This window comes from Oryza brachyantha, chromosome 6 (genome assembly GCF_000231095.2).
Source record: "Oryza brachyantha chromosome 6, ObraRS2, whole genome shotgun sequence".
NCBI lineage: Eukaryota > Viridiplantae > Streptophyta > Magnoliopsida > Poales > Poaceae > Oryza > Oryza brachyantha.
The window spans coordinates 5,775,407-5,902,625 of record NC_023168.2 but is presented as its reverse complement, the minus strand read 5'-3'; the positions used below and the strand labels follow the sequence as shown (position 1 = coordinate 5,902,625).

Sequence of the window (127,219 nt, the reverse complement as noted above, 5' to 3'; positions counted from 1 at the left end):
GCTGTTATACCGTACAAATCAGATATTTGGTCTTTTGCTACTAGTAGCATGTACTGGCGTTGCCTGCAATTGGTCATTTCGCGCGTTATCTTGTAAACCTTTAATCCTGTGGCAATTTATGTCCACTGCTCTTAACCGGTAGACAACTAATATTATTGTTGATAGACTTGACCACTGATTTAGAGTTTTACTTTTAGTAGAAAAGATATTCATGGGCTATTATAAATAGATCCGATTCATTATTTTTTAAAATATAAACGATTTAAATTAGTTCTACTTATAATAGGAGGACTGTAAAAGGGTGAGACCACCAAATGCATTATTTTGGCTTATAATGACCATATTGTCATGACTAAGCATATGGTTGATCATAAACAGACATAACTATTTTAGGACCACTTCCATCATTTTCTTTGTCTAGGTATACAGCATAATTGTCCATCATTAGATTGGTCAATAATCAGGCAGCCACTGCTAACACATGGCAATAATGTTGTGACAACCAACAGTATGATACATAACGTGTAAATCTTATTGTCAGAATGTAAGACTTGACATTTTTATTGACAAGTTGGCTTTACCAAAATTTTATATGATTATATAATACCATCCGTTAACCCATGCACTCGCACGAGGCTGCTGACTGATAATCAGTCTTAAACAAAGAAAATCACATTCTCGTAAAAGAAAAAAACTCAGCGCATTTTGGCATGACACTAAGGAAGAAGGGAACCACTGCATTAACTAAGAAAATACTGCTACCACCAGTAATGGTAGTTTCACGTCCTTATCTTTGGTTTTTTTTTTCTTATAAGCAAGTTCAATAGTATAGCCAACTAATAGCTCTAATTTATCTATAGTCAATCTAATAGCCAATTTATATAATAGTTACCTATAAAACATTAATGCATGATCCTACATGTCATACACGCATTTTGTCTTGGAGCCCGTGTAATTAGTAGCCCACCTCTATTCTCTCTTCCCTCTTTAAAACATGCTTATAGCTGGCTTATAGGCTGCTATTGTACCTACTCTTAGAAGCTAAAATTTGAATGTTTAATTTTAATTTTGGAGTTGATTTGAGGTTTTTTAATCGTATTTTATGTTTCAGTCTTGATTTTTAGATCCTTATGAACATGTATATTAAAATTTTATTTCCAAATTATTTTCCGTTTATAAATATGTTGTTTGTCCTTTTCCTTCAAAAATAAAAAGATGACCCCTGTTGAAAACAATGTGAATAATTATGCCCAAATTAAAAAATGTTTACCAAAGTCAATATTATATGCTCAATATCTACAACATATTACATATTTATTTAAAAATATGTATTTTCTAAAATTTCGATAAGAGTACCAATCCTACGATAGTACCCCGATTCTATAATATTACCAAACGAAAAACAATCCTATCTTTGATATTGAATGCTTTGCCAATGCGTGATTAACCATGTTATTTGATCCCCTCGTTACCTTTGATTACCTTTTATTGTTGACAAGGAGAAGGGTGCAAGTTATTCCGAATCAGAGACATGATTTAGATATGAAAGTGGCACAAGATTATCGGAGAGACCTAATATGCTATTACTTAGATTAATTATCTAAATATGACATTTTTTTCTTTGAAGGGGTTGTCTCAATTTTCTACTCCTCGAAAATATTACGTAGTATGTTGGAACTACGTAATCATCGAAGGTAATAATAATCTCAGACCGATGTGAAATGCGTTGCAGAAAAAGAAAAAGGACGGCACAGCTCTGCTACGACTCGGTGACACCCTGTACATAGGTCATTTGATTTCCCGGACGTTTTTTTTCTTACGAAACTACCACTCCTGTCTTTTAATTACTATTTATGCTTATAAATCAACATTTAAATTTTCAACCTTAAATTTAAAGTTTATTTTGAAAGGTTTTTTTCACCAAGATTTATTTTTTAGTTTTAACTTATAGATCACTAAGAATACATATATAAAAATAGTATTCATAATTTTTTTACTTTCTAAATATATCGTTTATATTTTCTCAATAAAAAAAATCAAACAATCATCCTATAGATGATCAAACGTGCTTATGACGTTTGAATACTCGGACAAATCTCATGCCTTGTTCGGTTTGTAATTTTTTTAAAAAAACATCACATCGGATATACCGACACACATAATAGTTTAATTACAGAATAAATTATAGATTCCGCCAATAAACCGTGAGACGAATCTTTTAAGTCTAATTAATTCGTCATTAGCACATGTAGGCACCGTAGCACTTATGGCTAATCACGTAGTAATTAGTATCAAAAGATACGTCTCATGATTTTTCTATAAGTGTATAATTAATTTAGTATCTAAAAATTTGATGCGATATTTTTGGGAAAAACTTTTTCGAAACTAGACCGGGCCTCGGTACACTCCACAACCTGCAATGCAGTAGCGTGAAAGTGCAACCCGGCGGATTCTGTTGCGCTGGGGATGCTGCTACCTTGCAATCAACGGCACAAGATAGTAGAAAGCTGAAGACTTTGCTCATCGACGCATCGTATCCTGAAAGCTTCGGCGTGCATGCATGCTTTTGTTGAATTGTTGGTCACAGAGAGCTCGTACTTGAAGCAAACTCATATCCCGGGATTTTCCAATGCGTACGTATAGAAGCTTCTGTTCCGGTGTTCCCAGGTTTTGCTGGATCCTCCAGCAAAACCTGTACTTCTCCGTTGTTTGCGCGTGTTGCCAACGCCCGCGTTGACGCTGCTCTCCTGTGCTAGCGCTGTGTGCCTAGATGCACGGCGCGTGGGCCGCGGGGGAAGATGCTCCCATGGAGAGATAACAACGGAAAATTTCCTGTCAGGTTTTATGTCTCCGTAAATTTTTTTCGTCACCGTCTCTGTGAATTATAATGGGTAAAGAAATTTTTTCACATCCTGGTATGGTGAATTACTCCCTATGAGCTCCTCGTCCCTGCTTAGACAATATAGGACACCTCTGAAATCATATATATATATCTACATTTTATATCAATATAAATGAATATATACTCATTTATCCGTATTATAAAAGTATAAGATTATTATTTATTGAATATAAGAATGAATATAATCCCATGGCATAAAACTAAAGTTAAAACTCATATATGTTTATTAAGTGGATCTTCACGGGGGAACGGAGACCAGGGATTAAGGACCATACCCACCCCCACGAGACCCAATGGAGACATAATTTCCTCCATTTAATTCTCGATGAGGAACAATTAGAATCACACCTGTCCTTGATTGGAGATTTTCCCGCGGGAAAATAGGTAACGAGGCTCCGTTGACACCTCTACTCCCACGAGGTCATCCTAATGTTTCACGGTGGAGTGATGTCATCAAAAATATATTTGAGTAAATAAATAGAACAAGCTTTGCTAACGTAAAAGTTTACCCCAAAATTTTATAGCCTAATATATACTTAAATATTATAACCTAAAATGAGTTGATAAAATATGTAGAGTGACTAATATGAGTTGATTAAATGTGTGAAGACAAACCAAATTATTCTTAGTGAAGGTTTCATTAGTGTCATGCTCTAACTAATTATATGCACTAAGTTTTATTCTACAAATCTCAACTTATCTCTCTTAATATAAATTTTATGTCACGCTATTGTTTTTATTTATATGATATGCCATTTAACGAGATTAAAATTTCTAGAGAATTTGCACTATATAACCTTTTTGGCCGGTGGTGGCCAGCGTGAGGACCACTGCTCTCTCACTCTCTGCGGCACCCGTTGCGCGTCGTGTTCGCGTCGATCGAGGTCAGCCGTCGTTGTCTGGGGCCTGGGGGGATATTTTGTCTAGCGTACGTTTTGTCATCCTTTTATCTAGCTGGATCCCTCGCCTACTTCGCACGCCGATCTCGTCTCCGACTACACACTTCACACGCGGACACGGGAGGTGCGCATCGTGGGATCGTGATAGCTATCGCATCTCACATCGTGCCAGACAAAAGGCGCTGATGTCATCCTCCCTGCACTTTAAACACGTGCAATGTAGTAGTGGCAAACTGGCAATGGATTTTAAACTAGGCAATGTCTCCTCAGTATATAACTTTTCGGTTTTGTGTCGAGAGTTTGACCATTCGTCTTATTTAAAAAAATTTTAAAATTTTTTTAAAAAATTAGTCACATATAAAATACTATTTATGTTTTATCATCTAATAAAAATAAAATTATTAATCGTAAATGTTTTTAATAAGACAAAGAGTCAAACATTCTATCTAAAAACTGAAAAATTGATTTGTTTTGGGACGGATTAAGGACTACCATCTCAATGTATGCCATCTCAATAACTTTTTAAAATATAGTAAGATAGATTTATATATTATATTAATTTATAAATACGAAGGTTCAAATGCAATATGTTGCTTACTAATATATGTTGCCATACTTTTATAATTTTTATAACTATTTATAGATGACTTGCAAGAGGCCAGAAAACATCCACTTTAGATTTTGAAATATTTTTGTGCAAAATAGTAAATGTCATGTTAAAAAACACTGCCATACAAAATGAAGCCATCATTAAAAACAAGCTCTACAATAAATATATTCGTAACTATGAGAGGATGGTCACATATGGGTGGTGGACGAGAGGCACTAGGAGGGCAAGGCGAAGAGGGAGCCGTGAGGTGGGGGAGGAGGAAGGGGCGAGGCGCAGAGGAAGAAGTGAGTGAGAATGGGGCGTGTGGTTCGCAGTGGGTCATATCGGCTCGGTTTACTGTTGGTGTCATTTATATATCTTTACAAAATAGTATGCCGATTTTTAAAATAACATACACCTATATTATATTGTAGGTGCTGATTTTTAAATTTAGTCCGACACAAGGATGAAAAATGCCTATTAGGGATTTTATGTACTGAATATTCCCTAAGATTCGGATTGGTTATTTTGTCAAAAATAAGCCGACCAATTAAACCCACTCCTCTCTTTTAACTAACATGTGTGTCATCCCTTAAAAACCATTACATCTGTCCCTAAAAGACTTCACTTTTAACTTATTTACATTATTATATACATGTATAGAGCTAAAAAACTAGCCTATCCTTCGTGTTTTTAGTCACCATGTATTTATCTATAGCTTTTTAAATCCTAATGTATTTGTTCTCTAGTTACCAAACTCGAATACAACAATTGCTTAATTACTCATAAAATAAAGTCTTTGTGGGTCAAACCACATGACAAAAAAAAGTCTTTTTGGATGGATATAATAAAACTAGGACCATCCCATTCCTTAGAACTTTTTCATTTTTAAAACCTTTTTAATTCCTTAATTCCTCGAAGGTAAATATTTTCACAATTTAAATTTCTTTTGGCAACGCCACCCCGCCCGGTGAGGTAAGACAATGTTGCCACACGGTATGGTAAGACAATCTTATCACACTAGTGGTGATGTCATGATAGGCTTGCCATGTATGTCATTTTGGCGTGACAGGTCTTTTCGCACGCCAGGTGGAGTGGGGTGATAAAGAAAGTTCAAATGGTGAAAACTATTTCTCTCGTAGGTTCAAAATAAAATTACTTATTAAAAATGTTTAGAAAATAAAAAAATCCACTCTCCTTATGCCGAACTGATATCTGCAACCATCACATTCTAAAAACATACTCTATGCCCTAAATGGTTAAATGACTTTGGTTATTCCCTACTTAACTATTCACAATGTCATATTATTTGTGGTGTCAAACTTCGATGAAGTTATAAACTCACGAAATTTCCTGGATTATGTTTATATATAGTTCATCTTTTGGTCCACATATTTAATATTGACTCCAATCCACATTATAGGATGGATTTAAATACATGTATATAACATATTCATTGATTAATAAATAAATCAAAGTTCGATCATAATATAGAGTAGAGGTAGTGGCGACCAGCTTGCAGAAAATAATACTCACGCTAAAAATATCTTACAATAAATCTAGGTACAATGAAAATCATATTAAATGAGCTATATATATATATATAGAGGACTGTTACGGTACGGTGTACCGTTAAGACAACGAGACATGTTAACTTATCTAAGTAACATGGTATCTCAAATACATGGTATCTCAAATATATCAGGCATGGTACCATGTCCAGTAACATGATACCCTACATGTATCGTGTATGATAAGTAACATGGTATCTCACATGTATCATATATGATACCTGAACAGTATCATATCTGGTACTAGTGGTATTATGAACAATATCATATCACTAGCAGCGAATCCTCATCATTGTCGCCACCGTCGTTGTGGCCGCCGTAGTCGTCGTCGACGCTGCAACCTGCCGTCGACCGCCGCTAGCTGCTCCCGGCCACCGCCGTTGTTGTCGCTCGCCATCGCGGTCGTCGCGGTCGTCACCGTTGCCGTCACAGTAGTCAGGGTCGTCACCGTTGCTGTCACAACCGCCGTAGTTGTCGCCGACGCCGCAGCTATAGACGACACGGTAGTTGTCGTCTCGGCAAGGAGCTCCCCCGCGCCACTGTCCACGCCTTCGTCAAGAACCTTCACGTGCTCGCCCTGCGCGTCCTCCCGCTCCTGAAGCTCCTCCACCTCACTCTCGCCACCCTCTCCGCCCACCTCGCCCGTAAGAAGCACAACTTAGTTGGGATTCCGTTGAAACGAGATCCCGCAGTATAGTATTTTCACGATATATATATCATCACGTCATGCCCTGCATATATTTCGTTCCACTTCCAGCGGAAAAAAGAATGCGGGGAAGCCACTTCCCGGTTCGGCGGTTTCCATCACCACCACTAAAAACAGAAAAAATTAGATGCGCCCGTCACGCACGCGCCCGCCAGTGCCCCTACACGCGATGCGCTAGATTTCGCATCATACGGCGACACAGGGGCGGTTCCAGGCGTGGGGCAGCTTGGGCTGAAGCCTCACGCCTGGTCCAAAAATCGCATTGGAAAATTACTATTTTTTAGTTAAAATTTATTTAAAAGATTTATATTTCATTGTTAAGTCTTAGGCTTAATAAATTTTTGGTTCTGCCCTGCGGCGACGGCGAAACTCCCTCTCGGCGCCTTCACGCGCCGCATGCAAGGCTCGGCTGTACGCGCTTCACATCTGGCTTGATCCAAGCGACGTTTGGTTAAATGGAGAAGTGCAGAATCACGAACATATGTAATTGTGCTCTTTAGCTGTTAAGTGATCTTATGAAAACAAACACGTTCTTTTGTCTCTATAAATGTCAGTAAAATTATACTTTCTCCATGTTTTTTATATAATGTCTTTAACTTTTATGTTTGGACTTTTTTACCATTCTTCAAAAGTACCTCAGTATAAATTTTTGGTACCTCAAGTTACAATGTAACTCAAGATACTTTTTCAAGTATGGTAAAAAACTCTTTATATTTATGTTTGATCATTTATTTTATTTAAAAAATATATAATTATTAATTATTTTATTATAATTTATTTTATTATTATGGGAACTTTAAGTATGATTTATAATTTTGTATATTTGGTTTTTTTAATAAGATAAATTATTAAACATAAACATAAAAGTCAACGATGTCATATAAAAAATATAGAGGGAGTATCAATTTTCTATTAACAAACTTATCATGAATGAATTAATCTTTTTTTGTTAACATGTCCAAAGCCACTAAATTAAATTAAATGATACAGACTGGATACAGCGTTCAAGTCACTACGACTCTACGAGCATTCAACCTCCTCGCGGCCGCTACGCGTGCAAGCCGGATGGAAAGCGCATGCAGCCGAGCCTCGCATGCGGCGTGTGAAGGAGCCGAAGCCGAGGGAGGTAGCAAGGAAAAGGAAACAGTTTTTAGCACACGGGTCCCGTGTATCATCTAAATAGTCATCAAAAAATATAAAAAAATTTGATAAGATATATTAATATGAGTAATATCACTTTACAAACATACAAGTTTAAATTCAACCTCTAGAAGTTGTAGAAAAAAACAAACAAAACTGAAACTAAGTATACTCATATTCATAATTGTTTTTGTTATTTTTGCTAAAACTTATATAAGTTAAATTTAAACTTACATGTTGGTAGATTGATATAACTCATTTCAAACTATGTTATTAAATTTTTTTTATATTTTTAATAACTATTTAGATGATATAAAAGCAACAAGTATATATACTTAAAAAAAACTTCTTCCAGTAGGCAAGCGGGGGAGTTTTGCCGTCACCGTAGAGGGGCGCACTGGCGGGCGTGTGCGCCACGGGCGCATCTAATTTTTTTCCCTAAAAACACCCTGCCTATCTCTCCCCCTCTCCGATACTTTCCCTCTCCTCGCCACCTTGGCCGCGCATCTCTCGTCTCTCTCCAGCATCGAAGCTTTCCTCCCTCGCCTTCGATCTCGTCCATGGCCTCCAAGCCCGCCGAGGTGACAGGTGAGACGCGCCTAGCTAGCTAGCTAGCTGGCTAGCCCACACCTACACGCCCGTGTCGTGTCCGCCTCCGCCATGGCTTTGCCCCGTCGCGTCGCGTTTCTTCTCGCCGTCACCGTGCTTCTCTGTGCCCTGCTGCTAGGTGGCGTCGACGTCCGCGACGGCGCTGGCGGCGACGCGGACGTGTACCGCTCCGAGATGACGCCGCTGCAGAAGCACGTCGCCTTCTTCGACCGGAACAAGGACGGCGTCATCTACCCCTCCGAGACCTACGAGGGTGGGTGGTTCAGTTCGCCACCGTCGATCTCCTGGCCTCTTGCTCGATCTGCAGCGGATTTGCACACTTCAGCAAGATTTCTTCATATGATTTCGCTCGCCGATCACTTCGCTTTTCGCCTTCGCAGGGTTCCGCGCAATCGGGGCAGGAGTGGTGCTATCAGCTGTGAGCGCCGTGTTCATCAATGGCGGACTTGGACCCAAGACGATACCGGTGAGTTCAGCAGCTTCAGACAAACTGCCCCCTCTGTCTCAACTAAATGTACTGTTCTTGCATACTGCCAACATACTTTGCTTTCGATGCTCTAAACCAACAAGATATAAATTGTTTTTCGCGTAGTTATTTGTTTGCTGGGTCGATCTCCACAGACGTCTGGTTCGGTTTGGGTATTGTCTCTCGGTTCAGTTCAATTCAGTTCATCCACAAAATTTTCAGACTTCCGGTAGGCAGTCGAGCAAATTAAAACAAACTAGAAGAATATATTCCTCTCACAGCGAGATTAGAGAAATACTAGATGAGAAAACGTATTCGTAACGTGGGAACATATACCAATGCCAGCACTACATTGCACGGGAAAGATGCCTCCTTTCATTCAGAAAAGAAAGAAAGAGCACAGACGAAGCACTACTAAAGATAAGCGCCAATGAGGGCCATGCACAATCGCATACAAATGCAGACAATAAAACCGCATTTTTCCTGTGTCCACAGAATAAAGTCTCACTTTTCTGTTGCCTCTTTTCAAACTGACTTTGGAACAGGGACACGAAATTGGGGATTGATTCAGTTGCACGGACGATTTACTGATGCTGACTCGTTCACCATTTTTCTCCTGTCACTGCTTACTGTAGGAAAACACCAAGACTGGTTTGAAATTACCCATATACGTCAAAAACATCCACAAAGGCAAGCATGGAAGCGATTCAGGAGTTTATGATGAGAGTGGAAGGTACCTTTTCTATATTATGTTTTTGAGACAAGGTGCCTTTCTTTATGTCAGCATCAGTATGAAAACATATGGGACAGGTCATGCAGCCAGCATAGATGTCAGGTGTTTAATTAGGCTTAATCGCTTTCTTATTGTACTTTACTCATCGAGATTAGGATAAATTAAGCAAACAGCTTACCATAAAGTAATGCATACGCGTATGAATTGCTTAACAAACAAAAGAATTGGCCCACTTTTTTCATGTGGCGTGGATGATAATTGAGAAAATCTGGTGATACAGAGATTGAGAGATATCTGTTTGTTAGGCACTTTAGTTGTTTGTTCCGTCTGTCTAAAGCTGGTGAAGATGCATACCCAGCACCTATACTTCACAGCCAGGTCACGCGCAATATAAAATCCAAGACACACATGTATCTTTTTTGCTTTTGCTTACGTTTATAAGTCAAAATTTAAATTTTAGCTTTAAATGGAGAATTAATTTTGAGTTTTTTCATCGTATTTTATTTTTTAGCTTTTGATTTTAAGTCGCTAAAAACACATATATAAGTTCTATTGACAGATTATTTGTTATTTGTAAATATATTGTTTGGCTTTTCTCAATCACCCCAAAAAGTACTTGCCTTCACTGGGCTACTAGAGGCACAAAAACAATGCAATAGGCTAACATGGATCCAGATTTGCTAACCATACAATATGTAAACTTGCAGGTTTATTCCTGAAAAATTTGAGGAAATATTCAAGAAGCATGCCCACACCAGGCCTGATGCCCTAACAGACAAAGAGCTAAAGGAGTTGCTCCAATCAAATAGGGAGCCTAAAGATTTCAAAGGATGGTGGGTTCTCATCTAGATTAAGATTGTAAGAACAATGGCAAAATGAAGATTATGAAGTTGTGTTTTTTCCATGCTCATCTTTTTTTGTGAGGGGGCATTGCAGGTTGGGTGGCTTCACAGAGTGGAAAGTATTGTACTACCTCTGCAAAGATAAGGATGGATTTCTACACAAAGACACTGTCAGGGCAGTCTATGATGGCAGCCTATTTGTAAAGATGGAGCAAGAGAAGCAGTCTGCTAAGAAGAAATGACAAGACGTGCTGGGTTCTCTTATCATTTGTGATTGTGTGCAGGTAATTGTAAACTATGGTGTGGATGTGAATCTTAAATTATTACTGTAGTTTGGTTCTGCGTGTTTGTTGACCCATGATTCCCGTAACAGCAAGGTATTTGTAAAGATGTTGGAATTATTTATTTGAACAAGTAAAGATGATACCCTCTGATCTATTCACTTCATTTAGTGTTCCCCTTTTGCATATTTAATCTCTCACTTGCTATATTTCCTAATACTGCTAACATCATGACATTTACATTTGAATTTTTTTGGGTCGTTGCATCAGTTTATCTGCTCCATGAATATTTAGCAGCTTGTATAACTAAATTCATTATTCAGAAACAAAAAACTATTATACTCCCGTCATTACTAAATAAAAGCAATCGCATTGTGTCTTCTTCGGCTTTATCAAAGATGATACGGTGTAGTTTCTGCCAAGTATACACAGGAGTCACCACAGAGCTAATAGTATTAGACAGGCACCACTTTGGTTCAAACATATCTTAATCCAATTTATTTTCCCATCGGTTTTACTCTGTAACAAGTTCGCCGAATTTTCTTTTTCTTTTTCTAATTAGGATAATTCTCCTAGCTTCTTTCGAAAGCAACATATGTGATTGTTTGGCTTAAAAAACAAACATTATATTTAGAAATAAAAAATAATTTGTTAATAAAACTTTTATAGGTATGTTCTTAACGATCTAAAAGACAAGGCTGAAAAATAAACCACGATAAAAATCTCAAAATTAATATTAAATTTAAATTTTAAAGTTTAAATTTTAGTTAATAAATATAAGCACGGGCGAAACGACAAGGTTGGTAAGATCTTGGATATGACATAGGTATAAACTGTGGGACAGCAACACTATCAGTCTATCACATCTGACGAAAAGATAGTAGTCCAAATATAAAGAGAGAAGCGTATATTACCACCGTAATATAAAACTTTATATTATTAAGATTTATAGTATGAAATTGAGGGAGTACGGGCTAAACTTGTGAATAGATTACTGGTAGCCAGGTATCACACATCAATCATATATACATCAATGTGCCAGCGACTAGTGCATGTAACAGCATTAGAGTTAGGGAAAATTTCATCATCACTATAAAAACTTTTGAGCGGTACCAAAAAATATCACAAATTTTCCCGCCTTTCCAATAATACCACAGAAGAACAGGAGTGGAACGGGATGACATGAAATTTAACGACGCTAGACATGTTTACCCCTTGCCCCTGAAGCCCAGCGAAAAGAGGGAAGAGAAAGCATGTGGACTTAGATCTGGGCGGCGACCCTGGCCGGCCGACGCCCCGCCGGTCGACTCCCCTCCCCGCCGGCCAACGCCTCGCCCTGCCAGCCGACGCCTCTTTCTGGGGACTTATTTTTAGTCCTTAGTCACATCGGATGTTTGAACACTAATTTAAAGTATTAAACATAGGCTAATAAAAAAATTAATTTCATAAATGAGAGCTAATCTGCGAGACGAATTTTTTAAGCCTAATTAATTCATAATTAGCAAATGTTTACTATAGTATCACATAGGCTAATTGTGGATTAATTAGGCTCATTAGATTCGTCTCGCAAATTAGTCTAAGATTATGGATGATTTTTATTAATAGTCTATATTTAATACTTCAAATTAGTGTCCAAACATCCGATGTGACATAGGGCTAAAAAGTTTAGCCCCATCTAAACAACCCCTTAGTTCCATGCACACATGGTTATTTTTGTCAGAACGCTAATTCCCGCTCCACTCCGTTCCACTTCCGTTGAATTCTGTGGTATTGTTGGGAAGGTAGAAAATTTTATGATATTTTTTAGTACCGTTCAAAGGTTTGTGGTATAGATGAAATTTTCTTATACTTTTTGCAACCAATATTCAATGCCTTCCGTTGTAACATTCTCTTGACCCATTCGTTAATATTAATTTAGCACTGGTCATAAACCTGTTGGACATTGCGTTCATCTGTCTTAATCAAAATCATGAAAAAAAACATTCAGAAGAACTTTTCAATAAAACCATGTTCGTCTTATAAACCCAATATTCAAAACACCGTTTAAAAATGAATGGACGGTCTATAAATTAATAGATGCGCCAACAGTTCCGCTGATTCTGTAGTTTTACTCTAGACAGTAATTATCTGCAAGTTTGCATAAACAATCGAACGAAAAAAAAAGTAAAATAACTTAACATATCAAACCAATAAAATATTTAAATGAAAAAATATTTTCTTTCGAAACAAAAGCGAAGAGATTTTCCTCTCGCGCTAATAATAACCAACAAAAAGTTTGTCAAAAATGCTAGCATGTGCCTGGGCCGAGGCTGCCCTCACAGGCCGAGAGGGCCCAATAACGCGCGGCCGGTTCCGGGCTCAGGAATCACGATGGGTGGGGAAGAAAGCCCACCGATGGCTCCGGCGCCGAGGATTCGGGCTTCGGCTCGGCCTGGCCCATGGAAAACGGCAAGCCCAATAGTAGCAGTAGCTATGCTCCAGTCCATACGTTGCACTCTTCTCTTTTTCGCGACGGTGCGTGACCGCTCGAATATTTCTTTTTTGAAAAATTACAAAGATACCATTATAATTTTATGAAATCATAGATATACTATCTTGATCTACGTGTCATTGTCTGATGTGGGCCCTATATCACATTAAGATACTAGTGGCATATTTCTAAATTTGCAAGATTATAACGATGGATTCATATAATGACACAATTGCAAATTATACGGTGCAGCATAATTGTACTTTGTACAGTGTACCAGTGTACATGAGTACTATATCTTCTACTAGTAGTATGCAGCAATTGAGTATTTATCAACAAAGTCCCGAGGGTGTTCGATGCATAAAAAAAAAGGAGAGCAATACGGCACGCCAAAAAAAAAGACAATTAATATTGTAAACGATACTAGAAAAGTGGAGTGGCTGAATTTTTTTTAATCACAAAGCATGATACTGAAAAGGTGCTTCCTTGACACCAAAACAGCCATGCACCTTACTTTAAGTTTTGCAGTGGAGCACAAATACAATACACACGGATATGTGTTCACCCCATCTTCTGGCTTTTATTTACGCTAATAAATTAAAATTAAAATTTTAATATTAGAGTTGATTTTAATGTTTTTATTATAATTACGGTTTTTAATCGAACACATATAAAAGTTTTATTCATAATTTTTTTTAAAAAATATACCATTTGAAAAGGCAAAAGATGATCCCGTTGCCACTTACCCAGGAACTATATATCCAGTTAAATCCATCAGATCATCGCTTCAGAACTAGCAGTCCACTGGGAACGACCGCACTGCCCTTCTTCCCGCCGGAGCTAGCCGCCTCGGCTTCCGAAACACCGTCGTGGTGTGGCATCCGAGGCAGAAGCTAGCAAGCCAGCCAGCCATGTCGAAGCGTCTCGCGACAGCGGCGGTGCGCGTCCTTCTCCCGCTGCTCGCGCTGTGCGCCTGCGCCACGCGCGCGCGCGGCGCCGACGACTACACGGCGTTCGTGTACGCGGGTTGCTCGCAGGCGCGCTACGACGCCGGGACGCAGTACGCGGCGGACGTCGACACCGCGCTGTCGGCGCTCACCAACAGCGCTGGCTACACCGCCTACGCCAACTACACCTCGCCGTCGGCCGCCGCCACCGGCCTGGTCGGGCTCTACCAGTGCCGCTCCGACCTCCCCGCGGCGATCTGCGGCGGCTGCGTCAAGTCGGCCGTCACCAAGCTCGCCTCGCTCTGCAACTCCGCCGCGGGGGCCGCGGTGCAGCTGCGCGCGTGCTTCGTCCGCTACGGGAACGACTCGTTCCTCGGGAGGCAGGACACCACGGTGCTGTTCAAGAAGTGCGGCGGCGAGGGCGGCGACACCGGCGTCGTCGCCATGCGCGACGCGGCGCTCGGCGCTCTCGTGGCCGCCGCGGCACCCGCCGACGAGGGCTCGTACCGCGCCGGCGCGGCGGGCTACGTGCAGGCCATGTCGCAGTGCGTGGGGGACCTCGGCGCCAAGGCCTGCACCGACTGCGTCTCCGCCGCGTCCTCGCAGCTCAAGGCCGGCTGCGGGTACGCCTCCGCAGGCGAGGTGTACCTCGGCAAGTGCTACGCGCGCTTCTGGTCCAATGCCGGCACCGGTGACAACAACGGAGGTGGCGTCGGCGGCAGCATTGGCGGCGGTGGGAATGGCATCAATGGCGGCGGCGGCGCTGTGGGCGGCGGCAATGGATACGCATATGGATTTGTGCCGCACACGTACAGTGACCACGGTAAGCATTTTTTGGCATTCTTTTTGCCGTTTCATTTTCCATGGCTTCCTTCCTACAGTAAGTTGTTGTAAAACATTTCGATGCTAACATTAGTCATTTAGTCCTACGTGAAACATGGGAATAGTTTTGAATCTAAGCCTCCCCTGGAACAGACGAATTTAGTAACAAATTTATCTTTTCGCTTATCTTTATACTTATAAGTCAATTTATAACCTAAAATCTGTAGTGGATTTTGGATTTTTTTATTATAGTTTATTTTTCAGCCTTACTTTTAGATTGTAAAAACACGTATATAAGAGTTTTATTCACAAATTATTTATTATTTACGAATATACCGTTTGACTTTTTTTTTAACAAGCCGAACGATCACCCCTACGAATTGAACTAATTATTATAAATCTAAGCCACCGGGGAATTAAACAATATTAATACTTTTGCAGGATAGATTAAAGAAATGTATAACTTAAAAAATTAAAAAAAAACCTAGTGATGCACATGACATATTCTTGATTTGTTTTGTTGAATGATATATGTTAGGGTGTTTATGAGGCACTACCCAGTTTCCAACTGAAGCGTTTAGGTTGGTTTGCTTTGCACATTGGCCGAACCAGTTGTACAATCTAGCTGTTAATGATTGTATAGCGTGCATCTTACCGGGCTCGCCGTTATCTTGATAAGCGTACATTACATCGCCCGGCGCGAAGGTTGTAAGAAATGGCGTCGATGAGAGAGCCCGCACATCTGGTCACTACTTTTTACAGAATTCTGAATATTTGTTGGATCCTGCAAACCATAGCTGGGATCATCACTGCACTATTAAACTATACGCGTACTATTCGATTATTAACATTGGTCATTTACTGGAATTAGACTTTATATATTCCCAAGGGTACTCCCTACGTCTTTGCCCATGATGAGTGCACGAACATCGTTGCATGACACAAATAATTTTTAGGCTTCCTAGAATTGCAGTAGTTAATGTTAAGCACGGTACACAGTTACACACACAATCTCTTCTGTTCAGGTTAGCTGAGCTGTCCGAAGTTAGAGCATCCCAAACATATCTAAATTTGATCATCCGTATCTTCATTCTGCTGAAACTCAATCTTTATCTTTCATTCTCTATTTTTAAGATAGATGGTGTGATAGATGAATTGTTGGGATGCTCTTAGGCAGTAGTTCAGCTGAAGAAAAAGTAGCAAGTGGAATTCTGGAGTAGGTGGAAATGACAACACTGTTGCACATGGTTAGGGATTGACAACCCAGTTGAATGTGAGTGATCCAGATATGGACTAACACAGGAAAGTAAGCGGAGTTTCCTGAAATCAAGGGGTTTCCATGTAGTGTTGTGCAAATGTACATATGAAATTAGGCATGACACTGCATGAGTAGCCCCCACATTTCTTTCTTAGAGACTGTCAATGATTGATCTACCAGATAGAACGTTCTGATCTCCTTGGCCTTCCTCAATTGAACGTACTGCAACAATACATAAATCTGAATGTGTACCAGTCAGACATTACAATTCATATTCCAGGCCTAAATTATGCTGTGTATAACTGTATATTCTGACATTAGCCTGGTATATTAGTTTAGTATCTGGTGTGCCAATGTGCCATGACAGACAGTACAGCCTAGTTCGAAGCAAATTGCGCAAACCGCAAAAGTGTATAGCAAAACAAAAGAGAAGCCCAAAAGAACTTTTCTGCCGTTCACTTTTGCTCTGAACTTTTTAGCAAGAACTTTGATGTGGATTCACTTTCTTGGTGTCATTAAGATTGGCTGTGAATATCACAAAGTGGATTCAAAATGATCCAGCTTTGTATCATTGGAATTTGAAACAGGGTTAGGATATCTCTGGTATCCCACTGTGAGTAGTGTACTGCTCAGCCTTTTTTTCTGCCTTTTGGTGTGGCTTTAAACCTTTAACTAGTCTGCTTTGCACAAAGCTACTACTCTGTCCTCCGTATATACACTCACTCACTCACATACATGGAGTAGAATTTAGTTCAGCTTTTGAGTGTTCTCTGTGGGTGATCTGTTCCAATGTTCATCAGATGAATCTGGGAAAACCCTTGCCATCATCATCGGCCTCGTGGCGGCCGTCGCCCTCGTCATCGTCTTCCTCTCCTTCATTAGAAGAGCCGGAGGTGTCGGTGGTAAGAAATTTTTGAGTTCAGAATTGTTGAAATCTTGATTTAGTCATCATCACTCATCTGCATGAACTAGTTCACCATAGACATTGTTCATTGCATATTCTTCGATGTATATACCTCTTTTTTACCTGAACCATCTGCAGGCAAAAGCTAAGGTGTGGAGGATGGTCACCACTTGGCTCAAGATTGGATCGGTCGGTGTGGCTTTTGCTTGGGGCATTGCTTTGGTATCTCTCCTACACATCTTTTATCTTTTAGGGTCTCCTTTGTCGCCTGGTTATGGGCCAAAAAAAACAAAGAGGAAAGCCATGCTGAAATGACCTAAGCTGAAAGGCCTCCACTGTGCTGGAGTGTGAGGTGAAGATTCCAGCTGCTGCCTGCAATGCAAAACTAGCCACTAAGGAAAAAAGATTACTCAAAAAAAAAATAAGGAGTTAAAAGTGTGGTGTCTACTTGTTAGATATAATTTGTTTATGCAACCTATATATATAATTATATATGATGATTCATCATGCTCGAGCAGTTGTTAATTGGAGGTATTATCTCATAAATATATACAATGCATGGTTGGTGAATGGTGAGTGGTGCCAATGTACCCATGTATTATCATCATTGTTGATTTCTTGAAGGGTAATTAATTACTAGACCTTGTTGTACTGCCATGGCATATAATACTTTGGTGAGTAAGGAGGTTGAGGAGCTGAATAATTCCAGCTTTTATGAGAACGACAAGGCGGCCATCATGACCCTTCTTAGTGCCACTCTCTTTGCCTCTTTGGTACTACTGTACCTTAAAAACCATAATTGGTAGGTACTCTCTCCGTTTCATAATGTAAGATGTTTTAACTATGCTTAGATTCATCTATTAACTAATGTATATTATTTATATATATGTCTAGATTCATTGATATCTATATAAATTTAGGATACGCTAGAAAATCTTACATTATAAAACGGAGATAGTAGTAATGAGCATTTTTATAAGATGATATGGAAAAGTATATTAGTTATTTGAGTAAATTTTATAAAACTCTATGTTTATAGGCATGTGTAATATAAAACCCTACATATAATGATTTGTTTCGAGAAACCTCTAGGACTAAATGTATTAAAATATAGTATATGGTATTTCTAAGTATATATACACATTAGCCACATTTTCAATATGTGATAGTCATCGATAGTATAACTTTTTTAATAAAAATTGTTTAATATATTATTAATATTAATAGTGAGGATTGTGATAAGTTTTTCCAATCATGCATTGCAAGAGTAAGAAGATAATGAGGTGGGAATGATGTACATTTTGGGTCTACCTATATATGAATATATATTAAAAATACCATATATCACAATGGAAGTAAGTATTTTACATAAATATGTGTGACTCCTTAAAATATTTTGCCCCAAAATATGGGGTTTCTTTAAACAAATTACAATAACCAGGGTTTTATGATACGTATGTCCAAAAGACTTGGGTTCTGTAAAATTTTCTCTAATTATTTGCACATCCGTTAACGAGTGAACATTTGGAAAGAAATAAAGTTTCGTGAGAAGTGACATGTTAGAATTCTAGAATCATCGTTTGCATGGACAGTTTCCAAGAGATAGATAGCACAATTTATGATACTAAGAAACCATCTCTCCTAACCCACAACTTCTATAGCAGTTTCTAAAGGACAATTTAATACATGTAAAAAGGTAGCAGGATCAGCTATGCAGGAAGAAACTTGGCGCATGCAGCGAGGCGAGCGGAAGAGAGCGAGGGCATCATTGATGGAGAGGCGTCTATGCGCAGAAGATTTGAACGGGGTTGGGGAAGAGCCAAGGAAACTATGAAGGAAGGCCCAACACAAAAAAATTCGTTTCCATCAGCCTTGATAGACGAGAGAACATCGTTTCTGATATGAGAAAAGATTTCTACTATTCTCTTCTCTCTATTTTTTAAATCAGGTGCCACGTCAACATTTTTCTTAGTTGTCATGTTAATACTATGAAAACTATGTGTAGTTTTAGGTTGACACTGTCCTAATATAGTAATATGTACGTGACATGTTGACACGTGGACCAGCATCGTGGGCGTAGTAGTTAATGTTTACATGCACGAATGTGCGTACCGGCAACAATCAATATTAGGATAAATCTCATCTAGATGGCTATAAGGACGATTCGACACCACTTCGATATTTTTTTCTCCATCCAAAATACAAGCATTTTTAGATTTTAAATTTTGTATCACATTATAAAATTTTTTGAATTCCATAATTTAATCATTCCAATTATTATACAGCCAATTAGCTGCTTATAAAAAGAATATAATTAATTCAAAATTTTAAAAAGATCACTGAAATAATTAAAACTTTTGATATCTTTTAATTAATCTATAAACACCTATATTAAAACTAAACTAGTAAAAGTTAGTTTCGAGTCGAAACGAGCTCTATGGTCAAAAGAAGCTGACATGTTTGGGTCCTCAGGACACAGGAGACAGGAGCAAGCTGGGGAGGGACGCCACTTTGTCTCTCTGATAAATTGTGCCGCTGTGCAAGGAGATGTTTAGTTTCTAAATACTTTTCCCTAAAAACATCACATCGAATCTTTGAATACCTAAATAGGACGTTAAATATAGATAAAAAAACTAATTGTGTAGTTATGTGAGAAATCGTGAGACGATTTTTTTAAACCTAATTAGTCCATGATTAGCCATAAGTGTTACAGTAACCCGCATGCGCTAATGATTAGGCTCAAAAGATTCGTCTCGCGGCTTCTAGGCAAGAACCAAAAACTCCTTCCGATATTCGGTCAAATGTCTGATGTGACACCTAAAAATTTTCATTTCCTCAACTAAACATCCCCTAGGTCTCGACAAGTCGACAACAATGGTGCACTGTCGCGGCAGTGAAATGAACCTCTTGTACTTCCTCCATCCGAGTTTCATAGTGCTTATGCTTAGAGCGGTGCTGTACGTACGATTAAATGGCAGCACAGCGGCACATAGCAGCACGACAAAAGATCACGGTGACCGGCTGAAAACATACACTACTTGTACGATTTCACGTACGTCTATTTCCTTTATGCTTATTAGTCAAAATTTATTTTTTATTTTAAATTAGAGTCTATTTTAAATTTTTTTCCTGAAGTTTATTTTCGAACATTGACTCTTAGATCACTAAGAATATGTATGCAAACGCTTTATTCACAAATTATTTTTTATTAACAAATATACCATTTAATTTTTTTAAATGAAAAAAGAAACAATCATCCCATACATTTCTATATTATGTAGTATATACTAAAGTTTGAGAAAAATATAATACCCCTTATTAGAAAGCTTTTTAAATAACTAGTATTTTGAAATAAATTTTGAATTATTGAAAGACAAGACGGAGGTAGTAAGTGCGTGGCCTGGAGGGGATGCCCATGGGCCGCAGCAAAAACGGAGTTCTGTGTGCGGGCTGCGAGTTGTTTACTTGCTCCTGCGGGCTGCTGCGAACGGCTCAGGCTTAGTTTGTTGCAGCTCACCGTGGGCAAACTTGCTGTCGTTATCACAAGACTCTCAATACGGTGATTGTGGCGGTCTGCTAGAGGACCTGATTGCTTTCTTATCCTTTGTTCCGTCCTTTCTTGCAAAAATCAGCATTCATGTAATTGAAAAAAAAAAGAAACTAGATTTTGTCCCTTTGGTGTCAATTGCATATAGGGACGACAAATTCTCATGGGGGTGTGGGGCATTCTAGCCTCGTGGGGAGTCGAGGCTAGGTCCCCGGGTTCGGTCGAGGTCAGGGTGGGGAAGACTTCACACCTGCAGAGACCTGAGATGTAGAGGGGAGGGGAGGGGAGGGGAGGGGGGCAGCATGACGGGCAGCTGCGGGGGCGTGACCCGACGACGTGGTGGCCGACGTCGTCTCTGGCGACGGTGAGTCTACTCTCTCCTCTCTATGTTCACTGTTATTGTGGGGGTGTCTCAGACCCGCTGGGAAGGGAGGGTCAAAACGTAGTTAGCCCCGTTTCTATTTTCGGAGCTGGGGCCGTTCCATACCCTGTTGTCAATCCTAATTGCACCTTTATACCATGCATGTGGTTCTAAAGTAAGACCTTTATCTTTTCGCTTAAATTTATACTTATACATTAAAATTTAAATTTTAAAACTTAAATTTAAAATTGATTTTGGGGTTTACCCATATCTTATGCATGGTTCTAGCCTTTGCTTTTAAATCAATAAGAACATGTATGTAAATATTTTATCGATAACTTTTTAATTTTTATGAGTTATTTCGCTTACGCTTATAAAAACAATGGTGAAACAATTAGATTCACTAATATTTGCTATCAAATTTGATCTGTACAGGTAGGGCAAAAGAAAAAAAATCTAATAGTGAACACGATTATGCCTTCCATAATCCTAGTGTTACTTTAATTTCTCTATGCCATGCATCGATCAAATATGCATTTCATGCCCCTGGATAGATATGTAACACAATAATTTAAGTTTCATGTTTAGGCTTACGTCAAGCATAACCGAAATGACTTACGATTAAAAAAGTACGAGTAAAATTTTTATATACGTGTTCTTAATAATCTAAAAACAAGTGTTAAAAAATAAATTATGGTAAAACATAAAATCAACTTTAAATTTAAGTTTAAAAATAAACATAAACATAAGAAAAAATGACACTATTAGGGCATGTTCAATGGTAGATCCTATTATGGGCTCCATCTCAAGCCATGTCAGCAGAAAAAACTCCTCATATAATGAACAGTCTTTCAAACTAACTCTTAATAATTACAGGCTAATTAATTTCCCGACGCATTCCATCTGATCAATATCTTTGATTAGAGTCAGCACACGTATAAAGCAGATTTTCTGATTGTTACTTGTTTTATGCGCTAAGAGTCGATGTTTTGCTGACTCTATATAAAACAATAATTTTTCTCTTTCCTATCCTCTCTCTTTCACGTTAGTGAATAGTGACCATGTATCGATAGAGACGGCAATGAGATCCTTTTGTACGTGGCTTTATGTTGTTAAATTTTTTTTCACAAATTTCTACAACTTTGTGGGCCACACGTCGAAACGAAGGAACGTTCCTCGAAGGTTTAGATGGTTGATTGCTTGGTCAACCAGTTTCCTAATCACAGACAAGCATGACATATATCACACTGAACGTCTGTACCCACGTAGAACTAGAGTTGGTTAGTTGAAGATTTGGGACACATCAGCTATGAAGTTTTTCTCGGCAAATTGCCATTGATCCAATCCATGCATCTCAAGCCTAACTCCATCGTCTCCTTCCTTGTGCTGCTGCAACTCTTCCACGTTCTTGTCCGCAGCCATGAGGCGGCGGCGGCGGCGACCGGCGGCGGTGGTGATAGCGAGCAGTTCATGTACGAGGGCTTCGCCGGCGCGCGGCTCGACCTGGACGGCATGGCGCTGGTCGAGCCGGACGGCAAGCTCATGCTGAGCAACGTCACGTCCCAGCTGAAGGGCCACGCGTTCCACCCGGCGCCGCTCCGCTTCCACGCGCTGTCGGCGAGGGCGCCGCGGAACGGCACTGCCTCCGCCGCCCGCTCCTTCTCGACTACCTTCGTGTTCGCCATCGCCGCCGAGTATGTCACGGTCAGCGGCAACGGGCTCGCCTTCTTCGTCGCGCCGAGCAAGAACATGTCCGCGGCGTTGCCGAGCCAGTTCTTGGGCCTCTTCAACAGCGGGAACATTGGCAACGCGAGCAACCACATCTTCGCCGTCGAGCTCGACACCATCATCAACCCAGAGTTCCATGACATCAACAGCAACCACGTCGGCGTCGACGTGAACGGGCTGGTGTCCGTCGACTCCAAGCCCGCCGGGTACTACGCCGACGACACCGGCGAGTTCAAGAACCTGACCCTCTTCAGCGGCGCGGCCATGCAGGTCTGGGTGGACTACGACGGCGGCGCCATGGTGATTAACGTGACGCTGGCGCCCGTCGAGGTGCCCAAGCCGAGGAAGCCCCTCCTCTCCGTCCCCGTCGACCTCTCGTCGGTTGTGACGGACGAGGCGTACGTCGGCTTCTCGTCGTCGACGGGGCCACACAAGACGCGCCACTACGTGCTAGGCTGGAGCTTTGCTCTGGACGGACCGGCGCCGCCGCTAGACTACACGAAGCTCCCCAAGCTGCCGCGCGCCAACGCCAAGCGGCGGTCCATGTTGCTCAAGGTCGTCGTGCCGGTGGCTACGTCGCTCATCGTTCTCGCCGTGGTCATCGGCGCCTCTCTCCACATATGGCATCGGCGGCGGCGGCACGCCGAGGTCCGGGAGGACTGGGAGGTGGAGTTCGGTCCGCACCGGTTTGCGTACAAGGACCTGGTGCGCGCCACCCGCGGCTTCGACGGCAAGCGGCTGCTCGGCGTCGGCGGGTTTGGCCGCGTGTACAGGGGCGTTCTCCCGGTGTCCAGGACGGAGGTCGCCGTGAAGGTCGTGTCGCACGACGCGAAGCAGGGGATGAGGCAGTTCATCGCCGAGGTTGTCAGCATCGGCCGCCTCCGCCACCGCAACGTCGTGCCTCTGCTCGGCTACTGCCGCCGGAGGGGCGAGCTCTTGCTGGTCTACGACTACATGCCTAACGGCAGCCTAGACCGCTGGCTGTACGGCCAGGGCGCGCCGCCGCTGAGCTGGGCGCAGCGGCTTCGCGCCATCAGAGGCGTCGCGGCCGGCTTGCTCTACCTCCACGAGGACTGGGAGCAGGTGGTCGTCCACCGCGACGTCAAGGCGAGCAACGTTCTCCTCGACGGCGAGATGAACGCGCGCCTCGGCGACTTCGGGCTGGCGAGGCTGTACGACCGCGGCGCCGACCCGAAGACGACGCGGGTGGTGGGCACCATGGGTTACCTCGCGCCGGAGCTCGCGCACACGCGGCGGGCGACGCCGGCGACCGACGTGTTCGCGTTCGGGTCGTTCGTCCTGGAGGTGGTATGCGGGCGGCGGCCCATCGAGCACGGCGGCACCGGCGACGGTGGCGACGATGGCCAGCTCGTACTTGCGGACTGGGTGCTCGACCGGTGGCACAAGGGGGACATCGCCGGCGCGGCGGACGCGCGGCTGTGCGGAGACTACGACCGCGAGAAGGCGGCGCTTGTGCTCAAGCTAGGCCTCCTCTGCTCCCAGCCGGCGCCCGGCGCGAGGCCATCGATGCGGCAGGTGGTGCAGTTCCTCGACGGCGACGCCGCGCTGCCGCCGGAGCTAGCGCCCACGTACCGGAGTTTCACCACGCTGGCCATAACGCCCAGCGCCGATGGCTTCGACTCCTCCGCCGTGTCGTGCCCGTCGTCGACGGTGACGAGCGTCGACGGCGGCGGATCCTCCGTCCATTCTGGAGATCGCGCACAAGAAACCGAAACGCGTTCGCTGATAGAAACACTGTAATTTGTACATGTTGGCAAACAGCAAGATTCTTTTTTGAAAATCATGTAATTGGTACATATTTACATGAATTTAACAGGTTTTTCAGTTAGTGTAGTTTACACAAAAGTATCATGCGTTGGGAAAAGATGGCCTTAATTTGGTTGTGCATTATCAAGTGAAGAAACTCAATTCACAATTCAGACCTAATAAACTTGGGAACGAGATCCTCTGACTCTCTGAGTAGCATCAAGCTGCTGTAAAGAGCTACGATGCCGTGAATTTGAGATATCCCGTCGTTGGATCAAAGCTATCTTTCATAATGGTTGCAGAAAATTATTAAAAATGTTGGCATTTGGGTCAAATAATTGGTCCTGGTCCAACACTTCAGTCACAATCAACCTGTGCAATTTTAATTTGCATGATATTTTTTGGTGTGTTCCCCTGAATCAAAGTGAACAGCGGCGGTTTTTGCTGTTCTTGGTCAGAGTCAGCTCAAATTGCTGAGATTTTGTTGACCATTCCGTGAGTCATGTGCCTTGTCGTTGCGTAAAGCGTCGCATCACTGGTGTTAACATTAGCAGTTGACATGGATATCACAAGCTACGGAGAGGGCGGAGTACGTATCAAACTGCGGTCTCACCTGCAAACTGCACCGGTTTGATTCGATCAAATACGTCACCGTTGCACGCGTCTGGGTGGCGATTCAGCGCAGGTCGCTGTCGTGTATCATGGCGGCTTCGAGGTCCCCGGCTGCTCTCCTGTAGTCTGAAACTATGGGCCTAAACTAAAAGCCTTGCCTTCTTGCGTGCGGTTAGATGCTTTCTATCTCCTTGTGAAAAGCTTACGTTTCCACACAGTGAACAAATGTCAGTTAGGCCTTGTTTGGCAGCCCGGGAACCCGGCGGGATTCCGGCCCATTCCCTGGGATGCCAGCCCACAGGGAAAATTCACACAGGTATTTTTTCCTGTCCATTTGGAAGTCCACGAGATGGGATGTTCCCAGCCCAATCCGCGTGGGATCTGGGGGGGAAGAAGCCACGCCTCTCAACGTCGGGGAAAAATCCTCTCGCCTGCTCGCGTGAGCGCGAGTCACCGTCATCGCCTCCGACTCCTCCCCCACCTCCGCCTCTCACGAGGTCGCCGCTCCGCCCCCTGCTCTCACGAGGTCATCCCCGTCAGCTCCGCCTCCGCCTCCGCCTCCTGCTCTCACGAGGCCGCCGCTGCCGCCGCCGCCGCCGCCGCCGCCGCCGCCGCCTCTTCCTCGTCTCTCCCCCACGCCGCCAGCAACGAGCCTCCCCGGCGACCTGCTTAGTGCCGCCCTCCTCCTTCTCCACGCCTTCCTTTTCGAGATCTGAGGTCAGTCCATTCTTCTTTCTCCTCTTGTTCTTCCTAGGGTTTTGGTTAGTGCTACGACCTAGGGTTACGTTCAGATTCAGTAATTCAGAGCTATGGCTTGTAAACTCAGAGAAGTCCATACCAAAGTTCTTCTGTAACAAAAAAGAATACGGAGAAATCTTATAAGTGGAGCATGGCAGACTGATTTCTGATTTTCTTGTATTGCAATTTGCATTTGTTTTAGTTGTACTGTAATGAATTACAAAAGCATAGGACCAAGTATGGTCAATTCATTGGACTGATCATGATTTAATCGTCTGATAAGTGCCAAGGGTTCATCAAGCGATTTAAAAAAATGATCCGACATAGTTTTAATGCGTCTCTAAAACTAGATTACTTGATGCATCATTGTTCGGTCAGGCAATGTACCTTTGTTGATATTTTCTCAGTTTGAGTTTTAAGATTTTGGCCCCAAACCACAAGGCAGATTTATTTACAATGAACTGTTAAGATATGTTATACTCAGAAGTCAACCAAATAGAAGCCTTCATCTATTCCAGTTAGTTCTGCGGAGGTGTGAAATTTTATGACTTTCTCACGCACAATTGCAGCATTTACCTTTTAGTTGTTTTATGTCTTCTTTTAACTGGAACAAATAAGTTAGTTTTTAGTAGACAGAGAACATAGTACTCACATGAAGCAGGTAACAGTGTGCCACATGCTAGTTAAAAGCTCATGGTTAAAAGCAGGAGTGAAGGATGAAGCTGCGTGCTTTATTAAAATGATATATGAGCTGTTAGTTTCTGAAACATTTAATGATATCCAAGGGCATGATTACTGATGTAACTGTTAAAATAATTATTTTGCTCCAGCAAACTCTTTGCACTTCATAACTCTATGGGGATTGTAGAAAAAAAATCTGTAAAAACATACACTAAATTCTGTAAAAATTGATATGTAATTATGCAGCTAGCAGTTTTTTGGTTCTTGAACAGGGCAACTTAATGTCTGCCATCTGCTACTTTATACCTGAAATTTTGATTCTCTTCAGCTAGCTGGGACTTTTATAGTATTTGCAAATATCTCTCTTACATCCATACTGCTAACGCATTTGTGGTCGTTGCCTGTCCTTAATGTGCACAGACTGCTGGTTTGGAAATGTGTGTTAATATTGAACAAACTACTCTTCAGAAATTTTACTCCTCATGGATATATGAACTAGGCATAATTTAATTCAAAAGTGATTTGTGTACCATTTCCTGCAATACTGCATTATGTTGATGTTATGGTCGGCATTACGTATCAACGGCGACGTCAGAAGCAGGGTGCTGCCGATCAGACTGCGACCTGACGGCGCACGTGTCAACACTTAGAATGAATTGTTTTTCTTTTTTGATTTTAGAGATGAGCTGAACTGCTATTTAACTACCATTTTGAACCAACTTCTAGGAATGATAATCTCTAGAAACCTGAACACCTGAGGTTTTGGAGGCTGGAGCTCAGAAGTGCTAAGCTGCAAATAGTTATGGAGACAGTGCATCGTAGATGCTCAAAGATATAAATGACTTTGTATCAATGTTTGTATTTGTTGCAAGTGATTTGTTGGATGCTCATAAAATACTAGGTTAGTTGCTTGAAGCATCCATTTGATCATTGCATGAATTGCAGCAATGTTTGTATGATTTTTCTCTCATTTCTGTTTTCATTTTATTTTGAATTATTCAATTTTAGTACACAGCTGTCCTATTGTGCATGCTTATGAGAAGCTACCAGTGCAGTTAACTTATTTTTGTTTAACCCCAACGCTCTCTTCTATAACTCCCCAAACCCCAGCATTTGTTCCCAAATGATCCTACGGAAATATCCCCTGTGGAGAATGGGGGGAGGGGATCGTTATTTGCATGGGAAAATCCTGCACGGGATTTGTTCCTTGGGTTTCTCACCCCGTGCAGCCAAATGAGCCCTTAGTGACTACTCAATCTGTTTTATATTATAAAATATCTTAGCTATGATTACATTCATCTTATTAGTTTGTTTATGATATTTATATACATGTAGATTTATTAGTATCTAATATAAGCTAAAAAGTATTATTATATTATAAAACAGGAGTCATAGATACTCATCTACTTGCTAATTTTATTATTATTGATAAAGTATCGAGATGTGCTATATTTTTATAGTGTAAAATTCGTATCCCCATCTTTTTGCTTCTTTAAGCTCCACCCACCAGCGAATGTCGCCAATCGCCTCCATCATTGTTGCCTCGAATTTGTCTCCGTCGCCGAGGAACACGAACAGTCGTGGACAAATTGGGGCAGAAATGAGATAGGCACACAAACATTCAAGGGGTTTATTGCAAAATGATGCATGTCCCAGCACCCAGTTGGACTAGAGTGAAACCCGAACAATGATTAGGCACCTAAATGACTGTTTTATGAGTTTGGAGACCGGCTTGACACAGTTGCCCAAGTTAAAGGACCGCCAATGTGATTTACTCTAGAATTTAAATGGCAATATGACACTCAAATTGTGTATTTCTAAAATATTGCATATAATGAAGTAGAGGTAGCAGTAATTACTGTAGGCACACCTGCTGGCAGGTTGATCATTATTACGATATTTTAGTATCACTGTACCATAATCCCGTGGATCAAACAACCTATTAGATTAGAGATTTAGATAGGAATGATACGGTAAACTCTTTTAAACTCACAAGTGACGTCCCTCGTTGTTTGCATGGTTATCTAAATAGTTATAATTCTTTCAATAACTAGCATATTGCTAACTGATAAAATTAACATTAACCCATTATTACCATCATCTTTGCATATGATATATGTTAATCGATGCATATATTGCTCTCAAAGTATATGTTAATTGATATGTGGGCCCTCTGTTGACATTTTAAGAAGGACAAGAGTTGGTGGTGGGGTAGTGACACTTAATTATCACTAAACCTATTAGGTGTAGCTACTCACTTTACGTCTAAGCTGCAGAAACAACTCCATACATTATTTTTGTTCTCTTCCAACAAAAAGTACAAACTCTATACATATAGTTGTATCATTCATATAAGATTTAACCATGTCTATATGTTCTGTTGGGTGGGAGCAGAAACAGTTATGAAAGTGTTTTTTATCATGGACGTCAAGGAAGTAGCTACACTTATATATATATATATATATATATATATATATATATATATATATGACCCGTATACCCCAAATCAACGGTGGTAAATCAAAATTAAACTAGATATTAATCAAAAAATATACTATATATAATCTAAAATTTTAATATACGTTTGGGTTGACAAATAGGAAATAATGAGAGATATTTTACACATGATGGTATTTGTAATACTCCCTTGTTATTTTTATATCCCAATGCTGAATTTTGAATCCTCATTTAATCGTTCGTCTTTGAAAAAGGTTTCATGGAAACATTCTAAGGTTTCGTGGAAACATAGAATATTATACGTCCCTCATATAGTCCAATTAACGAATCAAATTCATAAATAAATAATTTATATATATATATATATGTCAACACGAATGGTCAACCGTAGACCTCTAAGTCAGTGACGTCAAATAAAAATAGACCAGATATTAATTAAATGATGTATTATTTTTACGTGTATATATGTAATCTAATATTTGTATAACTTTCGGGTTGACAATATTAAATAACAAGATATAATTTTCACACGATGGTATTTGTAATACTCATTCGGTGTTTTTTATATTAATATATCAACATGAATGAATCAACGGTGTCAAATAAAAAAGAACGAGTATAAAATAAATTTTATGATATACACATACATATATTATTTAAATTATAAATATGTGTGTATTCAGATTGTCTCATAGGTAATCGCGGGAGATATTTTTTGACACATTAGTATTTGTTCTACTCCATCCAATTTTTTAGGCATCGTTAAATTTCGGACCTATAGTTGACCATTTGTGTGTTTCAAATTTTATTGCAAATATACAATATCATAAGTTATTCATAAAATAAATAAACAACTTATTTGAGTCCAATTAAATTATTTATTTAATATATATATATATATGCACATGTATTATCTATCCTATAGTGCACTAACTGATGTGACTCATGACTCATTACCTCACGCGACAAATCCACCGATCTAAATTATCTACATCAATGGAACGTTTCACGTTGACTCTACATCCTCACGGCCATGTATAGACAAAATCTTTCTATATCAGAAACTTTTTATAAAATATAAATTTATACACTTTCCAAGTGTAAAGCTTTTATAATTATGCTATATATACATATATGGACAAGATTTATGATTAAATTTATATAGGTTTTTTATTTCTGTTAGATTTTGATAAAAGAACGTTGTTATTTAGGATTGCACAAATTTATCTAAATACTTCATTATATATAAATTAAAAGATAGATCTCAATTACATTGTATCAAGGACCGATCTGTATGTGTTCGAAAAGATTTCTATTTAGTATATCTTTACTATAGGCATGCCTTAATAGCATGGTAAATGGTACACACGTAACCATGAAATTCATTTGGTTGAATATGACTATGAATAGATAAAATTGTGTCTGAAACGTAAACTTTATTTCCATTGTTCGATTTTTATTATCAAATATCACTATACATTAGCACATGTATGTTTGATATATGACTTGAATCGAATTAAAGTGTAATTTGACCTATTTTGGGAAATTTAATTTAACTAATGAAATTAAATAATATATGAATGGAAATATTATGACACCGTTAGCATGAGTATATTGCTTGTTCCTAACAATGACTAAACTAGGGTGCCGTTTGTTCCCCAGCTACCTAACCCTAAATTCTCTCGTTTTTCGTACGTACGCATCCTAAACTGTTAAATGGTTAAATGGTATGTACGTTCTTTTGCAAAAAAATTTCTATAGAAAAGTTGTTTTAAAAAATCATATTAATCTATTTTTCTATTTTTTTCTAATTGATAATTAAATAATCATGTACTAATTTATTACCGTGTTTTCTGCGCCGGGTAAGTTAGGGTGTGTTTAGTTGGCTGGATTTTTCTAGATGGGAGATGGCCGCCGTTTTTTGACGTGTTTGATTCGCGGGCGAAGCTGGATATGGTGGCCTAGGAGAGAAATATTCTATGAAGATGCTGGATGGATGTATCCGGCCAAATTGGCTGGATGAGCTCATCCACCTTCAATAACGGTATTCATTAGTGATTGTTTAGTGATAATTAAGTGTTTTTGTTATTAATTAGTAATTAACAAGTTTAAATTAGTGTTAATCAGTGATGATAGATATATTTCATTATTAATTTGTACTAATTAGGATAATATTTATATTGATTAATTAATATTATTTATTAGTAACATCCTATTCATCCTCATCCATCCAACCAAACAAAACATTGGATCGTCTTATCATCCAACCAAACATAAATCTGATTATCATATCCTAAAAATATGAATGATATCCAATCATATCTTGATCAACCAATTGCACCCTTAACTTACGGCGAACGTGGCCAAATAGCCTATATTAGTCTTCTCTGCTGGCCGGAGAAATCTTCCCTCAACTAGACATCTTCTGTGGTGGCTAAATCTTCCCTAGCAACTGGACGTATCTTCTTGTATAGCTGCCACCGATCGTAGTTGAACTTCTCTGGCGGTTGGGTGACATGGTCCGGCAAAGAAGATCGGTGTTCACTGGCGAACCATAGCAACAGGAGAAAATGAGGCATTTTGTCTCATTTTGTCTGGCCTTTGGTCGCTAACGGCTGTTTGGGCGTGAATTTTTTTTCATTTTTTATGAGCACGGTATTCAAACTATTAAACCATATGATTTTTTAAAAATATATAGAAAAGTCATTTTAATCTATTTTAATTTTAGAATAATTAACAATTAATTAGTCATACACTGATAGCTCACGTCGTTTTGCGTATCTATTCTTCTTCTTTTTTTATAGACTCTGCTTAGTTGTTAGAGGCAAGTCCCCCACCACTTGGATTCCTACCAATCAAAACTACAATCCCCTCACCAATCTAGAGGTTACTTAATCAGGCAGTCGATCGAACACTAAATACATTGACGTTGGATCAGCGTTAGTGCCATTCCATCCGTCTTCCTGTTCAATTATTAATTATATGAATATATGTTAATGAAACATGTATCGGTATATAACACATACTTTTTCTTAGTTTTCCTCGATGAAATATATATCTGCACTTAGTGAATTGTAATCAACATACAAATCATGAATAACGCTAACTCTAAAATCAAAGATTAATCAATAATTACGTCGTTAACTTTTACCGTAATGCTATCGTCCATATATCAAAATATTTCATGGGATTATATTTCTCTTGTTTTCTTATTGGTTCCTCTGAGCGTGCTCGGGTAGATGTATAAATGTTTCATCGCGTTATTAACAACCTCGTCTTTTCGCTTCTGCCTATTCTTATAAATTTAAATTTAAATTTTTAATCAGAAATTTAAAGTTGATTTTATGTTTTTCATGATAGTTTATTTTTTAGTCTTTGCTTTTATATCGTCAAGAAAATGTAAAAAATTTTATTTATAAATTATTTTATTTGCAAATGTGTCGTTTAGTTTTTTCTACAAAAGTCAATCAGCCTAAGAACTTTTAGTTATTCTTATTTACTACATCTGTCCCTAAATATTTGACGCCGTTGATTTTTTAATGCCAGTTTGACCATTCGTCTTATTTAAATTATTTTATAAAATTTCTAAAGTTATATATATGCATAAAAGTATACTTAACAATAAATGAAATGATATAAAAATAATTTGTCAACGGTGTTAAATATTTAGGAACAGAGAGAGATCGTCTATCTTGAAGTATTGGTAATTGGTGGATATCCTTTCGTCTGCTCGTTTGTAGTACCTCTGTTCCGAAATAAGATCATTTTTTATTTTTCCGTGCGTAACGTTTGACCATTCGTCTTATTTGAAAAATTTATATAAAAACTTAAAAAAATTACACACATAAAATACTATTCATGTTTTATCGTCTACTAAGAACAAAAATATTAATCGTAAAATTTTTTTAAATAAAACGAATAGTTAAACATTTAACACGAAAAAACAAATGAAAAAACGAAAAATAATCATATTTTGAGACAGAGGCTTTAGTAAATAAACTTCTGGCCGAACGCATGGACAGGAACACAGGATAGATATCCGCGTGAAACACACATATAATAAACAACATCCACGCGTAGCACACGTCTTAATATAGTACTCCTGGTCTCCTGCAACAATGAAGTCCTTTTTCATTGAAAAAGATGCCAAGATACCATTGTTTAACTTAGTTTTTTTTATATTTTTGCTATACTTGATGATACTCTTCGGTTCTAAAATTAAGTAATTTTATACTGTTTAGGTACTACTTAGAGCAAGTTCAATAGCATAGCTAATTACTAGCTTATATAGTCAATCTCATACCCGATTCATACAATAACTAGCTACAAAACATATATTACCATGTCCTAAATATCATACACACGTTGTGTCTTGAAGTCTGTGCTGCAGCTGGCTATAAATTTATAGCCCGCTACTCTTCTCTCTTCTCTTACCTCATTAAAATATGCTTATAGTTGGCTTATAGCTTGCTATTGTAACTGCTCTTATCTTATCCATCGCTTCTTATTTAAAATGTTTCTCGTTTTACCGCCACTTACACTCTCACCGTTCATTCATTCCTCATTTATTAAGATATAATATAGTCTTTTTCTTCTCAAACTTAACCCTGGATAAACAACATAAAAATGCTTATATTTTAGGATGGAACAATTAGTTCACAAAATATTGTAATACTTGGCAATGACCAATTTCTAGCATATAAACCTCAGATTTCAACAACAAATATATTTATATGTCGAGCGGGCACCTTACAGTCATAAAACTTATCATCTATATAAATCAGTACTATACACCCCATCGTTTTGCTTTTGCTTTGGCTTATAAGTTAAAATTTAAATTTGTAATCTTAAATTTGGACTTGATTTTAGAGTTTTTTCACTAAAGTTTATTTTATAGTCTTTGTTTTTAGATCGCTAAGAATATATATATATATAAATATATATATATATAATTCATAATATTTTCCATTTGTAAATATACCACTTGGATTTATCCATGAAAATGCCAAAGAATCACCACTAATCTATCTTTACTTTTGTTCTAAGTCAAACTTTTTTAGTTTCGATCGAATTGTTATAGAAAAATATATTAACATCTATAAAAACAAATAAATGCAATATGAACACATACTTCATGGTACATATAATTGAAAAAATTAGATGTTATATATGTTGATGTATTTTTTCATAAATTCAGTCAAAGTTAGGAAAGTTTGACCTAACTAAAAGCTGAAGTGGCTTACAATACGGAACAGGGTAGTATTAATTTGTAATTATCCAGTGGTACCCGAAATGGTGAAATATGACCTTACCAAATCCCATATGTCTATTAATTCAGCAGCAATAAAAAAAATTTGTCCGCAAAGAAGGCAGACTAGGCCATATTTAGTTTGTGAAAAGAAAAATTTTAGGTGTCACGTCGTACATTTGAACAGATGTCAGAAGAGTTTTCGGATACGAATGAAAAAATGAATTTTATAGCTCGCATGGAAATCGTGAGACGAATCTTTTAAGTATAATTAATCCGTCATAATTAGCACATGTTGGTTATTATAGCACTTATGACTAATCATGAACTAATTAGGCTCAAAAGATTCATCTCGTGATCTCGCTCCTAACTGTGAAAATAGTATTTTTTAATCTATGTTTAATGCTCTATTTAAGTGTTCAAGGATTCTATATGATATTTTTGGGAAAAAAATTTTGGGAACTAGACAGGCCCTCCGTTTTTGTCGATTCGTTAATTTTCGGTGACTGTTTGGATCCAGAGACTTTTGTGTAGTCCCTTGTCACATTGGATGTTTGGACAGGAGTATTAAATATAGACTGATGACAAAACTAATTGCATAAATAAAGGCTATTTTATTAAACAATTTTTTTAAAACTAATTAAGGCACGATTAGCAAATGTTTACTGTAGCATCACATTCGCTAATCATGGACTAATTAGGCTTAATAGATTCGTCTCGTGAAATAGACCAGAGTATGGGGTGTATTTTATTAATTTTCTATATTTAATACTTCTAATTAATATCCAAACATTCCATGTGGGACAGAGATAAAAAAAAAGTTAGGTGGAAACAAATAGACCCGCAGCTATACATGGCCATATGGGCCGCTCGGCACGACACGGCACGGGCACGTTAGGACACGACACGCTAAGGCACGGGCACGATAGGCACGACATGCCAGTCGTGCCGTGCCATGTTGCGTGCCGTGCTTAGCAACAAGCCCAAGCACGGCACAAGCCCAAGCACGGCATAGAAGTGTTTTAGCGTACCGAGCACGTTTGGTCCGGTCGTGCCGTGCCGGCCCAGTTAGAGACATCTCAGATCATAATTTCATAATTTCATTCACAGACTCAGCAAAATTTAGACAATCACAGAAATCATTGAATCCTGAATTCAGACTCAACTACTCAAAGCAGAAACCAACAAATACTTCAGTAATCAATCAAAAATTCAAAATAACCAGGCAGTCTCAACTAAATAACAAAATTATAACTTATCACTTATGAGGCACATGCACTCAGGCAGCCAAACTCACAATTCAGTCACAACTAACAAGTCACAGGCAAACAACCACAAAATATATCGAATAGAGCTGTTCGTGCAATGGCTGCCTCATTAAAAACCTATCTAGGTAAAAACTCACACCTCGTGAGAAAACCCTAGATAGAAAAAAGAGTGCAGCCTAGCTCAAGTTTATAATTATCCATACAATAGTTAAAATGTTTAAGTTATTACAGAACATTATTACAAGCTCATTCAGTCTCATTATCAAGAAATAATTCACTGAAGGAAACTTCAAGTTCCTTGTCCTCGACAGTGTGTTGTTGCTTGTCATTTGCTAGCTCCCGATCCTTCATACAAGAGATCATCTCCACCATGTCCAAGGTCAAGCATCGTCGTCGATCCTCCAAAATCCTGCCAGAAAGACTAAAAGTAGACTCGGAAGAAATTGTTGAAGCAGGCACTGTTAGTATATCTTTAGCTAAGAGAGCAAGAACTGGATATGTAAGCTTGTGGTCCTGTCACCAGTTCAATATATCAAAATCATCATCATTGTACCGATTGACTGTGTCACTGTCAAGGTACGACGATAACTCAGTGGCACCAATATGTGAACCAGCACTTGCTGCCTGCAGCAAAGCAGTAGCAGAACCCCTCCTAGATACAGAAGGTGATGGAGACACAAGTCCAACACCAAGAGTTGCAGAACCAACACCTGAAGAATTTTCCCCAAAGACCATACCCCAGTTGGTCCTCCTCTTACCAGGACCAGATGGTGCAACAGGGGGTCTTTGCAATCTAATTGAACCAAACTTATCATTGTACTTTTCAAACAAAGTATTGAGTTCAGCTCTAATTTGAGTTGAGTATGCAGAGTAATCAGTACCAGTTAGTGAAGATAAAACCCTGAGAACATTATGAAAACCTTTCATTTTACCTCTAGGGTCTAGGATAAATGCAAAGGCATACAATGCAGGTATGTTTCTCCAATACTTAAGAAATTTAGTCTTCATAGGAACAACAGAATGTCTAAGTAAATCATCATTCTCATATGCATGCAAATGTCGTGCTATTGAAAGCAGTTGATGAATCATAAGTGGAGATGTAGCATAATAAACACCAGAAATAACTACAGTGGCATCATAAAAAACCTCAAGAAATTCTAGAATCTTTTCAGCAACATACCAATGTGAGTTAGTTAGAAGTAAATTCTCATTAGGAGCTCTTGGGTAGTGACTGTCAATGAACACACCAAATGAGCTCCTATAAGGGACCAAATGCTTAAGCATGAGATAGGTAGAATTTCATCTAACATCCATGTCAAGACCAAACTTACGAGGTCGAACCCCCACAGCAATGCAATAACTTTTAAATCCAGCAATCCTCAAGTTAGAAGAGTTCAAGAAAGAGATAGCAGTCCTAAAAGCCTCAAGATAAGGCTTCAACCTTTTCAAACCAGACTTAACAATCAAGTTTATAATATGGCAAGCACATAGCTGATGCATAAACATGTTACCAATATAACCATTAATGCTAGGTGTCAGCTTATCCATAGCAGTAGTATTAGATGATGCATTGTCTAGGGTAACAGAGAACACCTTATCCTTTAAACCATACTCATCTAGAATAAGAAGAACACGTTCAGCAATGTTTAGGCCAGTGTGAGACTCATCAATGAGCCTAAGAGCAAGAAGCCTTTTCTCTAAGCACCAATTAGAGTTAACAAAGTGAGCAACCACACTAATATAGTCCTCCTTAGCATTCCCAGACCAAATATTAGAAGTTATAGCAATAGAGGACACGCTAGTCTGCAATACATTCATAAGCTTAGCACGACAAGTATTGAAAAGCTTAACAAAATCTCTAGTGGTTGTTTGCCTAGAAATAGCAGTAAATCTAGGATTATGTGCAGTTCTAATATAGTCTTGAAAAGCAACAAATGCACCAAAAGAAAGGGGTAGATCAGTACGTGCAATTAGCCTACACATTTCAGTACGAGCAACATCAGGATCATACTCCCAATGACGAACAGTGCCATCAGAGTTATATTGCAGAAGAGATTGATGCATGTTCTTACGACCAGCCTTAAGTTTGCAAGCGCTAGCATGTCTTTTAAGATGACTAGTACCCCCAGTTGATTTAGCAGACAAAACAGTTTTGCAAATATGACACTTAGCATACTTTACCTCCATACCTTGCTGATTCGCTTGATCTCTTCGAAGTCGTTTCATACCTCGAATCGGCACATTCTGGTTCGCTTGCGGGCAGTGGCTGATGACGCGGCGGCTTCACCGGCGCCATCTGCTTCATCGGCACCAGTGGTGCCACCAGCGCCAACACCCACATCAGCACTGCTACCGAACACCTCGACGTCGTCCTCGTCGTCCCCCCGTTCCCCCAACAACCTTAGCTCGTCGTTGATGGTCATCGGGTCACCACCGTCCGACATGTCAAGGTCGGTGGTCGGCCCTTCGGTTCCTCAACGGCGCGCGCCGCACTCGCCAGGCACTCCGAGGAGCACCGGCCAATGGCCTAGAAGAAATTAGGGTTAGGGTTAGGGTTAGGGTTAGGAGGCCGAGACCCGAGAGCAGCGAGAAGGGGAGAGAGAGAGAGCTGCCGGAGCACCGGAGTTGCCGAGATTGGGGGGTACACGAGCCGAATCGACGACTTTGCTCACTCCACCCGAGTGCCGACCGACGGAGCCGTGGTGGCGGCGTCGTGTCGAGGTTCGGCGACGATGGCCGACGGGTCACGGGAGGAGCCGGGCTGCCGGAGCCAGAGATGACGAGGGAGCGGGAGGATGTGAGGGCTAGAGCCGCTAGACGACGGTGGCGACGGGAGAAACTAATAAAGCCGAGGAGAGGCGAGACTGCGAGAGGAAAGGAGAGGAGACGGCAAGGCGGCAAGCAAATGCGAGGCAACGGACGAGGGTTAGGGTTGCCGATTCGGCGCCCCCTTTTATACGGCGGCGGATGGCCTCTCCAACGGGCCGATCCAACGGGCCTCCTCCCCTCCAAGGCCAGCCGCCAACCCATCCGACCGTTGATGCGGGCCATATCGGGCCGTCGGCATTAATGGGTCGTGCTCGTGCTGACCCAACGTGTTGGGGTTACGGCCCAAGCACGACACACTCACTCGGGCCGGGCCGACACGGGCACGAATTGTACCGGGCCGGGCCATGTTTTACCGGACCGTGCTCGTGCTTCCAATAAGGCCCGGCCCATATGGCCATCTATACCCTCAGCCTTAGGATCAGCTCGCCTACCGAGTTGGTTGCTTGTGTGCATGACTACTTGAGCAACAAGCTGATATACACCTCGTAGCCAGATAGGAATCTCGCACCCACTGACCCACAAAAGAAGTTAACCTGTCCTGCTAATCTTGATCTGTGTACTCTCTTCAATCCTGGTGGCGACCGACACCCAGAGTGCACCAGTTGGCCCTGTCCCATTCAAGGACGTCGACGTCGACGGCGACAAGGCCTCCGTATTCCCAGAGAAGCCACGGGAAGGGCTCGCTGACCTCGCCGGGATGGTGGCGTCCCTCCCGAGCAAGATGAATGCCGAAAGGCCGGTGAGGATGCGCTTCTACCAGGGCGTGTGGCTGCCGGAGTGGCTCCCGGCGGCCGTCGCCATGCAGCGCGGCTTCACGCCCCGCCCTGACGACGTCATCGTGGCCAGCCTCCTAAAGTGTGGCACCACCTGGCTCAGCGCCCTGTCGTTCGCCACAATGGCGCGCCGCACGCACCCGCCATCCGCCGCCGACCACCCGCTCCGCCGCCTCAACCCACACCAGTGCCTCCCATTCCTGGAGGGCCTCTTCATCAGCAACAGGGAGGCCATGCTCGACGCGCTCCCGTCCCCGCGCCTCATCAACACGCACATGCCGTTCTCCATGCTGCCGAGCACCACCACCACCGCCGGCGGCGGCTGCAGGGTCATCTACATTTGCCGCGAGCCCAAGGACATGGTCGTCTCATGGTGGCACTACTCCCGTCGGCGGGAGGAGAAGTCGACCGCCACCTTCGCCGAGGTCGTCGAGTCCTGCAGCGGGGTGAGGCTGTACGGGCCGTTCTGGGAGCACATCCTCGGCTACTGGCACGCTAGCGCAGCTAGGCCGGACAACGTGTTCTTCCTGCCGCTACGAGGAGCTGCTGCGCGACCCTGCCGGGAACGTCGGGAAGCTGGCGCGGTTCGTCGGCCTCCCGTTCTCCGCGGCGGAGGAGGAGGCCGGCGTCGTCGAGTCCATCGTCGAGCTGTGCAGCCTCGACTACATGAAGAGCATCGAGGCCAACAAAACGGGCTTCATGGATCCAGTGTTCAAGATTCCTCGGGCGGCTCTCTTCAGGAAGGGCATGACCGGTGACTGGGCGAATCACATGACGCGGAGATGGCACGCCGCCTCGACGAAATCGTCGCCGACAAACTTACCACTGCAGGGCTCACGTTTGGTTGAACACCATGCGAAGTTGCTTTAGTTAAATTTCCGTAAAACCGAAATAAATTAGAGTAATAATGAAGTAGTAGCTAGTATGCTGTGGACTGCGGTCACAGTTTCATTTTGATGTTTTTTCTTTCATATTTTGACCAGCGAGCTTGTTTTCCGGCTACTCTAGTAGGAGTTTGCATGGGAAAGATTAGAGGTATATTTTAGGATGCTAACTGATCATGAGTATGCTCAAATGATTAGGGACCTTGTGGGGAAGCCTTCTAGTCTGGAGTTAATTTATTGACTGGGCACACACGCTCATATTTTCCTGGATTAGTGACGATTAATTTTAACATCCGGACTTGCCACCAAATAGCATGACGGGCATCTCATAGCAGAACAGGGAAAAACTTTGCTCCCACTTATTCGTACTGTAACGACATGATTGTTTGGCTGAAATTAAGCATAAGTAAATTAAACAACTTATTAACAACTAAAATAATATGTTGGTAAAAATTTTGTATGTGTGTTCCTATTGATCTAAAAGCAAATGCTGATAAAAACTAAAATCAACTCCAAATATAAGTTTTAAAACATATTTAGTTTCATCCAGATCCAACCATCTTCCACTTGGAGCACTAGAAGGGGAGCTGGGGAGGAGAGGGGAGGGGCACTGTTCAAGAGGAAGGATCTGGCCTGGATCCAGCCAAGCTCCGCTTTCTTCCACTTGCAGCTCCAGCTCCACCCGTCGCCGTTGCGTGCGGTGGTAACGCCGGGCTAGGCGGACCGGCGTGGGACTCGTGCGCATGTGCCCACCGGCTCTAGCTCCTTCCATCTAGCATACTCTTGGTATGGGGAAGGAGGAAGAACGGCTGAGCTTGAGGGAAGAAGCTGAGAGAGGAGGCAGCACAGCTAGCTCAGGGAAGAACATTTCACATGAGTGCTGGCTGTAGGTCTTGTGGCTGATTTTTTCTTTTTTTTTTAAGACTGCCTTGTGGTCAAGCAGAGAGTAAACGTTCGAGAGGAGTAGGGCATTATTTAGTTCCCAAATTTTTTTCTAAAAAATATCACATCAAATCTTTGGACACCTAAATAAAACATTAAACATAAATAAACCAAAAAACTAATTGCACAGTTACGGAAGAAATCTTGAGACGAATCTTTTGAGCCTAATTAGTACATGATTAGCCATAAGTGCTACAGTAACCAACATGTGCTAATGACGGATTAATTAGGCTCAAAAAATTCGTCTCGAGGTTTCCAGGCTAGCCGTGAAATTCGTTTTTTCACTCGTATCCGAAAACCCCTTCCGATATCCGGTCAAACATTTAACGTGACACTTCTCCCAAATTTTTTTCCAAACTAAACGGCCCCTAAGTTTTGGCTGTGACTGAGCTAGCTTCAGGCAAAATTATTTTGGTAGTTGGTGATAGGAGAATGGAGAAAGGCAGTAGCTGTTAAATTGGAGAGGGTTGGTGCCTAGATGAGTGATACAAATGGTAATCATAATTTTAAGCATTTGTCCAAGTCTCTAGCATTGAACTAAGTAGGCTCTTAAAAATGTAGTGCTTAGCTTAATCCTGTTTTAAGCACCTCACTAAGCATTAAGTGTTGGAGTTGTCCTTATAAGTATAAGTATAAATGAAAGATGAGGTCTAGCTAGGTTATTTTTCAAAAGTCAAATTTACTGAAGTTCTACAATGTTTATAGGGAAAAAGTGTAGCAGCTGTATTAAATTAGTTTCATTAAATCAAACATGGAATATATTTAGATAGTATATATGTTTCTGTTAGAAATATTGCTAGTTTTTTCTATAAATTTGCTTAAAATATTGTTAGTAAAAACTTAAAATGTATCAACATTTCTAATGAAATAATAATAATTTGTCGTTGATAAATTAAGAATGTTATATAAGACAATATATCTACCTTATAATTTACAAACATGTTTTATTTATTCTATATCCTACATTTATCATTCTTCATTCAAATCTGATGGATACAAATCCTCTTCTTCAGATCAAATACTTGAGCATGTGCCAGATAAAAGCATCGACACGTGATATGTATATAATCCAAAATTCTCAGGTATACATTTGAATACTCTTGAATCAAGATGGGCCCGGCCCTGGTATGACTGTACCCTGAGCACGTGGATCAAACAACCTATTAGATTAGAATAATACGGTAAACTCTTTTAAACTCATAAAAAGATGCCACTCACTATTTACATGTCATTTAAATATTTAAATAGTTGTAATTTTTTCGATAACTAGCATATTTTGCTAGTGTGTTGCAATGGAATTTTCAGTAAAGAAAATTATATTAACCCATTATTACCATGGTCTTTGCATATATTATCTATTAATTATATACATATTACTCTTAAAATATATTTTAATCTTTGTATATAAAGTAGAGATTTGGTGGTGGATAGCTAGTACATGGGACCTCTGCTATCTCTTTGAAACCTCTTTGAAAAAGGACGAGAGTTGTTACCATGGTCTTTGCATATATTATCTATTAATTATATACATATTACTCTTAGAGTATATTTTAATCTTTGTATATAAAGTAGAGATTTGGTGGTGGATAGCTAGTATATGGGACCTCTGCTACCTCTTTGAAACCTCTTTGAAAAAGGACGAGAGTTGATGGTGGGATAGTGACAGACTCACGTATCACAACCACACATTTTTAAATAAATAGAGATAAGTTACTATGTGATACATCACCGTGCAAGCACGCAAGATTAAATTTAGCATATACACGTAAAAAATTATAATTGTGAATATGTGTATACCTGTCAGAGTTTATTTTGTTACTTTTATTACAATTCATACAAGTTAAATTTAAACATGCATGTTCATAAGATAACATATCACATGTTAATTTATTTAAAGGAGTTTTTCAACTTATTTCACGACTGTTTAAAAACTATGTAAAAAAACGAGGGGATGTCCCTCGTGATTACAATCCATTCCCTAATAATGCAATATTTTTTACGAAAAGGATGACAGGAGATAAATGCAAGTCCTCCATCTTGTGCAGTTACAGGGTAGGGAGGGTGATATTACACTATAAATCCCAAAACGGAAATAGTTCAGACTTCAGAGAGCACATGGGAACATACACCACTGCAGACCTGATCAAAATGCAAACATAAACTAGGCTACTGTATAACTGTAGCATGCCATGCTTCATTATTACTACCAGACAGAAACTTCAATGGTGTACTGCCTCCGGTTCTCGAATACAGGACGTGGCAAAATGCTCAATTTCAAATCTGAGTTTGTTTTGAGTTTTCTAGTCCATTCTGGACCATTCTACCCTCCCGCGGGCGTGATCATTAAGACCTTGTTTAGTTTTCAAAATTTTTTCCAAAAGCATCACATCGAATTTTTGGACATCTAAATAGAACATTAAGAGCTTCTTCGGATCATAGGAATTTCGGAGGAAACGGTTCAATTCCTTCGAAATTCCTGTAAAATTTCTCCAAACCGAAGAGACCCTAAATACATATGAATATTAAAACTAATTACATAGTTAGTACATGATTAGTCATAAGTGCTATAGTAACCCACATGTGTTAATGACTGATTAATTGGGCTTAGAAGATTCGTCTCGCAGTTTTCTGAAATATGTAACGTGTGTCCGTATACCCAATATAATGTTTTTACAAAAAAAAAAATCGTAAGCTGAACGGGACCTAAACCTCTTCCCTGCATGCATCATTAAACCGCGTGAGCTGCCGTCTCCTCTTCCCTGCATGCATGCGCGCTGCCCACTCCTCTCCCTGTTGCAACATGGGAATCGATCGAACCCACACCTCGAGATTTCAAGTACCCTGAACTAGCCAGTCCAACAAGTGGAAGATGTTGTATAGGACTATTTACTATGGGAAAACATAGCGGCGGAGCCAGAACGAAATTCTAACTACGGTGAAGTTAATACTATTAAGGCCGTATTCGGCCCCCTATAAGTTAACTTATACATCTTGTTTTTCACGCGCATGCTTACCGAACTGTTAAACAGTGTATTTTTTTTGCAAAAATTTTCTATATGAAAGTTGTTTGAAAAAATCATATTAATCTATTTTATATATTTTTTAACAATTAGTAATTAATTAATCATGTACTAATCTATTACTACGTTTTTTGCGCCGGATAAGTTAACTTATCCCCTTACCACGAACGCGGCCTAAGTTCTAATTTGTGTATAAGAACCACATATGTAAAATAAAATGAAGCTATAATGCATTAATCTATACATCATCATGCGAATAGTACTCCATATAAATCACAATACTTATAAATCATCTTTTACACGGTGTACAACACTGAGTATAGCGAGGAGAATCTGCCGGCGGCCAGGTATGGCGGCCGCCATAACTCGTCATATAGGTGGCTCTGTCACTGCGAAAACATAAAAAAATAAGCTCAATTTAATAACTCATTGTTATGCTAAACTTTGTCCTAAACGTTTTGTATTCCAGAATTTAAGAGAGTATATCATTCCTATTTCTATATTTTTTGCTCTCATTGTTTTTTTTTTTTGGAAGAAAAGTCGAAACCACTTATCAATTAGAAAAAAAATTATAGTTAAAACTTTCACATATATGTCAGTAACGATTTTAAAGTAAATGTTATAAAATAAACTAAAATACAAAATACAAAATAAACTCTAAAATTAAATTTTTAATTTATTGTTTGACTTATCACCAAAAGCTTAACGGCTTGGAGCCGTTTATCTCTTGCCCTACACACCTTTCCAACTCCCTGTTTTTTCGTGGTCCAGCATTTGAGAACGTCATAGTTGGATGTTGAGTGTATAACGCAGTGGCACGCTCTTGCACTGACATCTCCCTCAAGCGGTGAGCATTCGGATATATACCTATATAGCGTCACATCTCAAGGTGCTGCTGTGGTCGGGTCGAGCTAGAGAACTAGTTAATCGAGATTATCGAAGATCATAATACACTAATTTTACTTAATTTTTAATATTATCTTAATTGTTTAAAGAATATAATAATGTATTTCGTCGGAGGTGTACTGTAGCTCTGCCCTGGCTGTGGGATGCATGTAAGGTGTTTCGTATGTCTTGGTGCAACGCACAAATTTTACACCAATAATACTGATGTTATATCGAATATCGTCTTGTATAGTATTCTTAATTTATCGAAGGTGAATTAATTATTTATACAATACAAATGTTGCTACGTTTTACGATTTTCCTAACTTGGACCTTTCGAGTTTAAGCAAATTTATAGCAAAAAAGTAGCAATATTTCTAATAAAAACATATATACTATCTAATTATATTCAATGTTTGATTTAATGAATCTAATTTAGTGTTATAGATGATATATTTTTTGCCATAAACTTGGTTAAACTTAAAAAAATTTTAGTTAAAAAATAAAATGTATTAAGACCTCGTCTTTCGTCTATGCTTATACTTGTAAGCCAAAATTTAAATTTTAAAAGTTAAATTTAGAGTTGATTTTGGGGTTTTATCTTAGCTTATTTTTTAGTTTTTTACTTTTATATCACCGAGAACACGCATATAAAAGTTATTTTGTTTATGCTTAATTTCAACAAAATAATTATGCCGTTACATTATGAATCGGAGGGAGAGCAATTTTTTGCTTCTTTGGTGCCATGTCCGATGTTAAAATCGTCATTAATATAGGAAAATATGAGCTCGTGTGCCCAGTCAATAAATTAACTCCAGATTAATTTGAGCCTACTTAGTTGGCATCCTAAAATATAGCTCTAACCTTTCCCATTCAAACGCCTACAAGAGTAGCCGGAAAACAAGCTATTACTGGTCAAAATATGAAAGGAAACATCAAAAATGAAAATCTAACGACAGCATACTACTCGCTACATCATTATTAAGAAACAGCGTACGTAGAGGCTAATTAATTAACTTGACACTCTCATTTAAATTTAACTAAAGCAACTTCGCAGGTGTATGCGTGTTCATAGAAGTACGGTTGGAAATCAAAGGAACTCACGCTAACACAGTGGACATAACTTTCACTTACACGTGAAATCACCAGAAAGAAGACCAATGTAACACAGAGTATTTACGGCACCACACTGAACTTAGTGCTCTTTTCTGTTCTTTTTTTCAAACTCTAAACGATTACACTGAGCAACTATTTATAATCCACGCACACTACTGTTGACACGTACGCTGGGTGAGCACCACCTTCTTCGCACACGACGCCCCACGTCCTTGGTCGCATCTCCACAAGTTCTGATGACGTGTGCTTGCTGCATGCATCCAGGAATCAACCCACCATGTGCATGCATAACTAACTAATCGATCCATGCAAGATTAATTCACGCACAAGCATGGGACTAATTCCAGCATGCATGCACGCACAACTACGAGCACTCTCTAGCTAACACTTTGTGCTTCACGGGAGATTAGCATGCACGCACAAGCTAACAAATGACTCGTGCATATATGTAGCTGACAACGTAGCCTACTCCTGTGACTAATACCATGCAACAAAATAAACATGATTATCTACAACAAGATTATTTCTAACGAGTACTCCATATACAATAATCTCATTGAAACGTGAGCCCTGCAGTGGTGAGCTTGTCGGCGACGATTTCGTCGAGGCGGCGTGCCATCTCCGGCGTCATGTGATTCGCCCAGTCACCAGTCATGCCCTTCCGGAAGAGAGCCGCCCGAGGAATCTTGAACACTGGATCCATGAAGCCCGTTTTGTTGGCCTCGATGTTCTTCATGTAGTCGAGGCTGCATAGCTCGACGATGGACTCGACGACGCCGGCGTCCTCCTCCGCCGCGGAGAACGGGAGGCCGACGAACCGCGCCAGCTTCCGGACGTTCCCGGCGGGGTCGCGCAGTAGCTCCTCGTAGCGCAGGAAGAGCACGTTGTCCGGCCTAGCTGCGCTCGCGTGCCAGTAGCCGAGGATGTGCTCCCAAAACGGCCCGTACAGCCTCACCCCGCTGCAGAAGGACGCGACGACCTCGGCGAAGGTGGCGATCGAGTACTTCTCCTCCCGCCGACGGGAGAAGTGCCACCATGAGACGACCATGTCCTTGGGCTCCCGGCAAATGTAGATGACCCTGCAGCCGCCGCCGCCGGCGGTGGTGGTGCTCGGCAGCATGGAGAGCGGCATGTGGGTGTTGACGAGGCGCGGGGACGGGAGCGCGTCGAGCATGGCCTCCCTGTTGCTGAGGAAGAGGCCCTCCAGGAAAGGGAGGCACTGGTGTGGGTTGAGGCGGCGGAGTGGGTGGTCGGCGGCGGATGGCGGGTGCGTGCGGCGCGCCATTGTGGCGAACGCCAGGGCGTTGAGCCAGGTGGTGCCACACTTTAGGAGGCTGGCCACGATGACGTCGTCAGGGCGGGGCGTGAAGCCGCGGTGCATGGCGACGGCCGCCGGGAGCCACTCCTCCGGCAGCCACGCGCCCTGGTAGAAGCGCATCATCACCGGCCTTTCGGCACTCATCTTGCTCGGGAGGGACGCCACCATGCCGGCGAGGTCAGTGAGCCCTTCCCGTGGCTTCTCTGGGTTCACGGAGGCCTTGTCGCCGTCGCCGTCGACGTCCTTGAATGGGACAGGGCCAACTGGTGCACTCTGAGTGTCGGTCGCCGCCATGATTGAAGACTACACAGAACGAGATTAGCAGGACAGGTTAACTTGTTGTGTGGGTGCGAGATTCAGATCTGGCCACGAGGTGTATATATAAGCATGTTGCTCAAGCAGTCAAGCAGACGAGCAGTCACGAGGTATATATATTTGGTAATGTCATATTTCACCATTTTGGGTACCACTCGATAATTACAAATTAATACTACCCCGTTCTGTATTGTAAGCCACTTTAGCTTTTTCGTTAAGTCAAAACTTTCCTAACTATGACTGAATTTATAAAAGAAATATATCAACATATATAACATCTAATTAGTTCAATTAGATGTACCATGAAGTATATGTTCATATTGTTTTTATAGATGTTACTATATTTTTTTTATAAAAACACAATCCAAACTAAAAAATTTTTAACTTAAAACAAAAGTAAAGACACATTAGTGGTTAGTGGTGATTGTTTGGTTTTTTTTTTCATGGATAAAGCCAAATGGTATGTTTATGAACGGAAAATATTATGAATAAAACTTTTATATATGTATTCTTAGCAATCTAAAAACCAAGGTTAGAAAAATAAACTTCGGTGAAAACCTCCAAAATCAAGTCTAAATTTAAGATTAAAATTCAAATTTTAGGTTATAAGCCTAAGCAAAAGCAAAACAATGGGGATGTATAATGCTGTTTTATATAGATGATAAGTTTTAGACTGTAATGTGCCAGTTGGACATATAAATATATTTGTTGTTGAAATTAGAGGTTTATATGCTAGAAATTTGTCATTGCGAAGTATTACAATATTATGTGAACTAATAGTTTCATCCTAAAATATAAGTATTTCTATGTTGTTCAACAAGGATTAAGGTTGTGAAGAAATGACTACTATATTACTTGTAACTATTCACTTATAATGTTTGATCATTCGTCTTATTCAAAAATTTAGTACAAATATAAAAATTTTATAAGTAATACTTAAACTATTTCTAATAATAAATAAAATAAATAGTCAAACATTGCAAATAAAAAGTCAAAATCCCTTATAATCTAGCTCTAGCACGGAGATAGTACCTCTTAATAAACAAAGAAGAATGAACAACGAGAGATCGAGTGTACGTGGAGGTAAAATAAGATAAAGTTTCAATTAGAAGCAATTGACAGGATAAGTAGTAGTTCTATCTAGACAGTATAAAAATCCTTAATTAATTTTGGAATGGAAGTGTAACATCAAGCAAAAATCTAAACAAACTACATTAACCCATTATATCTTGGCATCTTTTTTCAATGAAAAAGGACTTTATTGTTGTAGGAGTAAATAGCCGTGTCTTGCACATGGATGTTGTCTATTATACGTGTGTTCCACGCGGATGTCTATCCTGTCCACCCGTCCAGCTGTCTGTACGACAGACGACCGGACGATAGAAACATCCATCCAGTACTTCAAGATAGACAAAATCAATAAGAGTAACTAGAGTACGTAGGTCGTGTTCGGCACTGTCCCTGAGTTAACTAAGCCTCCTCTTTTTCATACACATGTTTTCCGAATTGTTAAACAGTGTATCTTTTGAAAAAAATTTCTATAAAAAAGTTTTTTTAAAAAAATCATATTAGTCTATTTCATTTTTTAATAATTAATAATTAATTAATTATGTACTAATCTATTACTACGTTTTTCGCGTCAGATAACTAACCCCCACCCTCCATGCTACCGAACGTGGCCTTAGTAGCTGATCGTTTAACTTTGTAGAAAAGAAAAACCAAACGGCATATTTGCGAATAAAAATAATTTATGAATAAAACTTATAATTTATGAATAAAACTTTTGTATATGTTCTTGACGATATAAAGCAAAGGCTAAAAAAATAAAATATGATTAAAACATAAAATCAACTTTAAATTTATGATTAAAAATTTAAATTCTGATTTATAAATATAGACAGAAGCGAAGGCGAGGCTGATAATAACATGATGGAACATTTATACATCTACCCGAGCACGCTCGGAGGAACCAATAAGAAGCAAGCGAAATATAGTCCCATGAAATATTTGATATTTGGACGATACCATTACGGTAAAAGTCAACGACGTAATTGTGGAGTAATCTTTGATTTTAGAGTAAGCGTTACCATAAAACAGAGGTTGAGTGATACTGCGTAACTAGTTTATTGATGATTGGCATGTTGATTACAATTGACTAAGTACAGATATTTCATCAAGGAAAACTAAGAAAAAGTATGTGTTATATACCGATACATTTTCATTAGCATATATGCATATAATTATTATTTTTTGAAACCGAGGCCAAAATATTCCGCTTTTATATTAAGAAGAAGAGAATTGAATCAGTTTATATGTAAACCGGCCCAAAAACCTTACAAATACACGATTAATTAAGAAAAACCGGCAAAACATGCACGCATAAGACATGAGATCTACTACACAACCAACCACAAAAGCAGAGCCAACATAGAATGCCTCAACTTAGGCTATTCAATAGAGGCATTTGCATTCTTCCCATTATATTCAACTTTATTTGTGTTTAACCCAACTTATTTTTAACTTTATGGTTTTTTCTTTATTTTTTAAAAACAAAGTGAGTTCTTTGCCCATATTCCTTTAAGAAGACCTAAGGTAACCACACCATGCCTCAGAAAACAATTAGCAAGGATTCTTATTATGTGTTTCATCATTATAGAGGGTAAAGTTCTATTTCACATCATAATTATTGGCATGAAAAGAATATAAATTTAAAGGTATTTAACTCTCTTAGCCTTAGAAATTGCATGCTATAGGCAAGTTTTAAACCCTAGAGAGATCGCAGAAATTAGATAGGCTTTTATCGGATTAAAGCTAACTAATTTATATGGACTCTTGATTAATACCGAATCTATTTCTAAGTTTCCAGTCCCAATCGGACTCCAGTCCTTATCCGGTTCAAACCCTATCGGCTGAATTCGTATTGTCTTCAATATTTTCTTCCAGCCGATTCCCTTTCTCTGGTCCGATTTGGTCTTTAATCACACTTTAATCTATAACGGTCATTTGCCAAAAATCTGGCGTTAACACATCAACGTCCGATCAGCTGGTTTCTCAGTTACCTATCGGTTTGATAGCCGATCGACTTATTTTAATGTTTATCTTGTTAGTTACAGGATCAAACTGACTGGCACGCCTACGCACCTGGTAAGAATTTAGATTTTACACTAGAGCGTTCTAAAAAATGACTCACAGGCCTTCGTGTGTAACCCACCATCTGATCACAGTTTGATGTCAACAGGGTGCTAAAGGAAGTAGAGAAAGTTTTATTTCACGTCATAATTATTGGCATGAAAAGAATATGAATTTAAAGGTATTTAGCTCTCTTAACCTTGAAAATTGAATGTTATAGGCTAGTTTTAAACCCGCCTATAGAGATTGTAGAAATCAGATAGGCTTTTATCAGATTTTTTATAACTCTATTTATACTGAACTACTTAAAAATATATATTAGACTCAATTAAGCTAGCCTATTTGCAAAGCCATGCTTGCTTTCTTGTACTACCTCTATCCCATAATATATGGGGTTTTACTATTCACTTATAATTTTTGACCATTCATCTTATTTAAAAATTTAGTGTAAATATAAAAATTTATAAGTTATTATAATAATAAAGAAAAATAATAAACAAAACAAATAATAATTTTATAAGACGATTAATCAAACATTACAGACCGAAAATCACCCTTATAACCTAGGACCGGGAGTAGTACACAGAGAGAGGAGCTTGCTGGCACGGCTCCGGCAGCCGGTGGCAGCGGCTGGAGGTGGAAAGCAGGATATGGCCGGCTGCGGCAGCAGCTCAAAGAGCAGAGAGAGCGAGCATGGGGAGAGAGAGCTTGGAGCTCTGGAAATTGGGTACGGAGAGAAAGGGCTCTGACCGACCTTAACATAACATAGGCGACATCGGAGAGGGTACCGTACGACGACGGCAAAACGGTGGCGGAGGCTAGCGGTTTTGGGCGGCGATGGTGGAGGCACTGGCGACGGCGGAGGAATCGGTGGAGGTGGGGGTCAATGGAGAGAGGAAATGGCAGCGGTTGGACGCTGGAATGCGGCGGAGCCCATGTGGTGGCGGTGGCGCCCGCAGGAACAGAGGCGACGGCACCTCCGGTTGTGGCCGAGGGGCTTCGGCCCATAAAAGCCTTTCTGATTTTTATTGGAGGAAAGAGGGAATGGGCCAAATAAAGGGGGGACTTGACCCATCTACATGAACCTTTTTTTTTTCTGTTTCTTCTATTAATTTCGAAAATTTCTGGTCTTTAGCGTGAATATGCTAGCTTCTTTTTGAGCTTTTTTTATAGTATATAATAGAATGGAAAATCGATAGATTGGTGGATAGATATTTTTCTTTGTAGGTGTTGTGGTCTGCGTACGCTTGTTACGAAGTTAGTTCGGAACAGCATTTTAATCACGTAGTAACAAACTTTTGGGCGGTTAAGATGAAGTGCATCCCCCAACAAAATCCTGACTATTCCAGAAGCTTCTCGCCCCATCCTTCCTCCCCCATCTCTCGTGCGTGATCTCGAACCTTCACAGGGCTTCCCCCTTGACGTTGACGCCCCGCAAATCCAATCCAGCGCCATTTTAGTCATCCGCCGCCCCTATCTCTCTCGTATACATCGATCCGTCGTCTTCCTCAGCTCACCGAGACTCCGCATCCCGCTCCAGGCTCCAAGCCAATGGCGGACCTCTTCTTCGGCGGGCCCTTCCGGCGCCTGCTCTACGGGCGCCCCTTCCCCGCGGAGTGGGCATCGGCGGCAATGGACTGGGTCGAGACCCCGACCTCCCACGTGCTCAGGATCAACGTCCCGGGCCTGGGCAAGGACGACGTGAAGATCCAGGTGGAGGAGGGCAACGTGCTCAGCGTGAGGGGCGCGGCGCCGCAGGAGAGGGAGGGGGGGAGCGAGAAGGAGGTGGTGTGGCACGTGGCGGAGCGCGGGAGGCCGGAGTTCGCGCGGGAGGTGGCGCTGCCGGCCGGCGTGAGGGTGGAGCAGATCAGGGCCAGCGTCGACAACGGCGTGCTCACCGTCGTCGTGCCCAAGGAGCCCGCGCCGGCCCGGCCCAGGCCCAGGCCCATCGCCGTCTCCAGCAAGCTCTGATGTCTCATGTCTGATCCTGATCGAAGCCCAAAGCGTATATGAAGTTGAATATATACTGCGAGTCTAAATCCTCAAGTTGAAAGTTTAAAAACTCTGGAGATTTGAATTACTAGTGTACTGAATAAACGCGGATATTCATGTATTGATCATGAACGTCTTTGTTACTGCTACGTGCACTGCTTGATTTGTTGAAATATATATGGTATACTTTATGTACTCCATCCGTACTCTCTGTTCTCATTTTTAGTTTATCTAAATTTATTTATATTTTATATGTGTATAGAATTTATTAGCATATAAATAATTTTAAATAAGATTAAAAATTTTATAATGAACGGAGCAAATATTTGTGAATTGCGAGTTCACAAGCTAACTCCATTGACCTATGTTTGTTCCTACAAACGTTGAAACGTAGCTGCGTCTCATTTAAATGCGAGTCCAGTTCCACCAAACTTGTCGGCAACAATGTCATCCAGGCGGCGCGCCATCTCCGGCGTCATGTGGTGCACCCAGTCGCCGGCCACGCCCTTCCGGAAGAGTGTCTCGCGCGGAATCCTCCGCTGCGCATCGACGTAGCCTGTCCTGTTCGCCTCGAATCCCCTCATGTTGTCGAGGCTGCACAGCGCGACGATGGCGCCGACCATGCCGGCCTCCTCCTCCGCCTCGGAGAACGGCAGCCCGACGAACTGCGCCAGCTTCCGGACGTTTCCGGCGGGGTCACGCAGCAGCTCCTCGTACCGGAGGAAGAGCACGGTGTCCGGCGTCGCCGAGCTCGCGCGCCAGTAGCCGAGGATGTGGTCCCAGAACGGGCCGTAAATCTTGGCGCCGTCGCAGTAGGACTCGAAGGTTTCGGCGAACGACACGCGGGGCATCACCCGCCGGGTGTAGTGGCACATGGAGACGGCCATGTCCTTGGGCTCTCGACAGATGTAGACGACTCTGCAGCCGCCGCCGCCGCCGCCGGCGCTGGGCAGCATAGCGAGCGGCATGTGCGTGTTCATGAGGCGCGGGGACGGGAGCGCGTCGAGCTTGGCTTGCTGACCTCTGGCGAAGAGGCCCTCGAGGAAAGGGACGCACTGGTGCGGGTTGAGGCGGCGGAGCGGGTGGCCGGCGCCGGCGCCGGCGTCGGGCGGATGCGCGCGGCGCGCCATGGTGGCGAACGCCAGGGCGATGAGCCACGTGGTGCCGCACTTGGGAAGGCTGGCCACGACGACGTCGTCGGGGCGTGGCACGAGGCGCCGCTGCATGGCCACGGCCGCCGGGATGTGGATCTCCGCCAGCCAGAAGCCCCGGTAGAGGCGCAGCCTCATGGGCAGGCTGACCTCCATCTTGCTCGGGAGGGACGAGACCATGTCGTCGGCGAGGTCGTCGCCGAGCCCCGCTTCCGGCTGCGCCCGGCGCTCGGGGACCAGCTGCTCGCCGTCGACGTCGGCGAACGGGACGGGACCAACCGGAGCACTAGGCTCGCCGCCGCTGGTCGCCATGGCGGAGCTGGCAGGAGTAATGGATCAGCTCTCTGCTCTCATACATATATGTAGGCGACCATGCATCTGTCGACTGGCATTCGGCGTCATGCGAAAGATGATCGTGCCGACACACCAACACGCGTTACATGTGATATCCACTTTAAATTTCGCATGTCAACGGTCTGAGATTATGGAATTGGATTTCTGAATTTTTTTTTAGTTTATCAATCACCCAATACAGGACCCTACAGATTAAGAAATTCAGCGACTGTCTACAATCTATCCAATTTTGTGTGATGTCTCATTACATGGACAATGATAGCATTTTTTTTCAAGGAGTAACAAAAGCCCATGAAATTTCCTGTTTGAATTGAAAATAGAACTGGATTTCTTGTTGGAGTATGAAGTTCAGTAGTACTGTGCCCAAGACAACGGGAAGTCGAGAACTAATGCAGCAGAACGCAATGATTGCAAGATTCAATGAAACAAATCCGTAATCAAATGTTCTGCGATAACACAGATTCATACAAACATGTTCAAGGTAGCCAAAAAGCCCGGAAATCGACTACACTGAACACAACGGCTTAAAACGAGCAGAACTGCATTCGTTGCCAAGACTGAAGAAAACTAACATGCTCTGTTTCTCCGTGGCAAATCATGGTGATAAGGTGATTAGAACAAGAAAACTATCCAGCTCATCTGTTGGATGCTCGAAACAAGTGAAACTAAGAGAATGGATTCGGTGATTATATGGGAATTTTTAGAGTTAACTGAAGTGAATCAACGCCATGGCAAAAGCATAGATGCGCCATTCTCAATCACGACCCATTAGTTTCTCATTCTAGCATTCAGTCTTTCAAACGAGTCTAGATCACGAACTTTTCAACCAGAGAACGATAGATTTCGGGATAACCCGGCATGATCAGTTTAAGCAACACAACGATCGATCAGAGTTCCTAGAACGGGCGTGCTCAAACTTACGTCAGGGGCGGCGCGTTGTCGTTGCCGGAGAAGAGCTCGGCGGAGATCGACGGGGCCAGCGGAGCTCAGCGGGGAGGTGGCAGGTGAACCTGGCGTCGGGAGCGGCGTCCAACCACATGGCGGCTGCGTGGAGGCGGAGGGCTCGGGAGGCGCGCGGGGTGGCGACTCGCGGCGCGTCCGCGGGCAGGGTCGTGGTCGTCGTCGGCGAAGGTGAAGAGGGCGTGCTCCCAGAGACTCCTCCAGCGTCGGGAGAGGAGGCTGGTCCGTGCTGCGGCGGAGGAGTTGGGGAGGCTGAGGAGTACAGCGAGGAGGACGTCGTCGGGGAGCGAGCTGAGGTGGTCCCCTCCGCCGACCGCGTCGTCGTCACCGGAGGTCGAGGTGAGCTTCACGCCCTTGGTGGGGGAGACCTCGCCGTAGCTCGTCTCCGCGCGGTCGGACCCCTCGGAGAGAATGCCGTCGACGTCTGCGTGGTCCATGGCGGCGAGCGCCGAGCACGCGGCGTCGTGGCTTCCGCGAGCTCTCCGAGAGAAGAATGGGGAGGAGACGGGAGACGAGCGAGATCGAAGGCCGTTAGAACAGAGAGACGAGGAATACAAAGGCACGACATGTTCTGTTATTTGCCGTGCGATCTCGATCCAACGGTGACAATTCAAGAAGGAAAATAGCAGAAAGTCTTGGATGGATTTTTGCAGATAACATCATATAATGGTTATTAATTAATCAGAAAATCTATCAATATCATTGACAAACAATTAGTTTAAAAAATATTATTGACGAGAATAAATTTGTACAAGAAATATCATCACCGTTAAATGCTATAATAAAAATAATGTATTTACGGCATGGATGAACGCACGGCAATAATATTTCTCAGATAAAATTATTTGTATCCAACGATTATATTTCTCAAATGCTTCTATAATGTATTTCGTATAGTTCGTAGTCATATATCATATATATGTTTATTATCATCGATGGTACTGTATTTCTTATATTTTCTCTTGAGTCTTGATGTAATACGTTGCACCCAGCCAGGAAACGGCTTCCTACCAGGCCGCGGCGGTCAGCGGCGACGGACAACGCTGTCGTTCCGTCTGCTTGCGCGTCCTGCGCGGCTGCGCGCATACCGCGCCGCCTGCCACCACCGGCCACCGCATTCCATGCCTACGCTACACACCTCGCCCACCCTAGCGCGCTTCTCCGGCATGCGTGATGCACCTCGGCGATTTCCATCGTTGTCCTATGTAGCATTGTAGCTTAAGGATGAAGGCGGCCTGCTCGGCAATTTCCATCTTTGCTTTGCTGAGCTTCTTGGTATGGGGCTCCATCGCTGCGCGTATACTGTTCGATGAAATGCCAGACCGCGCCTCCCGCGTGAGGTGCGTGCGTCACGTTAGCGTTGGTGCTAATTTGTTCAGAAACTATGGGAACATTGTATGGAGAACTCATTTTGTTCGATCAAATGACCAGGGGGAGTCCATCTGCGGTCATGGAAATTTGAAGATGATGGAATAATGCCGTAATGGTGGCCATTCAAGCGCAATGGGTTGGCCATCGTGGTGACTGCAAGTGTGCCTGGCATCTTGGGAGGATGCAGTCACAGTCTTAAGTCCTCTGGCTCACCTGCTGATCAACATCATCTTCACTGGGTTAGTTTGAAGCATGCATCTGCCATTCCAGGTTATTTTATGAGTCACCAAATCTGTCCTACATAGAGCAACTAGTCTTTTCATTTATGCATATGCAGACATGCTGGGTACAATGTACTGCTATGATTAATTCTGATTGTTTTCGAAATTTCTACTTTCTTTGTCATATTTCATTGCCTTCTACATTTCGCGCAAGAGCAGTTATTTGGAGTATTGGGGCCAAAATTCAATGTTACAAATCAATTGTTTTGTTCATTTTTATCAGTTACAAATTAGTTCTTCACAGCTGATCCGAAATTAAACTGTGACATTAACATATGAAGAAAACAACTTGTCAGTTCCAAACTTCTTAGTTTTAGAACATTTTCTTCACAGATCTTACTCTTTTTTTTTTTAGCGTCAAATCCTAGGTTTTGAGTATCTTTTAGTCAGTTCTCAGTGCATCTGTGGATCTGAGATTGCAATCCTTTTTGGCATGTATATTGCATTGTTGTGAGGTTGTGAACCTACTGATTTTTTTTTTATCAAGTTCTACTTCTCCTTGCTATAGCCCTCGAGTCCGAGCCTAATTCAACACATGTTGGGCAGCTTCTGAATTTTCCCTGTGATCTTAGTTCTAGGTAATTCAAAACTCACCACAGAGAAACACAGGCCCTTCTCACATTGATCCGAAAGAATGGTAGTTAGCCTTGCAACTTTGGTATCGCCAACAACTGGTCACCCTATGCTCAACTTATCAGTTCCAAGTGGAAGACTGGTAAGTGAACAATAACATTCCTCAAAAAACTATCAAGTCTTCTCCTGTCTGAACTTATCTCGTCCTACTCAGAAGTTGCTGCATGCAAACGAACGTCATTTCCTTCAGTTCTGTATGCTGCAAGCTTCTGCTACTGCTGTGCTCTTCAGTTCCTTCCCAATTCTATTAGACTGTTACTAGCTGTGCCACGGTAAATTGCATTACTGATAGTACTACAGGCAGTGCTTTGCCGCTAGTTTACTGCACTTCTATTTGACCTATCAAGACTGTTAGAATGTAACTTGTTGAACATCTGTTTTTCTCTAAAAAAAAGAATTGGCTTCAACTTCTAAGTTGTTTCAAATTTATGTTTCAGGTGCTAGCTATGGAGCTTTTGTTGGTTGATTTACCCTTCTCTCCCCAATTGGTCTCATACTTTGTCATGATATGTGCGACTTTGCTTGTCGACTACTTTTGAATTTGCTCGGTCTTTGATCAGTCCTTTCTCTTTAGTTTCAAATATTCATTGTGCCCCATCGGTTGAATTTTAGGTGTTATAGTGGCGGTCTTTTACTGCTTCCTGAAGCAATTGGCAGAATTTTCTGATACAGACCAACAAACAATTAGGGATCAAGACGCAAGGACCAATGAAACAGAACCAATTCTGCCAAGAAAAAGGGTGGTTTTCTGCTATGGAACAACCGAAGAGCAGCCTGAGTCAAGCATGATTTCAGAAGATATGTGCAGTGAGAAGGTCTGCAAAATATGCTATGATGCACCACGGAGTTGCTTCTTCATACCTTGCGGCCATGGTTTTGCCTGTTTTACATGTGCAAAGAGGTATAATTCTCATCTAGATTCTGGAGCTAGGCTTATGTCTATGGGAGTCGGTTTACTTCAGCATACATGCTTAGATTGCTCTTTTTACTAGTCTGATTACACCCTACTTCTGATTACAGCGATAAAGTCTATATAGTACAGAGTAGCTCATAAGTCAGAACTCAGAATTGTCAAATTTGTAATCCCACCTGATACACCTTTGTCTGAACAGTTCTGATTTATAGCTCTATAAACCCAAAAAAATGTTGAAGAAATTTGATAAAGAAGCTTCACTGCATAACAGCCCGTTCTTCAATTATTACTGCAGGATCGCTGAGGACAAAAACCAGACATGCCCAATCTGCCGAAGGCTGATCCACAGAGTAAGAAGGCTTGTGAAGAGCCCTTAGATAGATCAAACAGCAACCTTGTGGGCTGCCATCTTTATTAATAAAGGAGGAGATTCAAGAAAGTTTTAAAGTTAAGCCCACAAACAAAGTATTACATCTAGGGATGCAAGTGGGCTGACCCGTAAACCCCCATAAAGGTTATTTCATGTGGGTTAGCAGGTTAGCCCGTTTAAAATAACTTATATGCAGGTTCGCGGATCAGCTCACTTGCATCCCTATTATATCTGCTGTCAGCATGCTAAAAACTCCACCAGTTTGCATGCTCCTGCCAGTCATCAGGTCATAGCTTCTTGTTTGATCAACCTGAGTAGTAGATTCAAAATACTTGTGTGCTGCTGCGAGGAAACGGGTTGGAAAGAACAAATTTGCTCCTGCAGAGCCTGATGAGATAGAATTCTTACTAAGATACCCGGGAATCATACGAGTAGTATATTACTAGGGGAGGTGGCAAGTGAGAGAGGATACAGAGTTCCAAGGAATGCATTTCAAGTTGACACAGTATTGCAGTTGTGTACCATCTCTATGCGCTGAGGGGCATGTTTGTGGACGATCTTGAGCCATCAGAAAGAAGTGTTGCATGATGCAGGTCGAGGTTGCTGAGGTTGCTACTAGTCCTTAGGATGTTTTGGACAGAGCGTGCTATATCAGAATTCAGAACTCTGTGATCTGTTTGACAAAACTTTAGATCCTAAATATATGTTTAGTTTGGAGTTTATAAGTTAAATTAAAGTGGTGTAGAATTTTATATTTCATCAAAAACTGGAACAAGCAATTCAACCATATGTTATTTATGTAATCATGGATCTAGCTCATGGATTTATGGAGCTAAAAAAATATCGAATTCTAATGGATCTCTAATCTGTAACTGTATCGAACATGATCTAAATATAATATCTATCTATTCTCTTTTATTAACCCTTTCTTTGTTGGGTGTGGACCGGTGGAGTTTCTTGGAAGCTGCCTATCGTATTCATGTCGTGTACAATAGCCATGCGTTGCTGGGCCAAGCTCGTGGTTGCGGCCAGAACTATTCGTTTATATCTTTCCAAAGTCTTTACTCCGTGGCTCCCAAGCTTCCTTCCCTCGAGTTGACCATTCGCAATTCTGCAGGAACGAGCTGTGGACAGTGGTGTCCCATATCCGGCAAGTTTCCAGCGTCTTCGAAAGTGACTCGAGTAATGCTCCGGGTTGATTGTCTCGGTTTTTATGGAAAACACCAAAAATATATATTTGTGAAGAAAAATAATTTATAAATAAAACTTATATATTCTTATCATATAAAAGTCAATGCAGAAAAATAAGTTTCAAAAATAAGTTTCAGTGAAAAATACTTAAAATTGAAAATTTAAATTTTGATTTATAAGTAATAGCAGAAGTGAAAAGCTAAGTTGTCTATGTACAAATATTTGCACACTACTCGGGTTTGTTTGCTTTTGTGGCCTGTGTCAACCCAACCAAAATGTTGGTAAACCAATTTGTTATCTAGGTTGTTTGTAGCTAAGAAAATTATCAAGGCTCAATATTTTATTTCTCAACTATAGTTTTCGTTCGCTCTTGATTCCTTAACGATGGATTCGTGATTTCGTTCATTTTTGTCATTAAACTTTCGAAATCATTTGGCACTCGGTTAAGACCGTGGTGGTTTCAACTTTCAAATGACAAGACGCATGTCTACATTCCATGTAGACTACTAATAAATTAAAAATTATCAAATTAAAAAATGTAAAAAAAATACAAATCAACATTGCCTCTTCCATATTCTATATATAATTTATTTTAAATGACTTACTAGGATGCTATGTAACATATCACTGTATCTGAAAACCATTATGTTTTGACAAAGGAACAAAAGTGGGCGTCTTCACCAAAATGCACTGTTTAAGTTATTTGTCGTAGTTGAATTTTCACGTGCAACTTTAATAGCAAACAAAACAAATCTGTAGTCAAATTTCGGTAATATTTGTTGTCATTGGCTAATTATAACCATACCAAATGTTTGGTAAGGTTAGAAATGGCAAAGAACCAAACAAGCTCTACATCACGGTGGAAATTTTTGGTAGCTGTTTATCATTAGATTTCTGAAAAATTCCTCTCAAATAAGCTTTAAAAAAAAAGGTAAGAACAAAAACGAACCCACTAAGCCAGTGAGTTGTTTTTTTGGCCGACATATATACGCCGTCACACCTAAAATTAATTATTAAAAATTTAAAAAAATATACTTTATAGAATAAAAATACTCCCGCTGTCTCATATATTCTGACTATTCACTTATAACTTTTATAACTTTTGACCATTCGTCTTATTCAAAAAAATTAGCATAAATATAAAAATTTATAAGTAATACTTAAACTACTTTTAATAATAAACGAAGTAAATAATACATTTAAATTTTTTAATAAGACAAGTACTCGAACATTAGAAAAAAGTCAAAATACTATGTAATCTGAAACACATATTATCTACGTTGTACTATTTTACTCTATTCAGCACAGGACATACACGTGGTGACGTCAGATCTCAAACTGAACCGACCCGGCACCCGCACACTAACTCTCCCTCCCCTTCTCGAGAAACGACGGACCTGACCCATCCCGTGTAGGCCTGGGCACAAAATGACCGAGACCGAGAGACCGAACCGAATAGACCGAGACCGAGAAATTCGGTCCCGGTCTCGGGTGGAAGAGGTGAAAGACCGAAAAATTCGGTCTGGTCTTCGGCTACAAGGCTCGGGTAACCAAATAGGACCGAACAGACCGAACCGCACTCTTCCCTCCGCCTCCTCCCGCCCGCCTCCTCCCCTCCGCCTCTCTGCCCGCCTCCCCGCCTCCTCCTCCTGCCGGGTGCCGCCTCTCCTCCGCCTCCTCCCGCCAGTCCCCCCGCCTCCTCTCGTCGGCCGCTGCCTCCCCTCCGCCTCCTCCCGCCGGCTGCCGCGTCTCCTCCGCCTCTTCCCCCGGCCGCTGCCTCCCCTCCGCCTCCTCCCGCCGGCCGCCGCCTTCCCTCCGCCTCCTCCCGCCGGCCGCCGCCTTCCCTCCGTCGTCCTCCCGCCGGCGGCCGCGTTTCCTCCGCCTCCTCTCGTCGGCCGCCGCGTCTCCTCCACCTCCTCCTGCTAGCATTCCCGCCTCCTCCCGTCGGCCGCCGCGTCTCCTCCACCTCCTCCTGCTAGCATTCCCGCCTCCTCCCGCCGGCCGCCGGCTCCCTTCCGCCTCCTCCCATCTGCGTCCTCCCGCCGGCCGTCGCCTTCCCTCCATCGTCCTCTCGCCAGCCGCCGCCTTCCCTCCGTCTCCTCCCGCCGGCCACCGCCTAATATTTTAGACATTTCGGTCAGAACCGAGACCAAGATCGAATAAGATCAAGACCGAATTTTTTGGTCTTGTATTTTTTCAAGACCGATTGGACCCGAGATCTGAAAGACCGAATTTTCTCTGGAGACCGAGACTGACACCGAAGCGATGACCGAATGCCCAGGCCTACTCCCGTGTCCCGCTCCCGACCCGACCCAGCCGCAACACGCTCAGAAGCAGCGCCGCGGCCTCCCTCCTCCGCTCCTCTCCCCTCCCAATCGCCGGCCGATTTGCCGTCGTCTCCAAGGCTCTCCTCCCCCTCAAATACCCCCCTCTTCCTCCCGTCCCCTTCATCTCGCCGCCGCCTCAAACCCCACCTACTCGGCCACCGCGTCTCCCCCCACCCCCAACGGAGGACTCGGGAACCCTAGGTTTACTGCCCCTTCCACCCCGTATGCAGCCCTCCTCCGATCGGCGCCGCGGCGGCAACGGCGGTGGCGGTGGAGGAGGAGGAGGCCCCGTCGCGGTGCCTTCGTCCCGCGCCGTATGGCGGCCCCGCTCTACCGCTCCTCGTGCGCCACCCCCCGCGCCCGCGGCCGCGGCCGTCCCCGACCGCGCCGCTCCGATCCTGCCCTTTCCAAGTACGGCTTCGGAGGAACGGCCTCCCCAGCGCCGCCCGCGCCGGAGGAATCACGGGAGTAGCGGCGGCCAACGCCGCGCCCCGCCGCAGGAGAGGCCGTCCGCGGCGCCGCCGCCATCGGCGGCGGCGGCTGCGCCAGCTCCGACCCGCGGCGCGCCTCCTCCGCGTGCGGCGGGGGCGAAGGCCGCGGCGGCAGGGAGCGATGGGGCGGTGCCGCAGCTGGTGCAGGAGATCCAGGACAAGCTGGCGCGGGGGGCGGTGGAGTGCATGATCTGCTACGACATGGTGCGGCGGTCGGCGCCGGTGTGGTCCTGCGGCAGCTGCTTCTCCATTTTCCACCTACCCTGCATCCGCAAGTGGGCGCGCTCCCCGGCGTCCGCTGCCGATGCGTCGGACCCGGACTCTTCCTGGCGCTGCCCCGGGTGCCAGTCCGTGCACACCGTACCCGCGCGCGAGCTCGCCTACACCTGCTTCTGCGGGCGACGCCGCGAGCCCCCTAACGATCTCTTCCTCACGCCGCACTCCTGCGGCGAGCCCTGCTCCAAGCCCCTCGAGAGGGCGGATCCTGCCGCCGCGAAGGGCGCTTCCCCCAACGATGCCGAAGCCACCAGGTGCCCGCATGTGTGTGTCCTGCAGTGCCACCCAGGGCCTTGCCCACCCTGCAAAGCGTTTGCACCAGACCGGCTGTGCCCCTGTGGCAAGCAGACCATTGTGCGGCGGTGCGCGGACCGGACCACGCCTGTGACGTGCGGGCAGCAGTGTGATCGGCTCCTGCCCTGCCGGAGGCACCGTTGTGAGAAGGTCTGCCACACTGGACCTTGCGGGGATTGCAACGTTCTCATTACTGCCCAATGCTTCTGTGGAAAGAAGACGGAGACATTGTTGTGCGGGGACATGGAGCTGAAGGGGAATCTATCTGAGAAGGATGGAGTGTTCTCATGCAGTGAAGCCTGTGACCACATGCTGGCGTGTGGGAATCATGCCTGCCGAGATGTTTGCCACCCAGGACCATGCGGGGAGTGCGATCTTATGCCAGGAAAGGTCACCGCATGCCATTGTGGGAAGACAAGGCTGCTGGAGAAGAGAGAGAGCTGCTTGGACCCGATACCAACCTGTGAGAAGGTGTGCGACAAGAAGCTGCCATGCGGGGTGCATAGGTGCAAGGTCACATGCCATGATGGAGAGTGCCCTCCTTGTGTGGTGCGTGTGGAACAGAGGTGCCGCTGTGGTTCATCGGGTCAGATGGTAGAGTGCTACAAAGTCTTGGAGGAGGAATTCCATTGCAACAAGCCTTGTGGGCGAAAGAAAAACTGTGGGAGGCACAGGTGTAGTGAGTGCTGTTGCCCACTTTCAAAGCCGTTCGCTCAGCTTGAAGGGGGTAATTGGGATCCCCATCTCTGCCAGATACCGTGTGGCAAGAAACTGCGGTGCGGACAGCATGGATGCCAGCTTCTTTGCCATAGCGGCCACTGCCCGCCTTGCCTTGAGACCATATTCAATGATCTGACTTGTGCATGTGGTAGGACATCCATCCCTCCCCCGCTTCCTTGTGGCACACCAACTCCATCATGCCCACACCAATGCTTAGTCCCCCAACCATGTGGACATCCGGCCTCGCATCAATGTCATTTTGGGGATTGTCCGCCTTGTGTTGTTCCAGTAATGAGAGAATGCATAGGTGGACATGTGATGTTGAGGAATATCCCTTGTGGTTCTAAGGATATCAGATGCAACCAACCATGTGGAAAGAACCGGCAATGTGGAATACATGCTTGCACCAGGGCTTGTCATCCTGCCCCTTGTGATGCGCCGCCTGCAAATGGAGATGCTAGCTCAAGCACTGGTAGCAGAGCTTCATGTGGGCAGGTATGTGGTGCTGCAAGGAGGGAATGTAAGCACACTTGCACTGCTCCATGCCACCCATCATCACCTTGCCCGGATTTGAGATGTGAATTTCCTGTTACTATTACCTGTTCTTGTGGTCATATTACTGCAACTGTGCCATGCGGTGCTGGGGGAGCTTCCAATGGTGACAATATGTTTGAAATATCCATCATACAGAAGCTACCAGTGCCACTCCAGCCAGTGGAATCGGATGGGAGAAGGGTACCACTTGGGCAGAGGAAGCTCTCCTGTGATGAGGACTGTGCAAAGATGGAGAGGAAGAGGGCCCTTGCTGAAGCATTTGACATCACCCCACCCAATTTGGATGCATTACATTTTGGTGAGAACTCAAATGCATCCGATTTGCTTTCTGATCTTTTCCGCCGTGAGCCAAAATGGGTGCTGGCCATAGAGGAGAGGTGCAAGTTCCTTGTACTTGGGAAGACGAGAGGGAATTCTTCAGGCAACCTCAAGGTTCATGTCTTCTGTCACATGATGAAGGATAAGAGGGATGCTATCAGGCTCATTGCGGACAGGTGGAAGCTTTCTGTTCAGGCTGCTGGTTGGGAGCCCAAACGTTTCATTACTATCCATGTCACGCCCAAGTCAAAACCGCCTGCTCGCATCCTGGGATCCAAGCCAGGAGTACCTGTTACTGCGTCCCATCCTTTCTTTGATCCTCTTGTGGACATGGATCCAAGGCTTGTTGTTGCAATGCTGGACCTCCCCCGGGATGCTGATGTTAGTGCTCTGGTTTTAAGGTTCGGTGGGGAGTGTGAATTGGTTTGGCTGAATGACAAGAATGCCGTGGCTGTCTTCAATGATCCAGCTAGAGCAGCGACAGCGTTGAGGCGGCTGGATTATGGGTCTGCTTACCAGGGTGCTGCTGTATTTTCGCCAAGCGGCAGCGCTCAGCCAGGCAATATCTGGGTTGGAGGGCAGAAAGATGGAGCATTGGCTACTAAGAGCAGTGCCAATCCATGGAAGAAGGCCACTGCCTCTGAGCCTGATTTATCCTCAGGAGACTGGACAGGTGTGCCTGGTCATGCTCCTCCAGCATCAGTATGGAGGCGTGGCGGTGATACTGTCGCTCAAGTCATGGGGACATCAAACCGCTGGAACGTCCTGGAGTCTGATGCTGCCACAAGCTCCAGGGACGAGGAGAATAAGCCTGCTCCTCGCGCCGATGCTGGATCCAGCGCAGGACCAAGCGCTGCACCACCGGTAAGTAAGATGCAGCCGGAAATCGAAGTTGATGATTGGGAAGAGGCTTGTGAATGAGTCGGCATCAGGAAGCTCGGTTCAGATGGTTTTACCTTTATTCTGATCTTTTGGTCAAATTTTATAGTTGCTGGTACCAAATGTATTCTTACACTTTTATGTAGTTCCTGATGGCCTGGTGACTGATCTGTGTGATGTTGTCATGCGGGCAATTCGTGTAACGCCGCCGCTGCTTGTGCAGTCCAGTTCATTGGAGCTGGGAAAAAGAATACGTCGTAAAATTGCCAACCTATGCTTGCTCTGTGGTATTGAATTGGTTCATTGTCATGTAAGAGTTGCTTTTGCTTTTGTCGTTATTTTCTACTTCTTCAGATAAAGTCGTGCGGATTGAAGCACACTGACTGAGCCCCTCCCTGCACATTTCGGAATTCTTGTTCGATGCAAAATATGTATGGTCCCAAATCAAGTGTCACTTCTTCAGCAATCAATCGAGGAAGAAAGTCATGGTGCGTGAAATGTTTCCAGTTTAAAATCGAGATCAAAGAATTTATACAGTACCCTTGCTCCAATTTCCAAACGTGCGGAGTTCCAGACCAAAGAATTTCCACACGCGGCCCAAGTCGCCCTCGTTTCACCGGCGGAGCCAGGGGTGGAAAAAAATTGCTAATCAGCCCTTAATACCAAAAAAATAATATTTTTTATCGATTAATATTCTTACAAATGATATAACATGATCATTGAGCAGGATATTTTTTAAAATGGATGCAGAATATATAATGAATACTTTTATAGCCATTAGAATTTAAAAGGCATAGACTTGATAAGAAGGAATGTAGGACGGTAATATTCTTTAAATTTTTTTAGGCATTTATGTTTCTATTTTATTGCGGGGAAGCTATATATGTTTCTTTGAATCAAAATTTTACTTAACTACTAATTTTATATGTTTTAAGATGTTTTATTCATATATTCTAGTGTACTTGTAATCTATTTTATTATCTATACCTTTATATATATATATATATATATATGTTAGCATGCTAATCGATCGGACCACTCGTATCCTAAATCCTTCGCCACTGCCTCGTTTCCGCTCGTACTGGTATTACGATGGAAATGTGAACCAGGAGTACGCCCACGGCCCATACAAATTTCTTGCTCGCATCACGCGAGCCACCGCCCAACCACGCACCGGTAGTCCGGTACTAGTGTGTCCACCCACGGCCAGCACGAACGGCTACCCTGTCTTCCAACGTCCGCCGAGCAATCGCGCGGCCACCGGTTCCGCCGCCGGGCCCGTCCCCTCCCCTCATCAACCGCATCATCGCCGACTCGGTCCACTCCCCTCCCTGGAAGCCTGGAACGTATCCGTTTCATTCGCCGCGTACCGGCATATCCGCATATGCGTTGTCGTGGCACGCGCTGCGTCGCATGCATGTCCCGGCGCTCCCGCCCGGGCCAAGTCGCGATGCGTGCGTAAGCCCCTCGCAGATGCGGCGGCGGCCACACGCATCGTCGATCGGTCGATTCAGGCGTTCAGCCATGGGCCTCGCGGTGAAAGAAATCGCCACGGGGAGCGGGGAAGGAAGCCACCAGGCCAGCAGCGGCAGCGCGTCCGGCTCCGTTGTTTGACGCGCGGGCGTGTTTAACGACGGTTCTGGTGGAGAAACGAGAGGACGGAACGCGCCCATTCACCGATGCTGATAGTAGTAGTACCCAGAGTTTGTTCGATGGCACGCAAGGCGAGGAGGGCAGCGTAGAGTAGCAATTTGAGAGCAAGTTCAATAGTAACTAGTATAGCTACTGGCTCCAATTTATCTATACTTAATCTAATAGTTCATTCATATAATAGCTGTCTATAAAACATTACTACATGGTCCCACATGTCATATATACACTCTGTCTTGGAGTCCGCGTGCAGCTAGCTACAAATTAGTAACTCATATCTCTTCTCTCTCCTCTCTTATCTCTTTAAAATATGCTTATAGCTGGCTTATAGTCTAGATGTTTGTAGCGAGAGCACGCATAGCAAGGCCTGTGCGCCAATCAAGATGATTCTCTAGCCTTGAAACACGCAATTAAGAGCGTCACCAGTACTATCTCTGTTAAAAGAACTTCATTTTTTCCTATATACAATGATCATCTATTTTATTTAAATAATTTATTAAAAACTTTAAAAATCAGTAATGCATAAAGTATTATTTATATTTTATCATCTAATAGTAAAAAATATTAAACACAAAAAATCTAATAGATAAAGAGTTAAATATTGTATTTAAAACTTCAAAAATAAACTTATTTTGAGACAGAAAATATTTGCATAAAAATCTAATCTATCCCTTTTGAATTATAGCAACCCAACTATCAAAAAAAATTATAGCAACCTAAGTAATAAATCCTAATGTTGCTATAATTTATAGCGGACAAAGTATCGCTAAAATTTTCCTCTAGGGACTTTTAGGTGTGTGATTGTTGGAGATTAATTTTTACATGAAGACTGGGTGGAGACCTATATCAGGTGTCTATTGGCAATGCTCTTATTATCTAAAAAAATTGGTTATGCTCTTAATATGTGTTTACCCCCTTTATGATTTGTGAAGAAACGGGAACAAGCCAAACTTCTTTTGCGGGATAAGATTTATGGTCTCATCGTTTGCCCAACAATGAAGATGTGCCTGCCAAAATTCTAGATCATAATTTTTAATTGAAACTTTTTGCATTGTAGTTTCTCTTTAGTATTGGTTTCTTTAAGTAACCAAGAACACATATCTAAAAGTTAAAGTATTTTCTTATCACTGTACTGATTCACAAATCATGTATGTATACACAGTTATAATTTGGATCACCGTAACCAAACATCATTAATTTGTTTTTCGTCTATTAATAGCATTGTAGTTTCTTTCATGTCCTCTTTATAATATAATTGACGACGTACACAAGCGATGTGTTTATATGCTCATCATAGGAAAAGCAATGGGAAGGAGGGGGCAGTGAGATGCATTAGCAGATTAGCCGTGGCTAGTGGGCCGCTACACCACAAAGCGGCTCCGGCCAGTAGGTTGGAGGGAGGTGGACACAAGCCAAACCAGCCAGAACCAGGTTAGTATAGTACTTAGTAGGATTAGGATAGATCATGCAGGACAAATTGACTGCAATGGTTGATCTAGCAGCAGGGCACAGCGCAGTGCTGCCATTGGAGCATAGACAGGGAGGCAGGGGCCAACACAAAGAAATGATTAATTAGCTGGGAAAAGCATCCCTGCTCCATACAAAGAAAACCATAACCAGCTGAAAAAAAAAGAGCCAGCATTACTGAAGCAATTTTTTAATCCAAAATATATTTACATGTCCGATATGTACGACACGGATCGATAGGTGGATAAATCATGACCGATTCTTAGCTCAACTAAATAAAACTCTGTTTATTGAGTTAAGGTAAAGTTGGCCATAGATTATCCGTGAGTTCATCCGCGTCCATTCCTACTATTCGACTTTACAGAAAAATGTTATTGGAAACTCAACTAAGAGAAAATTAAGCTCCTAAGATTACAGGCGGAACTCCTTTAACCACTCCCCTATCTGCTTTTTGACTCCACTAACCACGCTCGACGAATACTGTTGTTACTGCGTATACTGTATACCAAATGGCAAACGCTACACTTTCTCCACCTCCCGGTGGCCTCCTCGCCGCCGTCTCCTCCCGCCGGCGACGGACGACACGGGCACCGGCACGGAAACGCCGCATACCGCGACGGCGTGTCTCCCCAGCAGCCGGACCCCGCCTCCTGGTGGCAGCTTCTTGGCCGGAGTCGACGGCGGTGACGCCTGCGCGTGGTTCGCGTTCTTGACGCCCGTCGTCTTGCTGCTGCTGCGTTGGTGGTGGTGGTGGTGATGGTGATGTTGGCGGCGGCGTTGGTCGCTCTTCGCGTCGTCGGGCTCGGCGGTCTCTTTCTTGGCGACGGCGGACACGGGCACGGAGACGCCGCACACGGCGACCGCGTGCCTCCCCAGCCACCGCACCCCTTCTCCCGACGGCACCTTCTTGGCCGGATTCGTCGGTGGCGCCTCCGCCTGCGCCTGTTTGGGGTTCGCATTCTTGGCGCCGCCGCCGCCCACGCCGGCCGCGTTATGCTTGACGATGAGGCTCTCGAGCTCCCTCCGGATGCAGTCCACCTCGTAAGCGTCGAGCAGCGTCGTCGGCTTCTTAACCCTCCTCGCCGACGACGCCACCGACGACGCCCGCGACACCTTCTTCCCCTCCGACGTGGGCGGCTCATCCTCCCCGGCGTCGAACGCTTCAAGGAGCGTCTTCAGCGTCGTCTTCGCCACCACCGCGCTGGGCCGCTTCTCGGCCGCCTCCTCCATGGCGCCGCGGCGGCGCTGGCGCACGGCTCGGGCTCACCGGAGAGAGAGAGAGAGAGAGAGATGGGAAACTAGTGATGGCTGCGTACTGGGCGGGGCTATTCATCGGGCGCGTTATAAAGGGGGCTTGATGAGACACTGACGAGGTGGGCCCACCGGCTGATAATTATATGCTTCTCTCTCTAGTGATCCTTCGTAAACTTCGCGGATTCAATTCAAGCGGGAGGCTCGGCGATTGAACCTGGGCAGCAGGTTAAAACACCCGTGTTTTTCGTAGTTTTAGTCTAACAGTCACTGTTCGACGCGTAACGTTACATTTACATTTTTTTTTGTATGGGGAGCGTAGAACCACGTAAATAAAACTAAATAATTCCTCTGTTGCAAAATAAAATAGGTAGGGTAAATAGAAAGTATCATACTAAAATACATGCGATCGAACCTTACAAACTTATAAACAATTAATTGATGAAAAGCAACTGGATTTGATATGAGGCAATATTGTTGTTAAATTTGTCATAGAAAGCACTTTCATAGTTATTCTTTTAATAGCTTTTAAAAATCTATAGTTTTCAAATATAGCGATGAAAACATCTGCATGTTTTTTTTGTTGGTGTTATAAATTGGTATTTAGTGTACTATGCAGGTGTCATGATCGACTAGGTGGCCTTATACTAGGAGCTTAATTAATATACTTTTGTACTTATAAATTTTCGAGTGTGTGTACATAGGCGAGTTTCGGTAAATAAAGAATTAAATATTATCACGTTATGAACTATGCTACGTAGGTGATAAAATTCTGAGGAATTTTGATAGGGAAAATGTTTTTACTAGCAGAGCTCAAGATACAAGAAAAAAATTTTGAATGGGTCCCAATTAATTCTTGACACACCCAGCAGGTAAAACCATCTGTACTTTGGATTTTAGGATGGAATATTTGCTACTATCACTCACGTAAGGCATTTATCTTACGTGGTCAAGAAGAAATGGTTTCGTGTTAATCTCTGGCTTATAGTTAAATAGTATGTCTAGTATGTTCATTAGCAAGTTCAGCAAAACATGTTTAATAATTAGTCAACTATATAGTTGGTCAAAGCCTTGCTAATTATAACCTAGGGGCGCTTCAGTAGTTGATGTTCCAGCTATATTCATGTTCCGTGATTTCGTCATTGATGATTAATGACCCTTGTTTTTAACATAATCGCGCGTGTTCCGAGCTTATTGCTAGCAGCTAATTGAAAATAGCGAGAAAATTAAACGGGGGCGAAACTAGGCGCATAAATAAATTAAATGTATTGTTTACTTAATCATTTATAAGTTTATGGTATATTTCCTAAATAACTTTAGTGTAGAATAGTTTAGTTTTTAATTAACATGGTAAATAATTTCTATAGATTAAATTACCTCTAAATTTCGATTTATATGACTCAATATCAAAATTTTATAGCAAACCTTTTTTATTTTTAAATTTTTTAAGTAATTGTTTGAGATTTTTAAAAATGACTATATAATATTAATAAAATAATTAATGTTTTATGTATTATATTGGATCTGATTTCTAGATATTAGACATATCATGTTCCGAAACGAGATACCATTCCTTAGTCTCACTCTAATATTACGAGCGATCTGGCGGGGTACAATTTGCCATATATCAACCGGACTAAACAACAATAGAGAGAAGAATCAGATCATCACATGAAGTGCATAATTATTATTATATAAGTATAGGGGATTAGTTACAACTGAGCAACACGCAGAGAGCCAGAGAGGGTGTCAGGGAGGTGGTACGGGCCGGCTAGCTAGCAGAGCTGGGAGTAACAACTGAAACGCCCATAGAAACGACCGGGTTGGCGAAGGCCGTTGTTTCCTGGGGCGGCAAAACTATGGGTTATCGTGGAAAAGGCACGCGCGCGGTGGGAATAATAGCGTGCGCGATCGGGGAATTTACGTGTTGCCGAATCGCATCTGGCCGTGTCAACCTAGACCTGTGCGCCGGCCGGCGGTCGTCACGCAGTAACCGATACTTGTACTTCCGTTCAGCGCTACCCCCTTTGTTTACTTACTGTCGAGATGCGTTTTTTTTTTTCCGTTTAGGCCTTATTCAGTGAGTTGGGATTTAATTTCTGATAGAAATTTATCCTAGAAGGATTGAGTGAACCGCTCCCATATCACCTAATGTACGTAGGGTTTGAATCCCTAACTTTCTCATAATTTTTTTTATAAAAACATCCATTCATTTTAGTAGGGATTTAAAAAAGTAGCAATCTTGGATTTTACACGTTATCACACAAGATGACGGAATTTTTTTCACACCACCGATGAAGAAGATTAATTCCTCGGCCAAGACAATGAAAAAATCCCAAAATGGGCCGGGCTAAAACCTTGATCGGGCTTAACTGAACAACGATTTTTCTGTGGGCCCGAATTTATTCCGTGGGGAAGAAATCCACAGGGGTTGTGACCCAATCCCGCCTAATCTCCCTCTAACCGAACAAGGGCTCAGGGGATCCTAATATCTCTGCGTGAAAGTATGCATGTCTTTTGCTGACTAACGCCTTGATAGTGCGATGTACCGAGTGTTTTGTTAGCTGGTAAATAAAGCTTTTTTGCTTCTTCCTTGCTGCAAATCTGAAAATATATATATGTCAATCTTTGTTGTTTTGTTAACCTTTGAAAGATCAAATTTTAAAGTTTAATCCCTTACACCTGCTTTCGAACGTGGACGTTTTATCTATGTTGATCGTGGTGCGTCGATGAACATGGCTAGGACAAAACCTTGCTAAGCCTTGATTTATCTGGTCGCTGGTGCCTCACTGTCCTCATGAGCAGGGACGGATAAAGCTGTAGGGATCTACCCCCCAACACGCTTGATCCATATTAATCCATATGAAGATTGAGAGAAAAGTGATAGGGGACAAGAGGGGAGGAGGTTAAATGAAGGAAAAGGCGATGAGCCCCCTTCCTCCATCCATATCCTGCATCCGCCCTGCTGATGAGGCTCTGAAGCCATCGCCGACCTCGTCGAGCTCCATAGACCATAGCCGTGCCTAGCCACATCAAACTCATGTCCCATCTTGCCAAGCTACTGTCAGCCATCGAACTATTATTCTTATAGGAATTTTTATTGATTATTGACAACCAGCGTGAAGCATTAAACAAACAAATCGTTAGTATTTGAACGTTATGTCCTCTCCTCTTTCTTAATAGATTTTTAGAAACATTTTGCAGGTTTTTATATAAAATATATATTAAGTCCATACATATAGATATGCTTTGAGTGAATAATGATCTAGTTTTACTTGAAATGTTCATGGGTGATGTTTTGTACTTATACCATCGAGCTAGTATGCTCTTGAAAGTAATAAATTTTGTTTTCCAGCATTTGATTATTTTTGTGGAGAAAAAATATACTAAAATAGTGGTGGTGAGTCTATCACCACAATCACAATCAAGTGGATCATTATATCAATACAACATACGTGAATATTCTAGCTGCTCTTTATACTTGCCTAGCTCTACAACTTAATTTTTTAATGATGGTGTTTTTTTTGTTTCTTCATATGAAATGCTTTTTTGTGTACTTTTTTTTAAACAATATAATACACATGTGATCTGGTTTCAACCTATTAGAAATATTTTTAAGAAGACTTAATTATACTGCTTTTAATAACATGTTGCATTTAGCTAGTTTAAAACAAAGATCACAACTATATAAAAAATACAATATTTCTAGTTTGTTTAGTAAGTATAAAGGTTAGGTCAAAATATACACTTTTAGTCTTTTCGGTGGTCGATTTTTGAATTTTAAATTTCTTATTTTCTCTTTCTAGGAGTTTGATTGGTTGTATAACCATTGATACAATGAGAGTAATGTAAATCAATGCAGTAATACTCATATAGTATAAAATTGAAATCAATGCCGTAAGCGCTTATATTTTAGAAGGAGTATTTATTTTTCAAGCGTCTTGTACTACAGCACATTGTTGTCTCGAGAATTCCAACATCAAGAGCACATTATTGTCAATAATCTCATAATTATCTTTTTCACCATCACTATCAAGATCACAATTTAGAAGTTTGAGAGATATTTAAAACTTTCTACTCAAAATTTGAATCTTTTCAAAACACTAACTAAACTTTGAAACTTTCAACTGTAAATTTAAAGGAATCCGTTTGCAAATTTGGCAATGGAAAGAAAATGAGTCAAATGAAGGAATAGGGAGAGAGAAAAACTGAGAGGAGGCAACAATAATCTGCGGGCGTTGTTGCTTTGCCGTGGTTGCATGATGGAAGAAGAGGTAAACATGTGTCGCCCTATCTTTTCGCTTTCGCTCACACTTAAAAGCTAAAATTTAAATTTTTAATCTTAATTTACAGTTAATTTTAAAGTTTTCTCACTGAGATTTATTTTTTAGTCTTAATTATTGGATCTCTAAGAATACATATATAAAAATTTTCTTTATAAATTATTTTCGTTTACAAATATATCGTTTGCTTTTTTTAAAAAAACACAAACAATCGAACCCCCCCCCCCCCTATTTTTTGTTGGTGGCTGTTCGAATTGGTCAAACTGATCGTTGGCCACGGTCGATTGTGAACCAGTATGAACTTATCATCCTATAATTGTAATCCCGATATGACTATGCACAATTCTTTCTTACCGCATTCCCAACTAATCCAAATCTACTTAATAAATAAAATATAATATGATTTAGGTTATGGTATACCCACTCCCTCCCAAATTATAAGCATCTATAGCATTTGATTCTCGTTCTAAAATATATAAATGTTTCTAGCATTGTTCATCATCTCTAGTCCAAATTCTCTCTATTTTATCCATACATACTCTTCCACCATCATCCATTTCTCATTTATCAAAGGGTATCATAGTATTTTTTATCTAAACTGTAATTATTTAAACAATCTAGAAATATTTATATTTTAGAACTAATGTGATAATAGTTATATGTTCAAAGCAACTCTGTTTCCTTCCCTGCCCAAAAGAAAGAAACAAAGGGAAAAAAAAAAAAAGGAACAGTTGCCCTAGTGCTATGACCCCATCGGTCTCCGTCGCCTCAGGCCGGTTGACAGGCGGAGCCGGTCTCATGGCGCCTCATTTCCAGATTGGAGGCCCAACTCGTGTCTCACGCCAATGCCTGCCCACCAAACCCGACGGCCCATGCATGCTCCTTCACAGCCCAACCCCATCATGGGCTCATGGCAAGTTCCACAATTTCTTTCCTCTTAAAACAGAAAGCTGCAGAAGCTCTTTTTTCTCGAATAAACCCACAAAAACAAATCCAATCCAATATTCCTTCCTGAAAAAGGTACTCCACATATCGCAGGAAAAAAATAAATCAGCAACCAAATCTAGAATTTTTTTATTTTTTAAACATTTTTAATAAATAATTTTATTACTAAACCTTCGGGGAAAATATTTTCACCGTATGAACCTTTTGGTCATGCCACCAACATTGATGTGGCCGCATGACGACGGCTTACTATACTATTGTCGGTGGCGTGGCAGTATTATCTTACTACGCCACTGATATTGACGTGATAAAACTATCATGATGACCAGGCTGGGTGGCAGTGTTGTCTTGCCACGCCATCAACACTGGTATGGCTAAAAGGTTTGGTCTTGAAAAAATTTTGTCCGGTGATTTAGTAAAAAATTTGATTGCTCAAAATGTTTATTTAATAAATAATTTCCCAAATCTAACCTGACACTGTTCATCCCGTTCCCGTCACTGCTGGGCGTCGGCTACAGCCGTAATACGTTGGTGGCCGGTGAACCGGCGCCATCGCGCGCACAACTCAAGAGCAACGGGGTTGACTGAGAAAAAGACAAATAACATATTTATAAATAAATTTTTTGTGCATAGGGTCTTTATGACTTAAAAGCTAAGAAAGAAAAATAAATTTTGAATAAAAAATCTAAAATCAACACCAAATTTAAGAAAAAAATAAATTTTGACTTATAAGAATAAACAGAAGTGAAAAGATGTCCTTACGGCGCTCCTACATAGTCCTATCCAAGATCATAAGACTCGGGGTAGAATTGCAAAACTTAGGTTGTGTTCGTCCCCTCCTTCTTAACCCTAGATTTTTCTTGTTTTTCACACGTACGTTTCCGGAAGTATGTTTTGTAAAAATTTATAGAAATGTTGTTTTAAAAAAATCATATAACTCTATTTTACAATTTTTTATAATTAATAATTAATTATACATGTAATAATTTATGACTACGTTTTCCACGTCGGATAACTAAACCCTACTTTTTCTTAGCCGAATATGACCTTAGTTGTTTTAGTCTAAAAAATAATATTATTAGTCAAAAATAAGAGTATTTTATATATTATGACATGTATACTACCTCCGATAATTTTTTGTTCTAGCAACTGCCTCCCTCACGTCGCTATACTCCAACGTTCAAGTCAGCTTACGCAGATTTGGCCGAAACGGCCTCACCAAACGTTGCCGTTTTTCGATCGATCGAGAGACCCGGCCCCCTTGTTATTATAGCTAATTTGAGCATCCTGAGAAGTAATCGCCGTCATTAGCGTTGATCCACCAGCCGCGTGACAGTAATCTCGTCGGCGTCGGCGTCGGCAGCGGCTGCAGCAAAGCAACAGTTGGGGGGATTAGACGAGGCAGGGCGCCGGGGAAATGAAAGCTAGAGGTTGGTCAGCTGCTTTCCACTCGCGGGCGTGTGATGGCTTAATCTCAACTGTTGCATTGCGATGTGCCACAGTATTCTCGCTGCCTCCCTGACCATGCAGATCGTTGGGTTTCTCAGGAAAATTGCTATAAAAGCTAGCTCTCTTGTTGCAGTTTAGATCCAAAGTTTTTATTACTTTTTTTTTATTTTATATTGGATTATTTTCTGGTTATACATAGATTTATCTATTCATTAATGTATATTGTTTGCAAAATTTGTCTAGATTCATTAATATCAATATGAATCTAAACAATATTAGAAATTTTTTGCGTTATTTTTGTTGGTTCTTGTTGGAATTGAACTGTTTTAGGAATCGTTTACAATACATGATTTTCGCAGGAATTAATCCCCAGCGTCAAATCTCTAGGAAATTCCGTGGGTTTCATACTATGTCCCTAATGATCAAATAATGATCAGCGCTCAAGTTCATTACATAAGAGCTCGGATGTCAATTCATTTGGTATCTGGATTCAGAAACAACTCTCGAGCCAATTGGCCCGTACATCTTGGCAAGCTTTAATTTTCTGCCTGCTCTTCTTTGTGTAGAAGAAAGAAGAGACGAGAGGATGAAAAAGAGGGACAACACTGCCTGCCTCACAGGCTCACATGGTCCTCTGCTGCAAGCATCTGAAAACAAGTTGAGCCTCTTTCTTCTCCCACCATCCTGTGTTGTTTGGCCAACTGCCTTAGGTTTCACAGATGTTGTTGGGTAGCTTTGCCTTGCCTCATCTTGAGGTATGTATCCATGCAAATTCAAGCAAACTTCCTCCTAACTAATTCAGTGGCCCCTGCAGGCTGCAGACACCCTCACCTATAATTCAGGGGCCAAGTAGTGCATATGTGCAAAATCTCTCTCATCACTTTTAGTCTCTGTTCATTCTCTCCACGTGGGGCCCACCACAAGCATATGCAACATCTTGGATTTGGTGGTGGGGGCATGATGTGATTACTGATTAGAGATGCCACTTGCTCACTTATGACTGATTTAGTGATGCCAACAACTATATGATGGCATCTGTGCCATTTACTCCCTTGTGACTGATTAGTGATGGCAACGGCTATATGGACTGTCCCGTTTGTGTGCCTTGTGTTTAGCAATTAGCATGGTGGGAATGTGTTGATGCTAATCAGTTTCCATAGTCAAAACTAAATAATTTGATACATAAGGAAGCAGCTGGAAACATAGTATAGCATATTGCAAGAGAACATATATATTATAATATTAATCGATGCAAATTTTTTGTTTTGGCCATATATGTGTAACTTATGGATAAATTGGGGGGAAAGAAATCTAATTTCATCCCTTCAATGATGCAATATATGATTTTCCCTGTGCAGCAACGACTACACCTCTCTCTAAACATGATAGCTCATGAGTAGTCAGAATTACGTGTTTAAACTGTAAGGTTCTGAATTCTGATCAGACTCCTTTAACAAACATGGGGGTCACTTTTGGTCCTAACTATGGCAATGATTAGTCAATAGGCAGAACGTTCTTACTATTATCCTAAAGAATGATTAGCCAATAGTCTGTACTCAGTAGTTATTGCAATCATCCTAACCAGATGCATGTGATCATTCACTCTTGGGTCCTACCCAAATCACAGACTGCACGTCTCTTTGTGAAAAAAAATTATCCACATTCCAATTCTCCATTCTCTTCTGTTATTTTTTCACTTGGCAAATCAGATGTTCAACTGCATGCATCATGCATGCCTCTGTATACTCTGCAACAGTGACTTGCAAACCACAGTCTATTATTATCCCTCTCATCTTTTCGCTTTTATTTATGTTTATATATTAAAATTTAAAATTTTAATCTTAAATTTAAAGTTAATTTTAGGGTTTTTTCAGCGAAGTTTATTTTTCAGTATTGACTTTTAGATCGCTAAGAATACGTATATAAAACTTTTATTTATAAATTATTTTTTGTTTACAAATATGTTTGACTTTTTCCAGCCAAACAATCACCCCCGTAACTATGATAATGATCATATATGCAGCGTAAAGTAATATGACATACAGATGCAGCCAACAGGTTTGCTTTCGTTACAGGGTAACACCTAGGTTTAGCACATTTATGTGCTACAGTGACACTGTCAGTATAGGTAGGTTGACAGGTGATATAGGCTGATTAGAGAGTCTTTGGCCATAACAGGAGGGTTAGGTCCATTGCTAACTTTTGGGAACCATAAGCTGGGGTCTCTTCAGAGTTCAGACGGAGAAAAAGACTGTACTAGTGTTTCCTTTTCTTTTTTACCAACAAGAGTACGATTTGGTTTGCCAGTTAAAGATGATTACCAGCAAAGTACAATTTTAGTCCTTGCTAACAGGCCATTAATGTTCTTGTTGGGTGTCCTTCATTCTAGCACGGGCCATTATGCAACACAGCAGCATCCTACATGGCTCACTTTTCAATGATGAATGGAGATTTAGCCTTCTTCTGTCTTGCTTCAAACTTGATTATTTCTTATGCAGCAATAATCAGCAGTTCGGCGCACTACTTAGAAACTTTGATGTTGGAATTGCCTCGTCATGGATCGGTCTTCTGTTGCCTAATGAGTCATGTCACGCTAAATAAACTGCACTGACATGATCTTGGGAAGCAACCCAAACTCTTGGAACTCCTCATCAACACTCTGGCCTGTTTAGCTCGCAAAAAAAGAAATTTTCGTTTGATCAGATATCAGATGGAGTTTTTGGACACGAATGAAAAAAAAATTTATATCTCGTCTCGAAACCGTGAGACGAATCTTTTGAGCATAATTAATCCATCATTAGCATATGTGGGCTACCGTAACATTTATGGCTAATCATGGACTAATTAGACTCAAAATATTCATATCAGGATTTCTTTCATAACTGTACAATTAGTTTTTATTTCATCTATGTTTAATGCTCCATTTAGATGTCTAAAGATTCGACGTGATGTTTTTGAGAAAAAAATTGGAAACTAAACATGGCCTATCTAATCAGTTCCACCGCCACCCTATCTCTCTTGTAGTTCAAATCCAATCAACCTAGATCCAATAGTTTATAGTATCTAGTGCCTTCACTCATGAACACTATCCAAACAAGTTAGAAGAGAAGAAGAAGCCATACTATTGTTGATTGTCACTGCACAAACAAATCCGAGTACAGACACCTAAGACTAACGACTTTTAGGCTCTAGATCTAGCATCATACCTCAATACTCATCGGCGATGCTGCAACCTCCATGTAAATCTCCTTCTTCCTTCGCAACCACATGCCTACATCATAGCAGTGGGCGCCAACTCTACATCACAGATCAAAAGTTGTATAATCTTCTAAAACTAGGGTTTCACCCACATACAGCGTGGGGCATAAAGCAACATGCCCTTAGACTATGACCGGATAAAGTCGGGTCTAGCCAGTTTCTCAATTGTTAGGCTCTTGTATTTGACCAAGGCTAGCAAGATCCTCGTTTTTACACTAAGGACAGTGGATCTCTACTTCCAACACGTTCTCTCGTACCTAGCTGCGCTTCACCTCTCCTGTCATTGCCTTCATAGACCAACTTGGCAACTCATGCCAGGGATACCTTCCTCCTAAAGGTCGTGTTAAAGCTAACCTAGACAAGTCCTAGGCCATGGGGTTACTAGACCCTATCCCAATTACCGTTGTTGGGGAGTCATAGAAGGAAAGAGAGAAAAAAAAGGTGATTGAGGGAGGCGGAGGGTGGAAGAAGAGCCAACGGTGATGATGAGGTGGTCAAAAACGATGGACTAGGGACATGGATTCTCAACTTCCAGTCGCTCAAAAGATGACTCCAAACTATTTTTTATAAGTTAGAAATAAGACAACCACAATAGATATGACAACTAGCCACATCCCACTTTAGGTGCTTGATGATATATGTGTATTACTGAAATTACAAATTTAGAGCCACATCCCACTTCAGGTGCTTGATGATATATGTGTATTACTGAAATTACAAATTTAGTTCAGGATTTTGTAGTAATTACAAGTTTAGTTCTGAAGTTTACGTAGCTATGTATCCGTTCACCAAAAATTTTATTTGTATTCTAAAATGTTATATATTTGGAATGAGAGCGACTGAATACTCGTGGATCCACAGCCACACATGCTTGTCGATTGATGATCCAATAAAATTATATGTAATTTTTAGAAATGATATAAATTTTTGTAGGAAATACTAGCTATAATTAAGTTTATATGTCTCAAAATTTTCTGGATCCACTAGTTCAGACGGAAATGCAACGGGACCGTGCTCGTGTAGCTGGAGCTGTGAGAGGAGGGACAGAAGGAGAAAGCTAGGCCTGCGATATTTACTTGGACCCTAGATAGAGGGTGGTCCTAATCTATCTTGTTCATTCTGCCGTTGCACGCAACGGCAAACCGTTTTTTGTCGTTGAGAGTGGTCCTAGAGAGTAGATCCTCGCCGACCGATTGGTATACTCATCAATTTGTTGATTTTGACATGGGTCATATTTAGCCTTGTTCTTGTCGGTTGTCACCGTGAATTGAGTGTGCCTTCTAATTCTGTTTTTTTTACCTTTTGCAACTCCATCTTTTTATTTATGCTTATGCTTATAAGTCAAAATTTGAATTTTTAACTTTAACTTTGGAGTTTATTTTATGATTTTCTCATCAAAGTTTATATTTAGTCTTGATTCTTATATCGCTAAGAATATGCATATAAAGGATTTATCCACAAATTATTTTCATCAAAGTTTGAATACATATCCTAGCGATCTAAAAGTCTAAGTCTGGAAATAAACTTCGGTGAAAAAATCCCAAAATTAAATCTAAATTTAAGGTTAAAAATTTAAAATTTGGTTTATAAGTATAACCAGAAACAAAAAACAAGAGATGAATATTAAACATCTACGAATATGCCACATATTATGTTCTCAAACAGGTTCTGAGAATGGAAGTGAACCTAAATATACGTTGCACTTCTACTTGTTTTTTTTATTCTTTTGGTTTTTTAATCCTTGACCCAAGACATTTTTATTATACTTCTATAGTTTGTTTCAGCATCAACTTTATTTAATATATTTTTATTTTGCTGCCGATGTTTCTTTTTCTTCATCTATCTTTATTTTTTTCTTACTGATCATTTAATGTTTTTGAAAATTTCTTTTTCTAGTGGTTTCATTATGCCATTTTTTGTTTATCAACCTTTTCATTTTGAAATCGTGCAAAAACAAAACCTTGTCTATTTCAATATAACTATTAATCAAACTACTGTCGCGTTCCAAAATTATAGCAACTTCTAGTTATGTATAAGGACATATTCATATATGTCTAGATACACTAGCTAAAAATTGTTGTACTTTAGGGCAGAGGGAATACTATTTTCATATTTTCAAATAGTACAAACTTAGAAGCTGGCGCTTAGAAATCAAAATCACATCGATCACTCTATTGGATGAAAACGTCAGAATATCAAGCCTTTTCTTCCAAATATTGTAATCGACGAATGTCCGTTTCTAATTATTACTCCAAATATTGTAATCGGCGAATGTCCATTTCTAATTATTAGTCGAACTGCTATTTTTCCAACATTACATAGTACTCCCGTTATTCCATAAGATTTTTTTCATATCTAGATTTATTTATTGATAAATGCAGATTTTTAATATATGTATCTAGATATTCTAGTATCCATATATATTATAGGAAAAAACATATTATAACATGAAACAGATGTATGCCTGTAATATTATATAGTATGATGTAGTGCTTAGAAGTCAAAATCACAAGATGATGGTTCCTCGAAGTGCCAAATAACGTATTTAAAAAAAAGTTAATAAATTTTTTAATGCGTGTAGTTTACCGAGCTAAAAAGCAAATGATGAGAAATAAACAACGATAGAAAACTCCCCAATTAAATCTAAATTTAAAATTTAGTTTTAAAACATAAGCAAAACTGAAAAAATAATGATGTAATTTTTCGATCAAACCATATAACGGACGTACTTGTCAATTCTACCTGCTTCATCCCTTTCGTACAACTCATTTTGGATTTATAAGTTAAATCATTTCATGCTTAATTAATTTTTTAAAATATATATAATGTATGAACACCAAATTAGTTTTATCAAATCCACAATTAAATAAAAAAGTTGAATACTATATTTATTTCATGCTATAAAAGATAATCTTCCGATGTCCATAAAAGATAATCTTCCGATGTCCGATGTCCGACTTAGAACAAATATAAAATGACTTATAATATTATCGAGAGGAAATAACAACCACGATTTTCAAATAGTCAGAGAGTATATATGTTCCAAACTCCAAACTTTTCTTTCAAACCCATGTACAACTAACAACTCTAGACTAGTATTTCGTTTGTACGGAATGCCACCGAACTACTCCTACCGTTTGGAACAGATGGTACCACGAGCAGTACGACGGTAACACTTAAGCCGGAGAATCACAGTAATAATCCAAGCTTAACATAATCCAAAAAGAGACCCTCCTCTCTCTCTCTCTCTCTCTCTCTCCCCTACCCGAGATCTTTTTTTTTAAACGCGCCATTTACGAGCAAGACAACCGCAACTACTAAAAGAAGAAAAAAGAAAAAGAAAAAAAAACACGCGCACACAGCCGCAAAGCACAGTGAGGCGAGCAAGGAGAGGGAGGGGCGCGGGCGCGGCGCGGCGGGGCGGGGCGGGCGGAACTAGGGTTTGGCCCCTCCCCCGATCCGGCGGTGCGCGGCGGCGGACTCACCCGGGCTCGGCGGCCGCGTTGGAGCCCCGTGGCGGGGTTGGTGGGCGCGGGTCGGGCGGCGTGGTGGGGGGGTTTGAGCGCTGGGGCTCAGATCTGGGATGGCCGACGGCGGGGAGGAGGGGAATGCGGTGGCTCCCAGGGGCGCCGCGCGGCGGAGGGGGCCTGTGCGGGCCAGCCTCGACGCCGACGAGTTCATCGCGCTGATGCACGGGTCGGATCCCGTCAGGGTGGAGCTCACCCGCCTCGAGAACGAGCTGAGGGGTGAGCTGATCTGTTTCCGCTGTTCGTTTCGGTTTGGTTTTTGGAAGAGGAGGCCTTGATTTTTTTGCTTTTTTTGGTACGGCTCCGTTGGCGATAGACAAGGAGAGGGAGCTCGGGGAGGCGCAGACGGAGATACGCGCGCTACGGTTATCGGAGAGGGCGCGGGAGAAGGCCGTGGAGGAGGTAATTGCAAACTTGCAATCATCTGCGCTCTGGATTTCGTGGTTCAAAGATGTGCTGCTCGTATTGTAGTATTTGTTTATATTGTTTTCTTCCTGAAATGGCAATTTCCTTTGCATTGGAGCTGGATGTGATGTGATTGGAGTTAGGAGTCAAATTTGTTGCTCGTAGAGCGACAATGGCAGTGTGCTGGTTCAAGCATCTTTTTGTGTTGTTATGTTCTAGGGCATGCATTTCGGGACCTTGGATGTCATATTATGCAAGTATTTAATGGTGGATGGATTGGATTAGTCCTATGTGTTAACAATGAACCACTTTCTTTCAGTATGGCAGCATTGATGCTTGAGCTAAGTTCGGTGGCCAGCTGTTGGATAGGAGTGCTCTGACCTGCATCCATCCAAATATGTTACTAGTGTTAGCTTGACAAGGCCAAACAGATTGCTGTTCGCTAACTTATGAATTGTTGTTTACCTTGTAGTAATTTACCATCCCCTGTGACCTTTTGTGCTGTTTTGGAAACATAAAACTACCAAACTTAGTCATTTTATCTGGAAGCAATGCATAATGTACTCTATGCTCTATATTTATTTGGCAGCCATATTTGGTAACGAAATATTTATGGAATCTAGATAAATATTCTCGTCTTTATGTCATTGCCCATGATACAAAAAACCTGTTGCTGTCTTCTTATTTTTCTTGCATTGTTAATTACTTTTGTGATATTTTTATATCCCATCATATTATATGTTTATTGGGTCTCAGAATTCTATGGTACTTCCTTTTTATCTTATACCATTTAAACCTGAATACCATGACGTAGAACACCCGATGCATGTATTTGTTTTTATGAACTGTCATGTATACTTGTTAGATATTATTAAACCCCCACTATATGTGTCATGACTTGGATTGTGATGCTTGTGTAGTTATGTTTCTAGTAAAGTTTAACCAGTCTGATTTGTAGCAGGCTAGCAGCAGTCCAGCCTATTCCTCAGTGTTAGCAATACAATCTTAAATCTGAAAACTTTATTCTCATTAGTTGAATTGTTCTTGTTCCTGCACCAAATCACCCATTTTCTTTAAATATTAAGTCCTTCGTTGTTTCTTGACCCTCTTCGATGCCATCCATCAGGTTGCTACATGCTCGTAGCTTGTACCCATTACTTTTTTCTTCTGTAATTCTTTACCAATAATTCTGTTGTCCCCCTATAACTGATTGATGAACTAAGATATCATGGGCTTTCATAATTCCCGCGCTGCAGTAAAAACAGAATGAAGTTGTGTTTAACTCCAGGATTTTGGTACTTCCCATAGTCTAGAACAAACTAGTATTTATGATGGCCTCAGGTTAATTGTGCCTTTGTATGCAATATCCTACTTCCGTGCAAACTTAAATTGTCAGAGATGTGTTATTAGCCTTTGCAGTTTTCTTCATCTGTCTTTCTCCAATCTTGCTTATCTGTCAATTAGTGGAGTATGATTAAACATGTTTTAACACTGCACTTTAATTTGATTAGCCTGTGAGATCATGCAAATTGTCTTTTTAAAAAAGCCAACATTACTCTCCTATCATCAAAATGCTTCAAATTTGAGCGTCTGAAGAACTAAAACATTCAAGGAAAAAAACAAATATGATGAAGTGTTTCCATTTTCAGATAAAAGAAAACAAGAGTATATTACTATTTCATGCAAGATATAATAATGCTGAATCACTTTTGATGCTGATCCTTCTATATGTAACTATATTTGGGTTTGATTATTTTATGTGCTATTAACATTATTGTGGTATTGTGATGGCAGCTTACAGATGAATTGGAGAAGATGTTTGAGAAACTGAAGTTGACAGAATCTCTCCTTGATAGCAAAGTATATATCGTTTGATTTGTCTATATATGTATCTGGTTTCTCTGTTTTATCTGAGCTTTAACAATGAGAAAAAAAACAGAATCTAGAAGTCAAGAAGATTAATGATGAGAAAAAGGCTGCAATGGCTGCTCAGTTTGCAGCAGAAGCGACTTTGCGGAGAGTACATGCAGCACAAAAGGATGATGACATGCCACCAATTGAAGCCATTCTCGCACCGCTTGAAGCTGAGCTAAAGATTGCTCGGCAAGAGGTGAAATATTGTCCCCCCACCCCAACTTCTTTATCATATTGTTTATGTGGATTAAATTCTTATACCTCCCTAGGCAGCAACCCATTGATTCCTCCTCTCGGTTGCATTGATGGATATTTAGTTACCTTAGTTTTTTTCCTCATTTCATTGGCTGTGTATTTTCTATGAGCAAATAAGATGACAAGTTAACTTGGCTCGATTCAGATTGCAAAACTACAAGACGACAATAGAGCTTTGGATCGTCTAACAAAACAAAAGGAGGCAGCACTACTAGAAGCGGAAAGGACTGTGGAAATAGCAATGGCAAAAGCTGCTATGGTTGATGACTTGCAAAATAAGAACCAAGAATTGATGAAGCAAATAGAGATCTGTCATGTATGTACTATGTTCCTACTCGTAGGATAAAATAACTTGGACATGCCAATAGAACTACACATGTGCTCAATTGTTTGCTTTATGCATTGCAGGAAGAAAATAAAATATTGGACAAGTTGCAACGCCAAAAGGTTGCAGAAGTTAAAAAACTTAGCCAGACTGTGAAAGATCTGGAAGAGGCTGTTCTTCAAGGTGGTGCAACTGCTAATGTAGTTAGAGATTACCAGCGGCAAGTTCAGGAAGTGAATGTAGCGATCTATTCTTTGGCTCATGCATTTGTCATCATGTCACAGTTCACTCGTGCTTATTGAATATTTATGGTCATTATCAGGAACAAAAGAAGACACTTGAATGTGAACTTGCCCGTGCAAAAGTTACGGCAAATAGGGTTGCTGTTGTGGTTGCCAACGAGTGGAAAGATTCTAATGATAAAGTTATGCCCGTTAAACAATGGCTTGAAGAGCGCAGGTTCCTGCAGGTGAGATGATTACATTATGTTTTCTCTTTGTTGTACATGCAGTTCTATGTTTGCCAAAGCTATTTTTTTCCCTGCTGGCCCTTTGTGAACACCATTTGATGAATGGCATTCTGCAATAATTTTCTTTTTTTTAAAAAAAATTGACAGGGTGAAATGCAACAACTTCGTGATAAGCTTGCTGTTGCAGAGCGGACAGCACGATCTGAGGCCCAATTAAAGGTACAGACATTTATATTGAAATTTAGCTTGAGCTAAATCTTTGTTGAGTTATTTCAGATGAGCTAAATTTGAGGATTCTATATGTACTCAGGAAAAATATCAGTTGCGCCTGAAGGTTTTAGAAGATGGACTCAGAGGGCCACCAAGTGGCTCTAGTCGTCCACCTACAGAAGGAAAGAGCTTCAGCAATGGCCCTTCCCGTCGGCTATCACTTGGTGGAGCTGATAATATGTCCAAATTGTCTCCAAATGGTTTATTAACGAGGAGATCTCCATCTTTTCATTCAAGATCCTCTCTTTCTTCTAGCAGCAGTTTGGTCCTAAAGCATGCTAAAGGCACTTCAAAGTCATTTGATGGTGGCACTAGGTCATTAGACAGGAGCAAGATTAATGGGAATGGAGCTCATTTACTTAACCGATCCACTGATGCTGTCAGAGATTGTGAAACTAATGATAATTGGAAAGGAAATGCAGAGGAGGGTATTACTGAGAATACAAACAGCAACACTGATGGGAGTAACAAGGGAACTGCAAACAATAAGTCAGCTGAGTTGGTATCTGGTTTCCTTTATGATATGTTGCAGAAGGAGGTAATTTCTTTGAGAAAGGCATGCCATGAAAAAGATCAAAGTCTAAAGGATAAAGATGATGCGATTGAGGTATGCAAGTCTTTTCTTATTTGTTGCACTTAGGGTTCATAGGAGGCTAAGCATTAGAAAATTTATCTCCTTGTCCTACAGATGCTAGCCAAGAAAGTAGATACCTTAACTAAAGCTATGGAAGTGGAGGCGAAAAAAATGAGGCGAGAGGTTGCTGCCATGGAGAAAGAAGTTGCAGCTATGCGTGTTGATAAAGAACAAGAAATCAAAGCTAGGCGTCTTGGTAGTTCTAAAGGGACCGGAAGTTCTCAAATGCTTTCGGGAAGGTACATCTTCAAGTGTTAAATAGTTCTCTTGAACTATGATATTTTTACTATCTTCCAAGTTCTTAAGGGCATTTTTAGAATGTTTAATCTCATTGTTTTGTCGGTGCATGCAGTACACTTGAAATTTCTATATATTTTCTTTGCAACATACTACCCTTTTGCAATTCTTGTGTTGGCGATGGTTATTTGGTTTTAACCACATAACATTAGGATGATATAGACCCAACTTTATGCTGTTGTTAACTTGCCTTTCCTGAGATTGTTAACTCACTTTGAGTCTTCTTATTACCAGCAGGAGCTCATCTCGAAGTGGGCATACTCGCAACTACCAATGACAGCGGCACTAACACCAGGCGGCATTCGTCGATATGTTCCATTTCCATTTCACCCCCCGTATTTGTTCCATTCAGTTCCCTATTGATTTTGTGGCCAAGATCATAGCACCTGCGATGTGATACCTAGATTGGGGAAAGAGTAGGCTCGGGTCTGATCTGACGTGATTGCGTCTGCACTATGGAGGAAACGGTCATGAGGCGAGGCCCTAAACCCCCAGTGGGCTGGTGCCCCCTCCCTTTGTCAAGCAGTGCAGCGCATCTGGTGATGTATAGGCTGGGCGATCTCTGCGCCTTCTCCCATCTGTTAAAATTTATGTAGCTAGCGTGTTTGTTTGTTTGTTTCTGCATGCCCATCATCGCCCAGGTTGTGAATATCGTTGCTCACATGATGATTATTGCCCCTCTGTTTGCTGCTCTGATTCGGCTTCGAGGATTGCTTCACCTCTTGCTTGCTGTGTGCCTGTGTTCACTGATGTTGCGTAGACGCTTAACCGTTTAAGCGATAGAATGTGGTTTATCGCCAGCCTGCAACTCAGTTGATTCTTTCCCCTTGAGCATTTTTATTTTTATGTGGATATTTTACTTTTAACTACTGAAGTCAAAGTAGGAGTTTCGTGACCTATAAATATGAGTTTAGGCACGAAATGTACCGAAACGTACTGGACGGTCTCGAGATATTAAGTAGGCAAATAATCCTCGATTAAATTGGACAAACGAATTCGGCCCGTATAAAAGCCAAGAAATGAATTCCACCCACTAAGCTGACAAACGAAATATGGCCACGAAATTCCCATGGACAGATTTGCCGCACAATCGAATTTGGTCCGTCTAAACATCCATAAACCATCAACGAGCACGGTCAGCCAGCCAATCTTGCTCACTACACATCCATAAAAGAATATACAGCCCAATAACGAATATTCACTGTATTCCATAACGATTGCAGCCCACCACTGAACTTGGTTCACTTAACATCAATAAAATGATTCAGCCCATCAACTAATTTGGCCCGTCGATGTTTCATCCGCTAATTAATTTTGGCCCAGTTAATTCAATTTAAAATTCAGCCCATCAAAAAATTTTGCCGAATTGGCCCATACGTTCGGCCCATATATTCATTTAAAAAATCCAGCCCATAATAAAACTTGCCCAAATTGGACCATACGTTCGGCCCATATATTCATCAAAATTTTGGTCCATCACCGATTAGTTAACAATTTGACCCATCAAGAAATTTGGCCCATCAAACAATGTGGCCCACCAACCTTTCGCCATGAGTTAACAATTTTGGCCCATTAACATTCGCCATACTTAAAAATTTGGGCTATTCTGCAAATTTTGGCCCGTCAACAAATTCGGCCTGTTAAATCTTCGGCAACAATTTTGGCCCATCAACAAATTCGGCCTGTTAAACCTTCAGCAACAAATTAGGCCCATCAATGTTTTACCGCCGTTAACATTTAGGCACGAAATGTACCGGTACTTGACGATCTCGATATTTAGGCCCGTTTAATCCTCAATTAAATTGCAAACGAATTAGGCCCGTTTAATTCAGCCAAATTGGACCATACGGTCGGCCCATATATGCACCAAACAATTGGCTCATTACCGATCCGTTAACAATGCCCGTCTATAAATTTGGCCCGTCAACTTTTCGTAGCGAATTTGGCCTATCGTGCACAATTTTAGCCCATCAACGATTCGTGAAAATTTTAGCCCATCAGAAAATTCCGCCCATTAATGTTACATCAACAAATTCAGCCCATTAGTGTTTCGTCAACCATATCAATTTGGTCCATTAGCAAATTCAGCTCATTAATTTTTGTCATCATATTCGGCCCATCAGTCAATTTGGTCCGTCAACGTTTTGTCAATAAATTTGACCCATCCACGATTCGTAGAAAGTCTGGCCCATCAACAAATTCGGCCCATTATATTCCGGCAACAAATTTGGCCCATCAACGAACCATCAACAAATCCAGCCCATTTAGATTCATCAACAAATTTGGCCCGTCAACCAATTTAGTCCATTAAAGTTTCGGTGACAAATTTGGCCCATCAACGTTTCTCCATACTTTAAAATTTAGCCCATCCGAATTTTGGCCCATTAATGTTTCATGGACAATTTGGCCCATCAACAATTTCGGCCCGTTAAATCTTTGTCAACATATTTGGCCCATTAAATCTTTGGTAACAAATTTGGCCCATTAAGGATGCATCAACAAATTCGACCCATTAAGCTTCATCAACAATTTGGCCTGTCAACCAATTTAGCCCATTAAATTTCAGCAACAAATTTGGCCCATCAACGTTTTGCCGTACTTTAAAATTCAGGCCGTTAGCAAATTCGGCCTGTTAAATCTTCGGCAACAAATTTGGTCCATCCACGATTCGTAAAATTTTTTGGCCCATCAACAATTTCGGCCCATTAAGATCTTCAACCAATTTGGTCAACCAATTTGGCCCATTAAAGTTTCGGCAACTAATTAGGCCCATCAACATTTCGCCATACTTAAAAATTTGGGCTATTCTGCAAAATTTGGCCCATCAACAAATTCGCCCCGACAAAAATCTGGACCATAATTCCCATTAATGAATTCGGCCCACCACTAAATTAGGACGACTTTATACTCGTTGACAAATTAGGCGCGCAAATAATGAACCAGTTAATTCTCATTGAAAGTTCAACCCAGAATGAATATCGACCATAAATTGTCCTCACATAATTTAACCCACGATTTAATTAGGCTTACTCATATTAATATCTATCATCGAATTATGCCGTGATTAAATTTGGCCCAGCCACTTCACGTTAATAATTTCAATCCAGTGGCGGATTTGGCCTACTGACTTCCCGTCAAATAAGGAAAAAGTTCACCGAAGGTCCCTCAACTTAACAACAAAGCTACCTATACTCCCTTTAACCCTAAAACCAGAAATGTATACTCTTAAACTTACATAAACCATTTAAATAAGATCCCGTGGCAGTATTGACTCTATATTTGACCAGTTTTGCTGATATGGCGCAAGGTAGACCCCACCTATCAGGAGCTTGATTTTATCCTCATTTCCTTTATATTCCTTCTCCCCCGTTGTGTCCTCTCCCTCTTCTTTCTCTCTTCGCAGGGGACGGCGGCGGCTGGAGGCGTTGCGCGCGGGCGGCGGCTGGAGGGTTGCGTGCGAGCGTCGGCGATGGTTAGGGCCGGTAGCCAGCGGCACAAGACGAAGGCCGAGACGCGTTGCACGGCGACTTGGAGCAGGTGCTCGGCACCTAGGCACGCTGCGACATCTGTGCCATCGCCGTTAGCGGCAACGACACAGAGACCTGCTACGACATCAACGACGTCTACGTCGACACCGCCGAGGACGAGCTCTTTCGCCTCACCACCAAGGAAGGACAGCTCAACGTCGAGCGCGAGAAGGTCAAGATCGAGACCCAGCCCTTCTCCCCCGTCGTCAGTTTGAGCAGGACCCGTCCAAAACTCCAGATCCTGGATGCCCTCCTCCCGCTCTACCTCAATAGCCAGATCCTCCCCGTCCTCCAGGAGTCCCTCACCAGCGAGCTCGCCGCCAGGACAAGCGCCATGAGCAGCGCTACTGAGGTCGTTGTCGTTGCTTGTCTATGTCTGTAATTTCTGTGATTAGCAAGCAAAAAAGAAAAAAAATGATCGATCATATCGATGTAATTCTCAATCGCGAGATACATAAGATTTCAATTCAGCATGCCAAATGTACAAGCAGAGTGCTGTGTCTTTGCAATTAATCCCCACTTGCCTTTTCCAGATCACCGCATGCAATTTCTTCGTTTCTTGGCAGAAATGGTGATGCACACATACTGGTGTTGGTACAAGATCTTACATCTGTTTTTTTACATCTCCAAACAATTAACTGTAATCGATTAGACTAGATAAACAAAGTTTCTACGCCCATGACCCTAGCTGCCCGCCCCCCTCCCCCCTGCGAACCGAGGAAGAAGAGAGAGATAGGAGAGTTGGGAGAGAAGAAGAAAGGGAAAGAAAAAAAAATCAAGCGGCTGACAAGTTGGGTCCACCTTATGCCATGTCAGCAAAACCGGTCAAATATAGAGTCAATACTGTCTGAGGATCTTATTTGAACGGTTAAGGTGAGTTTAGGGGTATACATATCTGGTTTTGGGGCTGAGGGACCACAAACAGATTTGATGTTAAGTTGAGGGACCTATGTTGAACTTTTTCCATCAAATAATTCAGCGGAAGGATGGATTTGGCCTTTTTATTGCACGTAAGCCCATAGCACATGTGGCCTACTAATTACCATCGACAAATTCGGCCCATCACTTAATTGTCGTCGGTTTTTTTTTTTCTCACCCACAACAGATTTTGACCCATATGTTTGATCCTTTAACTTGACAGCGAGTTGATTTTCGAACCATAATACCAGATACAATAATAGACCCCTTAATTGTCAGAACCGATGTAGACGAGATCCTTAAGTGATTTAGATGATGGTTTTGGCTGACATGGCATCTGTGTGGCTGGTTTGACTTGAATTTTCGTCCTACTTAGTAGTAAAAACAAAATAGAAAAAATAGAAAATAGAAAAATATGGGGCCCACATACCAGCTAGACAAAATAGACCCATTGACATATGGGTCCCGCTATTTTTAAATTTTATTATTTGATTGACATGTGGACTCACATATTTTGTTTTATCTTTTTAATTGTTAAATTTTGCTTCATGTGCCACGTCAGATGAAAACCGAGTCAAATTAGCCATGTAGGCACCACGTCAGCTAAAACCGCCGTCCAAACTATCTTGGCACTTATTTTGTATTGGCTTTGATAGTTGAGGGATCTGTTATATCTGGTTTTTCGATTGGAGAACGAAAATCTGATTCGTTGACGAGTTAAGGGACCATAAATAAACTTATTTCCCCACATTTAAACTGGATGTGTTTAGCCCAGTTAGTTCTCGCCAGCTAATCAGCCCACGTAGGAATTTGGCTCAGTCCAACGAATTCAGGCACGAAATCCGCATCAACATATTAATTCGGCCTCTATTGCCGATCAAGTAATTCAGATCACAAGTAAATTTATCCCATTTAACAACATCAATTAATTACTAGGTCCCAATTAAGTTCCCGCTGACAACTTCAGCCCACTAGATAATTTGGCCTGCTATGTTCCTAAGGACGAATTCAACATGCAAGTAACTTTTGACCTGTTTATTTCACGTAAGAAAATTCAACCCAAATGTAAATTTGGCCTTACTAACTCCCGCCATCAAATTCGGCCAATAAAACAAGAAGGCCAGTCTAGGCCGCATTCGGCGTTGGGTATAAGTTAACTTATGCCCTGATACGGAAAACGTAGTAATAGATTAGTACATGATTAATTAATTATTAATCATTAAAAAAATATAAAATATATTAATATAAATTTTTAAAACAACGTTTTTTTAGATTTTTTTAATAAAAATACACCGTTTAGCAGTTCGGTAAGCATGCGCATGAAAAATAAGAGAGATAAATTAACTAAGGGTGCCGAACGCGGCCCCAGTCACGCCTACTCACCACTCAGCCCAAAAGCTCACATGTCGAGACATCTTCCCCGACATTGCACCGCCCTCTCTGTGGCACGAATTTTTTTATTCATATATTTTCTAAAAAGATTTATTTTTTAAAAGAATTATAAATCTATACTCCCAATGCTTAATTAGTGGGCAAAAAATATAAAAAACCCACCAGTTAAATGCGAAATCCAACGTGGTAGACAGTGACTAGGGGAGGGCAACGACAGTACAATGAGAAGAAAATATTTGCAGGTGGCCCATTGCCGCCCACAAGTTAGACGTTTTATCCCATGGTAGGGCCACGTGTAAATATGTCAAATAAACATGGAAATTACTTGTTTATTTAATGCATGCAAAGCGAAGCCACAAATCACATGAAATTTTCGCCTCCCGTGCATGACCATGAGATCCGAAAAAAAATGCATGCGGAGATTTTTCCCGCTTCATTTTTTATACATGCATGTGTATTAATTACTAAAATGCAAAAAACAATTTCATGCAGTTTCTTCCCGACAATCGCCGCACCTTCTCCCTCCTCTCTCGCCTCTCCTCCCACCGCCGCCGCCGCTCGCCGTAGTCCGCGGCGAAGCCGCCGGCGAGGCCAGTCACCGCCTTCCTCGATCCTCGCAATCCGCCGCGCGCCGTACGCTGGTACGCACTGTTGTTATTTCCCCCGTCTCGCGGCCGCTCGATCGATACAATAATTGTGCTCGACCAGGAACGAACTCGTCGGAGCGCCGCCGCGGTGTTCTCTGCGAGGAGGTGCTGATGCAAATGGCCCCCCGGTTCCTCATGGTCTAGTCTTAGGTGCAGATTAATTAGTATCTCGTCGCAGTGCAAGGAGGGATTCGGTTATCAGATTCTAGGTTTTGCCGTGCGATTTTTTTTAGATCAACGAAATGATAGGATGAATTGGGATGAGAGGGATTGTTCGATTCTCAACCTCACCAAGATATTGGAATCCGAAAACTTGTATTGGAATGCCAAAATTTTGGTAAAGTTGGATTTTTGGTTTCACGAGTCAACGTTGTGCTCATGTTAAAGCGTGGGGTAGTTTGTTGTATCCGTAGCTTTTGTCCGGATAACTATAATTTGACGCTTTTGAGGCCAGTTTCTGTATAATTTTTTTCTTCCAAAAAATTACATAGATTTTAAGAAAACATGACCTTTTCCCTTACACGAGTACATACATCGGATGGTGTTAGATTGTTACTGTTATTTGGTCATGTTCATGTTCCTTTGTTTTTAGGTTTAATACAGTGTCGTTACATTATAAATTCAACTGTTTCTGTTTATACTTTCGATTTTTCTAAATAGGTTGTTGCTATGTTGTTTATGATGAAGCACTATGTTGTGCTGCAGTCAAGATTTTCTGAAATATAGTCGTCTCCTGCAGCAGGTTATTAGTTTATTAGTGGAAGACAATTTCCTAGCTCATCTTGTAAACCACAGCCTCTCCTCACAAATATTCAAATAGTCTTCGCTCTTGAGTGGACATTGAATCAATCACCATGGAGCCCCCAACAAACATCACCGACACAACATCTGCAGTCCACCTGTTAAAAATAAATGGATATTCAGTAACCAAAGCACTCAGTTGTTCAGAGTACATCTCATCTAGGAGATTGGCTGCAGGTGGATTTGATTGGGAAGTCCTCTACTACCCACGCTACTACGAGCATGGCGTGTACTGGGTAGCACTTAGGCTCATGTTTATGAGCAAGAAATGTAAGCATGAGGTGAAGGCAGCCCTTAAGTGTCAGTTAGTAGATGAGGCACAAATGTACCTGCCATCATCAGGAAGTAAGAGTGTATCCTCTAAGTACACAGGGCAGAGAGATTGTGGGCCAGCACTCCTGCTTGTGAAACAGGATGATTTGCCAGAATCCATTTATTTCAGAGGAGATTCCTTCGTTGTGGAATGCACCATCACTGTGCTAAGAGAGCCACAGGAAGCTGTGGCTAATACTGCCTCTCCAAGTGTTGCCAATCCATGCTGTCACTTGCACCTGCAACTCGGTGAGCTCCTGCTGAGTGAAAAGGGCGCAGATGTCACGTTTGCTGTTGCAGGTGAATCTTTCTTGGCACACAAGATCATCCTCGCAGCTAGGTCCCCTGTGTTCATGGCCGAGTTCTTTGGACCCATGAGGGAGAGCAGCTCACGGTGCGTCGAGATCAAGGACATGGAGGCGCCCGTCTTCAGGGCCATGCTTCGTTTCATCTACACCGGCACATCGCCGGAGCTTGATCAGCAGCAGGACATCACAACGACAATGGCGCAGCATCTGCTTGTTGCTGCAGACAGGTATGGATTGGATCGGCTCAAACTGATCTGCCAAGAGAGGCTCCACAGTGACATCAACGTGGACACTGCCGCGGCGACTTTGGCCTTCGCGGAGCAGCACAGCTGCTCGCAGCTGAAGGACAGGTGCGTCGAGTTCGTCATCTCTTCTCGTGCCAACCTTGATGCTGTCATGGCAACCGAGGGCTATAGGCTTGTCATCGCGAGCTGCCCGTCGGTCCTGGATACTCTTCTCAGGGCAGCGGTTGGGAGATAGAAAGTAGTTTTTGTGTGCTAAATAGCAGATGATTTATGGTTCTCTTATATATGATTGTGATTTATGAATCCCTATTGATGTAATAGAATATGTGTTTAGATCTGTACCCCTCAAGAAAAAAGTGCACAGATTTTAAAGAAGATGTGTTCACCTCTACACGTAGTTTATGTATGAGTAATAGGGGAAAGAAAATGTATATGCTAATCTCACATTTCTAGCATAAATAATACTTGTTACATTTTCCTTAAAGGCATGCTGTATTGGGTTACTCCGTCCAGTTTTCAGTAACTGTCAGCGTTTAGCCCTTGTCTACTGGTTATTGACTTTTACCATTAATTACCCTTAGATAGTTAAGAGTACAAATGTGGAAGTCTTGTTTTAATTTTACGGTTATGGTGAAGATTCAACACACTTTATTAATGTGCCATCTTTTAAGTATTTCTACTTCTTGTTTAAACATGGTGAGTGGTAAAAGTTCGAAGATATATAATTTTATTTGCCAATGTTTTAGGACTACTAGCATATTGCCCGTATGGATGGCTGGTGCCTTCGTTCCTCTCGGCTCCTACTTTTCTCGTATCCTCTATGATACCTTAGTATTCTATGCTCCGCTGCAAGATAGAGATCTACTGTTTGCATTGTAGCTAGATTTTATTAAAGAAAATTAATTATTATTATCTTTATTATATTATTACTATTATTTTTTATATATTATCTGTTAACTATTATGCACGTATGAATGTATATATGTTACTGACATTTGCATCTATTGTTCTCATGATTTTTCCTTTCCAAAAAAAGAAGAAAAAATGGTTAACATGTGAATCCTACAGTTATTTTTTTCTTTTAAAAGATAGATAGTTAGTGGTGGAGTGGGCGGCGGATTCATCGCCACCACTCCTCTTTGCATGATTATAGATATTACCACTAATTTGTAGTATTGGTTAACATTTCGCACGTAAAGTAAACATTTTCTGTGTGTTTCTCCATGGCTGATCCCCGTGTTAAAAATAAAAATTTGAAAAGAACAACAATACGTGAGGCAAGCAATCTGATAATATTAGCATTGCTGAGTGATTATTGCTGGTTGATCTCTTGGCCATTGAGCCAGAGGGATTGAGATCTTTGCCTTCAAAGACATGTTACTTTGTCACTAACATATGAGTTTTATCAGTTAGATTTGTTTACATCACTAAATTTTGCATCCCCCATTAACAAAAAATCCTGGCTCCGCCATTGGTATGCAACTAAATAATCTCTAAGAAGTAAGAAATTCTGTACAGTTCATACACAGTGAGCGCCATGTCAAGAAACTGGAGCAATCAGGGAAAACTTGACGTGCAGAGAGATCTTGCCCTTGTCGACGTCGAGCTTTGCTCCGGTGACCAGCCAGTAGCCGGGGCTGTCCTGCGGCCCCATGGTCACCTGCGACGTCTCGACGAACTTGAGCAGCCGCGGGGTCCCCACCGGCACCGGCGGCCCTCCGGCGAACACGCCGGAGTCGACGTTAAACCGCGTCGCCGCCTGCTGCAGCTGCAGCTGATGTTCTTTCTCCGCAGCCGCCGCCGAGGCGAACGACATGGACAGGAAGCTCCCTTTCCCGGACAGCCTCCCCGTGGCGCCGCCGTGCGCCCATCTGGACTGCACCACGCTGTGCCCCGGCAGCTCGGCGTAGAGGAGCCTGAGGTGGAGGACGCTGGTGGAGTCGTGCGCACTGACGTGCAGCTGCGCGCCGGACACGACGTAAGCCGCCGGCCGGTGGCCGCCGCCGGCGTCGCGCCACCGTGGATCGTACTTCACCGGCACGGTGCAGACGTGGGCGAACATCCTCCGCTGGACCGGCTCGTAGTACCGCTCGTCGGCGATCGCCTCCGACCCTCGCCACTCCGGCGGCCGGCCTGACGACTGTCCGTCGATGAACGTTGGCGTTGTTGCCAGGTGTTGCAGGTGGATGCCTAACCTGATCATGCATGAATTTGACACATAAAATTATTAACAATATAAAAATCATTTCAATATTCAAAAACAAAACAATCTAAATTTTGTTGTATATATAATGTGTTTTTTTAATCAGCGACTTGACAGATTTTGTTAGGAGAAAGTGGAGGAGATTGGGATCAAACCGGTTGATCTTCTTGCCTTCCAGGTGCAATCTCATCCCAGTGACTGGTAATTTTGGAACAATCACCTGCATTTTCGTTTTGCATTAAGTGAGCATTTCGGTTGGATTGCAAATAGAGCTGAGCAATTAATGAGAGGAGCGGTGAATGGATTCAAGTCACTTTAGGTTTATTCAATGTCAAACATCTCCAAATTTAACTAAATTTATAGAAAATATAGCAATTTTTTAACAAAAAAATAAATATATTATGAAAGTATATCTAATTGTGGATTTAATTAAATTAACTTAGTATCGTAGATGTTGCTATAATTTTAACATAAATTTGGTCAAATTTGGATGTTTGATTTAGAAAAAAATAAAGTGATTTATAATACGAAGCGAATAGATTAGTTTCTAACCTGGCTTGAGTTGACATGGAGCTTGGAGCCCACAAGGCTGAAGTGTAAAGCATGGTTAGCACCTTGTCGGTTCGAACACAGCCCGAGAGGCAGGTCACTGAGCACCGGGGCCCACAATCTGTGGTGCTGGAAGTCCAGGAAGTACCTCAGCTCTGCTACTGGAGGTTTGTCTGTTAAGGAAGGGTGGCAAATTAGGATGGTTTTAACTGCATCTGTAGCATGAACTAGTTTACAATGGTGAGAAAAAGAAGTTTGTATTGCTTGTGTCATTATGTAAAAAAATTGTCTAGATAAAAGTATACATTTAGGAGTAATATTCTCTGTAAGTATGCATGTATGCTCATGGGAGCAAGCAGTAACTTGATTGGGTTTGACTCTAGTCTCTAGCTACGAAATAGGGTCCAAATTTTTGAGCAGAAATTATACTCGAAAGGTTGTGAATGCAGTATTCCCTCTGGTCTTCAATATTTATCATAGGACAAACAATTTTAGACAAAAGATAGCTCATTTGATTATCAAAAAAAAAATCATGCATAAGTGACTGAAGTAGTATGCATGCTGTCATTGTTAGTACCTCACTAACATGTAGCGTACACATGAGTCAATAACACATGGGTTAAAATATTATATCTTTAATTTAGTAAATTATAATGATAACTTTACGATTTTTTTTATTTTCCAAGAGTGCATAGCTGAAATGTGTGAGAGCTGTTACATCTGAGATAGAGGTTGATGGCATGAGAAAGGAAGCTGACGCCAGCCACCCCCTTGAGAAGGGACGTGATGGGCACAAGCTTGAAGTTGATCGCGTCCGGCTTTGCCGGCACCGTCGGCAGCCACTCCGAGTGGTTGCTCGACGCCGTGTCTCCTCCCCTCTTGGAGTAGATCACCGTCACACCCTGGCACCAGTCAAAAATTAATTCAGCACAGATCCTTGCATGATTCCCTAAATGATAGTACTCCCTCCATATTTTTTTATATAACGCCGTTGACTTTTAGATCCACGTTTGACTATTCATCTTATTTAAAAAAATTATATAATTATTAATTATTTTGTTATAATATGATTTATTATTATATAAACTTTAAGTATGCATTATCATTTTGCATATTTAGATATAAATTTTGAATAAGACGAATGGTTAAACGTAATCCTAAAAGTCAACGGTATCATACATAAAAATATGGAGGGAGTACATCATTAGCATTAGCAGTGACCTACAACTTTGAGTAAGGGTGTAAGTGGGCCGGCCCGCCAACCCGCTTATAGGCCAATTAAGCGGGTAATCCGACGGGCTATCCACTTAATTGACCTATAAGCGGGTTGGCGGGCTTGCCCACTTACACCCCTAACTTTGAGCAGCAAAGGTCTATAATTAACATAATTCTTGTCGTGTTGACATGAGTATATATGAAAAGTTTGACTATTAATAACATATGTAGTTTGAAAATACTATAACAACATGTATATATGAGTTATGAATAGTACTTCAATAAAAGTAAATATTTGTTTAGTTTTTTATATTTTAATAGAAAATTACAAGAATTATCAATCTGGAGCGAGAGCGAGTATCAATAACTACAAAGTAAACAACATGTAAACACACTTTCATGTATGAATCTAGTGATAATGCATGCATAACACTAACCATAAATGATTGTTAATTTAACTATTAGGCGAAGATTGCAAATGTTGATTTTTCTAAATTCATAGATGCCTTATATTTTGAGAGAAGGAAGGAATACCTCTTTGCATGACACCGGGGCAGTCATTGCTTCAAGCTTTTGCTGTGTCATTTGGGCATCAAACACATTGAAAGCCTCAGGGACCTATTGATCACGGATGCTTCAGGTCATTAATTAATTTCTATGAAAGTTTTAGCTTAGAGTAACCTGTTGCAAAAGAAATGATTTTTTTAATCTACCTTGACCTTGTGATCTCTGGACTTGCAGTGTGAAGGAGGTAGAGTGCAAGTGCCAGTGAAGAGCTGGTCACCAAGCCTGTCCAAGTGCTCCTTGATCACAGACGGTGACAACGGCGACGACTTGTCCTGCTTCACATACACCACATCCTGGCCGCCCATGCTCAATCCAACGACGATGTGCGTCCCATACTTCTTGATGAAACTGCTCACCAATTCACACAGAGTGAGATTAATCCAATAATATTCAGAATGGATAATTACTAGTAACCATCGAAGAAATATGGATGACCAACTTCTAGTATGGATGACCAACTTCATGGCATAAACGATAAATTAACTGCTATAAAATTAAAAATCCATTAAGAAAATATGGATGACCAACTTCTACATTAAATTTTTTTATAAAAATATGCACCGCTTAACCATCGAAGAAAATTGCTAGTAAAATCAATGAGTAATCTGGGAAAGAAAACAGACTGAATGGCTCAACGGTGGCATGTTCAGACAGTTCAGACTATTAATAATGTTCAGCATGTATATTTCATTTGTAGACTTCATAAAAAAATCAAACTTTTTTTTAACTTGGAAAGAGACAGGATCTAGTTTCTTGCATCACTGGTATAATACAATGAATTTGTTTTGTGCTCAACGCCTCAACATCTAGAGCAAGTCCAAAGTCCCGCAGCAACCCTTTTCCTATGCTCTCCACTGTTTACAACCGTCAATTCTCTGTCTTATTCTCAGCCTTTTATTGACCTTTGTGTATGCGTCTCATATGATTAAACGGTGTGTTTACATAAAAGGTTACTATACATAAGTTTATTATCTCATTATTCTAAAGTAAATTTATAGCTTTATAATAATTAATTTCATTGTTTATACATTAAATAGCTGTAAAAATCAAATGTTCTTTAATCTTTCATCCTTCATCGATAAAAGAATATTTTATCTAATTTTGTATAACTATTTAATAGTATGTATGATAAATTAACTACTATAAAGTTTGAAAATCTATTGTAGAAAAGTAAGATGATAAACTTTTTTGTAAAAATATTTTTGCAAAAATGTACTGTTTATCAGTTAGAGAAACGTTTGTGTAAAAGCCAAATGAAAAACTAAAAATAATATATAGAGAAGGAATAATTTTACAGTCCATGAGAAAATACCAGGGATACTAAAATTACCAGAATTACCAGGAGGTACTAAAATTTTGGTACCTATTAGTAATCACTTCAGGTCCGTAAAATTGCTCGTAGAGAAGAATACAACCGTCGTGGTTACAATTTTCTTATCGTGTGTGTGGAAAAAAACACATTTTGTACCATGCATAAATGCAAATTTTCCACACCATATGGCACTAGTGTAATTATGAGTAATTATGAACTCGTGGAAGAAAGGAACGAGTTGTCCTTAGCATGTACGGCTTTGAACAACTTCGAGTACGAAGGACGAAAATACATTATTCCATTATCCTAAAAAAAATCACAAATTGCTAACAGCGTGTTCATACTATCTTATTTGACATTGCTCTTCGTCTTTAAACATATGTTAGCTTGTGTAAGCATAGCACTCGAAAAGAAATAACCTTACTCACTCAGTTTTCTTCGTATAACGTTGTTAACTTTTAAATCTATATTTAACTATTCGTTTTATTTAAATATTTTTTTTACAAATGTACAATATTTAAAAGTATTTTAAAGTTTATTTAGTAATAATTACATAGTATTTTAAAATAAGATGAATGATAAAAAGTCAATAGGACCGAATAGAAAACCGGAGAGAGTATCTGTTTCATCCAAGTTAGTATGTATAGTACCTCGCTATGGCTGATGGGTCCCACGCCGCCGGCACGTCGGCGACGACGTGGCCGGCGAGGGCGAGCGGCCGGCAGTCGAGGCGGAGGTCGAGGAGGGAGATGAAGTAGCCGTCGAGCGCCAGGCACTTGGTGTTGTCGGCGTCGCCGGCCCAGGAGTCGCTGGCCAGGTCGAAGCACGCGTTGAAGAGACCCGACGGGATCTTCCCCGGCAGCGAGCTCCGGTGGTTGAACAGCTCCGACATCTGCAGATACAAATGTTTGTGTGGTCAAATTTGGAAGAAATTCAATGGCTTCCTTGGTTGAACAATTCTTTTAGATTTTTTTATTATGTTTTCGCATGACGATTTCTTCAGTGTTCGACAGGCTGGCTTGATAAAAATTAGGCTCAGTTTTCGCCATGATGCTCTGAATATTGATTATTTTTGGAAGAAGTTTTGACTTGGATCAGAATTCAAAGACTAACAATGTGGTGACCAAAATAGCTTAGAGAGTTAGAGATTAGATGAAATTACAGATCATGGAGTACTTAGAGATTGTTTTCCATTTGTTCATTTTCTTCGGTTATGTTCAAGATTTGACAAAAAAGAGGTAAATGAAAACGCCACGATCGTTTTTTTTGTTTATTGTTTGGACAACGTTTCATTGTCAGCAGCTGGGATGTAAACTTAGCTCAATTTCACTTGTAATTTGATCTGTAGTACGCCCTTCATTACGAACACAGACAAAACCAAGTGAAATTGCAACCAAATCAACCAACCTTGTTGAACTCGAGCACGTCGGACTTGAACCTGATACGGTCGCCCTTGCCGCACTTCACGTCGGCGGGCACGTCGACGGCGACGGCGACGCCCGGCAGGACGACGGCCGCCGCCTTCTCGCCGCTCCTGGCGACAAGACAGCCTCCTTCGTCCTTGCAGTGCTTCAGCCTCAGGTCGCCCGCCATGTCGACCCCTCTGCCGAGGCACGTCACCGCCCTCTCCACCGCCGCCGCCACGCCGCCGCCGGAGACGGCCATCTCCTCCCTGCTCCTCGCCATGTCGTCTTCTTGAGATGGATGCTGTGAATTGCGATGTGTATATATGTATGCTACTGCTACTCTATGCACATGCCAAGAACTTGTCTCATCAAGAATTCAAGATGTCAAAGCATGTGGTCAAAACCTATTTCTCTCTTCTCTTACAGTTTTGTCTGAGAATCTATCAAACAAGCACAGGTTGGTGCTTGGAATTTGGGAGGATCAGTAGCACCAAATTAATGCATAATTAAATTGACACTTATGTGGGGCTTCAAATTTATAGGGATTAGCTAGGAAGTTATTGAGGGAAAGGGACAAGAGATGGTGGCTGTGGGAACAAGAAGAGGGGATAGCATAAGTTGACTGACTTCACTTTTCTTTTCTTTTCTTTGGCCTCTCCTTGAATTGACTCCACTTTCTGGAATTAATTTTTGGGGGCCAATTTTTACCCCTTCTTGCTGGGCACCGCCAAAGCATACAACTCCTCATAACCTTTGTGATTCCCCGCACATTTCTGTTGATAATGGAAAAACGTGATCCTAACCCCCAGTGGTACGACGGTATTCGCTAATTTTCCACAAATTTTGATCAAATTTGACTCGAATTTGCTGTTCCAAATTCGAATTACTTGACAACCATTCGGTTTCCTTCGGAAATGTAAACACTAATTACACCTTGTGTGTTTGCTGTATATCTTGATGTTTTCTCAAGTGTGGAATTTGCAACCTGACAACCCCTTTGCATTCTCTTAATGGAAATTTCTGTTATCTATAAGATATTATAAGATATTTTGGTATTCTCTAAATTTATGTGTATACTGATAGATCTTTCTAACAATCAAAACATGTTATAGCCTTAAATGGAGGGAGTACCAAACTACATGTATGAATGGGTACTACTAGCTAAACTGATATACCACTTCCGTGTGTACAAATACCTGCTATTTAGACTTTGGTTAGTAGTATATTTTTATATTTTTCAGTTAGGACAAATGAAAGTCGTATGGTTAGATATTTTTATCTGTTGCAGTATAATTTTCAAATTTGTTTAGAAGCTCTTTTTCTGTGTATACACATGTATTCCTCTATGATCTATGATTATAATATATTCTTTTGCAACACAGAGTGCAAACATACGCGTTCATAGTGCACAGACACTCGATCCAATAAACACACACGCACACCATGCCCCTATAAGCACTTAATACATTTGGTGTACACATTATATAAAAAACATCACATATACGACTGGCCCATCCTTTCATTTTTTGGAGGAAAAGATGAAATCATGTTTTAAATAATTTGTTGATAACATTTATATACATATCCATAACAACTTAAAAACAAAAGCTGTAAAATTTAAAAAAAATCATAAAATCAAGTTTAAAATTAAGTTCTAAAAATTTAAATTTTAAATTATAAGCAGTTGCTAGTGTGAAACGATGCAAGCCCGATAATCATATAAAGCTTTCTAGTAGTTTGGTAGTGAAAGTATTTTCCTACCGAGCTAATTATTACTGTTGGCCATAACACTTTTTTTTGCATGAATCGTAATTACTCTCTTTATATTAATAGATATGACATTTATTTTTCATCATATGTTTAATCATTCGTTTTATTAAAAAAATAAAATTCAATTAAAATACTAAAGAGAGAGTATTTTTCATCATCAACGTCTCTATTTCTCGTCGTCCTCTAATGACCAACCCATCACAACTCATGAAGATACCTACCAGAAACCAAATATACCACACGGTGTATTGCGCCGTTATATAACACCTACTGAGATTTTGAAAAAGGATATCCACGACTGAATACTGCACCAATGTCCTTTTCAGTTGGGACTTTGGGATAAAAACAATCTGAACTGATTCTCTGTCGGTGGAATCACATCTACCAATTCAACTATTCAGCGGTATAGCTAGAATTACACAGCCATGAAAAGAATTGAAATACTAAAATTTATGTATGCCTAGAATTTATGGGTTGAGAATCTTCGCGACCATTTTTAACGGGTGGTTGGTTGGCTTTTTAAGAAAAAAGTCAAATGTCATATTTATAAATATTTATGAATAAAATTTTTATATATGTATTTTTAGATATCTAAAACTCAAGACTGAAAAATAAACTTTAATAAAAGATCTTAAAATCATTTAAATTTTAAGATTAAAAATTTAAAATTTAGGATATAAGCATGTATAAAAACGAAAAGATAAATGCATCGGTTCTCTGCAGTCCCAGAAGAAATCTCTCTGGTCCAAAGCGCCTGTCGGTGAGACGGTGACGACACTGAGGCACATTGATCGTAAGTTGTAACCTTTGAATTCTTCTTGTATACAGTGGAATTTATAGCGGCAGAAACAAAGGGCGTATGCCGTACCATGGCTCACAGTGCTTCCTCTGATAATAAATTTCTTTCTATAGATTCTTTTTTATTCTTTTTAAATGCAAAACAAATATGCATCATACCACATCTGCAAAATGCGTAACACATGATCAAAGAGATTGAGCATCGTTCTTTACTGGACGTTTGGATGAATATTTCACCAGCTTCCGTTAGCATGCTTTTCAAGGGCTCTCATTGTTTCGCTAAAATTAATCATAAGCAAAATAACTTATTAAAAATTTAAAACTAACTTATGGGTAAAACTTTCATATAAATGTTCTCATTGATCTGAGAGCAAATACATAAACCACAACGAAAATTCGAAATTAACTCCAAATTTAAGTTTTAAAATTTAAAATTTAGCCTATAAACATAAGAGAAGGAATAGAGCATAAAATGTTAAATGGTGTGTTTCTACATATAAATATAATTTTCTTTAAAAAATCAAATAAAATTATTTTTTAAATTTACAATAGCTAATAATTAATTATCATATGCTAATGAGTAATGACTCACCTCATCTCTCGTACAGTGAAAAATCCCACCCAAACCCCATTAAACAAAGGCGCCTAAGAGCATATGTATCGTGCATGTGTAACTATAGGTAGTAATAAAATTTAAATCATCATGAATAAAACAGTATACAAAAGATGCTCTACTTTTATGTTCTTATAGAATATAAGGTCCTTTTGGCACAACTCCTACTATAAATTATTGCCCAATAAAGTGATTTGTGCTTAAAAAAAACTTTCAGATCATACATAAGAGAAAGAAAAATACACTACAAGGATATAAGGATAGAGTCACGTTTATCTTGTTCCTCAACTCCGCTCTAAGGATTGATAGAGCTCAACTTAACGGGGCAATAGTGATTATAGCCTTGTAGGCCTCATTTCTTAAGATTAAAAATATACTCCTATCTCCTACCTCTAGAAGAATTTTTTTTCGACTTAAAAAGACCTGGCTGCAGAAATTCTTAGAGTTTACTTTTGAACATTATTATATAAATGCATTAAACGGTTCTTAGTCCACGTATCACTAACGCAGAAAAATCACCAAGCTCTTCCGTGTGAAAAGTAGTTTTCTTTTTGGGTGATATGACAAAATGAGGGCACCTGATCACACATGCAAGGACCAGAACGATTCCTCTGCTAAACCTAGAATACCCCATCTTGGATTCTTGGGAGCAGAACAGGTCAAGAACCAACATTCTACCGGTTAAGACAAGAACAAGTGTCCACACTTTACCTGTGGCCACGCCTTTCTGAGACTGGAACATCAGGTGCCAACCACATTATAACTTTACGAGGCCCATGACTTGGTCTTGGAAAAAAAATCTGCAGAGCGAAAGGTATTGTTGGAATTGGACTTGCCTTACCTGAATTCTTGTTCCTCTTAAGCTAGCAGCCTCGTCATTTTGCTTTACTTATAAACCAAAATTTAAATTCTTAACCTTACATTTAGAGTTGATGTTGGGTTCTTTTATCGTGGTTTATTTTTAGACTTTAGGTTTATATCACTAAGAATACATACATAAAATTTAAATTTATAAGTTATTTTTGTTCGCAAATTTGTTCGTTTGGTTTTGTTCTTGAAAAAAACGAACGAGGACTCCCTAGGGTTTTGTCGTCACAAACCACAACTCACATGACATCAGGATTAATATGCGCATCATCTTTTTCCCTGTTTGAAACAAGGAAACAGATGATATTCGTCTCGGCTTGAATATGTTTCAGTTCCACCGAATACAGCTGAGACAATATTTGTCCGCTAAATTGGGTTAAATCCCGACAAACACTGCCCATCAGATTACAACACAAAATACTTGATCTTGCTGATTCCAGAAGATTCTTTGCAGAAAACAAAATTGTTACCAAGTTCCATCTTTGACAGCATGTAGATAATGAATTGGCAGCTGAAAATGCACTTGCGCAATCTTCCACTGGCTTCCGAATCAGCAGTATCAAAAATTGGGTTCTTCAAAAACCAAATCTAATTGCTTCGTTCATGAACAAACCATTGTTATCACCGTATAGAAGCTGGAGCATCCAATGATCTATGAGACCCACTCATAAAGCAAATTCTGCTTCAGCTCGTTTCAGAACATGTGAAACCATGGTGTAAAATTCAGGTTCTTCTTCCTTTACTCGGTCAAGAGTGGTCGATTCATGTGCATCAGCCTGCAGAGGGGAAATAATAGGTAAACCTATGAATACATGATACCTGATTTTTGCCTCTCACAAATGCATGTAAACTAAATTTGAATTCAAAATTCCGTTATCAGGTGTCTCAGTCACAAGTGCACATGCATTGTTACCTCGTTGAACTTGAGAAGTATTAAGTTTGACACACCAGCAGGCTTTGATTTATCCCACCTAATAAAATGAACCAAACAAAGAACAACAGCAGTTACTAGATATGCCAACAAAAATGTTATTGGAACTTGCTCCCATAAAAAAAAGGAAGACTAAGATGACGACAGTATAATATAGGTGTCATGGTATGGTATGTGACATATTGACATTTGTTACAATACTTCTCTTAAATATACATTAACTAAAATTTGTAAGAGGGTAGCAAACCAAGATCAGCTTACAGTTCATCTCATGAAATATAAAAACAGGATCATAGTGCAGTTGAGTTATATGCAAGTGAATTTCTATTACCCCATACAAAAGCATGTTCTTAGCATGTCAGATATGTATAGAACATAGATACCACAGCAACCAATATAACTTACTACTATCTGTAATGTCATGAGAAAACATACCGAACAAGCATTAGTTCATTAACAGATCTCCACATCTTACGGCCAATGTCCTTCAGATTTTGGTCTCTAGCACTTCGACCACGCCACAGCTCTTTGACAATGTACATTACCTCTTCAGCATCAACCTTTAAAATATAAAAATAATGTTTAAGATATCAGAATATGAGGCGAAGCAACTTAATTTTCAACAAGAATGTTTAAGATAGCAAGAAATACTGTACCAGAACTTGTTCAGCAGACCCATATATCAGCTCCTCATGCTCAAGAAGACGATGGTGCAGAATACGGTAATGGTCCAAATCCAAGTTAACAACTGGTTCAGTTTGAAAATCCAATTTGGCAAGCTGAGTAACCACATACGATGCCATAACTTGACCGAATATTGCAGGGATAGTTCCCAGCACTGGGATAATGCGCACCCTGAATCCTGGCACGATCTACAGAATGATACATACTATATTGTGAACTCATCTTCCCCACACTAATAAAATAGTAAACAATGTTATTCTTCCTAAACAACTGACCTGGTAATCCGATGGAGTTTCTTCTTCTTTTGAAGCTTGAAAAGGAAGTAGTTTTGCCTTGGGCTTCTCCAATGAAAATACTACTGGTATTCCACCTTCAATTCCATGGTCTTTCTTCAGCCGATACCGCACCTACAGCATATCAACAAAACTTGCAGTAAATTATATATAGTACAGAACATTCACATAACAGCTTCAAAAGGGATGAACAATCAATTCTTTGAAAGGAAGCAAACTTACAGCCCTAGAAAGGGGATCATTGCTTGATTCTCTCAAATCTGCAACACGAATTCTGGTTGGGTCTGCTCGAGCCCCAGCCCCCATTGCTGAAAGCACCCTTAAACCTCTGCGTACACAAGCCGCGAGGAGTGCAACCTATTTAAGCACCAGGATATCCTAATGATTACCACAAGTCAAAATATTGAACGGTTGACAGCTCATGATAATGCACATAAAATAATTCCAATTCAGTTAACTGGCATGGATAATTGGATATTGGATAGAAGACAAGAATTTAGTCATCTACTAACAACCAATGTTTAAATTGACAGGATAAGACAATTTTGTGTTGTTTAATCATGATAATTTGGTTCAGGAAAAATGTAAAGTTCTGTGCATAATTTGGTTCTAACAAAGTATTCATAAATTTGCAGCAACAATTTCAATCATACACTCATCAAAATGAAATCATATGGTGTTTCATCAAGTAATAATGATTATAACAATCAACTAAAAGATACAAGTATGAATGTTTACGCACATGCTTCATCCACTCCTAAGCAGATGCACATCTCAAATCATGTAAACCTTAAAAAGAGAAAACGACAATGTCTGAAATGAACCTCAGTACTGTGTTACCTTCGTATCAATGTTATCTATACAATCAAGAACAAAGTCTGGCTTTCCAGACAGAATTTCCTCCTCACATGATGGATCATACAACTGCACTTTTGCTTCGATTTGGCACTCTGGATATATCATTGAAAAATGCTTCTTGAGGCACAATGCTTTTGGTGTTCCCACGTCATCTCTTGTTGCCACAGCATGTCGATTCAGTGAAGATAATGAGACCTTTCAACATATTATGAGTTCCTTGTTAATGCCCACCTATTACATGCAAGATGTTATTTACAGAAATGCATCGTTCCATTTTATATTGCCACAAGGATTACATGGTATGAATATCATGAATTGTTATGGTGAAATAATTACCATCTATCTGTAATGGTCTAACTAGGACAAGGCAAAGATAGGCAGGCTCCATTTTCAGGGCGGCGGACGGTGCCACGTGGCCCAATCGTTGCGCGAGAAAACGGCCACCGTTCGTATATAAAGATGGATATTGCTTTCTTTTTATAAAAAATGATATGATGACTAGTTACCTTTATCTATCTCCTAAGTTATGAACAAGATACAAACCAACACCAATTTAACAACTGTGAAAATATACCTGATCAAAATCCACGAGGAGCAATTTGCCAACCCCAGATCTAAGAAGCATTGAAGCAGCATGGCTGCCAACCCCTCCAAGACCAATTACTACAACAAAAGATTCCGTCACTTTCTTCTGAGATTCCAAGCCAAAAAATTGTATATTCCTATAAAGCAAAAGGAAAAATGAGTTCATAATCACAAGCCCAAAGCATCAAGCAATCTCTGCAGCATGTTAGAGTACTCGGATAATTAGAATTTGGAAAAGCCGGTTAGTGTATAAGTGTAAGAAGTTCTGAATCTACCAGGTGAATAGTAAGATGTTGATTGTGTACTATGAGAGCATATATTGTGGTATGAATTCATTTATATCCTATTTTGCCAAATACAACAGATTGACATTTGCCGAAAAAAAAGAGAGATTTGGCTCCACAAACAGGCAGATTAATAACAATGCAAACCTTGTAAGCTGTTCAGAGACTACTTCATCATCAAGAAGATCCGAACTACCAACAGCGCACGCTGCGCACGGACGAATACTGGATCCAGTACCACCTGTTCCAAAATAACATATCATGACAGTAGCACCTAAAATACCATATCATGACAGTAGCACTTGACAGAATCCAGTTCAGCGATAGAAGAAAAAGTAACAGATCAACGAAACAACAACAATTGCTATCTGCTGACAGGAACGCTCCATGGCCGTATCACCAAAATAGCACGCGCTGGCGGCTGAACTAGTCCAAAGCACACTCTAATTGACGTACCACAGGCAACGCCATTCGATTCCAGCAGGCTGCGCACGTACCCCTCTCTCCGCTTGGATCTGCATCACAAAAGCAGCATTAGGCGAATTTGAGGTGCGTGGCCGTGCGACCTAGCCGCCCCCAACCTGGGGTGTGAGTGTCACCGACAGGGCAAAGGGTCCTCGGCCGGTAACCTCGAGACGATGCTCATGACGGCGGCAGTGGAGAGCGCCCCAACCGCGGCACCGGCGCCGGCGGCGAGGAGCCACTGCTTCGCCTTCTCCCCCATCTCCGCCCCACCACCTTCGTGCGACTTCGACAATAGCCGCCGGCGGCGGCGGCCCGCTCACGTTTCCTTGCCTCTAGAAGGCGGAGCTCCGTGGGCCGTGGCCGTCGGAGATGGGCCGGCGAGGAGCAAAACACATTGAGGCCCATATAGTCGTATGGGCTGGAACTGATGCCCATCCTCACGAGGACTTAGTGAGCCTATTCGGCCCGGCCCGTTTTAACGATGGAAGCCCATTTGCTAGTTTGGATACCAAAAGTTGGGCCCTAATGTCCAGGCATTACGGGTCGGGTTTGGGGGCTGATTTTAACCTGTGTTGGGCTCAATTCAGCTCATAATGCTGATCTGTCTGTCTAAATTAGGCTTCAGTAAGGAGCATGCTTGTCGCGAAAATTACGTGTAGGCTTGTCTTGAAAAAGAAACACTTAGCAGTTTGTTAGATTTTTTCTATGGGCAAGATTAATTTATATAAAAATTTTGCAGTTGTAAAAAAATGGTATTTAAGTACTAAGTACTTTCAGCTAAAAATTTACAACAATATTCTTGCCCTTAGTAGTAGTGCTAGATTGTGTCCTTGTCAGTATTTCGGTAGTGATATACAACTTTATCTTTTCGTTATTCTTATGGTTATAAGAAAAAAAATTGAATTATGAACTTAAATTTATATTTGAGTTTAGGATTTCTTATCGTAGATTAATTTTAGGTCTTTGATTTTGAATTGCGAAGAACGTATATATACGTTTTATCGTAAATTATTTGTAATCATTAATAAGTATTTTTATTATGTTTATAAAAACAATGACGCTGAAAACCTATTTAGGTTTTGTAAGCACTAAATTAGCGCACGTGGTGCGAATGCTATGCCACCACATGTCATATACACATTGTGCTTTGGAGTCCGTTCTACAGCTGATTACAAATTTATATCTCAATGATCTTCTCTCTTTTCTCTTTATCTCCTTAAAATATGTTTATAGTTGGCTTATAGACTGATATTGTACCTGCTCTTAAGGGTAGTCCCAATGATATATTAATGGTAATTTCTATTCTCATTAAAAAGCTTGTCACATAAGGAAAATAATAACATGACAACGTAATTAATGAAGAAAGAGAGGGACAAGCTTAGAAATGGTTTCCCGTGAAAAAACAAAGTCTCGTCTTTACCCAATACACTAAGAAACCATAAATTCACTATTGGAGAGAAACTACTAGCTTCTAAGAGACATGTGTCACGCTCAGCATTAATAGAATAATATATAGTTAGAAGGGAGAAAGAGAAAACAATTATTAATCGAAGACATCTCCACTGCGAAAAATAGTTTCTATAGATGATTTCTTATACTATGACAATCGTGTCAGTTTCTTCCATTGAGACTGCCCTAATTTATACTCCCTCTGTTTCTAAATGTTGAACGTCATTGACTTTTTTATACGCGTTTGACTATTCATTTTATTTAATTTTTTTGTCAAATATGTAAAGCTATGTATATATATAAAAGTATATTTATCAATACATGAAATTATATAAAAATAAATAATAATGATTTAAATTTTTTAAATAAGACGAATAGTTAAATATAAAAAAGTTATTAAGTCAATAACGTCATAAATAGAGAGTATATATTACAACCTCACTGGTCAGAGTCGCGCATGCGTCTATGCTTCTATGGTTAAAGTTACGTTCTAAAAGAGAATAATTTATTTATTACTTACAAAAGGTAAATTTGCCACCAAGCTACTTTAACCTGATTAATAATTCTTAATATTTTAGATAATGATATAGTGTTCCGAATTGACTACATTTTTCAGTTCAAATATATAAAAAATAAAATAAAAGTTTGTCCTCGAACTAAATATTTTAAGAGTTATTGATAGTCCAAGTATTAAAAGTAAACGGTAAGAATTATACAACTGGATAGAGCGGTTATGTTAATCTCGATGGGAAGATGATGACACCAACTCGGATCTTACTCGAAAAAGCACAGCACAACATAAAACCTTCCCGCACTCAGTTCACTCACTCCCTCAATCTTAATTAATTTGGGCCTCGATCGATCGTTTGTGATGGCGAAAGTGGGCATCAAGATTCAAAGCGCGCACGAAAAAAATAAAAGGCGTTTTCTAGTACTTAATTAGTTTCGTGCCTCTTTACCGTGACGACGAATCGGGAGCAAAGGCCATGCATATAGTTGGCGTTATGCCCCCTTTTGTGCATCCACGCTCGTGTTCACGATCGAGCAGGCCCTGCTGCCTCTGCTTTACGTCCCAACTGCAATGCTAGATAGGTCGGCCGGCGACTACGTACGTGCCTTTTCTCGTGCCCCCTTTTATCCACTGACTGCTAAGGTATCATATCCTAACTAATACTTCCATGCAAGGTTAGGTTCTATTCTTTTGGTTAGTGACAAATAATAAATAAAATATTATATGATTTTTAATAGTTATTTAATAGTACAAACAATAAAATTAATTAATAAAAATTAAAAATCTACTCTACCAAAGTAACGTGACAATCTTATATATATATATATATATATATATATATATATATATATATATATATATATATATATATATATATATATATATATATATATATACACACACATAAAATAAGACTTCAAACGAACAAAGAAGTTTGGATCCGCAAAATACATTATGTAGCGGTTTGGGCAAGGTGGAGTAAAAATCGAGAAATAATCTTACCCGAAAAAAACATGGCCTGAGTGGAGAAACATTTAAAGCATGATGGATCACCGACATATTGTTCTTTTCCTTCTTCCATCCCTTTGTGTCGTTATCCTTTTACCTATGCTTATATATGACAAAATTTAAATTTTAGAACTTAAATTTAAAAGTTAATTTTGAGATTTTTTTATATAGTTTATTTTTTAAGTATTTGCTTTTAGATTTTTACGAGCATGTAAAAGTTTAATTTTACTCATAGATTACTTTTTAATTGTTAACAAGAGGTTTCAATTATGCTTATAATAGTAAAATAATAGGCCAGTTGTGTTTAAAGCTGTCATCCCTACAGTATTACCCCTCTGTCCCAAAACAAACTAATTCTTCGGTTTTTATGTCCAGTATTATCATCTGTCTTATTTGAATTTTTTTAAGAAATTGAAAAAAATAGTCACACATAAAGTACTATTTATGGTGTATCATCTAATAAAAATAAAAATATTAATCGTAAATTTTTTGAATAAGACTAAAAGTCAAATATTATAGGTAAAAAATGAAAGATCGGGACGGAGGGAGCATGTAGTAATTTTACGGTTATTCTCGTAACCCTCGTAGCTATTGAAATCTCTCATTTTTACGACCACCGGATAACGGTAACCCCTACTAAAACAATAGGTAAAACCCTGCTCTCTGACCTGACTAAAAGAAAATTAACCACCAGACCTGTCCAAGTCAATTGTTTTAGGGATCGGACTTGTGATCTCCATGGAGGAATTAAGCCTTTGCCTTTCTAAACAAGAAAAAATATTTCTTTGCCATAGCTAGGTGCATTATTAGGATTTTCATGTATACCATTGGATTTGAAATCAATAAAGTAAACTGGGTTATATACACTAATGAATAAGCTTTCAGTGTAAATAATGACAACTATTGACTAGCTCTTAGTGATAAAAAACCAATGTTGAGAAATAAGCTACGATAAAAAAATCTAAAAAATAACTCAAATTTAAGATTAAAAGTTTCAAAATTTAACTTATAAAAAAACCGAAGTGAAAAGTTAAGACTATAAATAATGACAACTATTGACTACTATAGCGCGGAGGTGTACGTACATGCATACTTCTCCCAAGATGAGGCAAACTACTTATATAAATGTAATTCAATGAATTGCTCTAACATAAATACAAATAAAAATTAGCTAAAACCATTACAAAAAAACTCAAACTTATACAGTTCTAAACTAAACCCAAATACATAGAAATTGCGATCCTTATTAGGAAACTAGCGCCCAAAATCTCCACATCACATATAAAATTTAAGTTAAATTGCATATTTTATCGCATCCCAGTTCGCAAGTCTGGATGTGCATACTAATTTACTTTCTCCGTTTAAAAATATAAGGAATATAATATTTTTACATGGTCTCTAATGTTATTCTTTAACTACTATAAAATTAACATCATAAAACATATTTTCAAACACAAATCTATTGGTGCCGTAAGCACGACACAAAACACACATATTATTAGTTTAGTTATTAGTCAATTTTTTTTACTTGACTTTGCGGACTTTGCGGGAAACAATAAGGCATTATATTTTTATAAACGGACAGTGCAATTTTAAATGATTGAACTTCTGTTAATTCTCTCAAACAACCTGCTACCAAAACATCGATTCAAATCTATTATATATATATAAAGTAATAGAAAAAGAAACCTTCATATTATCGCTCACAGGTGTGAAATTTTAAGATTAATTGAAAGAAAATAGGAGAAAAAAAGAAAAAAATTGAACCGGACAACTATAAGAGAGAGAAAAAAGAGAAAACAACTGCCATCCGCGGAGAGAAAAAAAGAATACAAAGGCCATCCGCGGAGACAATTAGCTCCTCGCCGCCTCGCCTGCTTGTGTGCCTGCCTTGCCTTGGCCCCGGCGAATCGAAAAGAAGAACGGCAGAAAGAGCTATCATCGCAATTCACACTACAAATACAATTTAAAAACATATAAAATTTCATTAAAAAGAACCAGATTAGAAATACAATTTAGGAATTAAAAACAAAGAAAAATAAAAAAGAGTCCAGGTGTAAATGCAGTTTAGAAAAAATTCAAATCTTGACTAAAAATTTTAAAATAATTGATATTGAGAGAAGAGTCTATCTATAAATACAATATGATCTAAAATTTTGGTTAAAAATAGGAAAAGATAAGATAAAAAGTCACTATATAAATACAATTTAGAATTATCTAAGATAAAACAGAGACTATGCGTAATAAAGTTTAGAAAAAAATCTAAACCTCAGATTAAAAATTATAAAATAATTGATATTAAGGAAAGACTCCATCTATAAATACAATTTGAAAACATATAAAATTCCAGTTAAAATAATCAGATTAGAAATGCAATTTCAGAATTAAAAATAAATAAAAATAATAAAAAAGAGTCCATGTGCAAATAAATCTCGGATTAAAAATTTTAAGTAATTGACATTAATGGAATAGTCCATCTATAAATATAATTTAAAAACATCTAAAATTCCGGTTAAAAAGAACCAGATTAGAAATACAATTTATGAATTTAAAATAAATAAAACAAATAATCCATGTGTAAGTACAATTTAGAAATATTTAAATCTCGATAAAAAATTTAAAATAGTTGATTACTGAGGGAAGAGTCCATCTATAAATACAATTAGAAGTATCTAAAACTTGAATTATAAATTAAATATTATATAGAAAAGAGTTTATGTACAAGTATAGTTTAGAATATATGTAAATGTGGTTCCATGTAAAAGTATAATTTAGAAAAAAGATTAAATTCAAAAATTAACAATTAAAAAGTAATTACTATTAAGATAAGAGACCCTATATAGATATAATTTATAATGATGCTAGGCAAGCAATATGCGTGGGCACCTTGCTAGTTATAAATGTAAAGGTGAGAGGCACGCACAGCTTTATGAATTAATTTCAGCGTGATGCTCGCTCAACATATTTATATTCATTAATCAGACAGATCAACCCTGCACTACACAGAGATGACACATAGTACAAGCTATATACTTAATTATTATTGTGATGCACGTTAATTAATGGAGCTACTACTAGCGATATTAATTTCATTCATTGCTGACGTGGAGCATTAAATGTCACATGCATAGTTGTGCTGGCCTAATTACCTACCAAGACACATTGATTATCGTTTTAGGTATGTCTTAACATGCATATCACACATCTCCAAGAACCCAGCACTTAATTAATTAAAAGATTAAGAATACATATATGCAATATGCAATGTCTGACAATTAACTAGAAATGAGGGTTGAACCTGCCAAATTGCTCCTCTCAGACCATTAAAAACTCCACTGACTCCAACTCAGGAAAAAAAAGCACAATGCATATCAATCACATTGTCATATCTCACTACCAGGCACTACACTGAAGAGATTAGAGATGGATGCTTGCTAGTGCCAATGTGCCATATCCTGGATTCAGATTTCAGAGCAAGAAACATTAGGACAAACAAATGGATGCCAGTGTGTTGCCGCACTGAGCAACTAATGGAATTCCAGCTCTCAGGTAGTGCTTAATTTCTTGTCACACGTTTAACCATTCGTTTTATTCAAAATATTATATAAATATATAAAAATATAAGATATAATTAAAATATATTTAATAATAAATCTAATTACAATAAATAGAGGATAATTATATAATTTTTTAATAAGATTAATAGTTAAATATATCGTAAAAAATTAACTACGTCATCTATTAAAATACAAAAGGAGTAATAATACCTTGGCTTAATTTTTAAGCATTCATCTATGCTTTCTGCCTTCTTTTTCTTCACTACATGGATTGACCATATGTGTCTTTCGTGAGGATGAGGAAAATCGGCCCTACATTGCGTGGTTATCCACTTTTTCGTCATTTCCATGTTAATAGTCAATCTAGTTGTCCCTCAGTTACACGTCCAAATTCCTTGCATTCAAAATTTGTGTTTTTTATGATCTGGTCAAATGCTTGCAAGTGGCAGCATTCTGAAAAGGAGTACAAGTTTTCTGAAGTGTCAAACTCTGGAGAAAGTTTGCATGAATTGTAGGATGAGGTTTTTTTAGCAGAGTTGGCATGCATGATCTGGCTGGCCTTTGCTAGCTTCACTGCGAACTTATCCGTCATCCATGTCAGCACATACAATGCACAATTCAATCTATCCTTTTTGGGATGAATTTTCGCAGAATGTTCCAGTACAACTGAAATTATGTAAGATCCCTGCCTTTCATGTACCGTAATATTGCCAATTTATGTTGTGTTATCCTAGAGCATATTCTATGTACAAAACTTGTGAGCCAAAGATAATCCAAGATAACAATATTGAGTGAAAGCGAGGACGAAAGCTCAAATGCTCACATCGACTCCTATTCTTGTGTGGGGTGGTGGTATTAGCAGCTAGGTATTAAAAGCATCCCAACAGATTATCTAAATTTGGTCATCTATATCTTTATTTGGATGATCATCTAAAATAATTTCATTCTCTATATATATCTTTATATATATCTTTGTACTCCAGCAGATCATCTATATATATGACATCCTCCATATTTCTTTGAAGGATGGAGAGAACATCTAAATATAGAGTTTCTCTCCTCAAATATAGATGACATCTAAAAATAGAGGATGAAATGGATGTTCTGTTGGAGCTCAATCTTTACCTTTCATCCTCTATTTTTAAGATAGATGATGGGATAGATGAATTGTTGGGATGCTCTAACACCCTCATCTTTTCACGTTTGATTATGCTTATAAGCCAAAATTTAAATCTTTTACCCTTATATTTAAAGTTGATTTTAAGGTTTTTTATCGTAGATTATTTTTAGCATTTATTTTTAGATCACTAAAAACACATATATAAAAGTTTTATTTATAAATTATTTTTTGTTTACGAATACCTGAAAAAGTCAATCAATCACCCTCTAAGTGAATTTTAGACAGCATGGAATTGCACATTAACGGTAGAAAAACTATGTGATCTTGAAAGGATACATTAAAGTACCATATCTTCTACAAATAAAATTTGTTACCACCGTGTATTTAGGTATCCCGAGATATTTTACACTAAAAAATAGTAACTTAAGATACTTAGCCATAAAATTTCCCGAATACTAACTTATATTTAGTATCCATACACATAATAGTGTCCATGACGTGGTCCTAATCTTAAAAACAGAAGAGTGGATGGCAGTGTCAGGGAAAAAGCATAGCTTTCTGTGTGACCAATTATATACTAAACCCCATGTACATCAGTAATAATTATTGTCCAGGTGGGCTGCAAATCTCTGGTTAATTAATATTGCCTGATACTGACGCAAAGCAGATCGAAACAATTACTGGAAAAGGTATGGCCACAAACGAAGCAGTACTGCATCAAAGCACATACTGATAGTCTCCTTGCTCTGAACCTCATGTGCTCATGGCACAACAAAAAGGTGAAACCATTTTTTCAGTCTTAAATTTTGGGTGGATATGATGGATGCATTGCCAAAATCCCAAGGATTCCATGAAGATTAAGACCTGCTTCATTCAATAAATTTCTTTTCCATTCATGGACAAATATTATGCACAAAAGGAGATCGACCTGAACATATACCTGATCCATCCATCCATCCATTCATTTTTCCTTTATGTCCAAAAGCAAAAGAAGAAGCTGCGTGCAGCCTGAATAAAAATGCTATGGGTAGAGTACTAGAAAGACATTCTGGTCAGCACTAACACAAACTTGTTTCCACTTTAATTTGGCCATCACACAATCGCCAGCCGACCGGCTGCGCTGTATGTCACTTGTGACTTCTGAGTTCAGATATCCAGCACTTTTGAGGTAGACAAACTCCCAAGAGAAAGACAATTTGGCAGCTACTACAAGGAAATTCAGATTCAGAAATTCAGCGTAAACCACGAAGGAGGCTAGGATTCGGTTCAGTTCAGATACCATACAGTGCTGTTTAATTTTGCCAAATTTGGTGGCACAGATGTGTACGAGTTGTTTCGGCTGGTTAGTGCATTATGACCTCCTTTGAAACGAAGAGATTTAGTGGGGATTGAGAAAATTCTCAAAACCCATCAAAATTCATGTGTTCGATCTTCTTTACGAAATCAATTAATCTTTTAATTAGTTTCTCCCTACAATCAAACAGAATAAAGGCTTATGGGATCCAATGCTTGGTGGCCCTGGATGGGCGCCTGGGTTCGCGGTGGATGCTCTATTGAAGTTACATGCAAGTAGAAGAATTAATAAAAATAGATATTTTACAGAAAATAATAGTTTTGTTTAAGTTTATCCAGCCTCTAAAATTTTTAAATCCACAATGATCTAAAGCAACGTTCCTCTCTACATGGATGATGTTTTCTTGTTTTTTTAACATGTTTTTTAACGGTTAAATCATGCGCTTTAAAACAATTTGTACGTAAAAGTTTTTTCAAAAGATCAGATAAAAAATATTTTAAAGTCTATGGTAACTAATATTTAATTAAGAGAACTCCTATGGTACGGGATGTCGCTACAGTGACGGGATACTTTAATGATCCTGATTGGCATACGGAAACAACGAAAAAGAAAACGTCCACCTCCATGAATTCACGTGCCTTCGCAGTCCGCATCATGTGTGTGCTGTCATGCTGCACTCTGCACGCCGTCGCGTGCCTCACACCGCACGCCTCTGCGCACCTCTCACCGTCGCACGCTCCTTCTGCTGCACCTCGTGTCGTCGCGTTCGACTACCTCGCCATGAGTAGCTGAAACGAGATGACACCGGTATCATCTGGTACTAGATAAAACCAGTTGGTATCACCTGGTACCATAGATAAAATCAGATGATACCAACTACTTGTATCAATTGGTACTAGATGATACCAACCGGTATCATCTGGTATCCTAGACACTGTACGGTGAAATAACACGGAGTCGCGGTAGAGTACAACGAAACTGGCGGCTGAGGATAGAGCAACGACGGAGATCGGTAGTGGCGGTGAAACTCTCTCCGGCACGGGTGGAGATCGGGGCTAACGGTGAACTCCATGGATAGGAAAGTAGTGGCGTAGAGAGGAGCGATGCCGGCGCAGAGGAAGGCAATGCCGGTGCGCGGAGGCGCGAGCGCGGGAGAGGCTGTGCCAGTGGGGAAGAAGCATGCAGCGCTGGCACGGGGTACGTAGTACGCTAGCCCTAAGAAAAGATGAATTAGTCATTAATTCATCCCATCGGTACGAAATACGTCACTGAGACTTTCTGTTTAATTGATCATATACTAATAATTCAACTCGTTTGATGTGCCATAAAAATATGTCCAAACCTCCACTAAGATAATCCGAAGTCGAATTAGACCAAGACACATGGGTGAAATTAGCATGGCGTCACCTGTCCATCTCCCAGGAACGGACAGGCCAGCAAGAAGAAGAAGAAGAGAGATCGATCAGAAAACGCAGGCGTACGTCCGTGCGTATGGCACATTGTCGTCGACCGAAACGACGACGAAACAACAACGGCATCGCCGCCGCCGCCGCCGGACGCCGCCTGAAAACCGTGGGAGCTGTACGTGGTGATGAGCTAGCGGCCGGCGAGGCTATAGCCAACCCCGCCCGGCCGGCTGCCTTCACGGCCATGCGTGGTTCCATCACTTCGTTTGCACAGGCGCAACGAACCCCATCAGTGACGGCATTTCTGCTGCATGATGATGCTACCTAGCTTTTGTCCATCGATTCGACTGTTCAAGACAGGTACAACTCTGAACTTACATGTACTCAGAAACAATTAACTGAAACTGTGCAACAGTACTCTTCTGTTTTAGCTGAAATGTTTTCAGAGATCCTATCTTTTCGCTCCTATTTATGTTTATAAACAAAAATTGAATTTTTCACCATAGATTTAGACTTGATTATAGATTTTTTTTCAAAGTTTATTTTTCAGTGTTGGCTTTTGAGTCGTTAAAAATATGTATATAAAAATTTTATTTACGAATTATTTTTCGTTTATGAATATATCATTTATGAATAATCCAAACTATCACCCTCGGAGAACTTTTTCCGGAAGTTCAGCCTGGTATCTCGGCCGTTGATTTGATCTAAACTAGCCGAACTATTATATCGATCAATTTTATCCTTTTGACGATGAATACGAATGTCACCGATATATTCGGGTATCTACCAGCAGTGGAAAATTCAGAACAAATCCAGTACTCCTCTGGGCCTGTGTGCGTGCGTGCGTACGTCTCGATCACGACCAGGTACTGGAGCTGCGTAATCACCTTCTGTGACTTGACTCACTGACAGTGGATCTTACTGTTTAATATTGGTCGCTTTTAGGACAGTTAATTTAAGCATTCATCAATCATATACAATACGGAAAGTACAGATAAAGAAAAAGATCTAATCACTTCTTAATTACGCAGTTGGATTGAACTGAAGGCCCCAGAGGGCCACCCCCGTGTGGCATGTAGATAGAGGTTCCCTTCTATCCAGGTTTGTGGTGATTAATTGAAGTGTGCACAAGATTTAAGCCATGTTATAATAATTACGAGTAAAACCAAGCTACTATATTTTAATTAAGTGTATATATGTACGGCTGTAATAAGCAACTCATGGTTATCAGCATAGCCAGAAGGTGCAGGGTGATGGCTGAGTTTTGCCAGTGCTTATCCATATCCATAAAAATTATTCGTATGTGCACATATTGACCAGAAAAATTAACTCATCAGCTGCATGAAGAATTTCACCTAGCTGGATTTGATTTCTTATTTCATCTGACTAATGCACATCTCTCCTTTGTGTTTTGGTTGTGCACCAAAGTCAAACTGTTGTTAATAAGATATAGGCAGCGTTCGGCTGGTGGGTATAAGTTAACTTATGTCATAGCACGAAAAACGTAGTAATAGATTAGTAATTAATTAATTAATTATTAAAAAATATAAAATTGGTTAATATGATTTTTTAAAATAATTTTTTTATAAAATTTTTTTTATAAAAAATACACCGTTTAGCAGTTCGGTGAAAATCGATAGAGATGTAAGTTAACCTTACCAGCCGAACGCCCTCCAAGACATACAGCTGGCTGCCTGGGCACTTTTGCTGAGTTGTGTTGTGGAATATTCCTCATGCTGGGCTAATGGATAATTTTAGAGTTTATCCGATGAGTTCATCCCAAAGCCGTACATCTTATATTCCGTATACATTGAACATGCTAGCATGTGTCTACTTCAAGAAACAATGGACGCCACCGATTTCGATTTCTTAAGTGGCTGTCTGTGACAACGGGTTAAAGTTTAGTCCCTTATCCTATTGAATATTTAGATATTTATTATAAATAGTAAATATAAATTGTTAATAAAACTCATACATAATCTTAAACTAATTTGCGAGACAAATCTATTGAGCCTAATTAATCCATGATTAGCCTATGTGATGCTATAGTAAACATGCTCTAACTATAGATTAATTAGGCTTAAAAATCGTCTCGTGGATTGGCACTTATTTATGAAATTAGTTTTTTTATTAGTCTATATTTAATACATTAAATTAGTTTCTAAACATCCGATGTAACATGGGGCAAAAAGAAGTTTAGCCCCATCTAAACATCCCCTCAGTGTCAGACTCGAAGAGACGAGTCAGTTTCCAATTAATATCAATTCAGATAAATCCTTATAGTAACACATTGTGACACGTTATAAAACTCGTTCAATCTTAGTTAGGATTACGATGTACTAGAAACTCATTAAGCAGGGCCGAGTCAAGATCTCCAAAGCTGCATCGGGTACGAGTTGATTGGGGCAGCCGCCAATGGGTTTGTTTTGTTTTTTTTTTCTGTGGTTCTTTAGCTACATAGGCTGGATGCAATTTTGTTATTTAATGGAACTATTTCTATTATATTAAAAAATGTTGCATCTTAAACTCAATGATGTGTAATTGTGTACGACAAATTTAAGCAATGTCTGTAAGCGTGATAATATTTTTCCATACTTTCTTCGACGTGACCAAATAACGCAGCTACATTATTAATTTTTACTGGCGTAACAGTGTCGTATGGTCACCTTAGGTGGGAGATAGGATAACATTGCTAAAAAAATTTAGACATGAAAATAAATTTTGGAGGGGTTTACTTTCAAAATAAAAAAACGTTATTTTTTTAAAAAAATCTCATTAAGGCTCCGTTTCTTTCAACTTAAGATTATTATAATCTAGATTATTGAGTCAGATTATTATAAGCTAGATTATTATAATCTGTAATAGAATAAGCTGTAAGTTGTTTCTTTCCTAGATTATTAGAGTCTAGATTATTGGGTTTGCAAGTCTAAAGAGGGAGTAGGGTGGCATGGTGGGTAATTTTTCACCTAATAAGCTAGAAAAAAGCTCACCTAAATGAGCTTATCAGATTATAATAAGCTGGGCTCCAGATTATAATAATAAGCTACTTCAATAAGTTGTTTTCTTTTAACTTACTTCCAATAATCTGGATTATAATAATACTAAGCTTAAAAAAACAGAGCCTAAGAAGAGACATCTCCAGGTCAACCAAGCCGTACGGTCAGCGTGGATCTATCGGGGGTTAGAAGGACTAGTTATCATCAATTATGCCCACTTGCTGCTAATACCAACGGCGTGTATGCGCTGCAGGTGAGCGAAGCGGGCGGATCGGGCTGCGACCTGCTCGATCGGTGCATCCTCTTTTTTTTTTTTTTCGCGTGTACCAACTTGGGCCGCCGCCACCGCGCCGCTCGGATCGCTCGTGCACGCAAGCTCGCTCCGGTTAATTTTGTTGGTGTACAAGATCATGCAGCTAGCTAGCTACCTACTGGCTAGCAGTAGAATTTAGGCGTGGACCTACTGCCTCTGCTTTTTTTTTCCCCTTTTAAGATGATGTTTTTTTTTTTTAACTTTGTACTTGTATATGCATGGTCTTCAGATGTATTAGAACCTTGATCATCATTTTTATGAATTTACATTAAGACGTCATAGTGAAGTTATAATATTATGAAACATTTGTAATAGCAAATCTTATTGTATAGGAAAATACAAAAAAAATATGAAAGGTTCCAAACATATAGTTGTTCAATTTTTTTAAAAAATAATGGGATTTTCTATATTTGTAGGCACCTGAAAAATTAGAATTTTTTAGTCACCAAAAATTATACATCGCTAGTATGCAATTTACTTTATTCAACTATAATTTTATCATTGCATATGGTTTTACTTTATTTATACTCCGTCTGTTCCTTTATACTTGCCACCCATAACTATTTATTTTTAGACTTGTAGCAATCATCTTTTTGGCATTTTTTTTCTAAATACTTAAATAGATGGCATATTATTAAAGTGTACATAAGTTTTAAAATTTTGTTTATCGTAATATAATTATTTTAAAATGTTAGTGATCAAAGTTGCTACAGTACTAGTCATTGGCAAAAAAAAATGAAAATGAACATAGGGAGTATACTATTATATCTAAGTTTGGGTTTTTGTTGAATTAAGAATTTATTTTACATTTAGGTTAATGTAATGTATTGAGTTTAACCTTAGAGGAAGGGACTTTGGTTTGAATAGTTAATAGCGGCAGTGATAATGGATTTTCTGAAAATTTCAGTTACCCGGAATCTGTAGACACTCCCAAAAAATTGTGAATTCTATCACCCCATTTTTCACTTTTTTTTTATGCTTGCAAGCTAAAATTAAATTCTCAACACTAAATTTGGAGTTGATTTTAGGGTTTTTTACTTAAGTTTATTTCTATATTTGCCTTTTAGATCACTTGGAATACGTACATAAATTTTTTATTTATAAATTATTTTTATTTGTAAATATATTGTTTGGCTTTCAACCATCACTCCCGTGACATCAACTTAAAAAAGAAACGGAGATAGCAATATTCATGTGTTGTCAATGTGTATTGTATAGCATTATAACATACGCGAGTTTTGCATGGATGGAGAAATGGTATGTAACTTATTCGAAATTTTAGTTTGATTTCTTCTAGTTTGAAACATAATCTCCACATGAATAAGCTCTAATAATGTAAAGAGTTAATTTTATCTTGGGGCGACAGGTAGAGTGCCACTAGTTTTACTTCTTACCAGGATTACCAAATATTTTTAGTTTTTCTCTGCAAAGCAACAAATTTTATTTTGTTGCAGCCCATGCACTCTAGATTGCGGCCAGGTTCACACTCGACAATCAATACCCACCTGTCAACAAGGGCAAGATGACGTGGACGTCTGATAAAACGTTCCTAATGATACTTGCTATCAATTAATGAGAAGTAAAAGCATTCTAACTTTTCCACAAACATATTATTGCACTATAGATATTTTTTTAATAAGAGGGTAAGCTCAACTAGAGAACTTAGTCCCTAAATTAAACTCAGCACCTTATATGTTACTCCGATCACTACAGTAACTAACCCATATGTCCTTTCACTGTACATACTTGGCCACTTGTTTTAACGGAGCGATATGATATGGAC

General features: G+C 40.4%; 12 protein-coding genes and 1 pseudogene across 16 annotated transcripts; 9 read left to right on the top strand and 4 right to left on the bottom strand.

Moving 5' to 3' along the window:
• The first annotated feature begins 8,284 nt into the window (after window positions 1-8,284).
• Window positions 8,285-10,883, top strand: LOC102721285 (probable peroxygenase 4). Its single transcript, XM_006656789.2, has 6 exons — window positions 8,285-8,395; window positions 8,535-8,669; window positions 8,797-8,882; window positions 9,518-9,615; window positions 10,323-10,448; window positions 10,552-10,883. Exons 1-6 carry the CDS (start codon window positions 8,368-8,370, stop codon window positions 10,697-10,699), a joined length of 621 nt encoding a protein of 206 aa, XP_006656852.2. The 5' UTR covers window positions 8,285-8,367; the 3' UTR covers window positions 10,700-10,883.
• A 3,115-nt stretch (window positions 10,884-13,998) lies between these two features.
• On the top strand, window positions 13,999-17,866 carry LOC102720997 (plasmodesmata-located protein 6). Its single transcript, XM_040525446.1, has 3 exons — window positions 13,999-14,978; window positions 17,036-17,137; window positions 17,278-17,866. Exons 1-3 carry the CDS (start codon window positions 14,120-14,122, stop codon window positions 17,286-17,288), a joined length of 972 nt encoding a protein of 323 aa, XP_040381380.1. The 5' UTR covers window positions 13,999-14,119; the 3' UTR covers window positions 17,289-17,866.
• Window positions 17,867-22,394: 4,528 nt separating this feature from the next.
• Window positions 22,395-24,660, top strand: LOC102720717 (L-type lectin-domain containing receptor kinase SIT2-like). Its single transcript, XM_040525293.1, has one exon. The coding sequence runs from the start codon at window positions 22,395-22,397 to the stop codon at window positions 24,534-24,536; it is 2,142 nt and encodes a 713-aa protein (XP_040381227.1). The 3' UTR covers window positions 24,537-24,660.
• Window positions 24,661-38,928: 14,268 nt separating this feature from the next.
• Window positions 38,929-40,361, top strand: LOC102720437 (annotated as a pseudogene).
• Window positions 40,362-45,937: 5,576 nt separating this feature from the next.
• Window positions 45,938-47,649, bottom strand: LOC102720156 (cytosolic sulfotransferase 5-like). The gene has a single exon (XM_040525351.1). The coding sequence runs from the start codon at window positions 47,605-47,607 to the stop codon at window positions 46,549-46,551; it is 1,059 nt and encodes a 352-aa protein (XP_040381285.1). The 5' UTR covers window positions 47,608-47,649; the 3' UTR covers window positions 45,938-46,548.
• Window positions 47,650-52,115: 4,466 nt separating this feature from the next.
• Window positions 52,116-52,984, top strand: LOC102710412 (16.0 kDa heat shock protein, peroxisomal). The gene has a single exon (XM_006655908.3). The coding sequence runs from the start codon at window positions 52,309-52,311 to the stop codon at window positions 52,726-52,728; it is 420 nt and encodes a 139-aa protein (XP_006655971.1). The 5' UTR covers window positions 52,116-52,308; the 3' UTR covers window positions 52,729-52,984.
• LOC102719875 (cytosolic sulfotransferase 5-like) lies at window positions 52,949-54,214 on the bottom strand. The gene has a single exon (XM_006656786.3). The coding sequence runs from the start codon at window positions 54,210-54,212 to the stop codon at window positions 53,151-53,153; it is 1,062 nt and encodes a 353-aa protein (XP_006656849.2). The 5' UTR covers window positions 54,213-54,214; the 3' UTR covers window positions 52,949-53,150.
• Window positions 54,215-56,771: 2,557 nt separating this feature from the next.
• LOC102719595 (E3 ubiquitin-protein ligase APD2) lies at window positions 56,772-58,876 on the top strand. 3 transcript variants are annotated; one of them, XM_015838503.2, is made up of 4 exons: window positions 56,772-56,855; window positions 57,937-58,009; window positions 58,112-58,400; window positions 58,708-58,876. In XM_015838503.2, exons 1-4 carry the CDS (start codon window positions 56,838-56,840, stop codon window positions 58,787-58,789), a joined length of 462 nt encoding a protein of 153 aa, XP_015693989.1. In that variant the 5' UTR covers window positions 56,772-56,837; the 3' UTR covers window positions 58,790-58,876. The 3 variants fall into 3 exon arrangements, with proteins under 3 accessions (XP_015693989.1, XP_015693990.1, XP_015693991.1); XM_015838504.2 differs by lacking the exon at window positions 56,772-56,855 and adding an exon at window positions 57,612-57,771; XM_015838505.1 differs by lacking the exon at window positions 56,772-56,855 and adding an exon at window positions 57,771-57,857.
• A 3,421-nt stretch (window positions 58,877-62,297) lies between these two features.
• Window positions 62,298-66,147, top strand: LOC107304336 (NF-X1-type zinc finger protein NFXL1). Its single transcript, XM_040525032.1, has one exon. The coding sequence runs from the start codon at window positions 62,525-62,527 to the stop codon at window positions 65,873-65,875; it is 3,351 nt and encodes a 1,116-aa protein (XP_040380966.1). The 5' UTR covers window positions 62,298-62,524; the 3' UTR covers window positions 65,876-66,147.
• A 17,298-nt stretch (window positions 66,148-83,445) lies between these two features.
• On the top strand, window positions 83,446-88,927 carry LOC102709935 (microtubule-associated protein 70-3). 2 transcript variants are annotated; one of them, XM_006655907.3, is made up of 11 exons: window positions 83,446-83,882; window positions 83,980-84,065; window positions 85,863-85,928; window positions 86,008-86,178; window positions 86,383-86,553; window positions 86,646-86,801; window positions 86,885-87,031; window positions 87,179-87,250; window positions 87,342-87,908; window positions 87,990-88,174; window positions 88,470-88,927. In XM_006655907.3, exons 1-11 carry the CDS (start codon window positions 83,720-83,722, stop codon window positions 88,507-88,509), a joined length of 1,824 nt encoding a protein of 607 aa, XP_006655970.1. In that variant the 5' UTR covers window positions 83,446-83,719; the 3' UTR covers window positions 88,510-88,927. The 2 variants fall into 2 exon arrangements, with proteins under 2 accessions (XP_006655970.1, XP_006655969.1); XM_006655906.3 differs by having other exon boundaries at window positions 88,467-88,927.
• Window positions 88,928-94,579: 5,652 nt separating this feature from the next.
• On the top strand, window positions 94,580-96,887 carry LOC102709654 (BTB/POZ and MATH domain-containing protein 1-like). Of its 2 annotated transcripts, none has more exons than XM_006655905.3 (2): window positions 94,580-94,710; window positions 95,459-96,887. In XM_006655905.3, the coding sequence occupies exon 2, from the start codon at window positions 95,571-95,573 to the stop codon at window positions 96,615-96,617; it is 1,047 nt and encodes a 348-aa protein (XP_006655968.1). In that variant the 5' UTR covers window positions 94,580-94,710; window positions 95,459-95,570; the 3' UTR covers window positions 96,618-96,887. The 2 variants fall into 2 exon arrangements, with proteins under 2 accessions (XP_006655968.1, XP_015693906.1); XM_015838420.2 differs by having other exon boundaries at window positions 95,456-96,887.
• A 778-nt stretch (window positions 96,888-97,665) lies between these two features.
• LOC102709374 (MACPF domain-containing protein At1g14780-like) lies at window positions 97,666-104,124 on the bottom strand. The gene is made up of 8 exons (XM_015838336.1): window positions 103,636-104,124; window positions 102,879-103,120; window positions 101,063-101,264; window positions 100,884-100,967; window positions 99,853-100,036; window positions 99,138-99,307; window positions 98,741-98,805; window positions 97,666-98,577 (listed from the first exon to the last, which is right to left on the bottom strand). The coding sequence occupies exons 1-8, from the start codon at window positions 103,912-103,914 to the stop codon at window positions 97,923-97,925; spliced, it is 1,881 nt and encodes a 626-aa protein (XP_015693822.1). The 5' UTR covers window positions 103,915-104,124; the 3' UTR covers window positions 97,666-97,922.
• Window positions 104,125-107,931: 3,807 nt separating this feature from the next.
• Window positions 107,932-112,075, bottom strand: LOC102719306 (tRNA threonylcarbamoyladenosine dehydratase). Its single transcript, XM_015838302.2, has 11 exons — window positions 111,947-112,075; window positions 111,774-111,832; window positions 111,465-111,558; window positions 111,023-111,170; window positions 110,431-110,643; window positions 109,813-109,947; window positions 109,573-109,704; window positions 109,270-109,485; window positions 109,049-109,173; window positions 108,596-108,653; window positions 107,932-108,458 (listed from the first exon to the last, which is right to left on the bottom strand). Exons 1-11 carry the CDS (start codon window positions 112,039-112,041, stop codon window positions 108,348-108,350), a joined length of 1,386 nt encoding a protein of 461 aa, XP_015693788.2. The 5' UTR covers window positions 112,042-112,075; the 3' UTR covers window positions 107,932-108,347.
• Window positions 112,076-127,219: the final 15,144 nt, after the last annotated feature.

Bases quoted from the DNA above. Each gene is read 5' to 3' on its own strand.
- LOC102721285 (XM_006656789.2), top strand. From the start codon at position 8,368: ATGGCCTCCAAGCCCGCCGAGGTGACAG. The intron at 9,616-10,322 runs GTACCTTTTCTA...GTAAACTTGCAG, and splicing joins GTTTATGATGAGAGTGGAAG to GTTTATTCCTGAAAAATTTG. The intron at 10,449-10,551 runs GTGGGTTCTCAT...GGGGCATTGCAG, and splicing joins CCTAAAGATTTCAAAGGATG to GTTGGGTGGCTTCACAGAGT.
- LOC102720997 (XM_040525446.1), top strand. From the start codon at position 14,120: ATGTCGAAGCGTCTCGCGACAGCGGCGGTGCGCGTCCTTCTCCCGCTG. The intron at 14,979-17,035 runs GTAAGCATTTTT...AATGTTCATCAG, and splicing joins GCACACGTACAGTGACCACG to ATGAATCTGGGAAAACCCTT.
- LOC102720717 (XM_040525293.1), top strand. From the start codon at position 22,395: ATGCATCTCAAGCCTAACTCCATCGTCTCCTTCCTTGTGCTGCTGCAA.
- LOC102720156 (XM_040525351.1), bottom strand. From the start codon at position 47,607: ATGGCGGCGACCGACACTCAGAGTGCACCAGTTGGCCCTGTCCCATTC.
- LOC102710412 (XM_006655908.3), top strand. From the start codon at position 52,309: ATGGCGGACCTCTTCTTCGGCGGGCCCTTCCGGCGCCTGCTCTACGGG.
- LOC102719875 (XM_006656786.3), bottom strand. From the start codon at position 54,212: ATGGCGACCAGCGGCGGCGAGCCTAGTGCTCCGGTTGGTCCCGTCCCG.
- LOC102719595 (XM_015838503.2), top strand. The intron at 58,010-58,111 runs GTGCGACTTTGC...GTTGAATTTTAG, and splicing joins CTCATACTTTGTCATGATAT to GTGTTATAGTGGCGGTCTTT. The intron at 58,401-58,707 runs GTATAATTCTCA...TTATTACTGCAG, and splicing joins TGTTTTACATGTGCAAAGAG to GATCGCTGAGGACAAAAACC.
- LOC107304336 (XM_040525032.1), top strand. From the start codon at position 62,525: ATGCAGCCCTCCTCCGATCGGCGCCGCGGCGGCAACGGCGGTGGCGGT.
- LOC102709935 (XM_006655906.3), top strand. From the start codon at position 83,720: ATGGCCGACGGCGGGGAGGAGGGGAATGCGGTGGCTCCCAGGGGCGCC. The intron at 84,066-85,862 runs GTAATTGCAAAC...TTGTGATGGCAG, and splicing joins GGGAGAAGGCCGTGGAGGAG to CTTACAGATGAATTGGAGAA. The intron at 85,929-86,007 runs GTATATATCGTT...GAAAAAAAACAG, and splicing joins AATCTCTCCTTGATAGCAAA to AATCTAGAAGTCAAGAAGAT.
- LOC102709654 (XM_006655905.3), top strand. From the start codon at position 95,571: ATGGAGCCCCCAACAAACATCACCGACACAACATCTGCAGTCCACCTG.
- LOC102709374 (XM_015838336.1), bottom strand. From the start codon at position 103,914: ATGGCGAGGAGCAGGGAGGAGATGGCCGTCTCCGGCGGCGGCGTGGCG. The intron at 103,121-103,635 runs GTTGGTTGATTT...TTGTATCTGCAG, and splicing joins ACGTGCTCGAGTTCAACAAG to ATGTCGGAGCTGTTCAACCA. The intron at 98,806-99,137 runs GTTAGAAACTAA...ACGAAAATGCAG, and splicing joins TCCATGTCAACTCAAGCCAG to GTGATTGTTCCAAAATTACC.
- LOC102719306 (XM_015838302.2), bottom strand. From the start codon at position 112,041: ATGGGGGAGAAGGCGAAGCAGTGGCTCCTCGCCGCCGGCGCCGGTGCC. The intron at 109,705-109,812 runs GTAAGTTTGCTT...GATATGCTGTAG, and splicing joins ATGATCCCCTTTCTAGGGCT to GTGCGGTATCGGCTGAAGAA. The intron at 109,486-109,572 runs GTCAGTTGTTTA...ATCATTCTGTAG, and splicing joins AAACTCCATCGGATTACCAG to ATCGTGCCAGGATTCAGGGT.